Here is a 143,736-nt window from a genome sequence, read left to right as displayed (position 1 = left end):
TTTGTTGACATGCAAAGTCTGTCCAAACTCCTACTAAACTACAGCCGCTGTCTTGCCTTCTTCATAACTACATCGATATGTTGGGACCAGGTTAGATCTCAGAGATCTTGGTACCCAGGAACTTGAAACTACTCACTCTCACCACTTCTGATCCCTCTGTGAGGATTTGTATGTGTTCCGTCTTCAACGAGCTCTTTCGTCTTACCGACGTTGAGTGCCGGGCTGTGCTGCGGCACCATTCCTCATGTTGGCATATCTCACTCCTGTACGCCCGCTCGTCACACCCTGAGATTCTATCAACAATTGTGGTATCGTCAGCAAATTTATAGATGATATTTGAGCTATGCCTAGCCACACAGTCATGTGTATATAAAGAGCAGAGCAGTGGGCTAAGCACACCCCCCGAGTGTCCAGTGTTGATCGTCAGCGAAGAGGACATGTTATCACCAATCCTCACAGACTGTGGTCTTCCGGTTAGGAAGTCGAAGATCCAATTGCAGAGCGAGGTACAGAGGCCCAGGTTCTGCAACTTCTCAATCAGGTTAGTGCGAATGATGGTATTAAATGCCGAGCTATAGTCGACGAAAAGCATCCTAAAGTAGATGTTTGTTTTGTTCAGGTGGTCATTTGATACTTTATGATCCATTATTTTTCCCCCAGCGTGAGTCGCATGACAGCAAGCACTGTAAGGGTCATGTTTTTTGACTTCTCCAGTCCTTTCAACACCATCCGCCCTGCTCTGCTGGGGGAGAAGCTGACAGCGATGCAGGTGGATGCTTTCCTGGCGTCATGGGTTCTTGATTACCTGACTGGCAGACCACAGTACGTGTGCTTGCAACACTGTCTGTCCGACAAAGTGATCAGCAGCACTGGGGCTCCACAGGGGACCGTCTTGTCTCCCTTTCTCTTCACCATTTACACCTCGGACTTCAACCACTGCACAGAGTCTTGTCATCTTCAGAAGTTTTCTGGTGACTCTGCCATAGTTGGATGCATCAGCGGGGGAGATGAGGCTGAGTACTGGGCTACGGTAGGAAACTTTGTCACATGGTGTGAGGAGAATTATCTGCAGCTTAATGTGAAAAAGACTAAGAAGCTGGTGGTAGACCTGAGAAGAGCTAAGGTACTGGTGACCCCTGTTTCCATCCAGGGGGTCAGTGTGGACATGGTGGAGGATTACAAATACCTGGGAATACGAATTCACAATAAACGGGACTGGTCAAAGAACACTGAGGCTGTCTACAAGAAGGGTCAGAGCCGTCTCTATTTCCTGAGGAGACTGAGGTCCTTTAACATCTGCCGGACGATGCTGAGAATGTTCTACGAGTCTGTGGTGGCCAGTGCTATCATGTTTGCTGTTGTGTGCTGGGGCAGCAGGCTGAGGGTAGCAGACACCAACAGAATCAACAAACTGATTCGTAAGGCCAGTGATGTTGTGGGGATGGAACTGGACTCTCTGACGGTGGTGTCTGAAAAGAGGATGCTGTCCAGGTTGCATGCCATCTTGGACAATGTCTCCCATCCACTACATAATGTACTGGTTGGGCACAGGAGTACATTCAGCCAGAGACTCATTTCACCGAGATGCAACACAGAGCGTCATAGGAAGTCATTCCCGCCTGTGGCCATCAAACTTTACAACTCCTCCGTTGGAGGGTCAGACACCCTGAGCCAATAGGCTGGTCCTGGACTTATTTCCTGGCATAATTTACATATCGCTATTTAACTGTTTATGGTTTTATTACTATTTAATTATTTATGGTGCAACTGTAACGAAAACCAATTTCCCCCGGGATCAATAAAGTATGACTATGACTATGAGTATGACTATGTCTACATGTCCCAAAGTCTAAAACAGAAACATAGACCAACAGGACTTATCCAGTGAAACAGTCTGCGTGGAAAGAAAATCTAGCTGTCACTCACCCTCGGAAATGGGTCAAGATTATTAACGTGACTATTTCCAACTTGAAGATTGCGTGGTGGTGAAAGAAAAAAAAAAGGTTAAACATGGAGCTTTATTCTTTCTCTCCGAAGCGTGAAATCCTAGCCGTTCTTTAGGGTTCCGTAGTATCAGAGCGAGAAACTGACATGGGCATCATCATAGCAACAACGAGAGGTCAGTTTAGACGATGTAAGACAAAGGAACACAGCTTATTTCAGGTGTCCGCTTGGAAGATGAGATGTCCGTCCTCCCTTCCCTGTTTTGCCGAACTATGGCCGTGGAAAAGTCAGAGTAAAATATCCGAATGTCAGTGTATTAAGCAGTAAATTGTGATGGGCAACCGCTCAGGATCAGTCAGGCCGACCGTGTGCCCGAATTCTGCAGAACGAGCACCCAAACTCGGTTGTTTTGTTTTTTTCTCTCTCTGATTTAGTGGAGACGTCATTGTCACCACTGAAAGTGCAGTAGCCTAGGTCGGCAGGTACGCGTCTAAATCGCAGCGTCAATTACTTACATCGACATCAAACGAATAAAGCTGCTGATTCAATTCTATTCAGGAATAATCCAATCTGTTCTCTGTTCATCCATCACTGTCTGGTTTGGATCAGCTACCAAACAAGACAAGAATAGACTCCAAAGAACCGTCAGGGCTGCGGAAAGGATTATTGGTGTGAAGCTGCCCTCGATCCAGGACTTATATGCAACTCGGGTCAGGGAGCGAGCAAGCAGCATCATTGTAGACCCGTCACACCCTGGACATCACCTGTTCCAACTCCTTCCTTCTGATAACCGCTCAGTTTCTTTCCATATGCCATCAGTCTTGTGAACAATTGAATTTTAGTCTATTATAAATCAATTCCACCTGCACATACACAGGTATACCTCATTGTATACAGTTCACGATTATTTGCACTATTGTTTTGTTTGCTTTTTGATTCTGTACAGCGAGAGCTCAGGGTAACCGACATCAAATTCCCTGTATGTGTCCACATACTTGGCGATAATAAAGGATTCTGATTCTGATTCTGATAAAGATAACACCTCACGCTAATTTATGCCACAATGTACACATCAAATAATCCTATGTACTTCGTATGAGATTTCCATGATATGGAGAAATGGTTATAACTAGTGAACACATGCAGGTTTCTAATAATTATTAAACTATGAATGAAGCATCTATTCCTCCTCCGCATCAAGGAGAGAATGAAAGATTCACCGCTGATATCTAAAATATTCCACGTTGGGCAACTTTCTGGTGAAATGCTTTTGGATCCTCTCCACCGCAGCACACACTTTACTTACGGAGAACAGAAAGGTTACGATACATCAATCAGGCCAATATTAGATATTATTGTATCATGACCTTTCCCGTCAGTGAACGCGGGTATTCGGTATGTACCGAACACCACATTATCAATCCGTAGCGCTGCTTTCGCTGATGCTTGGACTTCCATTTCCTTGTCCGTCTCCACATCATCACACTCGAGAACCCCGTCACTCTTCGTGAATATCCGTGCCCTACTCATCAATGGAAGGAAACCAACACGTACTGTACCGCAATATTGACCCCAATCTGCCCTTTGTTTACCACCTATCAAACTGATCAATTTCAGCCCATAACCGACGGCCTGTGAGCTGATTACTGCACCGAGTGTACAGACAGTCAAAGGATCTTAAAGCCAATCAGTCCAGACCATTCAATACATAAGCACATCGATGTAACACGACAAGAAAAAAAAAGCGGAATATGCGATATTGTGTTTTATCTACAGTGGAAGTGCAGTTCAGATGGTGAAATATGTAAATATCGCTGTCTACCCCACCGTCAACAACGCTCCCAATTTTGTTCACCCGCGAAGCAATTGTCTGTGTTGGTATAAATGTAATGAACGCAGATGCTCGGCCCGTTTAAGTACTTGCGCCCATTCCAGGGTCCTGTGCACGGTGATGGAATTACTTTGCTTCATACTGCTACGAGGCCTTGATGGCAGCCGGTTCAGCAATAATAATCAATAACCCGAGAGGCGGCCCTGCAGTGTTTCACAACAACATTCACTGACTTTTCACATCGTCATTTCTCCGTCTTTGCGATGTTGCAATTTCGCATCAAGCTAGTCACACCTCATCACAATTGGGACTTTACTTGACTGACATCATGTTTATTTTTTTACCCCGGCTGTTGTAAGACACGTCAGCCTTGTGTAGTATTGAATATTCAGCGTGCTGGAGCGAGTATAAATGAATGAGCGTGGAGATTCATCAGCTCAGAGTTTCTTCAGCGAGATCGCGGGCAGCTGGGAGTCAGGCTGAATCCCACACAGAATGCTTGAAACATTTTACCGTGTGAGAAAGATATGGTACATGGTCATTGCCGTTATTGGTGTTCCTGGTAAGAACAGAGGCGAACTAATATTTGCAGTTCTGTGTGCGTGGTCTTTGGACTTGTTCCTTTCCCGACATGATCGCGGGTGTATCAGTGAGTGCGCTGCAGACGTTGTGACAAAAACTCTGTGTTCGTTCAGAAGTTCCCTTGAAGTTTCAGCTGTGGCCTCCGCTGAAAATAAACCGGCAGCTGAAACTGATATAGAGTGGGATATCGGGGAAAAGGCTTCATTTTGCTGAATCATGACAAGCAGTTTTGGATTATCATTGCAAAGCTGTTGTTAAAATAACCTCCGATAATCCGGTGCGCTCGGCACCTTCACCGGCTGCTTTGTGTTATCCCGAATCAATAGCGCAACATGCGTTAAATACACATTTAAAGGTATTGCTTTGTGTTTTAAGAAATTACTGCAAGTTTGAAGGGAACTTGAGAAGCGAATCCCCGGTGAGATTCAGGAGAGCACGGTAGCTATCACCTCTGACTTAGACTCCGAACCATCGGGAGTTTCCACGATTCAAATTAGGGTCTGCACGCGATATAGTGAACCAGGAATTTTTCCACGTCCCATTATCAGAGAAATGAAGAGGGAATTAAGAGAGAGCCCTGCTGGTGTCAGTTAGAGTTCAGACGGGATAAGTTTCATGCAATTCTCCGATCTGAAAGAACAAACATCAAAATATTTAGAATAACGCTGCAGTAATTTGGAGTAAACCCTAACAGAGGCACATGCTTTGATGTACATATTGTGTTTTCTCCTTTGGAAATTGGATGGATTAAACACTAACTAGTAACATATTTGAAACGTTCAGCGAGTCAGGCAAAACCTTTAAAAGCGAAAATTGAACTTTCTCTTCAGATTCCTTGAAAACAACGTGAAGGAACACTCGCAAGAGTGGCTACCGAACTTATAAGTAGCTAGCCAAGGGAGGCCACAGTGGGCGGGTGACAAACAGAAGTCGAGGAGGATAGGAAGATAATACAACGGGAGAATGAACTTTGCTGGGAAATTTGTAAATAGGCAGCGGTGTGGGAGCGGGGTTTTGCGCATGCGGAGAATGCCGGAACACAGGTGACGGTATCGTGGCAATCAGAATCGCTGAGCAAGTTGCCGAGCGACCAAGCTTTAGAAATCAGTCGAAAACCTATTGGTGGGTGTTGGAAATTGATACCCGCAAAGCACCCTGAGCGATCAGTTGACAGAGCCTCCTTCCCAAATTCTGCTCCTCCTCGAGTACTGCACCCTTTTCACCAGAGTGCACGTGTGTGAGGCTTCTGCCAACCCCGCATTACACCTTAGAAAGTTCCAGAAGCCAGTTGTCTGGAAAGTGTTAATGTTCTCAATTTACAGCTAATCTCTACACTGAGAACCATGGACTGGCGAGATAATAATTCACTCATTCCTTTTGCTATTCCCGCAGTGAATGTTGTGGCGATTGTGATCCTGTTCCGGGGAAAGTGCGGTCTCTCTACCTGCACCACTCACTACCTGGTGGCCATGGCAACGGCGGATCTAATGACCATCGTCTTTGCGGTGATATTGTGGCGGGTCAGTTATTATTACTTCCCTGGGACTTTCCTGGACATCACCCCCGTATGCAGTGTGATCTCTGCCCTGGGACAGACAGCCACTGACTGTTCTGTCTGGTTCACTGTCACTTTTACATTTGATCGGTTTGTCGCCATCTGTTGCCAGAAGCAGAAAGCAAAGTATTGCACCGGGAAAACTGCGGCTGTGATTCTGACAACAGTCGGTGTTTTGCTTGGTTTTAAAAATGTGCCCAACGCCTTTGTATATTTTCCTGTGAAAGTGATTGACAATGTACCCTGGGACTGTATTACAAAGTCGGATTACTATACAGGTCCCGGGTGGCTGAGATATAGGTGGCTTTCGACAGTTCTAACGCCATTGCTCCCGTTAGTATTTATACTAATGCTCAACGCTCTGACAGTCAGACACATCCTAGTGACCAGTCGCGTCCGTAAGGGGCTGAGGGGTCAGAGCAAGGCGGAGAACCGCAGTGACCCGGAGATGGAGAGCAGGAGGAGGTCTGTGATCTTACTTCTCACCAGCTCCGGCAGCTTGATCATCCTGTGGTCCGTGAATGTTGCCGAATTCCTTTATAGCGTCATTGCCGGATTGGATCAAACTAAGTACAATGACTCTCAATACATTTTTCAACACACCGGATACAAGCTGATGATATTAACTTGCTGCACAAACACTTTTATTTATGGGGTAACTCAGTCCAAATTCAGAGAGCAGTTCGTCAACGCAGCGAAATATCCACTCGTGTCAATTATTCAATTAATTCATATAGGAATTATCTAAGTTCTCAGAGACCAACGCAGTGTTCTCCATCTTGACACTGCAGAAATGGCGGTCAACAGAGGACGTGGTTTAGAGCCCGAGAGACACAGCACGGGAACCCGCAACTCACGAACTCCACCTCCTAGCGATCATTAAACCAATCTGGCAGATTGTTTTATATGTTTATTTCACCATATTCCCGCTCCCGTCATTGCCACATCCATTTCGATAATGATAGGGCGAACCAGGATCTCAGGACATTTGCACAAAAATCAAATGAAAAAGAAATACGACATTGCATACAGTTACAGTTAGCCTTGCACTGGCCCTGCACATTAGGATAAAGCCGTTACGGGGAAAAAAAATGGTAAGCACTGCAGAACTCATGTATTCTATTCACAATTGTGCAACATTATGTGGCTGACTAAGTCCAGGGAAGTCACATTCCGGCCCGCCGAACCCGCGAGATGGAGACGACTGTCCCAAACCGAACCCAGTCTGTGTGCATGCTGTGTAATTTGCTGCCCTGCTTCAACTCAGTGCCAAGAAATTACAGAGGGGACACTGCAGATTTTAGGGGATTCACTGGCCAAACTGTCTCACAACCGGCCTCAGGGCAGTAAGTACAATGATATTCAGGCAAGACTACAGCAAACATCACTTTGTCTTCCATTGCATTCACGTTACACGAAGTCAGTAACTGTGAGATATTATCGCTATTTATTTTCAGACAAGAGGATGTTTATTTACTCTCCGTGGAGGTGCATTGGGGAAGCACAACTGAATGTGTTGACCTTATCCAGTTGAAAGTGAATCTTGGCGGGTCAGTGCGTTAAGTCCTCGTCCATTACCTTCGAATTCTATAAAACAAAATAGTGCCTGTGATTGATAAATCTGTACGCAAGTGTTGCTGAATGTATACAGGTAATTCAAGATCAAAAATTGAAAAGCTTCAGCTAACGTGCATGTTATGTGTGTGTGTTTATGCGTGTGTGTGTGTGTGTGTGTGTGTGTGTGTGTGTGTGTGTGTGTGTGTGTGTTTTAACGAGTATAATCAGTATTATTACAGATGCAGACGGGGTGTCGCAGTGTGTGAAAGTGAGACCCCACAGGTTCAGCGATCCCAGTAGATCTTGACCTCAGGGCTTTCACTGTGCAGAATTTTCGGCATACGATAATCCGTGCTTTCAATGGGAGATTTATTTTCCTTCAAAGTGCACAAGACGTGTGTGGGGTAAGTGAAGATTGGCTCGTTCGCGCCCACAATCAAGTTGTTGGTTGGGATCCATTCAAAAGCCCCCATTTCCTGGTCAGTTTTGTACCATTGCTAGTTCAAACGTCACAGGGACCTCGTGATTAGCTAACATATGATCTTGTGGATGTATCGAGAGGGCTGTAGATGACGGTGAACAGAAATGCAAAGGAAGGTCTAGAATTTACTTAGACACAGACTGGAAATAAACAAGATGCCACAAACCCAATCAAAAAAAAAATAAATCACAGGCAGAAGTAATTGAAATTAAACTCTTACGATTGAGCACTGAGTGCTCAGCACGAGACTTTTAGGCATAGACTTTCCATGTTTGAATGTGGTGGGCAATAACTGGCAGTCTGAGTCTTAAAGGGACAGCGGCATCTAACCATACTCCGGGGAGCTCGAGTGCCAGAACCTCGATGTTCAGTCTGGACAATGACAGAGGAGTAAACAACAGGAATTCTGCAGATGCTGTAAATTCAAGCAACACACATCAAAGTTGCTGGTGAACGCAGCAGGCCTTACTCACTCTTCCTCCTGTTAGTCCTGATGAAGGGTCTCGGCCTGAAACGTCGACGACTGCACCTCTTCCTAGTTGCTTACTCACTCTTCCTTCAGTTAGTACTGACGAAGGGTCTGGGCCTGAAACGTCGACTGCACCTCTTCCAATGACAGAGGAGCTTTTCCCTGCTTGTGAACCGCGGAGTGTTTGACGTTAATCTACATCTTCTCTTGAACCATTCTTTTTCTTTACGTTATTCCGTTGTATGTCCACAGCGCCAAATTAGGGCTGAGAATTTGTATTTTCGTTTGAAATGATTTCCAGTCTCTGTCCTTCATTTTCTCAGGCAATTCACGTTAAGTTTCACTTTCTGTTTGCATGCAATGTCCAACAAACAATATATCACCAATGCATTTAAAACTGGGAGGATCAGAGAGAGATTGCACTCTGCCGACTCGCCGGCGATTTCGATACTGAACCGCCGCCAGCCTTTGCAAATGCCCTTGAAGTGACAATAGAATGGTAAACTGTCGTCATTCCCACGTCACAGCGCATCCGTCCGGTAACACTGAGAAAAGAAACATTTCCGTCTCCCTAAAGATTTTTCATCGTCCATCTCCTTGTGAAATCCGCTCGATCAAAGTGGCCGTATCTGGCACAGCAGCAAATGAACAGAGAGACAGAGAGACAGACAAAGAAAGGAGTAGGCAGCGCATAGACAGACTGACAGGCGAATCGATAGACAGATAGACAGTGGACCTGGACAAAGAAAAAAAATGTTCTTGCCATGAAGTCGCAGGAATGGCGGTTCTTATTCAGAAATTGCTTAATCAGAGCACTCCAGTTGGGCACAATTTTGTTGGTTTTAGTTATTGCTGATCGTCTGATAAAGTTGAGACCATTTTCAGACAAGGAAAAAATCAGAATAATAGGCTTGTAGACTGAACAGACTGTGGCCTGCCGGTCTGAGCCCAGTGTTTGGCTAACCTGGTTGGACTAGGTTAAAGCACTCTGAGTGGGGAAATGACCTGAATCACACGTCTGGGGTAAAGAGCCAGAACGTTTGATTTAGCAAAACTGAAGCTGAGAAGAGTGATCTGAAAAAGGGAAAAGATCGGACTAGAGGATTTCAGTGACAGCAGCGACAGCTCTGTGCAGAGCAACCAGCGCAGGAGTGGGTGACCCCGAGTCATAAACTGCGGGATTAGAATAGGATGACGAGTAAGACATGGCCAGCACAGTCTCCTTTTCCCGGGTGTTAACGTTCGTATTCTTTGACTGTTTGTGAAGGGTACGGGAAACCTGGTGAGTGTCCACTGTTACGTACCCCGTAACTGGGTTGCCAAACCAGCAGAAATGGACCACTCAGTTGGAGTCTGGATTACTGGAACTAAGAAAGTTTTATTAAAGAAATAAGCAACACAGTTCTCTAATATTAAGGATATAAATGCAAGAGGTTAGCAATGAATAAACACACATGTACACAGATCTAGGATAATAGGATCAATCAAGCTCTATCGCAGTCTAGGGGTAAATGACCAGTTTCAAAGTGACGCAAAGTTCAGTTCAATTGAGTTCAGTTCAGTTCACAGTAATCACTGTCGTGCCATTGGACGCGGGGAGGGCGGGGGGGAGGGAGGAGAGAGAGAGAGCGAAGGCGAATGAATATTCAAATCGGCTTCCAAACAGACCTTCGATATTTCTCGCAGTTAGCTTTCGGGCGAGCCCTTTGTAATGTCTTCTGAGGTCACCGACCGTGACCCCTCCGTTTCCAGCTACGATCGTTTCTCTGTGGTGAACCTGGCACCCAGGCAAGGGCGGACACACACCAGGTTCCCGCCGATCGTACCTTTCCACCCTGTGCGTCTATGGCTTGGTCCCGCGACCAGCCTTCCAAAAGACTCCCACCGACTTGCGGGAGGCGCACCGCTTCCAGGGTCTCGTTACCTCGTGGTGTCGTGTGTGTCGCCTTAGCGAACCTGTCCCTTTTTATCCCCCTGCTGGGGTATCGCCTGTCCATCACACTTCAAACACTTCAGGGTTCAAACGGAGCCGATCTTGACAAATACCCAGACTGGTGTCTCCTTCCGTTAAACTTTCTCGTCTCTTCATTAACATTTCCAAATGCTGCTCCATTGTCTTCCTTATCTCTCTTTCTCCTGAAGACAGGTGGCAGATCAACTGCTGATCCCACTGGTGCCAGCACAGGACAGTTAACATCTTAGTCTATGTGTACTTTTTGTAACCCTCTTTCGTCACACCACACAGGAACTTTCACGACCGCTTTCAACCAGATGCATTTCATCCGCGAAGAATTCACGTACGTTTTTTTTTAGATGTGATTCACGTGCCACTATACCACGTCTCAAACATGAGGATAGGATTTATCCCTTTCCTCAGATCGGCCTGTTTTGCCGTAGACATTTGGCACTGTTTTATCTGGGGTGAGTAACGTGACAGATATTCTTCCAGGATCTGACACTGAAACTCAGACTAGTAGAAATCATCCAGTGAAACAGACACCGTTGAAAGAGAAACCAGTTAATATTCACCCTCGGAACTGAGTCAAAAGTGTAAGCGTGTCAATTTGCAACGTGGAGATTACGGGGCGATGAAAGATAAATTAGAGCGTGGAGATTTATTCAGTCATTGTGGAGCGTGGAAGACTGGGTTTTATGTACTGGGGCAGAAAAGGAACATGGACATCACCATGGAAACGACGAGTGGGCGGTTCAGCCGGTGCAAGAAAGAAACATTCTGCTTCACACACGATCATTCGGAAGCGTCCAGTCGGAAGACGGGATTCCACTCTGCTCATTTTTGTTCTGCCTCACGATGGCGCTGGAGAAGGTCGCAAGAAGGTGTCCGAATGCCAGCGGATTAAACATTAAACTGTGATGAAGCAGGAAGCTCAGAATGAACCACAAGGACGGGCAGGGTAGTATGCCGCAGTCAGAGCGCAAGAACTTTCATTTCTAATTCAGTGGATATATCATTGTAAAGTTGAGAGTGCACGAGGCTTAAAGTCAGCAAGTTTACTACTAAATTGCTTCAATTACTTACAGCAGAAGGAATCGAAGAAAGTCATCATGTTACGCTACAGTATGCAAAATCTTACATTTCCACTAAACCTATGCCCTTCTTATTAGATGCATCTGATACGGAGAAATGGTTACCACTACTGAACACATGTATGCCGCTAATATCCGTGTGAAGCACCTCTTCCTTCTCTGCAGATATCTGAATTGTTCGATTCTCGGCCACCGGTCTGCAGCGTCTCCACTGTAATGACATTCTTCAATTACAGGGGACAGAAAGATTACGATATTCTAATCAGATCAATATTGTATATTACTGCATCATCACCTTTCCCCTCAGTGAAGTCAGGTATTCGGAACGTATCGATCATCACATTATCAATCCGCTTTCATACATTTAGTGATCTTTGAACTTCCATTCCCTTGTTTTTCGCTACATCAACTCTCGCGAGAAACCCGTCACTCTTTGTGAATATCCAGGCCTACTCACCCATGGGCGGTAATCAGCACGCACCTCAGTATTGATTCCTGACTGCCCTTCGATAACTATCTGACACACTGATCAATTTAAACCCATAACCAACGACCTATTGGCTTATTCCTGTAATGAGTATCTAAACGCAGTGAAATGCTCTTCTTGTGTGCTATTCAGTTCAGACTATTCGCTACATCGAAGCACCAGGTCAGGAAAAAATGTCAAAAAACTGAATTGAAAATGATGTGTTATATTTACAATGAAAATGCAGTTCAGGTTGCCAAATTTGTAAATACAGCTACCTACCTCACTGTCAACAACGCTACCAATTTGGTGCATCTGCAAAACAATTGTCACTGCTGGTACAAATGCAATGAATGCAGATGCTCTGTCGATTTAAGCATTTGCACCAACCCGAGGGTCGTGTGTACGATGATTGAATTACTGTGATTCATACCGGCGCGAACTTTGATGGGAGCTGGTTTACCATACGGGCGGCTGCATCCATTTCATGCACACGGAGGAACTCAGCAGATCAGGCAGCACCGCTGGAAATGAACAGGGAGTCGAGATTTCGGGCCGTTCCCCTTCAGCGGGTCTCGAGTGGAAGCGGGAAGATGGCAGAATAAGAAGGTTGGGCCGAGGGCAAGCTGGAATATCTGGAAGGTAATACAATAGGTGAAGGCAGATGGGTGCGGAAGGGGGACGAAATAAGTGGCAGGGACGTGATACGTCGAAAATGCAGAGCTGGAGAAGAAGGAATCTGACAGGAGAGGAGAGTGGATCATCGGAACAAGAGAAGGCGGAGATGCATCTGGTGAGGCGTCAGGCAGTTGACAAGAAGTGTAAGAGTCCAGAGAGGGGAAATGAAGACGGGGGAGAGCGGAGTGGGAAATGAAGACGGGAGAGAGCGGAGTGGGAAATGAAGACGAGGGAGAGCGGAGTGGGAAATGAAGACGGGGGAGAGCGGAGTGGGAAATGAAGAAGAGGGAGAGCGGAGTGGGAAATGCCATGTTGGAGACATCCATGTTGATGTGATAGGACTGGAGGTTAACTTCGAGGCATATAAGGTGTTCTTCCCCCAGCGTGAGAGGTGTTTCATCTCAACATGTCGGATCGGGAGTGGGGAAATGAATTGAAATGGTTGGCCACTTGGGAATTCTGCTTTTCGCTGATGGAGTTGAGGATCTCAGCGAAGTGTTAAGTACTCTGAAGAAAGGTCCCAGCCAGAGTTCCTCCAGCATTTTGAGCGTGTGGCACTTTGCATGAGTTCAATATCTTCGTAAGCCTGGAGGTGATAGTTTAAGGCTCTTCATGATATTCCAGTGGCGTACACACAAAATATTCGTTTTTATATTTCTCTTGCAAGATCTATAACCGAGACCGTTCCCAGAGTGAAACAGAGCCAACCCCACAGTCTCTGGATCCGAGGAATGGATAAGGTCAACAGTAACAATCATGAAACCGCGAGGTGAGTCGGAGAGTGTTTCACAACAATAGTCACCGACTCGTCCATTCGCCATTTCTTCGTCTTTGCGATTTTGTAATTTCGTTTCAAGCTATCCATACCTCATCACAAATGGGACTTCAATGACATCATGGTTATTTTTACCACAGCTTTCGGAAGACTGACATCATGTTTATTTGTTGACCCGCCATTGGAGGACACGTCAGCCTTGTGTAGTATTGAATATTCAGTGCGCTGGAGCGAGTATAAATGAATGAGCGTGGAGATTCATCAGCTCAGAGTTTCTTCAGCGAGATCGCGGGCAGCTGGAAGACAGGCTGGATCACACAGCATGCTTGAAACATTTACCGCGTGAAAAAAAAAATGTATTTCATGATCGCTGACGCTATTGGTGTTCCTGGTAAGAATATCGGCGAACTAATATATGCAGTTCTGTGTGCGCTTTGGACTCGTTCAGATACCGACAGCGTTGTGATACCGGTGTATCAGTGAGTGCGGTGCAGACATTGTGACAAAACTCCGTGTTCGTTCAGAAGTTCCTTTGCAGTTTAACCCGGGGCCTCGGCTGAAAATAAACCGGCAGTTGAAATAGATGGAGAGTGGAAGATCGGGAAAATCAATTCAATTTGTGGACTCGTGGCAGGCAGTTTACATTTGTCAACGCAAAAACGCTGTCAAAGTTAACTCTGATCATCCAACGCGCTACTTTACTGGCTACTTGGTGTTATTCCTCATCGGCAGCGCAACATGCCTGAAATTTAAAGGTATTATGTCGTGTTCAAGAGTTTTTATTTTCAATTTTGAAAGGAACGCAGGAAGCGAATCTCCAGTGAGATTGAGGGGAGAGCGGTGACGTCACCTGTGAGTTAGACTTCAAAGCATCGGGAGTTTCGAAGATACAGATTGGTGTATGTGTGCGTTTTACTGTCCCAGGCTTTGTTTCCACGTCCTGTTATCCATAAAGTGAAACGGTGGCCGTTAGGGGTCAGACAGGGAAAGGTTAATGCAATCATCCTCTTTCGAACAGTAAGCCGTAATTTGAAGCAACCGCTAAAGAGGCAGATGTTTTGAAATACGGACGTTGTCATTAATGACTCAAGCACTGACGTGCAAAATAATTTAAAAAGTTCAGCGGGTGGGGCAGGATCTTTAAAAGGGAAAACTAGTACTTTCTGATCGGATTCCTTGACATTGTGTGCAGAGACCCCGGACAAGAACTTATTTAAAAGAAGCGAACGAAGCGGAGCCCCTGTGGGCGGCTGACAAACGGGGAGTTTACGTGTAGACGAAGACATGTCAACGATAGAAACACATTCACATTGCAATTTGTAAATGGACACAGCCGGACGGAGCGGGGCTTCGCTGTGTAGGGAGACTGACAGACTGTAGGTGACTGACACGCAGCAATCACCGTCGCTGAGAAACTTGCAGTGTACTGTCTTTACACATCAGTCGAAAACCGGATGTCGGGAGATTTATATTGATTTCTCCAAAGAGCCCCCGGAGATCAGTTAGTTGTCGATGCTTCCTTCCGAAACCCTGCTCCCAGTGCCGAGTACGGCAGCCTTTCTCCCAGCATGCACTCGTTTGACGCACCTGTGACACCCGCTTTACGTCCCTTAAACCTCTAGAAATGAGTTGCCTGCAAAGTTTGATTGCTCCCAGTTTCCAGCTTATCTCTGCACTCTGACCCACGGAATGGCAAGACAGTAATCCCCTATCCTTTTTGTCTGTTCCCCGCAGTGAATTTAGTGGCGATTGCGATCCTGTCTGGCTGTCAGTGCGGCCTCTCCACCCGCACAACACGCTACCTGGTGGCCATGGCAACGGTGGATCTACTAACAATCATCTTTGAGGTCATACTGTGGCGCATAAGTTATTATTACTTCCCCGGGACTTTCCTGGACATCACTCCCATGTGCAGTGCGATCTCTGCTCTGGGACAGGCAGCCACTGGCTGTTCTGTCTGGTTCACTGTCACTTTTACGTTTGATCGGTTTGTCCCCATCTGTTGCCAGAAGCGGAAATCTGAGTAAAGCACCGAGAAAACTGCGGCTGTGGTGATCACAACAACCGGCGTTCTGTTCTGTTTTAAAAATGTGCCCTATTTATTTGTATTCCATCCTGTAAAAGTTATTGACAATATACCCTGGGACTGTACCCGAAAGCCGAGCACCTATACGGATCCCGGGTGGGTGGGACATAATTGGCTTTCTGCCGTCCTGACTCCATTACTCTCGTTCGTGTTAATACTCTTGTTCAACGCTCTGACAGTCAGACACATTTTGGTGACTAGTCGCGTCCGTAAGGGGCTGAGGGGTCAGAGCAAGGCGGAGAACCGCAGTGACCCGGAGATGGAGAGCAGGAGGAGGTCTGTGATCTTACTTCTCACCATCTCCGGCAGCTTCATCATCCTGTGGTCGGTGAATGTTACCGAATTCCTGTATTACACCATTGCCGGACTGGATCAGAATAATTACAACGATTCGGAATACATTTTTCAACACACCGGAGGCATGCTGATGATATTAAGTTGTTGCACAAACACTTTCGTTTATGGGGTGACTCAGTCGAAGTTCAGAGACCAGTTCATCAGCACAGCGAAATATCCACTCACGTCAATTATTCAAATAATTAATGATCAAATTATCTAAGTTCTTCTCAGAGGCGATCACAATGTTGTCCATCTTGACAGTACAGAATTGGCGGTCATCGGAGATCGCGGCAGCGGGAAGAGTAAAATTAATTTACAGCCCAGGAGAGACACGGCACGAAGATTGATTCTACAGCACCAGCAGCCAACCACCTCCAACTCCTACCGATTATTAAACATATCCTACCTTTTATTTTATGTTTTCACCATTTTCCCTCTCTGGTCAGCGTCACACACTTTTCGACAACGAATCCCACACTCCTGCGTAAATTCTGATCGACCAATTGACCTACAAAGCCGTTTGCTCTGGGTGGCGGAGGGGAAACGGCACGTCCAGCCGAAATACTGCCGTCACAGGGAGAACGGGTGGAATTCACACTCAGCACCCCGGAGATCTAACTGAGCCTGGAACATGCGAGGATTTAGTAAGACCATAAGACACGGGATCAGAATTAGGCCCTTCAGCCCATCAATTCTGCTCCCCCATTCCATTACGGGCACAGATTCATTACTCTCTGGGTTTTAAAAAAATAATCTTCCTTATTTCTGTTCTGAAAGATCACCATTCAGTTTTGAGAGTGTGGACTCTAGTTCTGGGATCCCCTGCTTTTTGTGATTTTTGTAAATGATTAGAATTAGGAAGTGGAAGAGTAGAGTCAGTAAGTTTACAGATGTTATGGTGGTGGGTGGAGTTTTGGATAGTGTAGAAAGTTGTTCTAGCTGACAAGACGACATTGACAGGATGCAGAAGTTCAAACATTTCAAGTTTAATTATCATTCATCCATACATGAATATAGCCAAACGAAACAGCGTTCCTCCGGGACCAAGGTGCAAAACACATTACCAACAGCACACAGCAAATAGGCCATGCTCTCCTTATCGCTGATGACAGAAGAAATTTGAAGGTAGAATACAGGGCCAATTGCAGAACTGTTATCAATATTTTGGGACAGGAGAATAATAGGGTCCACGTCATAAATCCTTCAATGTTTCCACTCAAGTTGACAGGGTGGTTAAGAAGGCATTAGGTGTACGGGCCTTCATTAGTCAGGGGACTAAGAGGCGAAATAATGTTGTAACCCTAAAACTCCTGGTTAGATCACACTTGGAATATTGTATTCAATTCCGAATGCTTCATTCTAGGAAGAATGTGGAAGGTTTAGAGAGGGTGCAGAGGAGGTTTGCCTGAATGCTGTCCGGATTAGAGAGCGTGTATTATGAGGTTGGGTTGACCGAGCAACGGCTTTTCTCTTTGGAGCAGAGGATGAGACCTGTCTTGACAGAGATGTGCAAGATGATCAGAGGCATACAGCACAGCGAGTGCCTATCGAATTCAATTTGCCCAATGTAAACTGGAAACTTCTCACTGCAAGTTGCTCAGATGGGATGGAATTTGTTAGGCGCACCCAGGAGGGTTTGCTAATTCACAAGGAGGAGCTGTACCGCATCCGGTGTTGGGGAATGCGTCTGGCAGGGTGAGCGTCCTTTCAGTGACTGAGCAGCTAGATGACAGTCAGCGCAACTTCTTATGTTTGAAGGTAGCTATTGATAAGCGTGGGCATGCATCTTGTGGGAGAGATTTAAACTGGAGCAGCACAAATGCCGAGAGCATTGCAGAGGAACTAGGGAGAGATGATTGGGAATGGCCTTTTTTTTGGAAAAGTGCACATCGTATTTAAAGACTAACTGCATCGGGTATAGGACAGGTATGTTCCAGTCAGAAGGACCGATACGATCACAAGCTAAGAGAACCGTGGATGTTGAGGGACGGCGTGAATTTAGTCAAGAAGAAAAAGGTGAAATTTGTAAAGCTCGAATACAAGACCACTGGAGGATTATAAAGAAGCCAGAAAGAAACTCAGGAAGGGAATTACAAAAGGCCGGAGTCCTTGGCAGGTAGGGGTGACGAAAGCCCTGAGACATAGAAACATAGAAATATAGAAAATAGGTGCAGGAGTAGGCCATTCGGCCCTTCGAGCCTGCACCGCCATTTATTATGATCATGGCTGATCATCCAACTCAGATCACCGCCTCAGCCTTCCCTCCATACCCCCTGACCCCCGTAGCCACAAGGGCCATATCTAACTCCCTCTTAAATATAGCCAATGAACTGGCCTCAACTGTTTCCTGTGGCAGAGAATTCCACAGATTCACCACTCTCTGTGTGAAGAAGTTTTTCCTAATTTCGGTCCTAAAAGGCTTCCCCTCTATCCTCAAACTGTGGCCCCTCGTTCTGGACTTCCCCAACATCGGGAACAATCTTCCTGCATCTAGCCTGTCCAATCCCTTTAGGATTTTATACGTTTCAATCAGATCCCCCCTCAATCTTCTAAATTCCAACGAGTACAAGTCCAGTTCATCCAGTATTTCTTCATATGAAAGTCCTGCCATCCCAGGAATGAATCTGGTGAACCTTCTTTGTACTCCCTCTATGGCAAGGATGTCTTTCCTCAGATTAGGGGACCAAAACTGCACACAATACTCCAGGTGTTGTCTCACCAAGGCCTTGTACAACTGCAGTAGTACCTCCCTGCTCCTGTACTCGAATCCTCTCGCTATAAATGCCAGCATACCATTCGCCTTTTTCACCGCCTGCTGTACCTGCATGCCCACTTTCAATGACTGGTGTATAATGACATCCAGGTCTCGTCTATACATACACCAGGACCAAGAGGATAACTAGGGAGAGGGTGAGCCACTCAAGGGTTAAGCAGGAGGGACATTTTCCAGGATAGAACGATATGGATGAGGTCTTTAATGAGTACTTTACATCATTATTTACCAAAGAGAAGAACGTGCAAGATGGGGAGATCAGTACCGAGAGGATCGATAAGTCTGAGCATTTCAAACTAAAGCAGGAGTTAGTGTTGGGTCTCTTAAGTAGCATTAAGGTCGATAATTCCCCAGGGCCTGATGGGGATACACGCCAGTTTATTGAAGAGGCAAATGAAAAGATTGCTGAGTCCTTGTCCAATATCTCCTGTCCACCCTAGTCACAGGCGAGGTCCTGGAGGACCGGTGAGTAGCAAATATAATTTGAGCAGTGATGATCATCTTGGCAGCTCGGTAGTTCGAATGTAAAGAGACATGGTGGCTGTCTGTCGGGCTGCGAGGAAGACTAATCATTGTGCAGCCGAGGCACACATGCGGTTGCAGTTTGGACATGGAACGGGTGCACACACCGCTCTGTGGCGTCGGTTTCGCGCTGCTCAAGGCGCTGATTTCCTCATTCTCAAGGTCAGAAGCAGCTTTTCTGGCCAGGGGGCGCCACGCAGCCCTGTCGGCTGTGGGCTCCTCAAGTTGCCGAGGCTGTACACTGTCCAGAGACACGACACTGTTAAGTGCAAGATGCTGAACAGTGTCGATGATCAGAGGGATCTTAGAATCCATGTTTATCCCTCCCTGAAAGAGACTGCACAGGTTGATCGGGTGGTTAGATTAGATTCAACTTTATTGTCATTGTGCCGAGTACAGATTCAAAGCCAATGAAATGCATTTAGCATCTGACCAGAAATGCAAAGAATATTTACGAAATTACTGCTAATAAAAGAGTGCTACAGCACACAAATATAAAAGCACTGAGACAGTACAATACGGATGCAATACTGCTTTGCGATGTGATGTGAGGTTCAGCAGTATCAAAGCCTCAGCGAAGAAGCTCCTCCTGTGCCTGCTGGTGTGGGAGCGGAGGCTCTTGTAGCGCCTACCGGATGGGATGGGAGTAAAAACTCCTTGGTTAGGGTGAGATGCATCCCTGATAATGCTTTTCGCCCTGCCCAGGCAGCGTTTATGGTAGATGTTCGCAATGGTGGACAATTGGCTGCCGATAATCCGCTGGGCAGTTTTCACCACACGCTGGACTGCTTTGCGGTCCGATACGGGACAATTGCCATACCACACTGAGATGCAGTTGGTGAGTATGCTCTCAATGGTACAGCGGTAAATGTCCGTCAGTACCCTGGGACAGGGGTGACCTTTATTGATGCTCCGCAGGCAATAAAGGCACTGTTGCGCCGTCTTGATCAGGATGGAGGAGTTCAGGGACCGGGTGAGCTCCTGGGAAATGTGGACACCGAGGAATTTGAAGCTTGATGCACGCTCCACTACAGATCCGTTGACCTTCAGCTTCATCAGCTTCAGCTCCCTGAAGATGTCCTGGGTACTTTGTAGGCTGGTGCCCAAGATGGAGCCGACTAGATTTACAACCTTCTGCAGCTTCTTTCGGTCCTGTGCAGTAGCCCCTCCATACCAGACAGTGATGCAGCCTGTCAGAATGCTCTCCACGGTGCAACTGTAGAAGTTTTTGAGTGTATTTGTTGACATGCCAAATCACTTCAAACTCCTAATGAAGTATAGTTGCTGTCTTGCCTTCTTTATAACGACATCGAAATGTTGGGACCAGGTTAAATCTTCAGAGATCTTGATACCCAGGAACTTGAAGCTGCTCATTCTCTCTACTTCTGGTCCCTCTATGAGGTTTAGTGCGTGTTCCTTCGTCTTACCCTTCCTGAAGTCCACAATCAGCTCTTTTGTCTTACTGACGCTGAGTGCCAGGTTGTTGCTGCGGCACAACTCCACTAGGTGGCATATCTCACTCCTGTACACCCTCTCGTCACCATCTGAGATTCTACCAACGATGGTTGTGTCGTCAGCAAATTTATAGATGGTATTTGCGCTATGCCTGGTCACACAGTCATGTGTATACAGAGAGTAGAGCAGAGCGTTAAGCACACACCCCTGAGGTGCGCCAGCGAGGAGGAGATGTGATCACCGATTCGCACAGACTGTGGTCTTCGGGTTAGGAGGTCGAGGATCCAATTGCAGATGGAGGTACAGAGGCCCAGGTTCTGCAACTTCTCAATCAGGATTGTGGGAACGACGGTGCTGAACGCTGAGCGATGAACCCGCCCCGTTGCTGTTCGAGTGGGTTAAAAATAGCCCCTCGTTCCTCTCCCAGTGGAGGGGGAAAAGTCGGAGGTGAGGGATCCCCCAAAAGCTTAACTCGCAGGGGTTGAGTCGGTGGCGATGAAGGCAAAGGCGGTGTGAATGTTCATTTCCAGAGCACTAGAGCTTAAAGCAAGGGTGAGATCACGGACACGTGAAAACCTGCTGAAGTTGTAAGTCCAAAGAAACACGCACACACAGAAAATGCTGGAGGACCTCAGCAAGCCAGGCAGCATCCGTGGAAGAGAGCGAATAGTCGATGTCTCGGGGGGTGGGGCGAGACCCTTCATCAGGTTTGAGCGGGGAGGGGAGCATTCAGAGTTAGAAGGTGGGGGGAGGGGAGTTGAGGAAGGAGGACAAGGTGGCAGGTGATTGGTGAACCCGGGAGAGGGTGAAGTCAAGAGCATGGTTCATTGGTGAAAGAGGTAAAGGACTGGAGAAGGGGGAATCTGATTGGTGAAAGAGATGAAGGAGATGGTTAAGGGGGAATCCGATTGGTGAAAGAGATACAGGGCTGGAGAGGGGGGGATCTGATTGGTGAACGAGGTGAAGGACGAGAGAAGGGGGGATCTGATTGGTGAAAGAGATACAGGGCTGGAGAGGGGGGGAGGGATCTGAATGGGGAGGACAGAAGAGCACGGAAAAAGGGAAAGCGGGCGGAGCACCAGGGAGAGGTAATGTGCAGGCAAGGAGAAGAGGTGTGAGGTGGGGAGGGGAACAGGAAAGGGGTCTGGTGAAGGCGAGGAAGTAGGCAATTATGCGGCAGGGGAATCGATGCTGATGCCATCCGGTTGGTTGCTACCCAAATGGAATATAAGGTGTTGCTCTTGCAAACTGAGTGAGGCCCCCATCGAGGCAGGAGAGGAGGCCATGCACTGACGCACCAGAGTGGGAATGCTGAGGATGGACGCCATTGCTTTGACCGCACTTGCAGTATTCTAAACATTTGACAAAGGATGTGCGCTGGCAATTGGAGAGGGCCCAGAGGAGGTTCACGAGAATAATGCAGGGACATAAAGGGTTAACGTACGGGGAGCGATTGGTGGCTCCGGGCCTGAACTCGCTGGTTAGAAGAATGGGTTGGTGGTGGCGTGGGGGGTGGGGGGAGGAATTTCATTGAAACCTATCGAATATTGAAAGTTCGAGACAGAGTGGATGTGGAGAGGATGTTTCCTATAGTGGGGGAGCCTCGGACCAGAGGACACAGATAGAGTGGATGTGGAGAGTATGTTTTCTGTAGTGGGGGAGTCTAGGACCAGACGACACAGATACAGTGGATGTGGAGAGGATGTTTCCTATGGTGGGGGTGTCTAGGACCAGAGGACACAGATAGAGTGGATGTGGAGAGGATGTTTCCTGTAGTGGGGGGAGTCTCAGACCAGAGGACACAGATAGAGTGGATGTGGAGAGGATGTTTCCTATGGTGTGGGAGTCTAGGATCAGAGGACACAGATAGAGTGGATGTGGAGAGGATGTTTCCTGTAGTCGGAAAGTTTAAGACCAAACGACACAGCCTCAGAATAGATGGGCGTCCATTTAAAGCAGAGATAAGGAGGAATTTATGTTGCTGGTGAATCTGTGGGATTCGCTGCTGGGGAGATATTAGCGTGGATTCAGGGAGGGTCGAGTGGGGCAAAATGCGAGAGATATTGGAGGAGACAAAGTTTTTTCTTCTTAAAGTCCGCTGTTAATGGCAAGGTCGTTAGCAGTGTCGCTGAGCAGAGAGATCTGCGACCCAGGTTCATCACTGCTTGAAAGCGACCGCACAGGTCGACAAGGTGGTTCAGGAGGCTGCCTTACGGGATGCTTCTGTTTGATATACTGAGTTCAAAAGTCAGCGGCTTCTGCTGCAACTTTATCAAACTCTGGTCAGGCCACACCTGGAGTATTGCGGACAGTTCTGGTCACCCCTCTACAGGAAGGACGTCGAGGCTTCGAGAGTGCGGGGGGGGCAGAAGATGTTCACCAGGATGCTGCCCGGTTTGAATGGCAGAGCCCTCACCAGAGGCTGGACAAACCTGGGCTGTTTTCTTTGGTGTGAGGGGAGATCTGAGAGCGGTTTACAGGATTATGAGAGGCGTAGATAGAGTGGACAGGGGAGTATCTGTTTCCCCAGGGTTGACATGTCTCATACCAGGGGGGCAGGCGTTGACGGTGAGAGGGGGTAGGTTCAAGGGGGATGTGAGGGGTAAGTCTTTCACTCAGAGACCAGTGGATGCCCGGTCTGGCGGTCGAGGCAAATACATTCGAGGCTTTTTAAGAGCCGTTCGGAGGGGCACATGGATATGAGGAAGATGGGGGGGGCGGAATTGGTGTTTGGTTGCTTTTGATTTCAGTTTCAGCTTGTACAGCACGACATTGTGGGGCCGAACGGCCGGTTCCCGTGCTGTGCTCTTCTGCGCTGGACGGTCTGCGACACGGGGAGGGGAATGTAAGATGGACTGAGGACGGGTTTGATGGACAGTACCCCGGTCAAAGACCCTGTTCCCCCCCCCCCCCCCCAGCCTCTCTCCATGACCCCGATCCCGGCGAAGGCGGACACGCCGTTCCTGGTGACCGAGCCGCTGTGCCAGATCCCAGGGTTTCCGCCGGCCTCCGCCAGCGCGCAGCTCCCGCCGGGGACCTACCTGATCCCCGGCCTCGAGGGAGAGGCGGCCGAGGCAGAGATGGAGGCGACCAGGAGGAAGTTGAGAAACCTGGCGGTGGGTGGCCCAGGGATCCGCCGCGGGGTCGGGCCGTTATTGCGGGGGGGGGGGGGCGGGGGAGGGAAGGGGCACCCCACAGTTCACGGTGCGTGTCCGACCCTCGTACCTCGAGTCCCCCTGTCCCTCGACACTCCCCACCGTTCAAGGTGCGTGTCCCACCCTCGTACGGCGAGTCCCCCTGTCCTTCGACACTCCCCACAGCTCCCGGTGCGTGTCCCACCCTCGTATGCCGAGGTCCCCCTGTCCTCGACACTCCCCACCGTTCACGGTGTGTGTCCCACCCTCGTACCTCGAGTCCCCCTGTCCTCGACACTCCCCGCCGTTCACGGTGCGTGTCCTACCCTCGTACGCCGAGGTCCCCCTGTCCTCGACACTCCCCACAGCTCCCGGTGCGTGCCCCACCCTCGTACCCCGAGGTCCCCCTGTCCTCGACACTCCCCACCGTTCACGGTGCGTGTCCTACCCTCGTACGCCGAGGTCCCCCTGTCCTCGACACTCCCCACCGTTCACGGTGCGTGTCCTACCCTCGTACGCCGAGTCCCCCTGTCCCTCGACACTCCCCACCGTTCACGGTGCGTGCCCCACCCTCGTACCCCGAGGTCCTCTTGTCCTCGACACTCCCCACCGTTCACGGTGCGTGTCCTACCCTCGTACGCCGAGTCCCCCTGTCCCTCGACACTCCCCAGCGTTCACAGTTCGTGCCCCACCCTCGTACCCCGAGGTCCTCTTGTCCTCGACACTCCCCAGCGTTCACGGTGCGTGTCCTACCCTCGTACGCCGAGTCCCCCCGTCCTTCGACACTCCTCACCGTTCACGGTGCGTGCCCCACCCTCGTACCCCGAGGTCCTCTTGTCCTCGACACTCCCCACCGTTCACGGTGCGTGTCCCACCCTCGTACGCTGAGGTCCCCCCTCCCTCGACACTCCCCGCCGTTCACGGTGCGTGTCCCACCCTCGTACCTCGAGTCCCCCTGTCCCTCGACACTCCCCAGCGTTCACAGTTCGTGCCCCACCCTCGTACCTCGAGTCCCCCTTTCCTTCGACACTCCCCACCGTTCACGGTGCGTCTCCCACCCTCGTACGCCGAGGTCCCCCTGTCCCTCGACACTCCCCACCGTTCACGGTGCGTCTCCCACCCTCGTACCCCGAGTCCCCCTGTCCTGAATGGATGAAAAATTGATGACTGTGGCCATCTTGTGGACACAAGGGGTGAGTTGTGTTATCCATTTGAAAACTAGTTTATTCGGCACTGCTTTGTACCCGAATGACCTGCACTCTTTTTACTCTCTCACCCCCTCTAACCCTCTGTCTCTCTCTGTCCCCGCTCCCCACCCTTTCCCTCTCACCCACACCCCTCTTACCCGCTTCTCGTCACTCCTCTCCTCCCCTCCCTCACCTCTGCCCGCTCTCCCCTTGCGCTCCTCTCAACACCCCCCCACCCACCCTCCCTCTCCACTCCCCTCTCCCTCCGCTCTGTCTCTCTCTGCCCCGCAGTTCGGACAGATGGCCTCGGGGGTCTCCAGCGCTCTGCTCGGCCTCCTCATCCTGTTCACCGCCTCCTGGCGGCTGGGCTACACCATGCTGGTGGGCGCCCCCTGGTGGACCGGAGTCATCGTGAGTGGGGGCTCCCCCGACCCCCTCGGGCATAGCTGGGTCTGCGAGGAGGAGGGGGGCGGAGGGGGGAGGTGGAGAGGCTGAGGGAAAGGGTAGGGAGAGGCGGCGAGGAGGGCAGGAGTCACAACGCGCCGGAGGAACTCAGCAGGTCGGGGATCGATGGACGTTTCGGGCCGGAACCCAGGAGGGGCAGGAGGGAGGGCTGAGGGAAAGGGTAGGGAGAGCGGCGAGGAGGGCAGGAGGGCAAGTAGGGAGGGAGTCGGAGTTGTGAGTCTGACCCCTGTTTATTCAGTCCACAGTGGCCGGGATGCTGATCATGGCCGTTCACCGGTCGCCGAACAAATCCACGGTGGGTTTACGGTTCCCGGTGTCCGGGTACCCCGACACACCGGGAGCTTTACCGCACACGGTTCCCTTTCGTGTTCGTTCTCTCTCTCCCTCCCTCTCCCTCTTTCCTCCCCCCTCTCTTTATCCCCCATCACCGTGTCTCTCACCCGCCATCTCTCACATTTCTGTTCCTCCTCTTCCCCCCTCTCTCTCCGACTGTTCCCTCTCTCTCTTCCCCCTCCCCTTTTCCCTGATCTCCATCTCTCCCCCTTTTCTTCATCCCTCCTCTACACCCTCTCCCTCTGCCTCTGTCCGCTCTTCTCTTTTCTCTCTTGGCCCTCTCACGCTCCCTCTCTCTCTCTCCCCCTCTGGGTCTCCCCGTCTCGCCTCCATTTTCACTTCCCCTGTCTCTCCCCTATCTCTTTCCCACTTCTCTTTCCATCCCTGGGACGACCAACCCGCATCTCCCTTTCCACTCTCTCTCTCTCCCCCCCCTTCTCACTCGCTGCTATCCTTTTCAACTTTTGCCCCTTCGTCCTCGTCCCCGTCACTCGCCCCTCTCCCTTTCCAGTTCTCTCTCCACCCGTCTCTCCTCCGCCCTTTCCGCCTCCCTCTCCTTTCCTTTGTTTCCCCCTCCCTCTCTCCCTTTTCACTTTCTTCCCCCCCGATCGCACTCGCCCCTCTGCCTTTCCACTCTCCCTCTCTCTGTGAATCTCCTCGCTCTTTCTCTCTCTCTCTCTCTGTCTCCAGCCCCCCTCCCTCTCTATTTTCTTTCTTCCCCTCCCTGGCTCTCCCTTCTCCCATTCCACCTCTCTCGCTCCCCCCTCTCTCTCTATCTCTCCCCCTTCCTTTCCAACTCCTCTCCCTCTCTCTGTTCCTCTCTCTCTCGCTCCTCTCTCTGCTTCCACGTTCTCTCTCTCACTCGCCCCTCTACATTCTCACTGTCCCTCTGCCGTCCTCTCAGTCTCTGTCTCCTTGCTCTGTCTCCCTCTACTTCTCCCTTTCCACGTTCTCCCTCTCTCGCTCTGTCTCCCCTTCTCCTTTTCCGCCCCTCCCTCTCTCTCCTGCATCCTCTCTCCCCTCCCCCTCTTTCCCTACCCCTCTCTCCCTCCCCTTCATCCCATCCCCCGTCTCCCTCCTCCCTCTCTCCCTCTCAACCCATCCCCTCTCTCCCTCCTCTTCTCTCCCTCCCCCCTCATCCCACCCCGTCTCTTCCTCCCCCTCCATCCCCCTATCATCCCATCCCCCTCTCTCCCTCCCCCTCATCCCATCCCCCTCTCGCCCTCCTCCCCTCCCCCTCTCATCCCATCCCACTCTCTCCCTCCCCCCCTTTCCCTCCCTCCCATCCCATCCCCCTCCCCCTCTCTCCCCCCCTCTCCCCCTCTCATTCCATCCCTCTCTGTCCCTCCTCCCTTCATTCACACTGTCACTCCTCTCCATTTTCACCTTTCTCCCCCTCTCCCTTCCAATTTCTCTCTCTCCCCCCGTTCCTATCCGCTCTTCCTTTCGACTTCTTGCCTTCCTCTCGCCGCTCTCCTCCTTTCCAGTCTCTCTCTCTCTCCGTCCATCCCCCCCCGTCCGTTATCACTCTCTGTCCCATCACTGTCCCTCCCCACCCCTCTTCTCTCTGTCGTTCTCAGTCTCTCTCTCTCTCTGTTCCCCCTTTCACACTCTCTCTCTCTCTCTCTCTCTGCGACACTCACTTCCCTCCCTGTTTATTCAATCTCAACTCCTCATCCCTCCTCTCCTCCCCCCCCGCCCCCAGCTCTCCCAACTCTCCATTTAACCTTCTGCAGACAGACACTCAGTGACCGGGTGTGACCCTCCCTCCCACTTCCTCACCCTCACCATCCTGTCACCCTCCTTCCCATCCCATCCCTCCCCCTCCCTCCCCTCCCTCCACACTCAGTGAGTCACTCCCTCACCCTCACCATCCTGTCACCCTCCTTCCCATCCCATCACTCCCCCTCCCCTCCCTCCACACTGAGTCACTCCCTCACCCTCACCATCCTGTCACCCTCCTTCCCATCCCATCACTCACAAACCCCTCCCCTCCCTCCACACTCAGTGAGTCACTCCCTCACCCTCTGCACCCTGTCACCCTCCTTCCCATCCCATCACTCTCCTCCCTCCACACTCAGTGAGTCACTCCCTCACCCTCACCATCCTGTCACCCTCCTTCCCATCCCATCACTCCACCTCCCTCCCACTTCCTCCACCACTCAGTGAGTCACTCCCTCACCCTCACCATCCTGTCACCCTCCTTCCCATCCCATCACTCCCCCTCCCTCCCACTTCCTCCACCACTCAGTGAGTCACTCCCTCACCCTCACCATCCTGTCACCCTCCTTCCCATCCCATCACTCCCCCTCCCTCCCTCCACACTCACTGAGTCACTCCCTCACCCTCTGCACCCTGTCACCCTCCTTCCCATCCCATCACTCACAAACCCCTCCCCTCGCTTTCCTCTCCCCGCCACCTCGATGTTGTTCAACTTACGCTGGATGGCTGCCATTTTGTGATGCCAATTTTCGCCTCTCCTCATCGCCTTCTCTTTCTGTTACCCAGTGAGTCTCTCCACTACTCACCCCATCACTCCTGACACCCTCCCCTCTCCGTCCCCTTGTCCTTTCTCCTGCCATCCAACACATCCTGGGTGGCGAACGTTGTCCGATGGGAAATTTCGCTCCCTCACCCGATCCCTTCCCTCTCTCGTTGAGTGAGTCTCTCCCCTCTCCCTCCGTTCAGACACTCAACTCTCCGTCCCATCAGCCCAGATCGCGCCTCGACCTCTCACTCTCCCTTTCCCCTGTCCACGCCCTCCTTCTTGCCGTCCGTCTTATTTGCGAAGGATCAAAACCACCCACCCTTCCCCCACACTCCCCATCCTGTTCCTGCCCACCCTGTCCTTTCAGACCCCACTTTCCTGGTCCTGCAACTTCCCCTCCCTTCCCATCCCATCAGATCCCCTCCCACCTCGTCCCATTACTTTCCCTCCTTCCTGGTCAGATCACTCCCGCTCCCTTCCTATCGTTTCACTCCTCCTCACCCCGACTCTATCTTATCCACGTCACCACCAGTTTGTGACAGGAACGTTCGCCCCTTTTCGTCCCCTATTGAGTCAGTGACTTCGCCACGGTCACCGTCTCATCAGTCCGCTCCTCATCCCATCACTCCTCTTCCTCCCAAACCCCTCACCCCTCCTCCCCAAAACCCACATGTATATGTGTATGTGTGAACATCTGAGATATATACATTAGTTTATTCAATGACAAAATTATTAGAATTAAAACATACATGCAATACCCAAGACGATATAAAACAAATTAAAATACTGTTATTACAATCAATAACACACTCAATCCCAGGATTGTTTCCACGGGCACCGCATGTTCCTTCGCCATAGATTCTGTGTGCAACAGTGGCCATTGTAAGTCAGTGTCTCACTCCATCCCTGGCGGCCACATTAACCAAGGAACACACACAAAAATGCTGGTGAACACAGCAGGCCAGGCAGCATCTCTAGGAAGAGGTACAGTCGACATTTCGGGTCGAGACCCTTCGTCAGGACTAATTTAAAGAGGAGATAGTCAGAGATTGGAAAGTGGGAGGGGGATGGGGAGGGATGGGGCCAAGAGCTGGACAGGTGATTGGCAAAAGGGATACAGAGATGGAGGAGGGGGAGGGTCATGGGACAGGAGGCCTAGGGAAAAAGAAAGGGGAGGTGAACCCACTATAGTGAGAGTGACAGAGGGAGAAAAAAGGGAGAGAAAAAAAGGGGAAAAATAATAATGATAATAAATAATAAATAAGGGATGGGATACAAAGCAGAGGTGGGGCATTAACTGAAGTTGGAGAAGTCAATGTTCATGCCATCAGGTTGGAGGCTACCCAGATGGAATATAAGGTGTTGTTCCTCCAACCTGAGTGTGGCTTCATCTTTACAGTAGAGGAGGCCGTGGATAGACATGTCAGAATGGGAATGGGATGTGGAATTAAAATGTGTGGCCACAGGGAGATCCTGCTTTCTCTGGCGGACAGCGCATAGGTGTTCAGCAAAGCGGTCTCCCAGTCTGCGTCGTGTCTCGCCAATATATAGAAGGCCGCATCGGGAGCACTGGACGCAGTATATCACCCCAGTTGACTCACAGGTGAAGTGTCGCCTCACCTGGAAGGACTGTCTGGGGCCCTGAATGGTGGTAAGGGAGGAAGTGTAAGGGCATGTGCAGCACTTGTTCCACTTACAAGGATTAGTGCTGGGTGGGAGATAGGTGGGAAGGGATGTGGGGGGGACGAATGGACAAGGGAGTCACTGGGATTGTGTGATGGAACGGCGTGGAGGGAGATTCACTCTGTGTCTGACCCCGGGAGTGTGTGATGGAACGGTGTAGAGGGAGCTTCACACTGTGTCTGACCCCGGGAGTGTGTGATGGGATGGTGTGGAGGGAGATTCACTCTGTGTCTGACCCCGGGAGTGTGTGATGGGACGGTGTGGTGAGAGATTCACTCTGTGTTTGACCCCGGAAGTGTGTGATGGGACGGTGTGGAGGGAGATTCACTCTGTGTCTGACCCCGGGAGTGTGTGATGGGACAGTCAGGGCCCCAGACATATTTATTTATTATTTCCCTTTTTTCTCCCTCTGTCCCTCTGACTATACCCCTTGCCCATCCTCTGGGTTTCCCCCTCCCCCCCCGTCTTTCTCCCTGGACCTCCTGTCCCATGATCCTCTCATATCCCCTTTGCCAATCACCTGTCCAGCTCTTGGCTCCATCCCTCCCCCTCCTGTCTTCTCCTATCATTTTGGATCTCCCCCTCCCCCTCCAACTTTCAAATCTCTTACTAACTCTTCCTTCAGTTCGTCCTCACGAAGGGTCTCGGTCTGAAACGTCGACTGTACCTCTTCCTACAGGTGCTGCCTGGCCTGCTGCGTTCACCAGCAACTTTGATGCGTGTTGTTTATTATCAAAGTTCTTATTTGTCACCATATACTACCCCGAGATTCATTTTATTGCAGTCATTTACAGGACAATAAATCAATATAGCAGAATTTATGAAAAACTATACAAAAACAAAGACTAACCAACAAGCAACGTGCAAAGGAAGGGAAATTTGTGCAAATAAAATATTAAATAATCATGACATGAGTTGTAAATTATTTCAAAGTGAGTCCGTAGGTTGTGGAATCAGTTCAGAGTTGATGTGAGTGAAGCTATCCACGCCGGTCACGAGTCACCCGTGTCTCAGAAAAAAACCCCGCCATCATCGGGCCCTTCCTGTCTGTGTAATTCCCCGGCATGAAACGTAAAAGTTGCCCGTGAACGCAGCAGACCAGCCAGCATTACGTACTCCCGGGATAATCCCACCCTGGGACACCGGTGACCCAGACTGAGCCCCGGCCCCCGGGCTCTTCCTGTCTGTGTCATTCCCCGGGGTCTCGAACCCGCACATCCGGCGGAAGCAGCGCCGCTGGACAGGAGGCGGAAATACGTCACCACGGGAGACCAGCGAACGACACACAGCGCGAGCCTAAAGCTAGTTCCGTTAAAAACAGTTGGGAATTAAACCTGGCGCGTGGCCATTAAAGGTAAGGGGAAGTGGGGAGTGGGGGGTTAAAGGGGAGGGCGGGGAATCGGCCAAACTGTCGGCATCCCGCGGGCGGGGATGTTCACACGGTCACTGTCAGTCGGGGTCTGGGTTCCTGCAGAGATCTCAGTTCCTTCTCCCCGGTCTCACTGAACCGATTCCCCCCCAGCCTGAAACAGATGGGAGAATAAAGATGAAATAAACAGATCACACAACAGTGTCAGTAACAGGGGACAACACTCACAGACAAATATCACCAGAAAACCCGCGGATCCGCTGATATTTTATCACATTGAACATTAACACAAACACTCACCCGATCCGCTCCAGACTCGGGAGGGTCAGTATGAGACGGCGGAGAGCGGGGACAGATCGGTCTGTCAGCGAATTTGATCTCAGGTTCAGCGCCGTCACTGATGGGTTTGTACTGAGAGCGGAGACGAGATCCTCGGCACCAGAATCTGTGAGACCGACCTCACACAGCCTGGAGATGAGAGAGAGTGAGGGTGAAGGACACAGAGAGACAGGAGACGGTACAAATCCCCAGTGTTTATCAGCAACACAATTACTGATCACATTAATGTTCAGTGTCAGACACCCAGTGACTGTAAACACAATCTCCCACAGTCTGGTACTTACCCCAGTTTCTGTATTTTACACTCCGGGTTCCTCAGAGCCGCAGACACCAGTTTCACTCCTGAATCTCCCAGTTTATTAAAACTCAGTCTAAACACAAACAGACAAATTGATGAACAAAGTGATTCAAACTGTGGGTCTGAGGGAATTTCTCTCACTCGGATATTTCAGGAAACATTAAACCCTTCAGTAAATCACTGATCGGAGTTCCCATCACTGTCAATGTCCCTCACTGCCCAGCTCCAGGGTATTCACCGAATGTCAGTAATTTAGTCTGTCGGTGTGACCCTGTAAACTCCACATATCCTGTTTCATTCCCCGATGGTTAGAAACGTGTTCCTGACCTGAGAGGGTCGGGAGGGGCAGGGATGAAGGAGGAACGGGGATGGGGAAGAGAGATCCCACAGGACGAAGGGTGATGGCATTTGTTACAATTCTTCACAACCTGATTTACTACAGTTTTACCCAAATCCTTTTACATTGAAACAACACAATGGGACAGTTTCACAGTTCAGAGTGAGAGATAAATCAAGTTACCTCAACTCCCGGCACTTGTGCAGCCCGGGTCCCAGCCGCTGGATTCCTTCACACTGAATGTGGCAGTTCTCCAGGTCGAGGTGTTTTATTGTATCACAGTGTCCAATGACATGAGACAGGACCGCGCAGTCAATCGGGGTCAGTGTCATTCCACTGAATGAAAGTGTTTCCACAGATCCCAGTGCGGCCTGAGCCAGTCCAGGGTTCTGAGACTCAAACAGGTAGTGCAATGTGTTCAGGAGACTCCTTTTACCAGCTTCACTCCTCGTGTTTCCACTCTGGCGTTTAACCTTCTCCTTCACCCAGTCAATCACCCAGCAGGTTGTTTCATGAGGAAATGGACCCAGAAACTCCTCCAGGCCCCGAGCTGTCATTGGGTTGGAGAGACCAGCAACAAAACGGAGAAATACCTCAAATCGACCGTCTGTCGTGCTGTGGGCTTCAGTGAGGAGTCTCAGACTATCCCCGGGATGTGGATTCAGGAATTGTGTGACTGCAGCTACAAACTCTTGGATGGTGAGGTGTGGGAATGTGTACACCACACTCCGGGCAGAATCCTCTCTCTCCAAAAGCTCCATCAGGAACCCGGACAGGAACTGGGAAGGCTGCAGATTGTAGTTGATTAAATCTCCATCTGTAAACACAATCTTCTTATCGTACACTCCTCTGAAGGCCATCTGACCAACCCTGAGAAACACATCACGGGGGTTCTTAATCTCACGGCCGTGGTTTTTCAGGATGTTGTAAATATAGTAGGAATACAGTTGGGTGATGGTCTTGGGAACTCGCTGCGGGTCCCTGACTCTTTGTGTGAAGAAGGGGCCCAGTGCCAGAGCGAGGATCCAGCAGTAGGAGGGGTTGTAGCTCATGGTGTACAGGATCTCGTTCTCCTTCACGTGTTTGAAAACAGCTGCTGCCACTGTCTGATCTTCAAAATGCCTGACGAAATATTCCTTCCGTTCCTCACCAACAAATCCCAGGATTTCAGCCCAGACACTGATCTTCGCCTTTTCCAGTAAATGTAACGCAGTGGGGCGGGTGGTCACCAGCACTGAACACCCTGGGAGCAGCTTGCCCTGGATTAAACCGTACACAATGTCAGACACTTCACACCACCACTCGGGATCTGGGCACTGGTGCTTGGGTTCTGTATTTCTCCGACTGTCAGCAAAATCGATTCTGTGTTTGAATTCATCCAAACCATCAAATATAAACAGCAATCCCTCTGGGTTCTTCCAGACCTCCCTCAGGATATTTCCAAAGTAAGGATACTGATCCAGAATCAGTTCCCTCAGGTTTATTCGACAGTTAATACTGTTTAAATCTCGGAATTTGAAACTGAAGACAAACTGGAATTGTTGGTATATTTTCCCTGTGGCCCAGTCATAAACAATCTTTTGTACCATTGTTGTTTTCCCGACCCCTGGGACTCCGGCCACTGCTGCCGAACTCCCAGATTTGGATTTACTCCGGGAAAAGCTGCTCTGGAACAACTGATCAGTGCGGATGTTCTCCAGCTGTCTGCGGAGATGTTTTTCTCTCCACTCCTCGTGGTCTCTGCCTCTTGCCAGCAGCTCATGTTCCACCAGTCTCCGATCTCGAACAGTAGAAATGACCGTGAGCTCAGCGTATCGATCAACCAGCTGGAAAACCTTCACCTTCTCCCTCATCAGGATCGTGTTCACTCTCAGTGTTTCAGTTTGTGCCCGCAGAGTCTCCTTGTGTTTCTGTTGAACATCTTCCATGGAAACAGACAGTGAACAAACTGTTACATGCCTCAACTCAGAACTCAGTATTTAAGCACACAAGAGTTAGCTCAAAGCTCTTGCATTAATTGGATTCATCAATGGATGCTCGAACAGTAAATTTGATAAACAAACCCCTGACTGGACAGAGAGGCCTGGTCCAGATAAACACCAGATCATCACATTTCACAATTAACTGTGCTGTGAAAGTGAGTATTTCCCTGGTAGTTCACTGACCCCCGACTGTCCCGTACTGGACAAACTCCCACTACTATCACAGCTGTCATTTTTTCCTGTGGAAGAAACTTTTAGTCCCCAGTGTTGATGTGGCATCTGGAGATGGAGGAAAGGATAGTGGGCATTCTGTGAAAGGAACAGGTCAGGGAATCACAGCTCCCCCTCCCCTCTCATCGTCACCCTGTCAGGGAGGTGTGGGCGCTCACAGTGTGTCAGGACCCTGTCAGGGGTGTGTGGGATTTCACATGGTGTCAGGAACCTGTCAGGGGTGTGTGGGGTCTCACAGTGCGCCGGGGTGTGTGGGAGCTCACAGTTTGTCAGGACCATATCTGGGGTTTGTTTAGTCTCAAAGTGCGTCAGGAATCTGTCAGGGGTGTGTGGAGTCTCAGTGTGTCAGGACCTGCAGGTGTGTGTGGGGTCTCACAGTGTGTCAGGACCCTCTCAGGGGCGTGTAGGTTTTCACAGTGTGTCAGGATCCTGCAAGTGTGTGTGGAGTCTCACAATGTGTCACAACACTGTCAGGAGTGTGTGGGGATCTCACAGTGTGTCCGGACCCTGTCAGTTGAGTGTCGGAATCTCACAGTGTGTCAAGACCCTGCCAGGTGTGGGGGGGGGGGGGGTCTCACAGTCTCAGCATTTTGCCAGGGGTGTATGGCGTTTGGCAATGTGCCAGGACCCTATCCGGTGTGTGTGGGGGTCTTAGAGTGTGTCCTCTCCCTCTCATGTGTATGTGGGGTCTCACAGTGTGTCAGGACTCTGCCAGGGGTGTGTAGGGTCTCAGAGTGCATTAAGGGTGTGTGGGTTCACACAGATTGTCAGGACCCTGTCAGGGGTGTGTGGGGTCTCAGTGTGTCACGACACTGTCAGGAGTGTGTGGGGTCTCACAGTGTGTCAGGACCCTGTCAGGGGTGTGTGGGTTTTCACAATGTGTCAGGACTCTTTCAGGTGTGTGTTGGGTCTCAAATTGTGTCAGTACCTTGTCAGGGGTGTGTGGGGGTCTTACAGTGTGTCAGGACCCTGCCAGGGGCGTGTGGGGATCTCACAGTGTGTCAAGACCCTGCCAGTGGTGTGGGGGGGTCTCACACTGTCTCAGGATTTTGTCACGGGTGTGTGGCGTCTGGCAATGTGTCAGGACCCTATCCGGTGCGTGTGGGGGTCTTAAATACTGTGTTCTCTCCCTCTCGTGTGTGTGGGGCCTCACAGTGTGTCAGGAACCTAAGAGTGGTGTGTGGGGTGTTACAGTGTGTCAGGACCCTGTCAGGTGTGTGCGTGGTCTCACAGTGTGTCAGGACCCTGTCAGGTGTCTGTGGGGTCTCACAGTGTGTCAGGACCCTGTTAGGGGTGTGTTGGGTCTCAAAGTGTGTGAGGACCCTGTCAGCGGTGTGTGGGGTCTCACAGTGTGTCAGGACCCTGTCAGGGGTGTGTGGGATGTCACATTGTGTCAGGATCCTGTCAGGGGTGAGTGGGCTCTCACAGTGTGTCAGGATCCTGTCAGGGGTGAGTGGGGTCTCACAGTGTGTCAGTACCCTGTCCGGGATTAGTGGGGATCTCACAAGTGTGTCTGGATTCTGAAAGGGGTGAATTGGGTCTCAAAGTGTATCAAGACCCCGTCAATAGTGTGTGGCATCTCACGGTTTGTCAGGCCCTGTCAGGGGTGTATGGGCTTTCACAGTGTGTCAGGACCTTGTCAGGCGTGTTTGGGGTCTCACGTTGTGTCAGGACCCTATCAGTGATGAGTAGGGTTCTCATAGTGTGTCAGGACTCTGTCAGGGGTGTGTTGGGTCTCAAAGTGTGTCAGGACCCTGTTAGGGGTGTGTGGGATCTCACACTGTGTCAGGACCCTGTCAGAGGTTTGTGGGGTCTCACAGTATGCCAGGACGCTAACTATGTTCTGTGGGGTCTGACAGTGAGTCAGTATCCTGTCAGGTGTTTGTGGGGTCTCACAGTGTGTCAGGACCCTGTCCGGGATTAGTGGGGATCTCACAAGTGTGTCTGGATTCTGAAAGGGGTGAGTTGGGTCTCAAAGTGTATCAAGACCCCGTCAGTAGTGTGTGGCATCTCACGGTTTGTCAGGACCCTGTCAGGGGTGTATGGGCTTTCACAGTGTGTCAGGCGTGTTTGGGGTCTCATGTTGTGTCAGGACCCTATCAGTGATGAGTAGGGTTCTCATAGTGTGTCAGGACTCTGTCAGGGGTGTGTTGGGTCTCAAAGTGTGTCAGGACCCTGTCAGTGGTGTGTGTGGTCTCACAGTGCGTCTGGGTGTGTGGGAGCTCACAGTTTGTTAGGACCATGTCAGAGGTGTGTTTATTCTCAAAGTGCGTCAGGAATCTGCCAGGGGTGTGTGGGGTCTCACAGTGTGTCAGGAACCTGCCAGGGGTGTGTGGGGTCTCACAGTGTGTCAGGACCCTGTCAGTAGTGTGTGGGGTCTCACAGTGTGTCAGGACCCTGTCAGGGGTGTGTGGGGTCTCACAGTGTGTCAGGAATCTGTCAGGGGTGTGTAAGGTCTCACAGTTTGTCAGGACCCTGTCAGGGATTAGTGGGGATCTCACAGTATGTCAGGATTCTGAAAGGGGTATGTTGGGTCTCAAACTGTGTCAAGACCCTGTCAGGGTTGTGTGGGGCCTCGCAGTGCATCAGGACCCTGTCAGGGGTGTCTGGCGTCTCGCAGTGCGTCAGGACCCTGTCAGGGGTGTGTGGCGTCTCACAGTTTGTCAGGACCCTGTCAGCGGTGTATGTGGTTTCACAGTGTGTCAGGATTCTGAAAGGGGTTTGTTAGGTCTCAAAGTGTGTCACGACCCTGTCAGGGGTGTGTGGGGTCTGACTGTATGTCAGGACCCTGTCAGGGATGTGTGGGGATCTCACAGTCTGTCAGGACCCTGTCAGGTGTTTGTTGTCTCACAGTGTGTCATAACCCTACCAGGTGGGTGTGGGGTGTCACGTTGTGTCAGGAACCTGTCAGTTGTGTGTGGGGTCTCATTGTGTGTCTGGACCCTGTCAGGGGTGTGTAAGGTCTCACGGTTTGTCAGGACCCTGTCAGCAGTGTGTGTGGTCTCACAGTGTGTCAGGAGCCTGTCAGAGCTGTGTGGGATCTCATAGTTTGTCTGGATCCTGTTAGTAGTGTGTGGAGTCACACAGTGTGTCAAGACCGTGTCAGTAGTTTGTGGGGTCTCACAGTGTGTCAGCACTCTGTCAGGGGTGTGTGGCATCTCACAGTGTGTCAGGACCCTGTTGTGGCGGGGGTGGGAGCGTGTCTCACAGTGTGTCAGGAACCTGTGTGGGGTCTCACAATGTGTCAGCACCACAGCTGCGTTGTGTGGGGTTTCACAGTGTGTCAGGGAACAGTCAGGTTAGTGTGGGGTCTCACAGCGTGTCACGATCCTGCCATGGTTGTGTGGGGTCTCACAGTGTGTCAGGACCCTGTCAGGGGTGTATGAGGTCTCACAGTAGGTCAGGACCCTAACTACGTTCCGTGGGGTCTGACAGTGAGTCAGATCTCGTCAAGGGTGTTTGGGGTCTCTCAGTGGGTCAGGACCCTGCCAGAGGTGTGTGGGGTGTCACACTGTGTCAGGACCCTGCCAGAGGTGTGTGGGGTCTCACACAGTGTCAGGACCCTGTCAGTTGTGTGCGGGGTCTGACAGGGAGTCAGGACCCTGTCAGGTGTGTGTGGGGTCTCATACTGTCTCAGGATTTTGTCAGGGGTGTGTGGGGTCTCACAGCGTGTCAGAATCCTGTCAGGGGTGTGTGTGGTCTCACAGTGTGTCAGAATCCTGTCAGGGGTGTGTGGGTCTCACAGTGTGTCAGGACTGTGTCAGTGGCTTGTGGGGTCTCACAGTATGTCAGGACGCTAAATAGGTTCTGTGGGGTCTGACAGTGAGTCAGGACCCTGCCAGGGGTGTGTGGGTCACAGAGTGTGTCAAGACCCGTCAGGGGTGTGTGGGGTCTCATAGTGTGTTAGGAACCTGTCAGGGGTGTGTGGGGATCTCAGTGTGTTAGGACCCTGTCAGGGGTGTGTGGGGATCTCAGTGTGTTAGGACCCTGCCAGGGGTGTGGGGGGTCTCACACTGTCTCAGCATTTTGCCAGGGGTGTATAGCGTCTGGGAATGTGCAATGTGTCAGGACCCTATCAGGTGCCTGTGGGGATCTTAGAGTGTGTCCTCTCCGTCTCATGGGTGTGTGGGATCTCCTAGTGGGTCAGGAAACTGTCAGGGGTGACTGGGGTCTCACACTGTGTCAGGATCTTGACAGGTGTGTGTGGGGCCTCACAGTGTGTCAGGACCCTGTCAGATGTTTGTGGGGTATCTCAGTATTTCAGGATCCCTCCATGGGTGTGTGGGGTGTCTCACACTGTGTCAGGACTCTGTCCGGGGTGTGTGGGGTCTGACAGTGTGTGAGGACCCTGTCAGGGGTGCGTGGGGTCTCACAGTGTGTCAGGATCCTGTCAGCGGTGTGTGGCGTCTCACAGTGTGTCAGGACCCTGTCAGGGGTGTGTGGGGTTTCACAGTGTGTCAGGAACCTGTCAGGGGTGTGTGGGGTCTCGCAGTGCGTCAGGACCCTGCCAGGGGTGTGTGGGGTCTCACAGTGTGTCAGGATCCTGCAGGTGTGTGTGGGGTCTCACAGTGTGTCAAGACCCTGCAAGGGGTGTGGGGGGGGGGTCTCACACAGTCTCTGCATTTTGTCAGGGGTGTATGGCATCTGGCAATGTGTCAGGACCCTATCCGGTGCGTGTGGGGGTCTTAAGAGTGTGTTCTCTCCCTCTCATGTGAGTGTGGGGCCTCACAGTGTGTCAGGAAACTGTGAGGGGTGTGTGGGGTGTCACAGTGTCTCAGGACCCTGTCAGGTGTCTGTGGGGTCCCACAACGTGTCAGGACACTGTCAGGGATGTGTCGGGTCTCACAATTTGTCAGGACCACAACTGGGCTGTGTGGGGTCTCACAGTTTGTCAGGACCCTGTCAGGGATGTCTTTGGTCTCACATTGTGTCAGGAACCTGTCGGGGTGTGTGGGATCTCACACTGTGTCAGGACACTGTCAGCGATGTGTGGGGCCTCACAGTTTGTCAGTATGCCGTCAGAGGTTTGTGGGGTCTCACGGTGGATCAGGACCCTGTCATGGGTGTCTGGGGTTTCACAGTGTGTCAGGACACTGTCACGGGTTTGTGGGGTCTCACAGTGTGTCAGGACCCTGCCAGGGGTGTGGGTTCTCACACTGTGTCAGGACCCTGTCAGGGGTGTGTGGGGTCTCACTGAGTGTCAGGACTCTTTCAGTCGTGTGTAGGGTCCTGCAGTGCTTCGTGATGTGCGGGAGCTCACAGTTTGTCAGGACCAAGTCAGGGGTGTGTTTAGTCTCAAAGTGCGTCAGGAACCTGCCAGGGGTGTGTGGGGTCTCACTGTGTGTCAGGACCCTGTATGGGGTGGGTAGGGACTCACAGTCTGTCAGGACCTGTCAGGGATGTGTGGGTCTTCACGGCGTGTCAGAAGCCTGTCAGGGGCATGTGTGGTCTCACAGTTTGTCAGGCCCCTGTTAGGTATGTGTTGGGTTGCAAGTGTGTCAGGACCCTGTCAGCGGTGTGCGTGGTTTCTCAGTGTGTCAGGACTCTGTCAGGGGTGTTTGGGGTCTCACAGTGTTTCAAGACCCTGTCAGAGCTGTGTGGGGTCTCACAGTTTGTCTGGATCCTGTTAGTAGTCTGTGGAGTCACACAGTGTGTCAAGACCGTGTCAGTAGTTTGTGGGGTCTCAGAGTGGGTCATGGTCTCACAGTATGCCAGGACACTAACTATGTTTTGTGGGGTCTGACAGTGAGTCTGGACCCTGTCAGGGGTGTGTGGGGTGTCACAGTGTGTCAGGACCCTATCAGGTGTTTGTGGGTCTCTCAGTGTGTCAGAACCCTTCCAGGGGTGTGTGGTGTCTCACACTGTGTCAGGATCTTGTCAGGGGTGTGTGGGGTCTCACAGTGTGTCAGGACCCTATCCGGTGAGTGTGGGGGTCTTAGAGTATGTCCCTTTCATGTGTGTGTGGGGTCTCACAGTGTGTCAGGACCCTGTCAGGTGTTTGTTGTCTCACAGTGTGTCAGAACCCTGCCAGGGGGGTGTAGGGTGTCTCATTGTGTCAGGAACCTGTCAGTTGTGTGTGGGGTTTCACTGTGTGTCCGGACCCTGTCAGGGGTGTGTGGAGATCTCACAGTGTGTCAAGACCCTGCCAGGGGTGTGGGGGGTCTCACACTGTCTCAGCATTTTGCCAGGGGTGTATGGCGTCTGGCAATGTGTCAGGACCCTATCCGGTGCGTGTGGGGATGTTACAGTGTGTTCTCTCCCTCTCATGTGTGTGTGGCGTCTCACAGTGTGTCAGGACCCTGCCAGGGGTGTGTGGGGTCTCACAGTGTGTCAAGACCCTGTCAGCGGTTATTGGGGTCTCACAGTGTGTCAGGATCTTGTCAGGGGTGTTTTGGCTCTCAGAGTGTGTCAGGACTCTGCCAGGGGTGTGTAGGGTCTCAGAGTGCATCAGGGGTGTGTGGGTTCACACAGATTATCAGCATCCTGCCAGGTGTGTGTGGATCACACAGTGTGTCAGGACCCTGTCAGGTGTGTGTCGGGTCTCACAATGTGTCAGGACCCCAACTGGGTTGTGTGGGGTCTCACACTGTGTCAGGACCCTGTCAGCGACGTGTGGGGTCTCACAGTGTGTCAGGACCCCGTCAGAGGTTTGTGGGATCTCACACTGTGTCAGGACCCTGTCAGCGATGTGTGGGGTCTCACAGTGTGTCAGGACCCCGTCAGAGGTTTGTGGCGTCTCACAGTGGGTCAGGACCCTGGCATGGGTGTCTGGGGTTTCACAGTGTGTCTGGACACTGTCACGGGTTTGTGGGGTCTCACAGTGTGTCAGGACCCTGCCAGGGGTGTGGGGGTCTCACACTGAGTCAGGACCCGTCAGGGGTGTGGGGGTCTCACACTGAGTCAGGACCCATCAGGGGTGTGTGGGGACTCACTGTGTGTCAGGACCCTGCTAGGGGTGTGGGGGTCTCACACTGAGTCAGGACCCGTCAGGGGTGTGTGGGGACTCACTGTGTGTCAGGACCCTGCCAGGGGTGTGTAGGCTCTCAGAGTGCATCAGGGGTGTGTGGGTTCACACAGATTGTCAGCACCCTGCCAGGGGTGTGTGGGTCACACAGTGTCAGGAACCTGTCAGGGGTGTGTGGGGTCTCAGTGTGTCAGGATCCTGCAAAAGTGTGTGGGGTCTCACAGTGTGTCACGACACTGTCAGGAATGTGTGGGGTCTCACAGTGTGTCAGGACTCTGTCAGTTGTGTGTTGGGTCTCAAAGTGTGTCAATACCTTGTCAGGGGCGTGTGGGGTCTCACAGTGTGTCACGACACTGTCAGGAATGTGTGGGGTCTCACAGTGTGACAAGACCCAGTCAGGGGCGTGTGGGTTTTCACAGTGTGTCAGGACTCTGTCAGTTGTGTGTTGGGTCTCAAAGTGTGTCAGTACCTTGTCAGGGGTGTGTGGGGATCTCACAGTGTGTCAAGACCCTGCCAGGGGTGTGGGGGTTCTCAGACTGTCTCAGGATTTTGCCAGGGGTGTATGGCGTCTGCCAATGTGTCAGGTCCCTATCCGGTGGGTGTGGAGGTCTTAGAGTGTGTCACCTCTCTCTATCGTGTGTGTGGGGCCTCACAGTGTGTCAGGAACCTATGAGCGGTGTGTGGGGTGTCACAGTGTGTCAGGACCATGTATTGGGTGTTTGTGGTCTCACAGTGTGTCAGGACCCTGTCAGGTGTCTGTGGGGTCTCACAGTGTGTCAGGACACTATCAGGGATGTGTTGGGTTTCACAATGTGTCAGGAGCCCAACTGGGTTGTGTGGGGTCTCACCGTTTGTCAGGACCAAGTCAGGGGTGTGTTTAGTCTCAAAGTGCGTCAGGAATCTGCCAGGGGTCTGTGGGGTCTCACAATGTGTCAGGAACCTGTTAGAGGTGTGTGGGGTCTCACATTGTGTCAGGATTCTGTCAGGGGTATGTGGTGTCTCACAGTTTGTCAGGACCCTGTCAGCGGTGTGTGGGGTCTCACAGTTTGTCAGGACCCTGTCAGGGATGTCTCAAGGTGCATCAGGAATCTGCCAGGGGTGTGTGGGGTCTCACAGTGTGTCAGGACGCTGTCACGGGTGTGTGGGGTCTCACTGTGTGTCAGGACCCTGTATGGGGTGGGTAGGGACTCACAGTCTGTCAGGACCTGTCAGGGATGTGTGGGGCTTCACGGTGTGTCAAGACTTTGTCAGGGGTGTGTGGGGATCTCACAGTGTGTCAGGACCCTGTCAGGTGTGCGTGGGTATCTCACAGTGCATCAGGGCCCTGTCAGGGATGTGTAGGGTCGCACAGTGCATCAGGGGTGTGTGGGATCACACAGATTTTCAGGACTCTGCCAGGGGTGTGTGGGGTCTCACAGTGTGTCAGGACCCTGTCAGGAGTGTGTGGGGTCTCACTGTGTGTCAGGACCCTGTAAGGGGTGTGTAGGGTCTCACAGTTTGTCAGGGCCCTGTTAGGTATGTGTGGGGTTGTACAGTGTGCAGGGCTCTGTCAGGGCTGTGTAAGGTCTCACGGTTTGTCAGGACCCTGTCAGGGGTGTGTGGGGTTTCACAGCGTGTCAGGAGCCTGTCAGGTGAGTTTGGGGTCTCACAGTGTGTCAGGGCCCTGTCAGGGGTGTGTGGGGATCTCACAGTGTGTCAGGACCCTGTCTGGTGTGTGTGGGGATCTCACAGTGTGTCAGGATCCTTTCAGTGGTGTGTAGGGTCTCACACTGTGTCAGGGTGTGTGGGAGCTCACAGTTTGTCAGTGCCACGTCAGGGGTGTGTTTAGTCTCAAGGTGCATCAGGAATCTGCCAGGGGTGTGTGGGGTTTCACAGTGTGTCAGGACCCTGTCAGGTGTGCGTGGGTATCTCACAGTGCATCAGGGCCCTGTCAGGGATGTGCAGGGTCGCACAGTGCATCAGGGGTGTGTGGGATCACACAGATTTTCAGGACCCTGTCTGGTGTGTGTGGGGATCTCACAGTGTGTCAGGATCCTTTCAGTGGTGTGTAGGGTCTCACACTGTGTCAGGGTGTGTGGGAGCTCACAGTTTGTCAGTGCCACGTCAGGGGTGTGTTTAGTCTCAAGGTGCATCAGGAATCTGCCAGGGGTGTGTGGGGTTTCACAGTGTGTCAGGACCCTGTCAGGTGTGCGTGGGTATCTCACAGTGCATCAGGGCCCTGTCAGGGATGTGCAGGGTCGCACAGTGCATCAGGGGTGTGTGGGATCACACAGATTTTCAGGACCCTGTCTGGTGTGTGTGGGGATCTCACAGTGTGTCAGGATCCTTTCAGTGGTGTGTAGGGTCTCACACTGTGTCAGGGTGTGTGGGAGCTCACAGTTTGTCAGTGCCACGTCAGGGGTGTGTTTAGTCTCAAGGTGCATCAGGAATCTGCCAGGGGTGTGTGGGGTTTCACAGTGTGTCAGGACCCTGTCAGGTGTGCGTGGGTATCTCACAGTGCATCAGGGCCCTGTCAGGGATGTGCAGGGTCGCACAGTGCATCAGGGGTGTGTGGGATCACACAGATTTTCAGGACTCTGTCAGGAGTGTGTGGGGTCTCACAGTGTGTCAGGACCCTGCCAATGGTGTGTTTGGACTCACAGTGTGTAAGGAAACTGCCAGATAATGTTTGGGGTCTCACAGTATGTCAGGATCCTGTCAGGGGTTTTTTGAGTCTCACAGGGTGTCAGGACCCTGCCAGGGGTGTGTGGGGTCTCACAGTGTGTCAGGACCCTGTAAGGGGTGTGTAGGGTCTCACAGTTTGTCAGGGCCCTGTCAGGAGTGTGTGGGGTCTCACAGTGTGTCAGGACCCTGTAAGGGGTGTGTAGGGTCTCACAGTTTGTCAGGGCCCTGTTAGGTATGTGTGGGGTTGTACAGTGTGCAGGACTCTGTCAGGGGTGTGTGGGGTTTCACAGTGTGTCAGGAGCCTGTCAGGCGTGTTTGGGGTCTCACAGTGTGTCAGGGCCCTGTCAGGGGTGTGTGGGGTTCTCAGTGTGTCAGGATCCTTTCAGTGGTGTGTAGGGTCTCACAGTGTGTCGGGGTGTGTGGGAGCTCACAGTTTGTCAGTACAACATCAGGGGTGTTTTTAGTCTCAAAGTGCGTTAGGAATCTGCCAGGTGTGTGTGGGGTCTCACAGTGTGTCAGGACCCTGTCAGGGGTTTGTGGGGATCTCACAGTGTGTCAGGATCCTTTCAGTGGTGTGTAGGGTCTCACAGTGTGTCGGGGTGTGTGGGAGCTCACAGTTTGTCAGTACAACATCAGGGGTGTTTTTAGTCTCAAAGTGCGTTAGGAATCTGCCAGGTGTGTGTGGGGTCTCACAGTGTGTCAGGACCCTGTCAGGGGTTTGTGGGGATCTCACAGTGTGTCAGGATCCTTTCAGTGGTGTGTAGGGTCTCACAGTGTGTCGGGGTGTGTGGGAGCTCACAGTTTGTCAGTACAACATCAGGGGTGTTTTTAGTCTCAAAGTGCGTTAGGAATCTGCCAGGTGTGTGTGGGGTCTCACAGTGTGTCAGGACCCTGTCAGGGGTTTGTGGGGATCTCACAGTGTGTCAGGATCCTTTCAGTGGTGTGTAGGGTCTCACAGTGTGTCGGGGTGTGTGGGAGCTCACAGTTTGTCAGTACAACATCAGGGGTGTTTTTAGTCTCAAAGTGCGTTAGGAATCTGCCAGGTGTGTGTGGGGTCTCACAGTGTGTCAGGACCCTGTCAGGGGTTTGTGGGGATCTCACAGTGTGTCAGGATCCTTTCAGTGGTGTGTAGGGTCTCACAGTGTGTCGGGGTGTGTGGGAGCTCACAGTTTGTCAGTACAACATCAGGGGTGTTTTTAGTCTCAAAGTGCGTTAGGAATCTGCCAGGTGTGTGTGGGGTCTCACAGTGTGTCAGGACCCTGTCAGGGGTTTGTGGGGATCTCACAGTGTGTCAGGATCCTTTCAGTGGTGTGTAGGGTCTCACAGTGTGTCGGGGTGTGTGGGAGCTCACAGTTTGTCAGTACAACATCAGGGGTGTTTTTAGTCTCAAAGTGCGTTAGGAATCTGCCAGGTGTGTGTGGGGTCTCACAGTGTGTCAGGACCCTGTCAGGGGTTTGTGGGGATCTCACAGTGTGTCAGGATCCTTTCAGTGGTGTGTAGGGTCTCACAGTGTGTCGGGGTGTGTGGGAGCTCACAGTTTGTCAGTACAACATCAGGGGTGTTTTTAGTCTCAAAGTGCGTTAGGAATCTGCCAGGTGTGTGTGGGGTCTCACAGTGTGTCAGGACCCTGTCAGGGGTTTGTGGGGATCTCACAGTGTGTCAGGATCCTTTCAGTGGTGTGTAGGGTCTCACAGTGTGTCGGGGTGTGTGGGAGCTCACAGTTTGTCAGTACAACATCAGGGGTGTTTTTAGTCCCAAAGTGCATCAGGAATCTGCCAGGTGTGTGTTGGGTCTCACAGTGTGTCAGGACCCTGTCAGGGGTTTGTGGGGTCTCACAGTGTTAGGACCCTGCCAGTGGTGTGTTTGGACTCACAGTGTGTAAGGAAACTGCCAGATAATGTTTGGGGTCTCACAGTATGTCAGGATCCTGTCAGGGGTTTTTTGAGTCTCACAGGGTGTCAGGACCCTGCCAGGGGTGTGTGGGGTCTCACAGTGTGTCAGGACCCTGTCAGGAGTGCGTGGGGTCTCACTGTGTGTCAGGACCCTGTAAGGGGTGTGTAGGGTCTCACAGTTTGTCAGGGCCCTGTTAGGTATGTGTGGGGTTGTACAGTGTGCAGGACTCTGTCAGGGGTGTGTGGGGTTTCACAGTGTGTCAGGAGCCTGTCAGGTGTGTGTGGGGTCTCACAGTGTGTCAGGGCCCTGTCAGGGGTTTGTGGGGATCTCACAGTGTGTCAGGATCCTTTCAGTGGTGTGTAGGGTCTCACAGTGTGTCGGGGTGTGTGGGAGTTCACAGTTTGTCAGTACAACATCAGGGGTGTTTTTAGTCTCAAAGTGCGTTAGGAATCTGCCAGGTGTGTGTGGGGTCTCACAGTGTGTCAGGACCCTGTCAGGGGTTTGTGGGGATCTCACAGTGTGTCAGGATCCTTTAAGTGGTGTGTAGGGTCTCACAGTGTGTCGGGGTGTGTGGGAGCTCACAGTTTGTCAGTACAACATCAGGGGTGTTTTTAGTCTCAAAGTGCGTTAGGAATCTGCCAGGTGTGTGTGGGGTCTCACAGTGTGTCAGGACCCTGTCAGGGGTTTGTGGGGATCTCACGGTGTGTCAGGATCCTTTCAGTGGTGTGTAGGGTCTCACAGTGTGTCGGGGTGTGTGGGAGCTCACAGTTTGTCAGTACAACATCAGGGGTGTTTTTAGTCTCAAAGTGCGTTAGGAATCTGCCAGGTGTGTGTGGGGTCTCACAGTGTGTCAGGACCCTGTCAGGGGTTTGTGGGGATCTCACAGTGTGTCAGGATCCTTTCAGTGGTGTGTAGGGTCTCACAGTGTGTCGGGGTGTGTGGGAACTCACAGTTTGTCAGTACAACATCAGGGGTGTTTTTAGTCTCAAAGTGCGTTAGGAATCTGCCAGGTGTGTGTGGGGTCTCACAGTGTGTCAGGACCCTGTCAGGGGTTTGTGGGGATCTCACAGTGTGTCAGGATCCTTTCAGTGGTGTGTAGGGTCTCACAGTGTGTCGGGGTGTGTGGGAGCTCACAGTTTGTCAGTACAACATCAGGGGTGTTTTTAGTCCCAAAGTGCATCAGGAATCTGCCAGGTGTGTGTTGGGTCTCACAGTGTGTCAGGACCCTGTCAGGGGTTTGTGGGGTCTCACAGTGTTAGGACCCTGCCAGTGGTGTGTTTGGACTCACAGTGTGTAAGGAAACTGCCAGATAATGTTTGGGGTCTCACAGTATGTCAGGATCCTGTCAGGGGTTTTTTGAGTCTCACAGGGTGTCAGGACCCTGTCAGGAGTGCGTGGGGTCTCACTGTGTGTCAGGACCCTGTAAGGGGTGTGTAGGGTCTCACAGTTTGTCAGGGCCCTGTTAGGTATGTGTGGGGTTGTACAGTGTGCAGGACTCTGCAGGGGTGTGTGGGGTTTCACAGTGTGTCAGGAGCCTGTCAGGTGTGTGTGGGGTCTCACAGTGTGTCAGGGCCCTGTCAGGGGTTTGTGGGGATCTCACAGTGTGTCAGGATCCTTTCAGTGGTGTGTAGGGTCTCACAGTGTGTCGGGGTGTGTGGGAGCTCACAGTTTGTCAGTACAACATCAGGGGTGTTTTTAGTCTCAAAGTGCGTTAGGAATCTGCCAGGTGTGTGTGGGGTCTCACAGTGTGTCAGGACCCTGTCAGGGGTTTGTGGGGATCTCACAGTGTGTCAGGATCCTTTCAGTGGTGTGTAGGGTCTCACACTGTGTCGGGGTGTGTGGGAGCTCACAGTTTGTCAGTGCCACGTCAGGGGTGTGTTTAGTCTCAAGGTGCATCAGGAATCTGCCAGGGGTGTGTGGGGTTTCACAGTGTGTCAGGACCCTGTCAGGTGTGCGTGGGTATCTCACAGTGCATCAGGGCCCTGTCAGGGATGTGCAGGGTCGCACAGTGCATCAGGGGTGTGTGGGATCACACAGATTTTCAGGACCCTGTCTGGTGTGTGTGGGGATCTCACAGTGTGTCAGGATCCTTTCAGTGGTGTGTAGGGTCTCACACTGTGTCAGGGTGTGTGGGAGCTCACAGTTTGTCAGTGCCACGTCAGGGGTGTGTTTAGTCTCAAGGTGCATCAGGAATCTGCCAGGGGTGTGTGGGGTTTCACAGTGTGTCAGGACCCTGTCAGGTGTGCGTGGGTATCTCACAGTGCATCAGGGCCCTGTCAGGGATGTGCAGGGTCGCACAGTGCATCAGGGGTGTGTGGGATCACACAGATTTTCAGGACTCTGTCAGGAGTGTGTGGGGTCTCACAGTGTGTCAGGACCCTGCCAATGGTGTGTTTGGACTCACAGTGTGTAAGGAAACTGCCAGATAATGTTTGGGGTCTCACAGTATGTCAGGATCCTGTCAGGGGTTTTTTGAGTCTCACAGGGTGTCAGGACCCTGCCAGGGGTGTGTGGGGTCTCACAGTGTGTCAGGACCCTGTAAGGGGTGTGTAGGGTCTCACAGTTTGTCAGGGCCCTGTCAGGAGTGTGTGGGGTCTCACAGTGTGTCAGGACCCTGTAAGGGGTGTGTAGGGTCTCACAGTTTGTCAGGGCCCTGTTAGGTATGTGTGGGGTTGTACAGTGTGCAGGACTCTGTCAGGGGTGTGTGGGGTTTCACAGTGTGTCAGGAGCCTGTCAGGCGTGTTTGGGGTCTCACAGTGTGTCAGGGCCCTGTCAGGGGTGTGTGGGGTTCTCAGTGTGTCAGGATCCTTTCAGTGGTGTGTAGGGTCTCACAGTGTGTCGGGGTGTGTGGGAGCTCACAGTTTGTCAGTACAACATCAGGGGTGTTTTTAGTCTCAAAGTGCGTTAGGAATCTGCCAGGTGTGTGTGGGGTCTCACAGTGTGTCAGGACCCTGTCAGGGGTTTGTGGGGATCTCACAGTGTGTCAGGATCCTTTCAGTGGTGTGTAGGGTCTCACAGTGTGTCGGGGTGTGTGGGAGCTCACAGTTTGTCAGTACAACATCAGGGGTGTTTTTAGTCTCAAAGTGCGTTAGGAATCTGCCAGGTGTGTGTGGGGTCTCACAGTGTGTCAGGACCCTGTCAGGGGTTTGTGGGGATCTCACAGTGTGTCAGGATCCTTTCAGTGGTGTGTAGGGTCTCACAGTGTGTCGGGGTGTGTGGGAGCTCACAGTTTGTCAGTACAACATCAGGGGTGTTTTTAGTCTCAAAGTGCGTTAGGAATCTGCCAGGTGTGTGTGGGGTCTCACAGTGTGTCAGGACCCTGTCAGGGGTTTGTGGGGATCTCACAGTGTGTCAGGATCCTTTCAGTGGTGTGTAGGGTCTCACAGTGTGTCGGGGTGTGTGGGAGCTCACAGTTTGTCAGTACAACATCAGGGGTGTTTTTAGTCTCAAAGTGCGTTAGGAATCTGCCAGGTGTGTGTGGGGTCTCACAGTGTGTCAGGACCCTGTCAGGGGTTTGTGGGGATCTCACAGTGTGTCAGGATCCTTTCAGTGGTGTGTAGGGTCTCACAGTGTGTCGGGGTGTGTGGGAGCTCACAGTTTGTCAGTACAACATCAGGGGTGTTTTTAGTCTCAAAGTGCGTTAGGAATCTGCCAGGTGTGTGTGGGGTCTCACAGTGTGTCAGGACCCTGTCAGGGGTTTGTGGGGATCTCACAGTGTGTCAGGATCCTTTCAGTGGTGTGTAGGGTCTCACAGTGTGTCGGGGTGTGTGGGAGCTCACAGTTTGTCAGTACAACATCAGGGGTGTTTTTAGTCTCAAAGTGCGTTAGGAATCTGCCAGGTGTGTGTGGGGTCTCACAGTGTGTCAGGACCCTGTCAGGGGTTTGTGGGGATCTCACAGTGTGTCAGGATCCTTTCAGTGGTGTGTAGGGTCTCACAGTGTGTCGGGGTGTGTGGGAGCTCACAGTTTGTCAGTACAACATCAGGGGTGTTTTTAGTCTCAAAGTGCGTTAGGAATCTGCCAGGTGTGTGTGGGGTCTCACAGTGTGTCAGGACCCTGTCAGGGGTTTGTGGGGATCTCACAGTGTGTCAGGATCCTTTCAGTGGTGTGTAGGGTCTCACAGTGTGTCGGGGTGTGTGGGAGCTCACAGTTTGTCAGTACAACATCAGGGGTGTTTTTAGTCCCAAAGTGCATCAGGAATCTGCCAGGTGTGTGTTGGGTCTCACAGTGTGTCAGGACCCTGTCAGGGGTTTGTGGGGTCTCACAGTGTTAGGACCCTGCCAGTGGTGTGTTTGGACTCACAGTGTGTAAGGAAACTGCCAGATAATGTTTGGGGTCTCACAGTATGTCAGGATCCTGTCAGGGGTTTTTTGAGTCTCACAGGGTGTCAGGACCCTGCCAGGGGTGTGTGGGGTCTCACAGTGTGTCAGGACCCTGTCAGGAGTGCGTGGGGTCTCACTGTGTGTCAGGACCCTGTAAGGGGTGTGTAGGGTCTCACAGTTTGTCAGGGCCCTGTTAGGTATGTGTGGGGTTGTACAGTGTGCAGGACTCTGTCAGGGGTGTGTGGGGTTTCACAGTGTGTCAGGAGCCTGTCAGGTGTGTGTGGGGTCTCACAGTGTGTCAGGGCCCTGTCAGGGGTTTGTGGGGATCTCACAGTGTGTCAGGATCCTTTCAGTGGTGTGTAGGGTCTCACAGTGTGTCGGGGTGTGTGGGAGTTCACAGTTTGTCAGTACAACATCAGGGGTGTTTTTAGTCTCAAAGTGCGTTAGGAATCTGCCAGGTGTGTGTGGGGTCTCACAGTGTGTCAGGACCCTGTCAGGGGTTTGTGGGGATCTCACAGTGTGTCAGGATCCTTTCAGTGGTGTGTAGGGTCTCACAGTGTGTCGGGGTGTGTGGGAGCTCACAGTTTGTCAGTACAACATCAGGGGTGTTTTTAGTCTCAAAGTGCGTTAGGAATCTGCCAGGTGTGTGTGGGGTCTCACAGTGTGTCAGGACCCTGTCAGGGGTTTGTGGGGATCTCACGGTGTGTCAGGATCCTTTCAGTGGTGTGTAGGGTCTCACAGTGTGTCGGGGTGTGTGGGAGCTCACAGTTTGTCAGTACAACATCAGGGGTGTTTTTAGTCTCAAAGTGCGTTAGGAATCTGCCAGGTGTGTGTGGGGTCTCACAGTGTGTCAGGACCCTGTCAGGGGTTTGTGGGGATCTCACAGTGTGTCAGGATCCTTTCAGTGGTGTGTAGGGTCTCACAGTGTGTCGGGGTGTGTGGGAACTCACAGTTTGTCAGTACAACATCAGGGGTGTTTTTAGTCTCAAAGTGCGTTAGGAATCTGCCAGGTGTGTGTGGGGTCTCACAGTGTGTCAGGACCCTGTCAGGGGTTTGTGGGGATCTCACAGTGTGTCAGGATCCTTTCAGTGGTGTGTAGGGTCTCACAGTGTGTCGGGGTGTGTGGGAGCTCACAGTTTGTCAGTACAACATCAGGGGTGTTTTTAGTCCCAAAGTGCATCAGGAATCTGCCAGGTGTGTGTTGGGTCTCACAGTGTGTCAGGACCCTGTCAGGGGTTTGTGGGGTCTCACAGTGTTAGGACCCTGCCAGTGGTGTGTTTGGACTCACAGTGTGTAAGGAAACTGCCAGATAATGTTTGGGGTCTCACAGTATGTCAGGATCCTGTCAGGGGTTTTTTGAGTCTCACAGGGTGTCAGGACCCTGTCAGGAGTGCGTGGGGTCTCACTGTGTGTCAGGACCCTGTAAGGGGTGTGTAGGGTCTCACAGTTTGTCAGGGCCCTGTTAGGTATGTGTGGGGTTGTACAGTGTGCAGGACTCTGCAGGGGTGTGTGGGGTTTCACAGTGTGTCAGGAGCCTGTCAGGTGTGTGTGGGGTCTCACAGTGTGTCAGGGCCCTGTCAGGGGTTTGTGGGGATCTCACAGTGTGTCAGGATCCTTTCAGTGGTGTGTAGGGTCTCACAGTGTGTCGGGGTGTGTGGGAGCTCACAGTTTGTCAGTACAACATCAGGGGTGTTTTTAGTCTCAAAGTGCGTTAGGAATCTGCCAGGTGTGTGTGGGGTCTCACAGTGTGTCAGGACCCTGTCAGGGGTTTGTGGGGATCTCACAGTGTGTCAGGATCCTTTCAGTGGTGTGTAGGGTCTCACAGTGTGTCGGGGTGTGTGGGAGCTCACAGTTTGTCAGTACAACATCAGGGGTGTTTTTAGTCTCAAAGTGCGTTAGGAATCTGCCAGGTGTGTGTGGGGTCTCACAGTGTGTCAGGACCCTGCCAGGGGTGTGTGGGGTCTCACAGTGTGTCAGGACCCTGTCAGGAGTGCGTGGGGTCTCACTGTGTGTCAGGACCCTGTAAGGGGTGTGTAGGGTCTCACAGTTTGTCAGGGCCCTGTTAGGTATGTGTGGGGTTGTACAGTGTGCAGGACTCTGTCAGGGGTGTGTGGGGTTTCACAGTGTGTCAGGAGCCTGTCAGGTGTGTGTGGGGTCTCACAGTGTGTCAGGGCCCTGTCAGGGGTTTGTGGGGATCTCACAGTGTGTCATGATCCTTTCAGTGGTGTGTAGGGTCTCACAGTGTGTCGGGGTGTGTGGGAGCTCACAGTTTGTCAGTGCAACATCAGGGGTGTTTTTAGTCTCAAAGTGCATTAGGAATCTGCCAGGTGTGTGTGGGGTCTCACAGTGTGTCAGGACCCTGTCAGGGGTTTGTGGGGATCTCACAGTGTGTCAGGATCCTTTCAGTGGTGTGTAGGGTCTCACAGTGTGTCGGGGTGTGTGGGAGCTCACAGTTTGTCAGTACAACATCAGGGGTGTTTTTAGTCCCAAAGTGCATCAGGAATCTGCCAGGTGTGTGTTGGGTCTCACAGTGTGTCAGGACCCTGTCAGGGGTTTGTGGGGTCTCACAGTGTTAGGACCCTGCCAGTGGTGTGTTTGGACTCACAGTGTGTAAGGAAACTGCCAGATAATGTTTGGGGTCTCACAGTATGTCAGGATCCTGTCAGGGGTTTTTTGAGTCTCACAGGGTGTCAGGACCCTGCCAGGGGTGTGTGGGGTCTCACAGTGTGTCAGGACCCTGTCAGGAGTGCGTGGGGTCTCACTGTGTGTCAGGACCCTGTAAGGGGTGTGTAGGGTCTCACAGTTTGTCAGGGCCCTGTTAGGTATGTGTGGGGTTGTACAGTGTGCAGGACTCTGTCAGGGGTGTGTGGGGTTTCACAGTGTGTCAGGAGCCTGTCAGGTGTGTGTGGGGTCTCACAGTGTGTCAGGGCCCTGTCAGGGGTTTGTGGGGATCTCACAGTGTGTCAGGATCCTTTCAGTGGTGTGTAGGGTCTCACAGTGTGTCGGGGTGTGTGGGAGCTCACAGTTTGTCAGTACAACATCAGGGGTGTTTTTAGTCTCAAAGTGCGTTAGGAATCTGCCAGGTGTGTGTGGGGTCTCACAGTGTGTCAGGACCCTGTCAGGGGTTTGTGGGGATCTCACAGTGTGTCAGGATCCTTTCAGTGGTGTGTAGGGTCTCACAGTGTGTCGGGGTGTGTGGGAGCTCACAGTTTGTCAGTACAACATCAGGGGTGTTTTTAGTCTCAAAGTGCGTTAGGAATCTGCCAGGTGTGTGTGGGGTCTCACAGTGTGTCAGGACCCTGCCAGGGGTGTGTGGGGTCTCACAGTGTGTCAGGACCCTGTCAGGAGTGCGTGGGGTCTCACTGTGTGTCAGGACCCTGTAAGGGGTGTGTAGGGTCTCACAGTTTGTCAGGGCCCTGTTAGGTATGTGTGGGGTTGTACAGTGTGCAGGACTCTGTCAGGGGTGTGTGGGGTTTCACAGTGTGTCAGGAGCCTGTCAGGTGTGTGTGGGGTCTCACAGTGTGTCAGGGCCCTGTCAGGGGTTTGTGGGGATCTCACAGTGTGTCAGGATCCTTTCAGTGGTGTGTAGGGTCTCACAGTGTGTCGGGGTGTGTGGGAGCTCACAGTTTGTCAGTACAACATCAGGGGTGTTTTTAGTCTCAAAGTGCGTTAGGAATCTGCCAGGTGTGTGTGGGGTCTCACAGTGTGTCAGGACCCTGTCAGGGGTTTGTGGGGATCTCACAGTGTGTCAGGATCCTTTCAGTGGTGTGTAGGGTCTCACAGTGTGTCGGGGTGTGTGGGAGCTCACAGTTTGTCAGTACAACATCAGGGGTGTTTTTAGTCTCAAAGTGCGTTAGGAATCTGCCAGGTGTGTGTGGGGTCTCACAGTGTGTCAGGACCCTGTCAGGGGTTTGTGGGGATCTCACAGTGTGTCAGGATCCTTTCAGTGGTGTGTAGGGTCTCACAGTGTGTCGGGGTGTGTGGGAGCTCACAGTTTGTCAGTACAACATCAGGGGTGTTTTTAGTCCCAAAGTGCATCAGGAATCTGCCAGGTGTGTGTTGGGTCTCACAGTGTGTCAGGACCCTGTCAGGGGTTTGTGGGGTCTCACAGTGTTAGGACCCTGCCAGTGGTGTGTTTGGACTCACAGTGTGTAAGGAAACTGCCAGATAATGTTTGGGGTCTCACAGTATGTCAGGATCCTGTCAGGGGTTTTTTGAGTCTCACAGGGTGTCAGGACCCTGCCAGGGGTGTGTGGGGTCTCACAGTGTGTCAGGACCCTGTCAGGAGTGCGTGGGGTCTCACTGTGTGTCAGGACCCTGTAAGGGGTGTGTAGGGTCTCACAGTTTGTCAGGGCCCTGTTAGGTATGTGTGGGGTTGTACAGTGTGCAGGACTCTGTCAGGGGTGTGTGGGGTTTCACAGTGTGTCAGGAGCCTGTCAGGTGTGTGTGGGGTCTCACAGTGTGTCAGGGCCCTGTCAGGGGTTTGTGGGGATCTCACAGTGTGTCAGGATCCTTTCAGTGGTGTGTAGGGTCTCACAGTGTGTCGGGGTGTGTGGGAGCTCACAGTTTGTCAGTACAACATCAGGGGTGTTTTTAGTCTCAAAGTGCGTTAGGAATCTGCCAGGTGTGTGTGGGGTCTCACAGTGTGTCAGGACCCTGTCAGGGGTTTGTGGGGATCTCACAGTGTGTCAGGATCCTTTCAGTGGTGTGTAGGGTCTCACAGTGTGTCGGGGTGTGTGGGAGCTCACAGTTTGTCAGTACAACATCAGGGGTGTTTTTAGTCTCAAAGTGCGTTAGGAATCTGCCAGGTGTGTGTGGGGTCTCACAGTGTGTCAGGACCCTGTCAGGGGTTTGTGGGGATCTCACAGTGTGTCAGGATCCTTTCAGTGGTGTGTAGGGTCTCACAGTGTGTCGGGGTGTGTGGGAGCTCACAGTTTGTCAGTACAACATCAGGGGTGTTTTTAGTCTCAAAGTGCGTTAGGAATCTGCCAGGTGTGTGTGGGGTCTCACAGTGTGTCAGGACCCTGTCAGGGGTTTGTGGGGATCTCACAGTGTGTCAGGATCCTTTCAGTGGTGTGTAGGGTCTCACAGTGTGTCGGGGTGTGTGGGAGCTCACAGTTTGTCAGTACAACATCAGGGGTGTTTTTAGTCCCAAAGTGCATCAGGAATCTGCCAGGTGTGTGTTGGGTCTCACAGTGTGTCAGGACCCTGTCAGGGGTTTGTGGGGTCTCACAGTGTTAGGACCCTGCCAGTGGTGTGTTTGGGCTCACAGTGTGCAAGGAAACTGCCAGGATTGTTTGGGGTCTCACAGTGTGTCAGGATCCTGTCAGGTGTGTGTGGGGTCTTGCAGTGTGTCAGGACCCTGTCTGGGGTGTGTGGTCTCTCCATTCAACGTATTCAGTGAAAGTAGGAAGAGTAGGAAAACATTGATTGTTGAAAAATATACTTTAGATAATGTTGCAGTGGTAGAAATAATGTTCTTCAATAATCAGGGAGAAAATCTGTTTCATGTTCAGAAATAGATGTGGGAATTTCATTGCCGTGGACTGTTCCCTCTGCAAACAGTGTGAAGAACAGTGCAGAACAAGTTTGCAGCGGAATTGTAGAGAGTTACTGAAGCCTTCGTGCAGGGAAAGGTGGGGTTTTGATTGTCTGAATGTGGACTGGAAAAGCATTAACACAGGTGACAGCAACGTGATTAGTTTGAAACCTTTCTCTGGTACCATTTAAAGATTAACATCTTTGGAACTTGTTCTTGGAAATGAGACAGGCTGCATGAGGGTTGTGGCCGAGATTCTTTATGTTTCTGTTCAAGGGCTTTGAGTAATCAGTTAAAACATGGGCTACTGTAAGATTAATAATTTTCACGATATCTGTCTTTCCTTCGCTCTCTCCGCTGTTAAATGTGGCATTGTGTGATCCAACTCAGTCTGTGATGATGAAGCCTTACAATCTCTTGAGCCCATGCACTGCCCCGGGCTCCATATTTACAGACACGATGTGATTATGGATGAAGTGAGTTTCTTATCCAGACGGTCACAATTTAATTAATTGCAATATTATTTATAGATATTTTCAGTCTTTCCCACCTTTCTTGCCGCGATCGCACAACCCTCAGTTTCTCTGTCCTAATTCCCATCTCTCACCCTTCCACAGTGTCCATCACACAACACAGACACACATGAATTTCAGCTTCTGTGGACTGAGCTGAGGATTTTGTCCCGAATCTCAGCCTCACTGACACTGTCTCCTGATGGAATTCCCAGGATTATTGAGTGGGAAATTAAACTGGATGACTGTAGCAGTGTTTGCACTAAGGGAGTGCAGATGTAACAGAGTGGGGTTCATTTGCTGCTTTGAGGTTGAACAGGGCAGTTTGGGTGTTACCTGATTTTCTCATTAAATTGTCATTGTAATTCTGTGTCGAGATTTCAATGGACTCCCGGTTCTGAAAATGATGACCTGTAGGATCTGAGGGAGTTTAGCAAAGTAATTTAGGATGAGGGCTGTACCGGGGGTTGGGTGGTTGTAGGGAAGTAATTTCACCTTTCGGAGTCAGAAATTTCCCATGGTTTTGCTCCTCAGATTGTCCTCTTCTCCATTCTGACCCCAGTGGAGGGATCTGTAGTTGCAGGACCCAGAAAGGTGTGATCCCTTTCAGCAAACTCACCAACTCTCTAGTTGTTCCTCATGCTGTCCTGTGAAAACTCTCCCTCCAGAAAACATTTTTCCATGTGTCTCTCTGTGCGCTGTGTCACGGTGGAACATTTACCTGATCAAATCCCCATGGCTCAACAACGACATGACCCCACACTACATCAGCCAGTGATGGTAACAGCGGTTTCTTCACTTACCTTTCAGCTCTCTGGGAATCTCCGGGACGGGTCGCTGGACCGGAACACAACCTGTCCGGATTTAAAAATAATTTGACACATTTCAGTTCCTCAAATTATAAATATGTAATGCTTGAATCCAAAATTAAATTTATCTCTGATATTATCTCACCATGTGCCTGTATTTCTTTCAGTATTTTGTCCAACTTTGGAACACCAATTCGCATTTTGACAAAGGTTTCCCACATCACCCTCCGGGCGCGGGAGCCTTTCTCCATCACCAGGCTCAGGAGGAGTTTAGAACTGTCCGCCCGCTCTCCCTTATCAGCGAGATCAGAGATTTTCTGTGAAGAGTAACAGTGAACATATTGGGGACTGACAGATTCACACAGAGAATGAGAAGTAAATGATGCGTTCTGTAACGGGATCACACTGAGCAGTCACCCGGACGGGTGCTGATCCTGTCTGGACATGGACTGTACATTCTGAGTGCAGAGCACACGGAGGAACATTCACCGTGAACCTGGTCCACCAGTCAATGAGATCCTGGCTGGTCTGTGACCGCTTAATTGACGTGGCTCCAAATCCGTAAATAATTCCTCACCAGATTTGACGATGGAAACAGAAATCAGAAAATAAGTATTGCAGATGAAAAAAGAAAAGAGGAGAGTTTTTATAACAGTGAGCAGTTGCAGAGAAGTTGCAGAAAAGGTGATCTAATTCATCTCCTCAGTCCGCCAGTGTCCAACATGACAGAGGATTTCTGGCTGACACCTGACGCCTTTCCTTTGCCTTTTCCAGTGGAGGTTTATTCAGTGATTACACATTAAAACATGACAGTATTCCCCGATCCACACTGTTTGCAGTTACAGATTGTAGCACAATCATCTCCACCCAGAACAGAACACAGTCCAGTTCCTGCGGCAAGCACTGAGGCTGTCCCGGTTCTCACTGACATCCTGTCGTCACGCTGCACGGTCTTCCCAAACCGAAACCTCCCATCATATTTCCATTTAATACTGGAAGCCCACACAACTGTTACCTGCTCAACTCGCTCTGAACATTGAGCATCTACCCACCAGTCTGCGGAGTACTTTCATCCCTTTCTATCACTGGTTCAGATTCACATCTTTGAGATTGTATGTACAGTATTTATATCCCAGTTTTAATGTTATCTATTTAATATCCGATGAGTCAGAGTTCAGACACCCATCAGTCCTGTGATGTGTGAAAATTCAAACACATTCTCCCTCCCACTCACCCGATGTTCCTCTCCACTGAACTGATTCTCGGCCGTTAACGCCAGGCTCACTCCGTGCACCCCTCCTTCCATCGCCTGCTCCAGCCTATCCCGGTAGAAATCCGTCAACTGCAGCAGCTGGAAATCGTTCCAGCCTGCCAGGAGCTCGGTGATCACTGAGCTCGGCCCTATGAATGAAAATGGGGAAAATTAAAAAATTACTGACCCCATATTGAGCAGCAACTTTCTCTCTGGAACCTAAAGGTCACCAAATACAGTCCGAAATATATATATCGGGGGGTGGGGAGAGGAATGGGCACAGGCCGGGGGTGGGAGGGGGGTATAGGAGGGGTTATAGTTCTATCTGTTGAAGGCTGCTCTTTCGTCTCCCCAGGAATATACCTCTCTGTTTGGAAAGGACTCTGCTTATTCCTGAGAGTATCATAACCCATCACCATCATTCTCCTGGTACTGCCCATCACCACCGCTTTGCTCTGGCTTACTGTCTGCCTGCCTGGTCAACCTCTTCCTCGGCAAGTCTCTGGGATATCTCACAAAATGCTGGAGGTACTCAAAAGGTCAAGCAGCCTCTATGGAGGAGAATGAACAATCAACGTTTCGGGCAAGGCCCTTCATCGGACTGGAAATGAGGGGACAGAAATTCTAGATATTGCCACATTACTTTCTATTCTTTGTGGTCCTGATCCAAAACATCAAATGCTTATCCCCCTCCATGGATGCTGCCTGACCTGCTGAGTTCTGCCAATATTTTGTGTTTCTTTGTGTTGCCCAAAACTTTCAGCATCTGCAGAATGTCTTCTGGAGTAACTCGCTACTTTAATCACAATCTGCGAGAGGAGCAGGAACAGACAGTAAACGTACCCCTTGCACGTGTGACTGTGCTTACCCCTGAGATGTTAATTCTCTCTCTGTCATCCCTCCGCTCAGTCCTTTCACAAATATTTGTGAATTGCTGATATTGAATTAAACACAGACACAAAGTCTAAGCAATATTTATAAATTAAAATACTTCACCAACGTACCTGTGTTCTTTCTCGATGTTGACGTCACTGGAACTCCTCCCCTGCTCGCACCTTGAGCCATTTTGAGGACAGATGTGATCAGTTTTTGCTGCTCTATAACAAAACAAAATTAACAGGAGGGTCAAACATTAATTCAAGTGTAAAGGGGAACACTGTTTTGATTTTAAACTGAGGCAAACACTGCCAAACATCTTGGGCCTGTCCACTGAAGCCTTGACACAGCCTGATCCACCTGCTCCCATCTATTTCCATGGATTGTACACTGTGCCGGGACTTTCCGGTGTATCTACACGCTATATTGCAGACAATTCCCTTTTAGGAACCAGTCTTGTGCCCTGGACTGGGAGTGATGTGTCAATGGGAAGGCAAGGCAGGCTGAGCAGACAGCGCCCACTGCTTTGGTCCTCCTACCACTGGTGGCGCTGTGGTGAATAATGGACAGATATTACAGCAGTGTGGGTTGAAACCTTTCTGCTGACCAATGGGACATCTATTCCTCTCGTCACTGAATTATACAGATATCTCAATCACACCTGATTCTCACTGTCTCATTTCAGTTTAACATCACCTGGTAATGACACCAATGGCAATATATGGTCTGAGTCTACATAGAAAAACTCTGACATCCTGAACAATGCAATCTCACCCATAACATCGTGACATGCAAACACGGGGCAATGTGCAGATGCTGGAAATTCAAGCAACACACATCAAAGTTGCTGGTGAACGCAGCAGGCCAGGCAGCATCTCTAGGAAGAGGTACAATCGACGTTTCGGGCCGAGACCCTTCGTCAGGACTAACTGAAAGAAGAGTGAGTAAGAGATTTGAAAGTGGAGGGGGAGGGGGAGATCCAAAATGATAGGAGAGGACAGGAGGGGGAGGGATGGAGCGAATGGCTGGACAGTTGATTAGCAAAAGGGATATGAGGGGATCATGGGACAGGAGGCCTGGGGGAAAGAAAAGGTGGGGGGTGACCCGGAGGATAGGCAAGGTGTATAGTGAGAAGGGGTACCTCCCCGTTGTACCCCATCTGTTATTTACTTATATACACACGCATTCTTTTTCTCTCTCTCCTTTTTCTCCCTCTATCCCTCTCACTATACCCCTTGCCCATCCTCTGGTTCCCCCCTTCCCCCTTTTCTTTCTCCCTAGGCCTCCTGTCCCATGATCATCTCATGTCCCTTTTGCCAATCAACTGTCCAGCTCTTGGCTCCATCCCTCCCCCTCCTGTCTTCTCCTATCATTTACGATATCCCCCTCCCCCTCCCACTTTCAAATTTCTTACTAGCTCTTCTTTCAGTTAGTCCTGATGAAGGGCCTCGGCCCGAAACGTCGACTATACCTCTTCCTAGAGATGCTGTCTGGCCTGCTGCGTTAACATCGTGATATCTTGTTCAGAATCATGACATTTTCTCCAGCAGGATTTTAAGATCCATATTATCACCTAAACCCCGGTCAAGATTTCTTTGAGCATTTACCTTGCTATTACCAGACTGTTACATCGCACCTTGTTAAAGACAATGTAGACACGCTATACATACAAAACAGCAAGTTGCCAAAATATCTTTAACATAATTAAAACAAAACCGCTAGAATTGTTCGACAAGACAGAGAGTATGTTAATATTTCAGATGGAAGACCCTGTATCGGAGCTGAGCCTGTCTGTAGGAGCCACGTATCTGTTCTCTATCTGCATTAGAGTCTGTGTTGCGTATTAATGATGTTTGTTTTCGTTTCTCAATCTGTTCCACAACACTCCATGCCCCTCCATTCACTATACCGGTCCCACCCTGGTCTGACTGTCCGAAAGCACCAACTCTCACTTGTTCAAGTTGAAAACCATTCGCCATTTCTCAGCCCGTCTTCTGAACTGACCAAGATGTCTTTGAAATTCATTGTAACCTGTTGCAATATCAACCAGACGCCCGAATTTAGTATCAAACTTGCAAACTGTGCCATGTACACTCATATACAAATCAATGGCATGAATAAAATTAACGAGGTCTCGACACTGACAGGCACATCCCACTCGTCACAGGCCTCCATTGGCTAAATCCATCTTCAATCATCACCCTCTGCTTCTTGTTCTCGATCCCGGTGTGAATCCATCTGCAAACTCCCCATGAATCCCATGTGACCTATCCTTCCATATCAGCTGCCATGCGGGACCTCCTTCCAGACTTTTCCAAAGTTCAGATGAACAATATCACTGCCCTATTTCATCAATCCTCATAGCTAGCTGTTCAAAAATCTCCAGAATACTTGTCAGATTTGATGTCCCACTGGGTGGTGCAGACGACAATTTCCCCATAACCAATGTCTAACCGCCCAAGACTTCACCTTCACTGCAGACTGAGGAAATTCCAACCTGTCGAATTACCAACCTGGACTGAAGCCCGTATACTGCCAGAGTCACCAGCCCAATATTATAACCAATACAAAGCCGCTTTGGTGCCAGCGATTTGCCGTGATGTTCCTCCCATTTCCGATTCAAAAACTGAGATGGAACTGGAACCTAATGACCCTCTGCCGGGGCCGGTGGTCAGGCTGGTTCACCGGTCTGTACATTGTCAGAGGATGCAGATACACTTCAGCTTGTTTCCAGCAACTAAACTGAGCACGTTGGTCACAATGTCATTGCTGTGTGGGATATTGCCATGTTTCCCCTCAGTGTAGCAGGAACAAAATGTAAAATTATAAAGTAGAAAATTATGGGAACTCAGTACATCAGGTTACATCTGTGAAAGGAGAAATGGTGGAAGACCCGATATCTAAACTGGGACTGTTCAAGAAGCTGTCGATCTGCTGGGCATTTCCAGTATTTTCGTCTTCTTACTTCAAATTTCATGCAACTCTAGTTTTATTCCACCTCCTCATTTTAATGCACAGATGGTAACTGATTGCAAAATATCAGCAATGCGCTAAAATGTAAATACCACCCAACTCCAATCAGTTCGTTATTTCAGAGTTCATTCTGACCCTGGTGTAATACATCCCATACAGTCAATGCTCACAGCATCCTTTCCTCCCACTGTCACTCTGTTACATTTGCTCCTGAGGCCACTGTCTCTACGCTGAGAGGCGGTGACCACAGAGTGATAAAAAGTACAACACTTGCTGCAGCTCTGACAGGCCGTTACCCTGGAAACGGAGGAAGTGGCTCACCGAAAATAACCGAAAAATGAAATAACAAACTCAACATCAGATGCTGTGAGCTCCATTATTACAAAGATTAACACTGCAGCCATTTTGTTACTGGGAAACTAAAATTGAAATGGCTGCTTTTACCCTGCCACATGCTGTGTTCAATTAAACCTCTGGTAGCTCCAGCTATCAAAAACCTAATCCTGGAAAAGATGTAAAACAAATCTTCACAATAAAGACAAAATTTAGAAGAGTGTTTGCTGAAATATATCATTGCAGCAATGGGACGCAGGCTGGACTGAGATTGAACAAGATGGTTGATATATATCATTGGGATACAGACTGGACAGAGGTTCAACCAGATGGGCAGGGAATGAGCAGATGGAACCAGGTGGGAGAAGGAATCAAGTGCACTCTCCGGTGGTCGTCCAGTAATACACAGATACTGAAATAATAGTACACACTACTAGATAACAGATTCCAATATAACAAAGCCAGAACAAACAATAGCCCTGGAGGAACGTTGTTTCGTTTTTACTGTGTACTGTCCCAGCAGCTTATGGTCGAAATGACAATAAACTTGACTTGACTAAGAAGTTCAGTATATGTATCAATGCTCCGCAGAAAGTATCCCATCCCCATACCTCACATCTTAATACGGCTACTATCTACTGCTATTTCTTTAACTGAATGAAATAGCAGAGAACTGTGGACACAGCTGAGCACATCATAGAAACCAACCTCCCCTCCATGGACTCAGTCTACACTTCCCGCTGCCTCAGTAAAACAGCCAACATAATGAAAGATCCCCACAACCCTGAACATTCTCACTTCTCACCCTCCCATCGGGTCGAAGATTAAATGGAACAGAAACATACGACCAGTTTCAAGGACAGTTTCCATTCTGCTGTTATAAGCGAACTGAATGTTCTCCAGCATATTGACCTGACCTCACAGTCTAAATCGATGTGACTTTGCACCACATATCTACCCACACTGCACTTTCTCTTTTAAAAAATCTGTTTATTACTATTAGCCAAAATTAATACGAGTACATCAAAGAACGCTTACAATGTCTCAAGAAAAAGAACATTAAAGATTGTAAAAATTTTGGTAATGAAAAAAACCTACTAAGCGAGAGAAGTGGGAAAGAAACCCCATTAGGTGTTCAATCCCGGCGCCATGCGTCACACAAAAAGCTTCTGAAGATGAACATCAAACCGCCAGCAAAAAAAAGTACCAAAATTTACAATTAGATCGTGGAGGAAATCTATCAATTAACTCAAATGATAATAACGAGCAAATGAACCCCATCTTTTCTCAAAAACATTGATAGCTAGAAGGGCCATTTTGTTGAAGTGGAAGGAAACATCAGCTCCCACTTTGTCACAATGGTTCTCTCAAGTGACGCTGTGTCTTAGTTTGGAGACAATTAGAAGTGGAACCTTTGCACTGCAGTTTATCTGTAACCATCATGATTTGTTACACCCTGGTATCGTTTTAACTCAGTGTACTACTGTAACGTATTGATCGATGTGCATAATACCGAAGACACGATTTTCACTGTACCTCTGTACATGTAAAACAATATAAAGATTCCCTAACTTAATCGCGTGGAACTGTTAGTCAGCCTGAGTTGCTCCTTTGGAACTTCTGGAGGGAGTGTACACATTTCCGAGAAACCCAGATAAATGAAAAAAAGACTTAATTCTCGCATTAATAGGGCCAGATATCTGGAAACATTGTCAGCATCTCGGCAAGTCGTTGCAATGGAAAGAAGATGGAAATAAACTTCCCACATCCCCGAGAGGACGTGAGAGATCCGGATCTCACTGTCCTGTCTGAACGGGGAAAGATGAAACTACTCATACACGTGGATCAGTGTCCCGAGGGTGCGATTCCTCTGTTTAACCCTCGTGTCTGCAAGAACACAACAGGCCGAACGGCCCCTTCCAGTATAAAACAATTATCGACCCCTGGCATCGATTCAGGTGAAGTTGGGATCCGAATCCGAGCCTGGTGATGCAGATAAAGTTCCCCAAGTACAACTCACCGGATGGGTTTAATCCCGGCATCAGCACCTCATCCGCTCCTGGGACCAGAACCCCAGGGTCTGAGCGGCGGCTCATCTCAGGCTGTGCAGTGTGAACGTCCCACATCACGGACGAACCCAGGCAGGTTATGTCCAGGAAGCGGGACGAGGCCGACAGTTCGAGGAAGTTAACAGGACTCTGCCCAACATCAGATCACCCCTCCACCACCCGGAATCGGCTTCAGTACTCACCGATGGGAAATTGTCGGTCTCGTTCACCCTAGTGACCGGTCTCAATACTCACCGATGGGAACTTGCTCTATTTGCCCCGCAGACAGCGAACCGTCCCCCAGCTCCCAGCCGACGATCCGCTTCAACAGAGAACGGAAAGAAAACCAGTGCCCATCCGGGGACTGTGAGGGCGGGGGCGGGGCCTCGGAAACGGGGCGGGACTTCTGAAGCGAAAACCCCGCAGATGCCGCAGATCTGCGTTTGAAATAGGAGCAAGACACGGGATCACGTGACGGGTGGAGGGACTCTCGCCCATCACACGCTGCCCGACCTACCTGCCGCATTTTACACCAGCTACAGTTTTAATTTTTCCCTCAGAACCTTTGCTGTCCCCATCGCTCCACGCCCCCGGTTTTCAGAGTACGGGTTCGATTCCCATAGAAACATAGAAAACCTACAGAACAACACAGGCCCTTCGGCCCACAAAGCTGTGCCGAACATATCCCTACCTTAGAACTACCTAGGCTTACCTATAGCCCTCTATTTTTCTGAGCTCCATGTAGCCATCCAGGAGTCTCTTAAAAGTCCATATCGTTTCCGCCTCCACCACCGCCGCCGGCAGCCCATTCCACGCACTCACCACCTTCCGTGTAAAAAAAACTTACCCCTGACATCTCCTCTGAACCTGCTTCCAAGCACCTTAAAACTGTGCCCTCTCCTGCTAGCCATTTCAGCCCTGGGACAAAGCCTCTGTCTATCCAGACGATCAATGCCTCTCATCATCTTGTACACCTCTATCAAGTCACATCTCATCCTCTCACCCGGGTGCCAAGGTCAAGGATGTCTCTGATCGATTGCATGACTTTCTGAAATGGGAGGGTGATCAGCCAGATGTCGTGGTGTACATCGGTACCAATGACATAGCAACAATGAGTGAGGAGGTCCTGGAGAGTGAGTATAGAGAGCTTGGTAGGAAGTTGAAAAGCAGGACCTCGAGGGTGGTAATCTCAGGATTGTTACCTGTGCTAGGTGCCAGTGAGGGTAGGAATAGGATGATCTGGAGGATGAACAAGTGGCTGAGGAACTGGTGTAGGGGGCAGGGTTTCAGATTTTAGGATCATTAGGACCTCTTCTGAGGACCTGTACAAGAGAGACGGGTTACACTTGAACTACAGGGGAACCAATATCCTTTCAGGGAGTAGTGCTATTGGGGAGGCTTTAAACTAGATTTGCAGGGGGATGGGAACCAGAGTGTCAGAGCTGACAGTGAGGCTGGGGTGAAAATAAATGATGTTAAAGGTTTAAGCAAATCCGCTAATAGAAAAGTTGTGAGTGGTGGTAAAAATCTTCTGAGGTGTATATATTTCAATGCTAGGAGTATTGCGGGGAAGGCAGACGAGTTGCGGGCGTGGATTGACACGTGGAATTATGACATTATAGCAATTAGTGAAACTTGGCTACAGGAGGGGCAGGACTGGCAGCTTAATATTCCAGTGTTCCCGTGTTTCAGATGTGATAGAGGCAGAAGAATGAAAGGTGGGGGGCGGGGGTAGCATTGCCTGTCAGAGAAAATGTTACAGCAGTGCTCAGGCAGGACAGATTAGAGGGCTTGTCTACTGAGTCCTTATGGGTGGAGCTGAGAAACAGGAAAGGTATGGCCACATTAGTGGGCTTGTATTATAGACCACCCAATAGTCAGCGAGAATTGCATGAACAAATCTGCAGAGAGATAGCAGGCAACTGCAGGAAACATAAAGTTGTGGTGGTAGGGGATTTTAATTTTCCATATATTGATTGGGACTCCCATACTGTTAGGGGTTTAGATGGTTTAGCGTTTGTAAAATGCGTTCAGGAAAGTTTTCGAAACCAATATATAGAGGGACCAACTAGAGGGGTTGCAATATTGGATCTCCCGTTAGGAAACGAGTTGAGACAAGTGATGGAAGTCTGTGTAGGGTAGCACTTTGGTACCAGTCATCACAACACCATTAGTTTCAACTTGATCATGGACAAGGATAGATCTGGTCCTAGGGTTGAGGTTCTAAACTGGAAGAAGGCCAAATTTGAAGAAATGAGAAAGATCGTAAAACGTGGATTGGGACAGGTTGTTCTCTGGCAAGATTGTGATCGATAAGTGGGAAGCATTCAAAGGAGAAATTTTGAGAGTGCAGAGCTTGTATGTTCCTGTCAGGATTAAAGGCAAAGTGAATAGGAATAAGGACCCTTCGTTCTCAAGGGATATTTCAACTCTGATAAAGAAGAAGAAAGAGTTGTATGACATGTATAGGAAACTGGGAGTAAATAAGGTGCTTGAGGAGTATAGAAAGTGCAAGAAAATACGTAAGAGGGAAATCAGGAGGGCTTAAAGAAGACATGAGGTTGCCTTGGCAGTCAAAGTGAAGGATAATTCAAAGAACTTTTACAGGTATGTTAAGAGTAAAACGATTGTAAGGGATAAAATTGGTCCTCTTGAAGATCAGAGTGGTTGGCTATGTGCGGAACCAAAAGAAATGGGGGAGATCTTAAACGTTTTTTTTTGCGTCTGTATTTACTAAGGGAACTGGCATGAAGTCTGTGGAATTAAGGGAAACAAGTAGTGAGATCATGGAAACTGTACAGATCGAAAAGGAGGAGGTGCTTGCTGTCTTGAGGGAAATTAAAGTGGATAAATCCCCAGGACCTGACAGGGTATTCCCTCGGACCTTGAAGGAGACTAGTGTTGAAATTGCAGGGACCCTGGCAGATATATTTAAAATGTCAGTGTCTACGGGTGAGGTACCAGAGGATTGGAGAGTGGCTCATGTTGTTCCGTTGTTTTAAAAAGGATCGAAAATTAATCCTGGAAATTATAGGCCGGTATGTTTGACGTCGGTAGTGGGTAAGTTATTGGAGGGAGTACTAAGAGACAGAATCTACAAGCATTTGGATAGACAGGGGCTTATTAGGGAGAGTCAACACGGCTTTGTGCGTGGTAGGTCATGTTTGACCAATCTGTTGGAGTTTTTCGAGGAGGTTACCAGGAAAGTTGATGAAGGGAAGGCAGTGGATATTGTCTACATGGACGTCAGTAAGGCCTTTGACAAGGTCCCACATGGGAGGTTAGTTGGGATAATTCAGTTGCTAGGTATACATGGAGAGGTGGTAAATTTGGATTAGACATTGGCTCAATGGAAAAAGCCAAAGAGTGGTGGTAGAGAATTGCTTCTCAGAGTGGAGGCCTGTGACTAGTGGTGTGCCACAGGGATCAGTGCTGGGTCCATTGTTATTTGTCATCTATATCAATGATCTGGATGATAAGGTGATAAATTGGATCAGCAAATTTGCTGATGATACAAAGATTGGAGGTGTAGTAGACAGTGAGGAAGGTTTTCAGAGCCTGCAGGGGGACTTGGACCAGCTGGAAAAATGGGCTGAAAAATGGCAGATGGAAATTAATACAGACAAGTGTGAGGTATTGCACTTTGAAAGGACAAACAAAGGTAGAATATACAGGGTAAATGGTAAGGCACTGAGGAGTGCAGAGGGATATGGGAATACAGATACAAATTTCCCTAAAAGTGGTGTCACAGGTCATAGAGTTGTAAAGAGAGCTTTTGGTACATTGGCCTTTATTAATCAAAGTATTGAGTATAAGAGCTTGAATGTTATGATGAGGTTGTATAAGGCATTGGTGATGCCGAATCTGGAGTATTGTGTTCAGTTTTGGTTACCAAATTAAAGGAATAATATTAATACGTTTGAAAGAGTACAGAAAAGGTTTACAAGGATGTTGCCGGGACTTGAGAAACTCAGTTACAAAGTAAGGTGAATAGGTTAGGACTTTATTCCCTGGAGAGTAGAAGAATGAGGGGAGATTTGATAGAGGTATATAAAATTATGATGGGTATAGACAGAGTGAATGCAAGCAGGCTTTTTCCACTGAGGCAAGGGGGAGAAAAAAAAACAGAGGACATAGGTTAAGGGTGAGGGGGGAAAAGTTTAAAGGGAATATTGGGGGGGGGCTTCTTCACACTGAGAGTGGTGGGAGTATGGAATGAGCTGCCAGACAAAGTGGTAAATGTGGGTTCTTTTTTAACATTTAAGAATAAATTGGACAGATACATGGATGGGAGGTGTATGGAGGGATATGGTCCGTGTGCAGGTCAGTGGGACTAGGCAGAAAGTGGTTCGGCACAGCCAAGAAGGGGCAAAAGGCCTGTTTCTGTGCTGTAGTTTTTCTATGGTTTCTATAGTTTCTCTGTCGCTGCAAGGAGAAAAGGTCGAGTTCACTCAGCCTATTTTGATAAGGCATGCTCCCCAATCCAGGCAACATACTTGTAGATCTTCTCTGCACCCTTTCTATGGCTTCCACATCCGTCCTGTAGTGAGGCGACCAGAACCCCTAAGTGGGGTTTGACCAGGGTTCTATATAACCGCAACATTACCTCTCGGGTTCTAAGTTCAATTCCACAATTGATGAAGACCAACACACAGTATGCTTTCTTAACCAAAATGTCAACCTGAGCAACCTTTTTGAGTGTCCTGTGGACTCGACCCCAAGATCCCTCTGATCCTCCACACTGCCAAGAGTCTTACCATTAATGCTATACTCTGCTATCATATTTGACCTACCAAAATGAACCACCTCACACTTATCTGGGTTGAATTCCATTTGCCACTTCTCAGCCCAGTTTTGCATCCTATCAATGTCCCGCTGTAACTTCTGACAGCCCTCCACACTATCCACAACACCTCCAACCTTTGTGTCATCAGCAAACTTACTAACCCATCCCACCATTTCCTCATCCAGGTCATTTATAAAAATCACAAAGAGTAAGGGTCCCAGAACAGATCCCTGAGGCACACCACGGGCCACCGACCTCCATGCAGAATATGACCCATCTACAACCACTCTTTGCCTTCTGTGGGCAAGCCAGCTCTGGATCCACAAAGCAATGTCCCCTTGGATCCCATGCCTCCTTACTTTCTCAATAAGCCTTGCATGAGGTATCTTATCCAGTATGACACACAATTCAGGCCCGAACATGAATTGTGCAGGTTTTATTCAAATCACTTCTATGTTTATAAACTCTAATTTCTATCCACATTCCTCAGGCCTCACAGGACAGGAAAACTGAAACATCAAGTATGAAACAGCAGGAGGTGGCCATTCAGCCCCTCGAACCATCAAACAAGATGGCGACTGCTCTCCCATCTCAGCCACATTTTTCTGCTTGATCCTCATTTCCTCGATCCCTTCGGTCTCCACACATCGGCTGCCCTGTGTTTTATGTGAGGGCGGTCACTTATCCTTCATCGTCTTCCAAGAATCAGTCTGGTGAATCTCTAAAACAAACACCCTCTGACTGTGAAGAAAATGCTCCATGGAATTAAATTCCATCTTCTGCAGCCCCGTGTTGCCCCAACCACTCACCTCCCACCCCGTCACTATTTCCACCTTCCCACCTCCCCCTCACCTGGATCCACCTCTCACTCCCCAGCTCTTGCCCCAACCCCACCCCTCACCTCTTTTCTCGGACTATTTCCCGTCCACTCTCAGTCCAGAGGGAGGGTCTCGGCCCGAAATGTTGACGGTCCATTTCCCTCCACAGATGCTGCCCGACCCACTGAGTTCCTCCGGCAGTTTGTTCTTTGGTCTGTGTGACCCGTGTTAGTGTGGGGAGCGGGATTTTACACCATATTCCAGGTACAATCTCAACAAATCCCAAATAATTGTTACGGTAATTACCATACTTAAACACGATGGAAGCTTGTAAATGCTGAAAATCGAAAGCAACACACACAAAATGCTGGAGGAACTCAGCACAACAGGCAGACCACGAGCCTTTTTGGACAACGAGCATTTTTCATTACTGGGGTTGGGGGGGTGTAAGATATCTGAATGAAAAGGTCGGGGAGGAGAAAGAGGCCAGCTGGAGGGTGACAGGTGACGTCAGGTGATGGGCAGGTCAAGGGCTGGAGATAAAATAATAGGAGTGTTATCAATAGGAGAAAGGGAAGGAGGGGACCCAGCAGGAAGTCATCGGCTCGTGAGCAGAAATGAAAGTTCAGAGTGGGGAATAGAGAAGTGTGTTGCGGGGGTGGGGGTGGGGGAGTTTGTTTACTGGAAGGAGAATTCAATCAGGTTGGAGGATACACAGACTGAATATAAGGTGTTGCTCCTCCGCCCTGAGGACGGTCTCATCTTGGCACAAGAGCAGGCCATTGATCGAGACGTCGGAATGGGAATCAGAATTAAAATGTTTGATCACTGCAAAGTCCCCCTTGTGGGACATGATACAGAGATGCTCGACAAAACGGTCTCCCAATTTATGGCGGGTCTCACCAATGCAAATGAGACCGCATCGGGAGCACGGGACACAATAGATGATCCCAGCAGATTCGCAGGTGAAGTGTTGCCTCACCTGGAAGGCCTGTTTTGTGTCTGAATGGAGGTGAGGGAGGAGGTGTACCGGTACGTGTAGCACTCAGGCCATTTGTAGGGATAAGTGGCTGGAGGCAGATTAGTGAGGAGGGATGAATGGACAAGAGAAATGTGGAGGGAGTGATCCCTGTTGAAGGAAGAGGTCGGGGTTGCAGCGAGGAAGGTTAAAATAAGTTTAGTTGTAAGATCTCTGGAGATGGTGGAGGATGCAGAGGCTTAAAGAGCGGTAGGTAAGGACAAGGGGAATTCTATCACTAGGACGGCTGTAGGAAGATGGGATGAGAACTGATGTACGGGAAATGGAGTTGATGCAGCAGAAGAAAGCATCAATAGCGGAGGGAGGACAGCCACACCCTGGAACAGATGCAGCGGAAGCATTGAAACTGAGGAACGGGAAGAGCATTTTGCAGGTGCTAAGTTGGGAAGAGGTATGGTCGTGATTATCATGGGAATCAGGAGGTTTATAGAAGATGTTGGTTGACAATCTGTCTCCAGAGATGGAGACAGGGAGATCAGGAAAAGGGATGAAGTGTCAGAGATGGGCCAACGTATACCCAATAACTTTTGCAATATATTCAATGTATCTTTGACCTCCTTTCCTACCTACTGCACCTCAGTCCCTCACCATTTAAACCACATTCAGTGTTACTGTTTCTCCTACTGAAGTGGGTGATCTCACATTCCCCACACTGGGCTCCGGCTGACCTGCTGTTCCCACTCACTCCTTTACCCCGAAACCTCTCGGCAACAGACACAGAACATAGAGCAGCACAGCTCAGGAACAGGCCCTTCGGCCCAAGTGTTGTGCCGAACCAATTAAATTAGTAATCAAATATCCAACTAAAATAATTCTTTCTGCCTGCACAATGCCTACAATCCTTCCATTTCCCTGACATTCACGAGCCAATCTAAACATCTCTTACAAGTCCCCAATATATCTGCCTCTACCACCCCCCAGGCTGCATATTCCAGCCACTCCACTCTCTATGGGGAAAAAAAACTTGCCCCTCACATCTCCTTTGAAAATACCCCAACTAATTTAAATGCATGCGGTCCGGCATTAGACATTTCAACCCTGGGGGAAAGATATTGTCTATCTACTTTAGCTATGCTTTTCATAATCTTATAAACCTCTATCGAGTCTCACCCCAGCCTGCACCACTCTGCGGAAACAATCCAGGTTTTACAGTGGAATGATTTAAGTTTCCTGGGACATGGACTTGTGTAGAACACTTAATTTAAGTTAATTCTACTACAGCACAGAGTATGTTCAAACACTCGTTACAGCTCATGCCTTACAACCAATCTCCACCCACCTGACTGGAAACTCTGCTTCATTGCAGAAGGAGGAACATCCAGCCTCATCTGCAGAAACACAAACCTGGGCCAAAGACAAAGCCCAAACACTGCCAGTTCCGCATTTCTGAAGTCCCATCACAGGATTATAGCCCAAGCACCAACATTCCCGGGACTCTTTCCTGTCGGTAATATGCTGCAGCATCTTGGCTATTCTCAGTTCTAAAATTAACACTCCCCTCCATCCCATAACAGCACTGGAACCTGGTGATGCGTTAACTGGGCGGGGATCCTGGGCTGTGCTCACCAGCAGGTGGGAATATATTTTAATTTGTCTCCAGCAGGTAAGTTTGGCACATTTGTTCATTATGTTATTGCCGAGTGGGATCTGGAGCAGCGCATTTCGTGCGACATTTCCATAGTGAAACAATAACAAAATGCTTTTAATGTAAAATTGAAAATAAGTCACCAGAAACTCAGTACAGTTTTTTTTTTTGGTTTTTGATGGACAAATATTGACTGAATTCAAGATGTTTGTGGCATCCTGAAGAGTTTTGCATAAATGCAATCTCCGCATTCAGTATTTAACTCTTCATTCCAACACAGGCATCATATACAATATTCCATACAGTAAATGCCCAACGCATCCCCGCCTCAACACCACCTCCAGAAAACACTGTCTCTCTGCTGAGGGGCAGTGACCAGAGAGTGACAGAAACGTTTAACACTCTTTGCAGCTCTGGCGGGCTGTTACCCTGGTGATGGAGGAAGTGTCTCAGCAGAACTAACTGAATTTAGGAAATCAGGAACAACCTCACATGCTCTGAGTTTCATTATGACGAAGATGAATACTGAGTTCTCAGCCCATCTGTAATGGGAAAACTTAAATTCCAGTGGTTGTTTTAACCCTGTCTTGAGGTGCATCCAGTAAATTTGTTTGTAGTACGCAATCACAGAAGAGTATTGACAATGATCGGTGTCATCTGTCTTGTAAAGATATTGTCTGGGAGAAGGCAATGGTAAAGCACTCCTGTTGCAAAAATTGCCGAACACTCATTATCATAGAAAGACCATGATCACCTATATCATAGCAATAAAAGGAATATAAGCTGGCAACTTGTTAGTGCAAGTGGTTTAGATGGGACATTCGGGTGGGTTTCTGAAATTAATATGTATATTGTCCAACAAGAGCAGAAGCTGTACTCTATCTGGCGTTGGGCAATGAACCTGGCCGGCTGACCTATCTTTCAGACAACACAGTTGCCACAACTGCTGAAGTTTTACGATAGCTACAGATAAGGACAAGCATGGAGCTTGTGAAAGACTATTAAAGCGGAGCAGGTTACATTACCAGAGCGTTGTGCAGGAATTAGAGAGAGTTAAGTAGAATCAGTTGTTTTTGGGCAAGTCAATACCGGACATGTGGAGTGTGTTTGAAGTCTAACTACACAGAGTACAGGACAGGTATGTTCCAGTCAGAAGGAAGGACAAGGATAGCAAAGTAAGAGAACCGTGGATGTCGAGGGAGATCATGAATGTAGTGCAGAATAAACAGGAAAAGTAGATAAAACTGAGGAAGCTAGCATCAAACGGGGACTTGCAGGATTATAAAGAAGCCAGAAAAGAACTTAGGAGGGGAGTTAAGAAAGCCAGGAGAAGCCACGAAAAGTCTTTGGTTAGTAGGATTAAAGAGAATCCCAAGGAATTGTGTACATACATCAGGAGAAGAGGATAACAAGGAGGAAGTGGGACCACACAAGGCTAAAGTGGCTGGTGGGGAGGCGTGGGGGGAACACTTGCTTGGGTGTGAAGGATGTGGCTGAGGTCCATAATGAGTTCGTTTAATCAATATTTAACAAAGAGAAGGACGTGGAGGATATGGAGATCATTGGCAAGAGTATTAAAATGCTGAGACATTTGGAAGTATAGGAGGAGGCAATGCTGGGTAACTTAAATAGCAATAAGTTGGATAACTCCCTCATACCTGATAGAATATACCCCCAGGTAATTGATAGGAAAGTGAAGAGACTGCTAGGGCCTTGAGCAATATCTTTGTATCCTCCATAGCCACAGGCGAGGTCCTGGAGGACTGGTGAGAAGCTAATGTTGCTCCTTTGTTCAGGAAGGAAATCAGGGATAATCCTGGACACTATAGACCGGTAAGTCGCACGTCGTCGGCAGGGAAGGTAACGAAGAGTATTTGTCTAATTAGGGAGAGCCAGCATGGCCTTCTGTGGGGAAAATTGTGTCTTACAACATTGATTGATTTTATTGATAAGGTGATGACGATGATTGATGAAGGTAGAGCTATGATTGTTATTTCAACACATCTCAGAAAGGCATTTCGCAAGGTCACACATGGGAGGCTCACCCGGAAGGTAAGGTACATGGGATCAGTGGTGAATTGGATTTAGAACTGGCTTGCCCATTGAAGACAGAGGGTGGTGGTCGAAGGGAACTATTCCAGCTGTTCCGCAGATTCAGATATATTTAACCGATCTGGCTGAAAATGTACACCGGTGTGGATAGCACAGATGACTGGCGTACAATACAGCGGGACGTACTGTAGATTAACTGCAATATGGGCAGAGAAATGGCAGATGGAGTTATTCCAGGCAAACGTGAAGTGTCGCACCTCGGTAGGTCAAATAAAAAGAGACAGTAGACTGTTAAATGCAAGACACTTAACAGGGGCTGATAAGCAGAACGATGTTGTGATTCAGATCAAAGCTCACTGAAATTGGCTATGCAGGTTCATTAGGTGATTACGAACGCATATGGAATGCCTGATCTTATTACTCGAGGTATTGAGTTCAAAAGTCAGGGAGTTATGTTGCAACTGATAAATCTCTAGTCAGGCCACACCTGGAGTATCGCAAACTGTTCTGGTTATCTGACTCTAGGAAGGATGTTGAGGCTTTGGAGAGAATGCAGAAGAGGTTTACAAGGATATTGCCCAGATTGTAGGGCATGTGGTTGTACAAACTTGAGTGGTTTTCTCTGGAGCGGGAGAGTGTGAGGTGAAATTTGATAGAGGGTTATAAGACCATGAGAGGCATAAATAGAGTAGGTAGACAGGATCTTTGTTGAGTGGCTGAAATATATAATACCATAGAATATGTAGTTAATGTGAGAGGGAGCGAGTCCAGAGAAGAAAGGCAACGTCTGTGTAAAAGACAAGTACGTTTACACAATCTGGGGGCGCCAAGAATGAACGCTTTTGTGATGGTAGAAGCGGATACAATAAGAATTTTTAAGAGACTCTTAGATCAGCACATGAATGTGAGGAAAATAGAAGAATATGGATATATTGAATGCATAATGGATTACTATAGATGGCCATTTGATTACTACTTTACCTGCCTTCCAGAGAGTTGTGTACATTGTTGCCCGAAGGGTCTGTCCCTGTGCTATACTATTCTATCTTCTGTGTCTATGTTATATAATATTGTTACAGCTACAATGCTTCAATGCGATTTTCAGTTCACTGTGCTGTTTTAACATACCGAGCTCCAGAACCGTCAGCACTTTGTCCAAATTTGCCAGCCCATTCCTCATTTCCACAAAGGATTCCAACATCACTCCCTGGGGACGGAGGGATCCCGACAGAAGGAGGGAGAGCGGGGATGAAGGTGGTGTGAGAGGGGGCGGACAGGATGTTTGTCCCGGCGGGGACAGGAGGGGCTCATCTGTGGAAATGTCTGAGTCCATGGTGGTGGCGAGCAGAGGGATTTACCACACTGGGGGCAAATACTGGCAAACTACTGACCTGCAAGTGGGGCCAAAAATCCGGGCAAAGTGGATTGGAGTGGTTTTGGAGAACACGGGTAGATCGGCCACACATTTTATTGAATGACAGGACGGACTGGAGTGGCCGAGTGGCCTGGTCCTGTTCCTGCTGTCTGTGTGTTTAAGGAGAAGGTATAACCAGACAGTTCTTGGGCCTGCAGGATGTCCCAGTGTGTGTGTTGTAACTTAAGGACCGGTGCTTGGAGACCAGTTGTTCCCAAACTGTGTCAACAATTTGGCTGAGGGACAAAATTCAGCATTTCCAAGTCTGTTGTTGACACAAAATGCATATTTATATATTAATCATGACATAAAATGTGTATTTGTACTCAGCTAATGAAATAAAAATTCATATTTGTGGATTGTTAATGACATAAAGCCTATATTTCTATATTATTAATGACAGAAAATTGTATAATTGATGTTCTGTGTGTTATCTGCATGTAGTTTCCTGTGCTGCTGCTGCAAGTCAGTGTTTCTCTGTCCCTGTACCTTCCCGTACTTGTGCACTTGGCAATAAATTCAACATGACATGAGACAACTCAGAGAAATTTGATTAATAATGATCATGTTGGCAACTCAGCAGGTCGAAATTAAAGGGACAGTACACTGTTAAATGAAAGATCCTGGATAATGTCGATGATCAGAAGCATCTTGGAGTCTAAGTTCATCGCTCCCTGAAAGTGGCCACACAGATTGATAGAGTGGCTAAGAAGGCAAATGGTATGCTTACCTTTATTAGTCAAAGCATTGAGTTCCAAAGTCAGGAAGTTATGTTGCAGCTTTATAAAGCAGTATTCGGCCTCAGCTGGAGTATTTCATACACTTCTGGTCACCCCATTCTAGGAAGGATGTAGGGGCTTAGGAGAGGGTGCAGAAGAGTTTTGCCAGGATATTCTCCGGATTAGAGGACTTGAGCTATAACGAGAGTTTGGACAAACCCATTTTTTTTTCCTCTGGAGCCCTGCAGGCTGTTGCTATACTCGCAGAAGGAATGTAGGAGTAGGATACTTATAGATAGAGGAGACAGACAGTATCTTTTTCCCAGGTTTGAGATGTCTTAAACAAGAGACCATGCATTTGAGGTGAAAACGGGTGATTTTAAAAGCGATGTGAGGGAGAAGCTCTTCCACGCAGAGAACTGTGAGTAGCTGGAATGTGCTGTTTGGGTAATGGTAGATGCAGATACATTAGAGGCCTTGAAGAACCAGTTACACAGGCAGATTGAAGTGAAGGAAATGGAAGAATATAGACACTGTGTAGGCAAAAAAGATTAGTTTAGTTGGATGTTTATTAGTATTTTTTTTCCGAAAGCAACAGACACAGCGTGTTGGAGAAACTGAGCAGGTCAGGCGGCATCTCTGGGCAATAGTCAACCGTTGACGATTCAGGCTGAGGCCGTTCTTCAGGACTGAAATGGAAGGAGAGAAGTCAGAATAAATAATGGTGGGGGAGTGGAGGAAGTAGTACAAGGTCGCAGGCGATTGGTGAAGCAAAGATCTAGAAAGTTGATTGGTGAAAGAGATAAAGGGCTGGGGAAGGGGTAATCTGATATGAGAGGGGTAGAAACCATGGATAGAAATGAAGGGGGAGGAGCACCAGAGGGAGGTTATGGGCAGGTAAACAGATAATGGGGAATGGTGAGGGAGGGGGTGGGCAGTTACCGGAAATTCGAAAAATCGAAGTTCATGGCGACAGCTTGAAGACTGCCCAAACGGAATACAGTATGAAGTGTTGTTCCTTCAACCTGAGTCCGCCCCCATCGCGGCAGCAGAGGAGGTCATGGACTGACATGTCGGAATGGGAATGGGAAGTGGAATTAAAATGGGTGGCCACAGGGAGATCCCTCTTTTTTTGACGAAGCAGTCTCCAGTCTACGTCGGGTTTCACTGATACACAGGAGGCCACACCAGGAGCAACGGATACAGTAGATGACCCCAACGGGAGAAATACTGATTTCTCCTTCCGATGATCAAAATTTTAACCTCTCCCCTTTCCCTATTCTACACTCTGACCTTTTACTTCTTCTCACCTCCTACTAATACCCTCTGCACTCCTCCCCCCGTCACATTCTCCTGTTACCAGAGTACTGTGAGTGTTACTTTAAGAGCGCCTGAGTAAGGCGGGACTATGACGTCAGTCACAGGCTGCAGCAGCCGGCTGCGGACGAGAGAGAGAGAGAGAGAGAGAGAGAGAGAGAGAGAGACAGAGAGACAGAGAGACAGAGAGAGACAGAGAGAGAGAGAGAGAGAGAGAGAGAGAGAGACAGAGAGACAGAGACAGAGACAGAGACAGACACTGACTGACTGTTGGAACTTCAGCTTGTCACTGCTATGGTTTGGAACTCTCTGATGCCCAAAAGATTGGATTGATTATCGGCACGCAGTGCACAATTGATGTGTGACTGTCTCTTCATATAATCCATTTGTGTGGATTTCCTGGAGTAACCTGTGGTATCACTTTTGTTGGCTCTTTACCTGGAATCAGGGTGTTAAGTGAAGACGATACTCTTGTGACTGTCACCTGGTGATTTCTCTAAGTAGATTTCGGAACGATTCAACGGACAAGATCTTCAACGATTGTTATTTCACTTACCAGCGTGGAACCTGTGATTCTTCGTATCGCCTTCTCTCTGCGTACCTCTATGTGGATTACAAATCTCTCTCCCATCATCTGTTTTACTTTGCCATCTGAATCTTAAGACTTTAAGAATTGTTCCTAAACTTGATTGTTTGTAAGCCCTGGGCCCCCTTCTCCATCACTTTCTCCTATTGTCCATTCTCTTCTCCTTTCAGATTCTTTCTTCTCCAGCACTTTCCCACCCACCTGATTTTCCTTATCCCCTTCCAGAAGGCCTCTTTGCGCACCCACTACCTTTTAATTTAGGCATCTCCCCTCTTCAGTCTGAGTCCTAAAGAAGGGGCTCGGTCCGAAATGTATCTGTTTACTCTTTTCCGTAGGTACTACCTGACCTGCCGAGTTTCTCAAGAATTTTGTAAGTTTTCATTTTATAGAGGATTAACAAAGAGGTTAGAGAGTATTTGTGATAGGGAATGCAATGAAGATTCGCCAGACTGATCCCTGGAGTGGTCGGGTCATCATGTGAAGAAAGATCAAGCGCGATAAGCCTTTAATTTAGAGAACCGAGGATGAAGGAGTGAACACATTGAAATGCACAGCATCATTAGCGGTTGAACCAATGGAAAAAGGGGCTGTCCGGGACTGAGATGAAGGGAAATGTCTCCACTTCGAGGATGGTGAGTGAGTGTAAATCCCCACCACAGAAGGCAGTAAAGGTTCATGATCATCCTCACATAAAACAGAGGCCGGCAGATGTGTGGAGACCGAAGGGATCGAGGAAATGAGGATTGGACAGAAACATGTGGCTGAGATGGGAGCGCAGTCGCCATCTTGTTGATCGCTCGATGGGCTGAATGGCCACCTCCTGCTGTGTCTCACTTGGTGAAGGTAAACTTTCACTGTCCAGTGAGCCCGGGGGAATGCGATTAGAAGTTAGTGTTTGTAAACATTGGACTGATTTGATTGGAACCTGCACATTTCCTGTCTGGGTGTAAACTGTATGGTGGACTGGTATGGGGACTGAACCCATAAATCAATGCCCTAAGGAAGGAGAAAGGGAAAAGGTACGGAGGAATAATTTAAAAATGTAACTGGTGTAAATATGAAATAATGTGGAAAATGCGGCAGGTGGGTCATGCAGCGTATGAGGGGTGAGGAGCAGACTCACCGGTTTAGGAGGGAGACCTTCAGCACGTCACTCGATCCCGCTCCATTTTCTCATTTTACCGCAGATCTGCGGCATCTGCGGGTTCGTTTCTCGTGGTTGTGCATTTCAATCTTTCTTCCGTTCAGACAAGGCTATGAGATCCAGATCTCTCACGTCCTTTCGCTGTGGGTGGGCATTTTTTTTTTCTTGACTCATTTCAATGTTACGAGCTGCGGTGCATCTAATGTTCTCCAATGTACGACAGTATGTATGGGATAATTAAGCCTTTTCCATTGATCTGTGTGTCTCAAAAATGTGTACACTTTTCAAAGCTACAAACAAGGTTGTCTAATATTTCCACAAAATTAAAATGGGGGATCGGTTTACTGCTATTATTATTTTTTTTTAAATTTTTGAACGACCCTATGCTCTGTGGTCTATGCTCTGTGCTGTCCCTTCTAATCTCTTTACTCTGCCTACAAAACCCCCGCCCCGGCTCTGAAGACGCGGAGCTCACATTGCGCATGCTCAGTTTCGGATGTTGGGTGGCTGCCTTTCCGTTCTGTGTTGAAGCGGAACGTCGCGGGGAGACGGGGGAAGGATTGTTGTCTGCGAGGTTAGTACATCAAGTTCCCATCGGTGAGGATTTGAGGCCGTTCCGAGCGGGCATGTTCGAATCCCGTTAACTCACCCGAACTGGGGATCGGTCTGGGTTCCCGGAGAGAACCTGCCGGGGTCGATCCGGGCTGTGTGGCCTTCACACCGAACCGTCTGAGATGAGCCGTCGCTCAGTCCCTGCTGCTTTAGCCCGAAGAAAGGGTAAGGTGCTGATGCCGGGACTGCACTCATCCGTTGAGTTGTACCTCCATCACCCCGCGCGGTATCAGATCCAAACTTCGCCTGGTACGATGCCTGGGGTCAATAACTGTTTTAGATAATTCAGGGCACGGGAAGCGGCCATTCGGCCTGTTGTGTTCCTGCAGCCGGAGGTTAAACGGAGTAATCGCATTTGCGGGACACTGCTCCGTGTCTATGAGTAGTTTTATCTTTCGTCAGTTCAGACAGGGCAGTGAGATCGAATTTGTGACGTTCCCTCTTTTTGTGTGGGCAATTTTTTTCTTGACTCCATTCCACAGTTACGACCCGCCGAAGCGCAGCGAACATTTCCGAGTATATAACCGTTTTCATGCGATAATTAGGCCTTTTCCATTTGTCTCTTCCTCAAAAATTTGTACACTTCGGTGAAATCGCCCTCCCGAAGTTCCAGAGCTGAAGCTTAGTCTGTGTAATATTTCCACACAATTAAATGGGGAATGGTTTATTATTGTCATATACCGCCGTACAGTGAAAATCTTGTCTTGCATACCACCCACACTGATCAATACAAGAGCACCAGGCGTGATTGATAAGTTCGTGGCCTAAGATAGGCGGAGACAATTTTAGAAAACTTAGCACTTTAATTTTTTCAACATAGCCCCCTCCTATTTTACACACTTAGACTGTTGGTCGTGGAGCATACGGATCTTGGACCTCCAGAAAGTGCCGACAGCATGTTTGATTGATAAGTTCGTGGCCTAGGGTAGACGGGGATGAGTTATACAGCTCTCGTTACAGGCATGTGCAGGTCAACTCTTTGAGTGATTATGCAGAAAGTTTGAAGTTAATAATTCATTTCCTTCTACCTTAGACCACACGAACTTATCAGTCACCCCTAGTATATTAGGTAAAACATTAACAGAGTTTAACAGAGCTTTATGGGTACAGAGAAAGTGTACTACAGGTAAACATATGATGCAGATTCACATGAAGTTACATCGTACCGTGCTGAGAAATATTCAGTTGACTCATTACAATGGAATGGAAGCCGTCCTTCAGCCTGGTGGTGTGCTTTCTGTTTCCTTTCAATCTTCAATCCGATGGGTAGTTGAAATTGAGAATGTCCAGGGTTCTGGGAATCTTCGATTATGTTTCCTGATTCACTGAGGCAGTGGGAAGTATATAGAGAGTCCATGGAAAGGAGGCTTGTTTCTATGGCGTGCTCAGCTGTGACCACAGTTATCTGCTCTTTCCTGCAGTCAAACGCAGAGCAGTAGCCGTAGGAAGTTGTGAAGTATCCGGATGGGATACTTTCTGTGGTGCGTTCAGGGGCAAAGGGTGTATGCGAACGTTCTTGTTGTTTGCTATAGCTTTGACATTTTAGGATTATATATATATAGTATGTACTATTAATTCAGTATCTGTGTAAAGCTGGAGGACCATCAGTGATTGTCATTGATCCCTTCTCCCAGCTAGTTCTATTTGACCATTCCGTGCCATTTTATTCAAAATCTGTCCAGCCTGTATCTCACCACGTCACTGATATATGTCAACCATCTTTCTTCTAAGCCTTGTCTCATTCTGAAGTATTATACTGCACTTTTACCTCACTGAGCTTACAAGGAGCTGTGTTTTGTTCAGTTAATTGATGTTTAACATAGAAACATAGAAAATAGGTGCAGGAGTAGGCCATTCGGCCCTTCGAGCCTGCACCGCCATCTATTATGATCATGGCTGATCATCCAACTCAGAACCCCGCCCCAGCCTTCCCTCCATACCCCCTGACCCCCGTAGCCACAAGGGCCATATCTAACTCCCTCTTAAATATAGCCAATGAACTGGCCTCAACTGTTTCCTGTGGCAGAGAATTCCACAGATTCACCACTCTCTGTGTGAAGAAGTTTTTCCTAATCTCGGTCCTAAAAGGCTTCCCCTTTATCCTCAAACTGTGACCCCTCGTTCTGGACTTCCCCAACATCGGGAACAATCTTCCTGCATCTAGCCTGTCCAATCCCTTTAGGATCTTATACGTTTCAATCAGATCCCCCCTCAATCTTCTACATTCCAACGAGTACAAGCCCAGTTCATCCAGTCTTTCTTCATATGAAATTCCTGCCATCCCAGGAATGAATCTGGTGAACCTTCTTTGCACTCCCTCTATGGCAAGGATGTCTTTCCTCAGATTAGGGGACCAAAACTTCACACAATACTCCAGGTGTGGTCTCACCAGGGCCTTGTACAACTACAGTAGTACCTCCCTGCTCCTGTACTCGAATCCTCTGGCTATAAATGCCAGCATACCATTCGCCTTTTTCACCGCCTGCTGTACCTGCATGCCCACTTTCAATGACTGGTGTATAATGACACCCCGGTCTCGTTGCACCTCCCCTTTTCCTAATCGGCCACCGTTCAGATAATAATCTGTTTTCCTATTTTTGCCACCAAAGTGGATAACTTCACATTTATCCACATTAAATTGCATCTGCCATGAACTTGCCCACTCACCCAACCTATCCAAGTCACCCTGCATCCTCTTAGCATCCTCCTCACAGCTAACACTGCCACCCAGCTTCGTGTCATCCGCAAACTTGGAGATGCTGCATTTAATTCCCTCATCCAAGTCATTAATATATATTGTAAACAACTGGGGTCCCAGCACTGAACCTTGCGGTACCCCACTAGTCACCGCCTGCCATTCTGAAAAGGTCCCGTTTATTCCCACTCTTTGCTTCCTGTCTGCTAACCAATTCTCCACCCACACCAATACCTTACCCCGAATACCGTGTGCTTTAAGTTTGCACACTAATCTCCTGTGTGGGACCTTGTCAAAAGCCTTTTGAAAATCCAAATATACCACATCCACTGGTTCTCCCCAATCCACTCTACTAGTTACATCCTCAAAAAATTCTATGAGATTCGTCAGACATGATTTTACTTTCACAAATCCATGCTGACTTTGTCTGATCATTTCACCGCTTTCCAAATGTGCTGTTATCACATCCTTGATAACTGACTCCAGCAGTTTCCCCACCACCAACGTTAGGCTAACCGGTCTATAATTCCCCGGTTTCTCTCTCCCTCCTTTTTTAAAAAGTGGGGTTACATTAGCCACCCTCCAATCCTCAGGAACTAGTCCAGAATGTAACGAGTTTTGAAAAATTATCACTAATGCATCCACTATTTCTTGGGCTACTTCCTTAAGCACTCTAGGATGCAGACGATCTGGCCCTGGGGATTTATCTGCCTTCAATCCCTTCAATTTACCTAACACCACTTCCCTACTAACATGTATTTCGCTCAGTTCCTCCATCTCACTGGACCCTCTGTCCCCTACTATTTCTGGAAGATTATTTATGTCCTCCTTAGTGAAGACAGAACCAAAGTAATTATTCAATTGGTCTGCCATGTCCTTGCTCCCCATAATCAATTCACCCGTTTCTGTCTGCAGGGGACCTACATTTGTCTTTACCAGTCTTTTCCTTTTTACATATCTATAAAAGCTTTTACAGTCTGTTTTTATGTTCCCTGCCAGTTTTCTCTCATAATCTTTTTTCCCCTTCCTAATTAAGCTCTTTGTCCTCCTCTGCTGAACTCTGAAGTTCTCCCAGTCCTCAGGTGAGCCACTTTCTCTGGCTAATTTGTATGCTTCTTCTTTGGAATTGATACTATCCCTAATTTCTCTTGTCAGCCACGGGTGCACTACCTTCCTTGATTTATTCTTTTGCCAAACTGGGATGAACAATTGTTGTAGTTCATCCATGCGATCTTTAAATGCTTGCCATTGCATATCCACCGTCAATCCTTTAAGTGTCATTTGCCAGTCTATCTTAGCTAATTCACGTCTCATACCTTCAAAGTTACCCCTCTTTAAGTTCAGAACCTTTGTTTCTGAATTAACTATGTCACTCTCCATCTTAATGAAGAATTCCACCATATTATGGTCACTCTTACCCAAGGGGCCTCTCACGACAAGATTGCTAATTAACCCTTCCTCATTGCTCAAAACCCAGTCCAGAATAGCTAGTTGGTTCCTCGACATGTTTAATTGAACACAGCACGAGGCAGGGTAAACACAACCATTAAGCCAATAAATTCTAGTTTCACTGTTACAAAATGGCTGCAGTGCTAACTTTTGTCACAATTGAAACTCAGAGCATATTATATTGAGTTCGTTGTTTCCTTTCTCGATTATTTTTGGCGAGCTACTTCCTCCGTTTCCAGGGTAACAGCCCTGCGGAGCTGCAAGAAGTGCTGCACATTTTTATCACTCTGTGGTCACCGCTTCTTAGCGTAGAGACAGTGCCCTCAGGAGCAACTGCAACAGAATGATAGTGGGAGGAAAGGATGCTGTGAGCATTGACTGTATGGGATGTATTACACAAGAGTAGGAATGAACTGAGAACTAACAAATCGGTGGGGGTGGGTCTGGCATTACACTATTCTGTTGAACAGTTTTGGGATCCCCAAACGTTTTGCAGTCAGACAATATCTGTGCAGTAAAACAGAGAGAAAGGGAAAAAGACAATGTACTTTTGCAAGAGTCTTAAAGTAAGATGGACCATCAGGTTCATTTCTCCTTAGTTTGTGAATCGGAACTGCCAGCAACACCACGGCAAATCGCTGATGCCAAAGCGTCAGTGGGCAGTGCTTGTGCAGGTTATAATATTGGGATGGAGTCTCTGAGAATGTGGAACGGACAGTATATTGGTAATTCTACAGCTGGAATTGAAATACCTACAGTCTGCAGTGACGCTGAAGATCAGGGCAATTGGACGTTGGTTGTGGGGAAATCACTGACTACCCCAGCCAGTGAGATGTCAGGTCTGTCAAACATTTTTTAGTTTTACAAATACATAACTATTTTGACCGAGCTCGATGACAGTAAGCGGAGGGCGATGATTGAAGATGGATTGAGCAAATAGAGGCTTGTGAGAAGTGTGATGGGTGTGTCAGTAATGATAGTGGGAGGAAAGGATGCTGTGAGCATTGACTGTATGGAATGTATTACAGCAGGGTCGGAATGAACTGATATCCAACCAATTGGTGGGGGTGGTGATTGAATTTCCACAAACCTGTTGAACAGTTTTGGGGTGTCCCAAGCATTTTGCAATTTTAATATCCGTGCGTTAAAATAGAGAGAAAATACTATTGTTGCAGGAAATGTAAAGAAAGAAGAGAAAATACTGGAGTCGCTCAGCAGATCTTCAGCATCTTGGACGGCCCCAGATCTGAAACTGGGTCTTCCGCCATTTCTCCATTCACAGATGTAGCCTGACTTCCCAATATCTTATATTTTACAATGTTACATTGAAAGCATTTCGTTCCAGCTACCCTGAGGAAGACATAGCAGCCACCGTGCTGAGCAGGATCCCACTCAGGAATAAGATAGAGAACAAATGAGCTCCAGTTAGCTGCTGGGGACAAGTGGGTGCATCCGCATCCTCTCACAATCTACAGACCGGTGAACCAGCCTGAGCCCCGGCCCAGGAAGAGCGTCGTTAGGTACCCGTTCCATCTTAATTTGTGAATCAGGGAAATCACGGCAAATCGCCGGCAGCAAAGCGTCCCAGGGTAGTCTGTGTGGGTTACATTGGAATGGAGTCTCTGAGATTATAGAACTGGCAGTATACGGGCTCTACTCTAGGTTGGTCAGCTGGGTTGGAATTTCCTCAGATTGAAGCGAAAAGGGTGATCGGAGAGTTTGGACTTTGGTTGTGGGGAAATCACTGATTATACCACCCAGCGGAACCTAGCCTGCCAAGTATTTTGATGTTTTAGAAAGAGATAACAATTTTGACCCGGCTCGATGTCAGAGAACACAGGATGATAACTGATGATGGATTTAGCGAATGAAGGCTTGTGACGACGGTGAAGCGTGTGTCGGTATTGAGATACATTACTCATGACATTGACTTCTTTGTGAATGTACATGGCACGGTTAGCAAGTCTGCTACTAAGTTAGGGAGTCTTGTTGATATTGCAACATGTTATAGTGTATTTCAAAGAGATGTTGGTCAGTTATGGAGATAGACCGAGATATTGCAAATGGTTTTCAACTTGGACAAGTAAAAGATGGTGCATTTTGGACAGTGAAACCATCGTGGGCCTGTTATGCTGAATGGAGGGTCACCGAGTGTTGTGGAACAGAGCGAGCTGGGATTACAAGGGTAAAGTTCTCTGAAAGCGGACGTGCAAGTATAGAGGGTGGAAAAGAAGGCTTTAATCATGCTGGCCTTCATCAGTCAGGCATTGAGTTTTGGATTACAGACATTATATTGCAGTTATATAAATAGCTAGTGAGGATACACCAAGCAATCTGTACAGTTGTGTTCACCCTATTGTAGGACAGATATTATCAATCTGGAGAGGGTGCAGAAGAGATTATTGAGGATGCTACCTGGACTAGAGGGCCTAGTTATAGGGAGAGGTTGGCCGAGCTGGATCTTCATTCCACGGAGCACAGGAGAATTTGGGTGACATTGTATGTTTATAAAATCAAGAGGGAGAATGAAGTCGATAACCATCTCCTTTGTCTTGCTGACATTGGGAAAGAGGTTATGTGACTGTTTTCTCTGTCTGACATATCGTTATTGTTACTGATGAGCCTCATTGCACAGTGCCATCGGTGATTTTATTTTTCAATGTGGCTATTGGGTGTTTGGCTAAACAGACACGTGTGAGCAGAGTGTACACAATGGGCTCAGCTCACAGCCGAGTTCAGGATAATAGGAAGGGACGAGCGGTTGTGCAATCTGGCTGTCTGCGGTCTGGTGGCTGGGAAGCCCAGCATCCAGTTGCGCAGTGGTGTAATTAGATGGCTGAGAAGTAATTTGTTCACCAAAGTCTGTGGGACAATGGTGTCACATGCCGAACTGAAATTCAGAAACAGCATTCTGACACAAGTGTCCCTGTTTTCTATGTGTGTCAGGCCAAGGGGAATGACAAACGTTATGGCATCTGCCCTGGAGAGATTCTGTCGGTAAGTTTATTGGTGAGTGCCCAGTGAGCAAGGATTGGAGTTTTTGATATGTGCCGTTATCAGGCGTTCAAAGCACTTAATGCTGATGGGCGTCAAGTCCACTGGGCAGCAGTCGTTTTGTTCTGAGTGTGGAGAGCTCTTTGGTACAGGGATGATGGTGGCTGATTTGAAGCATGAGGGAACAGCAGCCTGGATGAGTGAAGTGTTGGCGATGGCTGTGAAGACATCAATGCGCTGATGTGCAGACTGTATGCGAGCTCAGCCTGGATGTCTTCTGGCCCGGCACCTCTGCAGAGTCCGTATTACGTCTGCTATTACAGACATTGACTGCTCAGCTCACAGGGAGTAATTTTCGTGTCTGGTTTGTGTTGTGCCTCGAAGCAGTGTTTAGAGCACCAGGGAGGGAACGTTACTGGTACGGTTAAGGATATTTTCCCCTTACGTATTCTGTAAAGCCCTTGATGCCTAGCCACATACACCAGGGTTCGTTGCCCAGGGTTGGGAGTTTGATCGAAGGGACCTGAGAGTTAATCTCAATGCACAGAGCAAATGAGAACCTGGAATGAGTTATCCAGTGTTTTCATCGTTGGTTATCTACATCGGGTTCAGTATTCTCTCCGTGTTTGGAAATTCCTACTTATTCTCACCTGCCTGTGAGCAGCTGGAAATTAAAAAAACACTCAAGATGCTGGAGACCTGAAATCAAATCAGAAATTGTTCAAAGCCATTCCAACACAGGGTGGTAGACCGGAAAAATTACCTTTCGACTGATTACCTGTTGAGGTTTTATTTCATTTCTAGCTTTTTAGCACATTGCTTTAGAATGATTGAAGTCTCTTGGGAAACAGAGTTGTGTGGAACTGGGAAATTGGATTGAAAACTATCAGATGGAATTTAATACAGATAAGTGAGGGGTGTTACATTTTGGCAGGGAAAACGAGGCTATGATTTACTGATTGAGTGGTAGGAGGTCTGGGATGTGGGACAAAACAAATTGACATTGGAACACAGATCCATAATTACTTTAAGGTAGCAGAAGAGTCAGACAGTGTCTTAAAGAGATCCCAGGTTGGAAGCCCCTGCTGGAGATATACAAAAGTATTGTAGTATAAACAGCATGAATGCAGGTAGGCGTTTGCCCATCAGGTCGGTTGAGGTCATGGATTTAGGGCAAAAAGTGACACATTTAAGGGGAATCTGAGGGGGAACTACTTCATTCAGAGGGTGGTGCGAATGCGGAAACAGCTCCCAGCCGAATGAGCGATGAAGGTTGAATTGTAGTATTTGAGAGATGTTTGGGTAGGTGCATGGATGAGGAAGATATAGAGGGCTATGGTCTGGGTGCAGGGGGATTGGACCACACCGAACATGGCACAGAGTGGATGGGTTAATAGTCCTGCCTGTGCTGTAAGGGGTCTCTGAATCTCAGTTGAAACATCTACACATAATCGACATCTGTTGCAGACGGATCGTATCCAACAACGTGCTTTTATTTTGGACCAGCGTCTGCGCAGCTGGAAGTTCTGCAGAGTTGGAACTAGCAGAAGATTAGCTGAATGCACCTCGACAGGGTCAATACAACTGCTGGAATTTTAGTTTCATCGTTACAAAATGGCTGAATGTTCAGTTCATCTTTGCTAGAATGGAACTCAGATCATGTCACATTGCGTGTGTTATTTCCTTTCTCGGTTACCTTTGCGAGCCACTTCCTCCGTCGCCAGGGCAACAGCTCACCAGAGCTGCAAGGAGAGTTGAACATCTTTATTGCTCTCTGGTTACTGACTCTCAGCGGAGAGAGAGTGGCCTCAGCAGCCGGTGCTGATACGAGGATGCTTTGAGCATTAACTGTGCCGGATGGATGATGTCTGTGTTGGAATGAAGAAACAACTAATGATTGTAAGGATTGCATTTGTGCAATTCTGTTCAGTGTGTCAAACATCTTGCAGTTAGTCAGTGTTTTGGGCATCGAAAGAACAGAAAAATCTCCAGTACTGTTTCCAGTGCTATATTTTCAATTTTATATTTAAAACACTTTGTTCCTGTTACACTACGGGGAAAGTGCCAGCTAATTGAGCTGGGCTATACTGCACTCAAGAATAAAATAATGAGCAAATGTGCTCAATGTAACTGAGTTGAAATGTATCAAAACCCTCTTTGTAACCCAAGGCCTATGTTTCCCGTCTGATCCCCGTCCAGACAAAGGATCATCAGGCTCCAGTTCTGTCATGGGTTGATGTCGGAGGGTAAATTTTAGAACTGGGATTAGCTGAGACACTGCCACATATTACCGCCAGCAAAGAGCCCTGGGAGGGTTGGTGCTTGAGATATAATCCTGCGATGGGGGCTCCAGGAATATGGAACTGGCAGTGTTTGGGCTTCGGTCTACGTTGGTGCTTTTACAGATGCGGCTGGATGTCCCTCCTTCCGCGGTGAAGCAGACGTCTCCGGGGATTGGATATTGTAGCGTGAGTTTCTGAGTGAGAGATGTGGAAACACTCTGTGTGAGATGTGGAAAAGATGTGCGAGGCTCTCGGTGTGGGCTTTGACCCACTGAGGTTGGATCCTGGGATATCACACATGTGTTCACCCAGATAAAAAGAATCAGGGGATCAAGTTGTCCGGGTTTATGAGATGTTGAGCGAGTATTTCTGTTCTGTGCTCAGATGTTTGGTTCTGAAGTTCCTTTGGACACAAAGCAGAGAATGAGTTCACATTCCATCCCTCAAAGGGAGTGGCTGTGATTAAATGCACTGTTTTGTGTTTGCACCAGTAAAAATAGACCGTGGTTTCAGAATTCAATTCACATTTGCAAATTACCCCTCACTGTCACCTGTCTATCTGCTGGTGGGTGTCAAAGAGAAACTCAAGATGCTGAAGATAGAACAGAAAATGGAACAGTACATCACAGGAACAGGTGCATCCGCCACAATGGTGTGCCAAACCAGATAAAAAGTAAATCAACCCCCGCCCAAAAAAAATAATGACACCTACCTACACAATGTCAATATCCTCTCAATCTTCCTCACACCCATGTGCCTACCTAAACATCTCTTAATAGCTTCCAATGTGTTGGCTTCCACCACCATAACAGACAGCGGATTCCAGGCATCCACACCTCTCTGAGTAGAACAACTTACCCTAACATTTCCTTTGCAACTACTCCCTCACACCTTCATTGCATGTCCTCTGGTATTAGACATTTCTAAACAGTGAAACAATACTCCCCGTCTACTCTATCTATGTCTTTCATAATCTTATAAACCTCCATCCGATCTTCCCTCAGTCCCTACCACTCCATGGAGAACAACCCAAGATTTTCCACTAAAAACTGGATGATGTTTGAATCCATTCTGATGAAAGGTTTGGAAACCAAATTGCTAACTTTTTTCCTCTCCCCACAGCTGTTCCTTACCTGCTGAGTGTTTCTCGTGATTCCAGTTTCTGTGTGTTACATTCACCCTGGAACATTTTAAATCTCCTGCGAATGGACCAGTGTCCCAGCACTCGTTTCGTGAGAGTTGATAGGAGAGTAAAGAAACCAGAGCTTTTCCCAGTACATTGTCCTGGGGCCAATTGTCCTGTTTTCCTGGAAATGTATTCAGTAACGTTGTTGCTACCAAGGTTCACAAGAATAATCTGAGCAATGATAAGCTTTATGTAGGCGGAGCTTTTGATGACCCCGGGCCTGCTGTTCAGTGGAGTTCAGAGGGATGGTGGTTGGGGTTTGGTGGTGGTGGGGGTGGGGGTGGAAGTTAGGGCCAGGGGTGATTATTTACACCAACTGAATAACAGCAAGTCTGGATGCAGTGGGAATGGAGAGGGTGTCTTGATTAGACGGAGAGTCTGGGATCTGAGAGTGCTGCCTCAGAATAAACAGACTTCACTTTAAAACTGAGGTGAGAGCAATTACTTCAGCCAAAGGTTGGTTCATCTGTAGAATTTGATGCCACAGAGGGTGGTGGAGGCTATCGTTCGGTATATTCATGTTCTGGATTGCTAAATAGGTCGAGTGTTATAGCAGGGAAGCAAGAATATGGTTTTGGAAAAAGAATCCTCCATGATTGATTATGGAGCAGACTGGAATGACCGAATCACCTAATTCTACTCCTATGTATTATAACTTGTATCTTATAACATGACTGAACGATGACTTCTTTGTATCCCATCACAAACAAGAGAAGATCTTCAGATGCTGGAAATTCAAGCAACACACACAGCAGACCAGGCAGCATTTATGGAAGAGAGTAGAGTCAACGTGCACATGTTGCCTGGTCTGATGGGTTCCTGTAGAATTTTCTGTCTGTTCTTTTGTATCCAAGACAGGCTATGTAAAGTGTAAGGGACAGTTCCAGATTTCTTCACTCAGATCATGATATCTGTATACAAGATTTAAATTTCAGGTTAATGCTTTGTTCTCGTTTGTGTTAGTAACATATTTCATTATCTGTCTGGTTAAATTTAGACCTGCGGTGAGAGGTTTATTGGAAGAAAAGCCCACGACTGGAAGCGAACCACAACTGAAGATGAGGGAACAGCAAGAATTGAACCAGCCCGAGGACTGAGAGCATCAACTGGAGAGAACCCTTCTGACTCGAAGTTTCCATTAATTCAGCCAGGAGAAAGTTTGGTGAGTCTCATTTACTCTAACATTGGTCCTTTAGACATTGCACTTCTGTACCAAGGAAAATAGGAAATAGCTGGAATGAGACTAAATAAACCTAGATGTGCCAGTTATGTCAGTTGCAATCATTCCAGATCTGCTAATATGCCGTCGGCATCAGCTCTGTGAAGCCACGCACATTCCCTCATATTGTTTGCTCATTTCAAACTTGTCACTTCCGATTTTTCCTTGCTTTGTCTGTGAAATGCGTTTAGAATTTCTTCCCTCTATTAGACGCCGCAGTTGTTTCCTGCTGTAGTGATAACAGAAATGTGGAATTACCATGACTACTACTACATCGACTCAGGCCCGGGGGCCGGCGTCAGGCATGATGACAGACTCCCCACTGCTCCGTCTGCCTCATCAGTGTGTTCAGTTCACCTACATTAGCCGTGCCGCTGTCTTCTAGGACCGTGTTGACCATAGTCTTGAGAGGGCGCCCAGGGTTCATCCTCCCATGTTTGAGCTCCCATATGATGACTAGGCTGGCAGGTAGCTCGGGGTGTCGTACCATGAACTGCAGCAACATGTCATTAATTCCCCCGTCTATTGCAAGCTGCAATGATATACTTGCCCTCGAGTATATCGTCGTGCAAGCCTCTGCTAAGAGCAAACCCTCTTGAAGCCAAATGTCCCAGCACCACATTTCATTCAGTCCTAACTAGCAACAGCCAACCAATAAATAATACTTACATACCCTGGCGTCATAAACTATTTTTTTTTACCAATAAATTGTCAGAATCTGTGCTCAAGCAGACGTAGGTTTTGCAATGTTCCCATCTGACCCTGTAGCAAAGACACAGGTTACATCTGACTTGAGATGAACGAATGTCCACGCAGCCAGGACTGCTACAGCTGCCGGAGTCGGTTTAAACTCAGTCGTTGAGGGATGGGAAGCAGCCTGTTGAGTCAGATGATGAAGCCGTTGATATTAAGGAAGATGCAATGTTCAGAGAGACTGCGGAAGGATTAGCTGTGGATAGGGCATCATGTGATGAAAAGCAGCATCAGTTTCCCCTCCCCCTCCCCCGACTCCCCTTCTCACTCTCCTGTTTTTTTTTTACCAGTATTAATCACGGGAGTCAGGAACTCTTTCTGCTCACAGACCAGTGAAAGTAAAGCCTTTGATTCCATTTCAGAGCCCAGTTTCTTTATAAAGAGTGGTGTTGAAGTGTTTTCCAGATGAACATGGGGGAATGTGTAACGGAAGTTTGAATCAGATCAGCAGCAGCTTCGGAAAGCCGAGTGGTCCACTTATGCATTTGGTGCGTTGATTAGAAAAGTTCTGACAGTTTAGTTAGTGTAAGCCAATATAACTTCTGCATATTAATTATATTGTGGAACTGAATAGAAACACTACATTGATTAGGTATATACATGGATATTTATGAGTTAGTGTTGTACCGCAGCGGGTTGCGGATCGACCATGACTCATTCGGTGAGCTGGCCAGCACGGTACGGGACCGAGGGCCAGGCTCCCGCGGTCTCTGTCACTGACTCGACAGTCTCCCCATCTTCCGCGCGCTCCAGCTCACCACCCCTCCCACTGCCCACGCGCGCCCTCTGGCGGAGCGCCGTCACCCTCGCGCTCCCGTGCTGACGCTGCGCGTGCCCGGTATCTCCCGTGAAGTGACGTGAGATTTACTTGTCTCTCATTGGTGACAGCAAATGCCAATTTAGCATACCAACCAATGGGAATATGGGGTTTGTCATTAAGGAGTTCCCTCTCTAGACCCCGCCACTTGTTTCCTAAACTGACTCTTGGGAAAGATCCAACAAGCTTGTTGCTTCAATGCCGCTCTTCCTCGCCATGGAGTTAGAGGAGCTGCAAGGGCGACGGATTGAAGAGGGAGAACAGGGGGTTTATCTCCTCTGAAGTGGCGAGGACGAAGGCTTCAATACATTTGTAGCGGACACCGGTAAAGTGTTGACCAGCAAGTGCAGTGTGCAGGGGGTGGGGGGGGGGGGGATATTGAGAGCAAGTCACGATCTTTCTCTATGACACAACGGGCTGCAGGGACTCAGTGGCTGCCTTTTGTTTGAGCTGGCTGGGTTTAAACAGCGGAGTAAACAGACCCACCTTGGGCCAGCAGCCTGTCCCAGTAACACTCACAACACGACTGTCCCAGTGGGCGCTGTGGGGACAGATGTTTGGAGTATGGTTTCTCCCTGTCTGCATCAGCAATTTATCTGAGGGACAAAATGCAACATTTACAAGTCTGTTATTGACTGAAAACATTTGTATTTATTCTGTATTTTGCTTATGATACAATCATTGTCCAACTTATGTTCCGTTAATCGTCATTCAAAACATACATGAAAACCCATGACTACAGCCAAATACAACAGCGTTACTGCACACCGAGTCTTCTTGTTGGAAACTGCCTCGGTAAGATCCCTCGAGGGCATAGCCATTGTCTGAGTAATATTATCTATCCATCGTAGTGTCTGTCATCCTCTCCTTCTTGTTTTGCCTAACATGAGAGTCTTCTCCAAGGAATCCTGTCTTCTCATGATGTGGCCAAAATATTTCATCTTCTCAAGCCTCCTAGTGAGCAGTCTGGCAGTGTTTCTTCAAGTATTGACTTGTTGGATCTTCTGGCTGTCCAACGAACTCTTCACACTTTTCTCCAGCATCCAAGTTGAAAGGCGTCGATTCTTTTGTGTTCAGTCCAGCTCTCACAGCCACACATCACAACTAGAAATACCATAGACTTGACTCTACGGACTTCGGAGACAATGTTATGTGTCTGCGTTTCAGTATTTTTTCTAAATTCCCATCGCTGCCCTCCCCAGGAGTAAGCACCGATTAATTTTCTAGCTGCATTTACCATGTATAGAAACTGTTGAGCTGAGGAAGACAAAATCCATCACTGCTTCCACTTCCTTTCCACTTAATACGACGGAGTTAATAGGACTGCCTGGTTTTCTTAATATTGAGCAAGGAGCCAGCTTTCTTCTTTCACTTTCATTCGAAGCTTCCTCAGATCCTCCTCACTTTCAGCCATTAGAACAGTATCACCTGCATATCTGAAGTTGTTTATCTTTTGTCTGGTAATTTTGATTCCAACATTTTGAGTCCTCTAGACCAACATTCCTCATGATGTGTTCAGCATATAGATTAAATAAGTAGGGTGACAGAATGCAGCCTTGTCATACTCCTTTCCCAATCTTGAACCAGTTTGTTGTTCCGTGGTCAGTTCTGTTGCTTCTTGATCTCCGTACAAGTTTCTCATAAGGCAGATCAGATGCCCAGGTATCCTCATTTCTTTAAGGATTTGCCATAGTTTATTATGGTCCACACTGTTGTAGGTTTTAGATTCATCATTAAAACATAGATAAATACTTTTCTGGAATTCTGCTGATTTCTCTATTATCCAGCATGTGTTAGCAATTTTGTCTCTGGTCCCTCTGCCTTTTCGAAAACCAACTTGTACATCTGGTTGTTCTCGTTCCATACGTTGCTGTAGTCTTGCTTGCGTGATCTTTAGTGTCACCTTGCCACCGTGTGAAATTGCTCGGTAATTTGAACAATCCTTTACATTGACCTTCTTGGGAATTGGGATATAAACTTTTATTTTCCAGTCTAAAGGCCATTGTTAGGATTATCAGATCTGCTGGCAAATTGCATACAACACTTTTACAGCAACATCTTTTAAAGTTTTAAACAATTCAACTGGACCCCTGTCACATCCTGCAGCCTTTTTATTGGCGTAAATACGAGGAATTCTGCAGATGCTGGAAATTCAAGCAACAGACATCAAAGTTGCTGGTCCTGACGAAGGGTCTCGGCTGTACCTCTTCCTAGAGATGCTGCCTGGCCTGCTGCGTTCACCAGCAACTGTGATGTTTGTTGCCTTTTTATTGGCAATGTTTTCTATCACCCATTTGACTTCACTTTCCAGAATGTCTGGCTCTAGATTGTCGAGGGAGTCATTGCTGGTGTCTTCGCTGTTGGGATATTTTCTGTACAATTCTTCTGTGTATTCCTGCCATTTCTTTTTGACATTTTCTGGTTCTGTAAGGGCCTCCCCTTCTTTGCCTTTTACTATACTTATTTTTGCATGAAATGTTCCTTTGATTTCTCTAATCTTCTTGAATAGATCTCTTGTTTTTCCAGTTCTTTGGTTTCTTCATCTTCTTTGCATCAGTCTGTTAAGTAAGTTTTCTTATCTCTCCTTTGTCTTCTTGAACGTTGTGTTCATTTGGAGGTATTTGTTCCGATGTCCTTCACTTCTCTTCGCTGCTCAGCTTTCGCAGAAATCCATTTAGCTTTCCTGGTCTTCTTTTTGTTTGCAATGCTCTTCTGGCTTCTCTCTACCAGCTTCACTGCATATTCTTGAGGGATGCTATCAACATCAAACCTTACTTTACCTTGGTTTTCCTGGTGCTCTGCAGTTTCATTTTGAATATTGCATTGAATATTGGTCTGAGATTGTCGCAGAACGGGGGCATTGTGGAGTATGGGTGCACTGTTCGCTCAATACGGCAACATGGGGTAGTGAAGATGTGTTTACCACGTCGTCCTTCAACAGTCAGGGTACTGAGTGCTGGATTTGGGAAATTATTTTATTTATTTTTTTATTGAGATACAGTGAGCCGCGCTGCCCGTTAGGTCCCCCGAGATCATCTGGAGGAAACCCATGTGATCACAGTGAGAACCTGCAAACTCTTACAGGCAGCGGTGGGAATTGCAACTGGGTCATTCAAACTGTAAAGACATGTGTTAACCACTATGGGACCGTTGAATCAGTCGTTGGTGAGACTGTGTTTGTGGTACAAAGTATAGTTCTTGCCGCTATATGTTTCAAAAGGCTTGGGTAAAGTGGAAAGAGTGCAGAGACGATTTGCGAGTCTGTTGTCAGGGCCAGAAGGCCTCAGTTCTGGGGAGAGGATGACCACTCTGTTTTTACTCCCTGGAAAGTAGGAGACTGAGCAGCAATCTTACAGAAGTGTTTTAAATTTGAAGGGCAGAGTAAAGCATGGTTTATACTTCTGCATTAACTGGACGCTGTAACCTACGCAAGTGGCCTACGCGCATTGTGAGCATTTATACTTGTGCGTTGGTGTATCTGTGCAGCTCGGCAATTCCCGCACGTCACGCATGTGCACTCACCCGCCCACACAAGGCTTCATGGTCATGGTAGTGTCAGGGTAAACAAGACGCGAGCGTCTTTTTTCGTGCGAAATGTGTCCTCCATAATTTAGAACCATAGAAACCATAGAAACTACAGCACAGAAACAGGCCTTTTGGCCCTTCTTGGCTGTGCCAAACCATTTTCTGCCTAGTCCCACTGACCCGCACACGGACCATATCCCTCCATACACCTCCCATCCATGTATCTGTCCAATTTATTCTTAAATGTTAAAAAAAGAACCCACATTTACCACCTCGTCTGGCAGCTCATTCCATACTCCCACCACTCTCTGTGTGAAGAAGCCCCCTCTAATGTTCCCTTTAAACTATCACCCCCCACCCTTAACCCATGTCCTCTGGTTTCTTTCTCCCCTTGCCTCAGTGGAAAAAGCCTGCTTGCATTCACTCTATCTATACCCATCATAATTTTATGTACCTCTATCAAATCTCCCCTCATTCTTCTACGCTCCAGGGAATAAAGTCCTAACCTATTCAACCTTTCTCTGTAACTGAGTTTCTCAAGTCACGGCAACATCCTTGTAAACCTTCTCTGCACTCTTTCAACCTTATTACTATCCTTCCTGTAATTAGGTGACCAAAATGGAACACAATACTTCAGATTCGGCCTCACCAATGCCTTATACAACCTCATCATAACATTCCAGCTCTTATACTCAGTACTTTGATTAATAATGATTAATAAAGGCCAATGTACCAAAAGCTCTCTTTATGACCCTATCAACCTGTGATGTCACGTTTAGGGAATTTTGTATCTGTATTCCCAGATCCCTCTGTTCCACTGCACTCCTCAGTGCCTTACCATTAACCCTGTATGTTCTACCTTGGTTTGTCCTTCCAACGTGCAATACCTCACACTTGTCTGTATTAAACTCCATCTGCCATTTTTCAGCCCATTTTTTCAGCTGGTCCAAGTCCCTCTGCAGGCTCTGAAAACCTTCCTCACTGTCTACTACACCTCCAATCTTTGTATCATCAGCAAACTTGCTGATCCAATTTACCACATTATCATCCAAGATCATTGATATAGATGACAAATAACAATGGACCCAGCACTGATCCCTGTGGCACACCACTAGTCACAGGCCTCCACTCAGAGAAGCAATTCTCTACCACCACTCTCTGTCTTCTTCCATCGAGCCAATGTCTAATCCAATTTACCAACTCTCCATGTATACCTAGCAACTGAATTTTCCTAACTAACCTCCCATGCGAGACCTTGTCAAAGGCCTTACTGAAGTCCATGTAGACAAGATCCACTGTCTTCCCTTCATCCACTTTCCTGGTAACCTCCTCGAAAAACTCCAATAGATTGGTCGAACATGACCTAACATGCACAAAGCCATGTTGACTCTCCCTAATAAGCCCCTGTCTATCCAAAAGCTTGTAGATTCTGTCTCTTAATACTCCCTCCAATAACTTATCTACTACCAACGTTAAATTTACCGGACTATAATTTCCCGGATTACTTTTCGATCCTTTTTCAAACAACGGAACAACCTGAGCCACTCTCCAATCCTCCAGCATCTCAACTGTAGACACTGACATTTTAAATATTTCTGCCAGGGCCCCTGCAATTTCAACACTAGTCTCCTTCAAGGTCCGAGGGAACACCCTGTCAGGTCCCAGAGATTTATCTACTTTAATTTTCCTCAAGACAGCAAGGACCTCCTCCTTTTCGATCTGTACAGTTTCCATGATCTCACTACTTGTTTCCCTTAATTCCATAGACTTCATGCCAGTTTCCTTAGTAAATACAGATGCAGAAAAAACTATTTAAGATCTTTCCCATTTCCTTTGGTTCCGCACATAGCCGACCACTCTGATCTTCAAGAAGACCAATTTTATACCTTACAATCCTTTTGCTCTTAATATACCCTGTAAAAGCTCTTTGGATTATCCTTCACTTTGACTGCCAAGGCAACCTCATGCCTTCTTTTAGCCCTCCTGGTTTCCTTCTTAAGTATTTTCTTGCACTTCTTATACTCCTCAAGCACCTTATTTACTCCCTGCTTCCTATACATTTCATACAACTCCCTCTTCTTCTTTATCAGAGTTGCAATATCCCTTGAGAACCAAGGTTCCTTATTCCTATTCAATTTGCCTTTAATCCTGACAGGAACATACAAACTCTGCACTCTCAAAATTTCTTCTTTGAAGGCTTCCCACCGACCGATCACATCCTTCCCAGAGAGCAACCTGTCCAATTTCGGAGGTCTGTAAGGCTTTATGGAAAGCATTACAACCAGAGTTCCTTCCCTGCCCTTCAGTCGCCCAATGGGAAGCTATTGCAGCGTAGGATGACATGCGATACAATGAAGCGGACCGATCACAGTTGTTGCGTTCTGTGTTGCCGCGACGCGCGATTGAATTTTGTGAGAGGTGCGCGTCGCAGCAATGCAAGCTGTCGCGTGGGGGTCCTTATCAAATTTGCGTAGGGTTTGCGGTGACGCAGAGCTTACGGCGACGCGTTGACGCAGAGTATAAACCAGGCTTGACTGACTCACTCTTTTATTTGTGTACTTCAGATCATCGCCAGCAGGTGGTGCTTTCTTCCACCCAGACGGCGGACAAGCAGCCGACAATCAACCAACGTCATTCAGAGTCAGAATGGACACAGGTATGTTCACTGGGCTCTCTGTCATTAAAACTCTGGCATCATTGTACACGCGTAGTCAAATCATCAATAGTTCAGAGGAATAAACTTGGGCGCTAAAGGGGCACAGCAAAACGTGCCATTAAACGGGGTCATTGACCCTACCGGTAAAGCGACCTTGAGCACTGGAACAATTCACCAGGTCCAGCGCAGGGACCTAACAACGGGAATGGTCGAATCACTCCGCTCACCGTGCAGATCTTCACCTGAGTGAAAGGGGAAGGAGCTCCTGAATAAGGTGGGTATGGGTGAAACTCAGACAGGAATACAGCAGCGGGCAATGTATCTGTCCAGGGAACAGACAGAATTTCCGTCAGTATTTGTTACATCCTGATGTGGGAAATGCCTTCAACAGACAGTGAGAAACAGATGCTGTTTTCTGTTTGGAAGGCCAGTGGTGAATTCCCCCCGGATTTCCGGGTTGTTGCTCAATGGAGCTGAGGGGAGTTCTCGGTGTGTTTTCTGCGGCCGAGTTAAGGAGCGTTATATTGTGGGAGAACGGGCTGGGTGCGGGAGACAGTGACAGAGAAATTTTAAACAGGGAATCTGAGTGGGCTACGGAGGCATTGAATGTCCTTGGTGAATAAGATTAAAGTAAAACAAGAGGGTAAGTAGTGAGGGCAGCACACAAAATGGTGGAGGAGCTCACAGGTCAGGCAGCACCTATCGAGGGAAAGGAACAATCGACGTTTCGGTTTGAGGAATCTTCAGCGGAGACTTTGTACATTGATTTCAGTGTTGTCTTGGCCACATCAAATAGAGCAGGAATGGAGGAGCATTCTTCTGGGTGAAGGTCTGTGACCAGTAATCTCCGCAAGGCTACTGGCTCGCTATGTGTCATGTGTGATGTAAATAACTTAATAATAAACTATGTATTACTCAAAATGATTAAATAGAAAGAATCACGTAGGTGGATTGATTCGTCGATTAACCAACTCGGCGGAGTTGTGTGAATTTGGGACTGTTGTCAAAATGTTCAGCATCCAATGAGAAATATGAACAGAAAGTCACCGAGTACAGTTAATTCGGGCAAATGTGAGGAGTTGCACCTTGGGAGATCAAGTTTGCTAGCGATGTGCACAGTGAATGCTGGGACCGTTAGGAAGGCTGATGAGTGGATGGGTCTTGTGATGGATGGGCATAGCTCCCTGAAAGTGGGAACACAATTGGCAGCGTGCTAACGATGAGTTGATGTGTGAGTACGTAATTTTTAAAGTTGTGCTGTAACTGGATGAACTGTGGTTAAGAGACAATCTCAGTATTGTGCACAAATCTGGTAGCCATATCATGAGAATGATGTAGAGGCTCTGGCGAGGGTGCAGGTGAGTTTCACCCTGATTACAGAATATTGGCTTCTGGGAGAGGTCGATCAAGCTTGGATTCCTTTCTCTGGAGCGTCGGAGTCTGAGACCGCTATCTCAGAGAATTCATAAATTTATGAGGGGCAAAGCAAAGTTCGATAGTCCATGACTTGGTGCAAATATCAAGCACTGGAGTGAATAGGTTCAAGGTTAGAGGGTAAAGTTTAAAGGGGATTTAGGATGCATGTTTTCCACAGAGAGTAATCGGTGTCTGGAATGAGCTGCCGAGGGAGGGACTGGAAACAGATACTCAGCAGCATCTGAGAGGGGTTTGAACTCATGAGTAGGCCGGGAACGGAGGGATATTGACCATGTTCCTGAAGATGGGATTGGTTTAAATTGGCATCGTGTCCGCATACACATGGTACACTCAAATATTTTACGTTCTATGACTGACTACAGATCTGAATTCCGCAATCTCGGCCTTCCTGTCAAATTGTGAGGATCACCAACTGTTCCAGTTGACGAGATTCTACATGGAGCGACTGGAGCAGGCGATTGAGGAGGGTGTGGAGGGAGTCAGCTTCATGTTAATGGGCGAGGATCACTTCACCGGGCCAGAGTATCACGTAAGTGGTAGGAACATAGACTGAGTTTAGATTCTACTGAATCAATCACAGACTGACAGAACCAGTGTAATGTTACCTCTGGGCTATGAAAGTCCTGCAATGCTTGTGGTCAACATCAAGAACAGAGTTTTTGTTTGCAGAAACCAACCCAGGCCTCTGTTAATATTACTGAACACATTCATTTTTAGACAGGTTAGGATACAGACAATGATTGACAGGTGAATTTGGTGACGTGACACTTGATGGACATTGCAAGTGGACAGAGAACCACTGACATCACATCATGTTCCCAATGCTCGACCTTAATGGCCATTCAGCAGACTCTCTTGATTACTCCCGGGTTTCCCACAAATCAAATATATATTAACTTATTTCTCAGCTCATTTCTCGAGTCTACCTTCAACTCCATCATCAATTGAACAGGCAGGACTGAATATCGTCTCTCTTTTCAACTACTGACCCTCTTTCATTTGATCAAATATTCCAACAATCCTCATGGTTCAGTTACCTTCTGTTCCTTGTCACTGTTCCATGTTGAGTTTGTAATTACCACAGTTCCTGTTAGCACTAGGAACTGCAAAATAATATCACTGAAAATCGTCCAAGCATCTGCAGATAACACAGAATTACCAAGAAATGTCTTTCCAATGGTCCTCCTGTTACTGGGACACATTCACCTATTGCTCACCAGACTGAATTTTAGTGAAGAGCCACATATTATCCCCAACGCTAACATTCCACATGCGACAGCTGACAATTTCAATCCAATCAACCTTCCCTCTCTGTATTACTACCATTTGACTTTGGTCTCTCTGACATGCACAAAAGTCCTGTAATTACTGTCTGCTCCTCACTGCTAGTTCCCAGCTGTAGGCTGACACTGGACTCATCATGGAGCCGGGCAGTTAATTGTGAACCTGCTGCGGTCACCAGAGATTCCCCCTGGGAAAATCAACAGTGACTCTGTCATAGTTTGACTTAGCCATAGTCATCGAACTCTACAGTACAGCAACAGGCTCTTCGGCCCATCAGGTCCACACTGACCTATTATATGCCTAGTTGCATTGATCTGCACACCGACAAGAGACATCCATGCCACTTTCATTCATGTACTTAAAGTAAATTGTTTTTAAATGATCAAATCGAATGCACATGTACCACTTCCGATGGCCGCTCGTTCCATACTCTCACCAGCCTCTGAGTGAAGAAGTTCTCCCTCAAATTTCCTTTCATCTTTCATCCTTAATCTATGGCCTCTAATTCGAGTCTCACCCAACCTCAGTAACAGATGCCTATTTGCATCTACTCTATCTATACCTTTTATAAACTTTTATACCTCTATCACATCTCTCCTCGTCCTCCTACACCCTATGGCAGTCCTAACCTATTCAAACTTTCCCTCTACCTCAGGCCCTCAAGTCCTGACAACACCTTGTAATTTTTTCTGCACTCGTTCAATCTTATTGATATCCTTCCGAGAGGTAGGTGGGCTGCGTGCGGGTCGGTGGGACTAGGTGAGGTTAAGCGTTCGTCACGGACTAGAAGGGCTGAGAAGGCCTGTTTCCGTGCTGTAATTGTCATCTGGTTATATGGTTACATTGCTCCCAATTAGCCTCTGCAACATGAATTTCAACATAATATCCCAACTTCTGTATTCGATATTTTGATTTAAGAAGGCCCATATCCTAAACGTTTTATCAGGACATCTACCTTTGACAACACTTTTAAGCAATTTTGGATCTGTATTCCCTGATATCTTGGTTTTACCGCACCGCTCATTGCCAAACCACTCAATGTCTTAATGCTATCCTAGTTTGTCCTCAAATAGTGCAACACCTCACACTTGTCTTCATTAAATTCTATCTGCCGATCTCCACTCCACCTTCTTCCAGCTGTTTCAGGTCCCGCTGCAAACTCTGATAAACTTCCTCGCCGTTACTACCTAGATGTTATCCACAGATTTACTGACTCAGTTTACCACATTATCATCCAGATCCATGAAGCACACCACTAGTCATAGACCTCCAGTCAGAGAATCTCTACTGCCTCTTTTAGATTCTCTCATGAATCCAATATCTAAACTAACTTACTACCATGTCATGAATGCCAAGCGACTTAACCTTATTAACCAGGCCCCCATGAGGGACCTTGTCAAAGGCCCTGCTGAAGTCCATGTAGACAACGTCCCTCACTTGCCTTCACTGCTCCCCTGGTAACATCCTCGAGAAACCATAAGATTGGTAAGACAAGATATACCAGGTACAAATCAGTGATGACTATACCTGATGAATCCTTGTCCATCCAAATACTCATACCCAGTCCCTTAGAATACCCACCAATAACTTTACCACCACTGTTGTCAGGCTCACGACCCTATAATTCCCCAGCTTATTTCTACAGCCTTTTCAAACAGCAGAACAACATTATCTACCCTCCAAAACTTCTGCATCTAACATTTTAAATATCTTTACTGGAACACCTGCAAGCTCTGCACTCGCCTCAGACAAATTATGAAGGAAAACCCTGGGGATTTACCCTCCCTAATCTGCCTCAAGACAGCAACCACCTCCTCCTCTGTATAGAGTCCATGATCTCACTGCAGTTCCGCCTCACTCTAAAGATGCTATATGTCTCCTGAGTAAATATAACTGTAAAAAATCCATTTTAAGTCTCCCCCATCTACTTCAGCTTCAAGCATAAATGCCCACTCTGAGCTTCAAGCATAAATGCCCACTCTGAGCTTCAAGCATAAATGCCCACTCTGAGCTTCAAGCACAAATGCCCACTCTGAGCTTCAAGCACAAATGCCCACTCTGAGCTTCAAGCACAAATGCCCACTCTGAGCTTCAAGCACAAATGCCCTCTCTGAGCTTCAAGCACAAATGCCCACTCTGAGCTTCAAGCAGACCAATTTAGACCGTTGGAATATTTTTGTTCTAAATACATTTGATGAAGGATTTGGGGTTCTCTTTTCCCTTGTCTGCTGTAGCAAACTCAGGCTGTACTTTCGCCCTCTTGATTTCCTCCTGTAGTAACTCTTGCATTTCCTGTCCTCATCAAATGCCTCATTTGATCCTTTGAGCCTATACTTGTGATATGCTCAGGGCCTTGATATCTCTTTTTAAAAAAAAAAAATAAAGAAGAAGAAAACAACATTCCCTAAACGAAGATACCCTTGTCTTTTATTCTGTCGGGAACATTCAAACTCTTCATTTGTGGTCATTTCTGTATTTGAACTCGGTACTCTCAAAATATAGGTTTTGGAGGCCCTACACTTACCAAGCACATCTGTACCAGAAATCAACCAGTCCCAATCCACTTTCATCAGATCCTTTCTGGTACCATTAAAATTGGCTTTTCTCCAATTTAAAGTCTTAACCCAAAGACCAGACCCATCCTTTTCCATAATGATTGTTAAACTGATGTTATTATGATCACCAGATCCAAAGTGTTCTCCTGCACACTCCTCTATTGCTTGCCCTGTTTTGTTCCCTAATAGGGATTCCAGAATGCACTCTCTCCAGTTGTGACCTGAATATATCGATTACAGAAACTTCCCTGGACACATTTGACCTACACTATCCCATCCAGCCCTTTAACCCAGTGAGTCAGTCAATAAATGGAAAGTCAATTGTCTACCATCAGAATCTTATGTTTCTTGTTTCTGTGAACTCCCTGCACGTTTGTTCTTCTAAATCCCATTGATTATTGGGTGCTCTATAATATAATCCAACTAACATGGTCATCCCTTTCTTAATCCGTAGTTTCACCTATGTAGTCTCATTGGACCAGCTATCCAGTTTGTCCTGTCTGAGCAATGCAGTGACATTTTCTCTGACTAGTTATGCCACCCGTCCCTCTGTAATCCCTCCCACTCTATCGAATCGTGTCTAATGCAACGGAACACTGGAATGCTGAGCTGTTAATCCTGCACCTCCTCCAACCAAATCACAACAATGGTTACAATGCTGTAATTCAATGTGCTGATCCACATGCTAGGCCGATCTGTCTTTCATACAGTACTCCTTGCATTGAAATAATACGTATTTTGGGAAAAACGATTCTCATCCTTTAGTTTCCTGACTTTGTATGTTGGCTTAACAACATCTTTCCCACACAACCACTCCACCATCCATGCTAGTTCCTCACCCCCTGCAACTCAAGTTTGACACCTCCCCTCTCTCCATGCAGCGCTAACAACCCTTCCCACAGGGGTATCAGTCTGCCTCCAGTTCGGGTGTAAAACGATCACGGGTGTCCAGGCCACAACTTCCTTGGAAGAGAGCCCAAACATCCAAACATCTGAAGCCCTCGGTCATGCACCATCTCATCAGCCAGACGTTAAACTGTATTATCGTCCTATTTCAGTCCTCCCCAGCATGGGGCACGGGTAGCAATCTTAAGAACACAACCCTGGAGTTCCTGCACTTCAGTTTAGCATCTAACTCCATGAACTCACTTTGCAGGACCTCATCACACTTACTACTCTTGTCATTGGTACCAACGTGGACCATGACCTCTGGCTGCTCACACTGCCCTTAAGAAAGTTTCAGACTCGAACCGAGATATCCCTGACACACCATCCAGAAATATTGTTCTCGTCAACAGAATCTCCAGTCTGTTTTCCTAACCGCGGAATTCCCCCTGTTAGTGCAGCTCACGCTTCTCACTCGTTCTGAGTCACAAAACCAAACTCGGTATCAGAGGCTTAATGACCGTGGCTTTCCTCTGCTAGGTCATACCCCGAAACAGAAATCTGTATACCTGTTACAGAGGAGTTTCCTGCAGTGGCTGCCTCTCAGTTACCTGTGTCCTGCGCCTTAGGTATAGCTCCATCCCTGTATAGCCTGTCAGTCAACCTCTCATCCTCTTGAATGATCCTGGGTTCAACCAGCTCCAGTTCCAATTCCTGATCACAGTCTGTAAGAAGCTGCAGCTGGATGCAATTCCTGAAGGTGTAGTTATCTGGGACACTGGCGGTCTCCCTGCCTTGCTACACGCAGTATGAAGAGCATTCCACTATCCTGCCTGGTATTCTCACTGTTCTAACCGTGAAAAGGAAGGGAAAATACTATCCAAAATCTACCTAAAGCCTCCACCTTGCCTCACTGAACCTTCTCTGACACAAAGCCTCAACTCCCCACTCTATCCCTGGCTCACTCACACTGTGTCTACTCCACTTAAAACTTGCCAAGCGGATGTTTCCCGACAATCTGTGGCGTTGAGAAGGACATGACTGACCCCGCTCACTTCTTTTAAATTCTTTCCCCCACTATGAACACTTCAGTGGCTGTTACTGATCTGTGGCGAGTAGAATGTGCTGGGTCAGTCCATGTTCAGGGTAGATTTGTACCCATCCCTCCGCTCCTCAATATATTCCCCATTGTTCATTACAGAGCGTGACTGAGTTGGCGGAGAAGGGAAACCGAGCGGGCGCTTCCAAACTCCTCCTGGATCTGGTGATGGAGAAGGGCTCCGGGGCCCGGAGGGTGATGTGGGAATCCTTTGTGAAACTACACCACCATTTACCGAAGCTGAGCAGAATATTGAATGAAATACGGGAACGTGGTACGGTGAACAATACACTGTGTGTCACAGATGTAAATGCTGATGAATTTACAGTATTACACAGAACAGACTTCATGCAGGTTAATCTGTTGAACAGGTGACAGCCAGTTCGCCTACATGGACACTGAGCGGGGTGTATCTGAAGTGCCGGTGCATCTGAAGGGTAAGAGATGGAACGGAAATCTCAAAGTCTTTATTTCACTCTGACAGTCTGAATACCTGTATTTAGAGGCCGGTTTAGAGACTGCCAGAGTCGGGAAGACAGGTTTTTGTTGCTGTGGCTGAAGGACAGAAAGCGATTTTCATTTGTCACAACACCCGACACCTTCCGGGTCTCAGGCTGTGCACCCAGAGGCCTCTACGAGTTTGATAAACAGACATTCCAGTCAGTCAGAGATGAAACCACGGCGTTCCCCTTTCTGTAGGGCCGAGTATCCTGGGATCTGACAAAACTGAAGGCAAACCATTCCCATTGGAACATCCAACTTCAGCAAGGGAAATCCCATACCTCCGATCCAAAGCGAAGCCGAGAGTTGTTGTTATTCCTCCAAAGCCCACAAGACGTAGCAGCAGAATTAGGCCATTCAGCCCATCAGTCTGCTCCGCCATTCCATCATGGCTAATCCCAGATCCCAGTCAGCCCCATACACCTGCCCTCTCGCCATATCCTTTGATGCCCTGACCGATTTGGAACTTCTGCCTTAAATATACCCATGGACTCGGCCTCCACTGCAGTCTGTGACAGAGCATTCCACAGATTCAGTACTCTCTAGCTAAAACGAAATCCTCCTTACCTGTTTTAAAGCATCGCCCCTCAATTTTGAGGCTGTGCCCTCTAGTTCTGGATATCCACCCTGTCTGGTCCTTTCAACATTTGGTAGGTTTCAAACACATTCCCTCGTATTCCGCAAAATTCCAGTGAGTATAGGCCCAAAGTTGCCAAAACACACCTCATATGTTAACCCCTTCATTCCCAGAATCATCCTCTTGAATCTCCTCTGGACCCTCTCTAATGACAACACATCTTTTCAGAGGTATGAGGCACAAAACTGTTGACAATACTCCAACTGCGGCCTGAATACCGTCTTGTAAAGGCTCAGCATTTATATTAGATGCATCATCGAACATTTACAACACTCTATTCCATCTGCCACTTTTTGCCCATTCTTCCAATTTGTCTCAGTCCTGTTGCAATCGCACTACCTACCCCTGCACCTATCTCTGTATCATCCTCAAACTTTCATTCCATCGTCTACATCATTGACAAACAATCTGAAAGCCAGTGGTCCCAATACTGATCCCTGCGGAACAGCACCAGTCACTGGCAGCCGACCAGAAAAGGCCCCTTTTATTCCCACTCGCTGCCTGTCAGTAATTCCGCGACACATGCCAGTATCTTTCCTGTGACACCATAGATTTTTATCTGGTTAAGCAGACTCATGTGCAGCACCCTATCAAATGCCTTCTGAAATTCCAAGTAAATGCCATCCACTGACTCCTTTGTCCACCCTGCTTCTGACTTCCTCGATGAATTCTAACAAAACCCACGCTAACTTACTTTGTCATTAGTCTCCAAGTACCTTGAAATCTCAACCTTAATAGGAGACTCCAACTCTTTCCCAATCACCGAGGTTTGGCTAACTGGCCTATAATTTTCTTTCTTTTGCCCTCTTCCCTTCTTAAAGAGTAGAGGTACAATTGCAATCTTCCAGTCCTCCAGGACCATGCCCGAATCAAGTGATTCTTCAAAGTTCATGACCAATGCATCCGTCAACTCTTCAGCATCCTCTCTCATGACTGTGGGATGTAGTCCATCTGGCACAGGTGACTTTGCACCTTAAGAGCTTTCAGTATGCCGAGAACTTTTTAATTTGTAATAGAATGGCACTCACTCCTACTGCCTGTCACTCGCAGACCACTTCACGCTGCTAGCGTCTTGCACAGTGAAGATATATGTAAAGTACACATTAAGTTATTCTGCCATTTGTTTGTCCACCATTACTATGTCACCAACATCATTTTCCAGTGTTCCAGTATCAACTCTCACTTCCTTCTTACTGTTTATATAACTGAAAAAAGTGTTTAGTGTTTATTATCCTGCTTTATATTATTGGCTTTTCTGCCCTCATATTTCATCTTTCCCCTTCTTATAGCTTTTTTAGTTGCCTTTTGTTGGATTTTAAAAGTTTTCTATTCATCCAACTTTCCCTCACGTTTGTTGTCTTGTATGCCCTTTCCTTGGCTTTTATGTAGTCTTTAAATTCCTTTGTCAACTATGGTGGCCTATACGTGCCACTTGAGAACTTCTGCCTCCGTAGCCCATATCTATCCTGCAACTTGTGACCTGTTCCCGGAAGCTTCAGCCATCTCAGCTCTGCCGTCATCTCCACTGGTATCCTTCTCCAATCTACCTGGGTAAGCTTCTCTCTCGTGCCTCTGTAATTCCCTTTATTCCATTGCGATACTGATACTGTAAGTTATGCTTCTCCCTCTCAAACTGCAGAATCAATTCATTCATTCATTCAAATGATGATCACTACCTCTTAAGGGTTCTTTTACATTAAGCTCCCTCATAGGATCAGGGTTATTGCACAACACCCAATCAAAGATAGCCCTTCCCTGAGTATTGCTAAGCACAAACTGCTCTAAAACGCTAACTCATCGGAATTCAGTAAAGTCCCTCTCTTGCGATCCAACTCCTGAAGTTTGTTTGATTTTCTTATTCCGCGTGCATATTGAAGTCCCCCATTACAATTGCGTCATCACATTTATTACATGCCTTTTCCAGCTCCCTTTGCAATCTCAACCCCACACCTTCGCTACTATTTGCAGGGCAATAAAGGATTCCCATAAATCTTTTTTTTTTAACCGTTGCGGATTCTTATGTCCACCCACAAAGATTCAACATTCTCTGACCCTATGCCATCACTTTTCTAAAGATGTGATTCTATCTCGAACCAACACAGCTACAATACCACCGCCTATGCCTTCCTGCCTGTCCTTTCGACAAGACGTACATCCTGTACCGTTAAGCTCCCAACTGTGGTCTTCTTTCAGCCACGACTCAGTGATGCCCGCAACATCATACCGACCAATCTCTGATTGCGCCAAGCGTTCGTCCAGCCTATTCCGAACGCTGTGCGCATTTAAATACAATGCGTTCAGTCCTGCATCTGCGTCCTTTTGAATTTAGTCTATGTGGTCCAATTGAACACTTTGCTCTGTCCAGATTTGAACCCAGTCATTGGCTTGTCCTTCCTTACATTCATGTTACACCCATCGTCTACTTGTAAACCTGCTGGTTCATCCACAACTCTATCGTCCGAGTTCCAATCCCCCTGACATTTTAGCTTAAAACACTCCCAACAGCTCCAGTAAATCTGCCCGTAAGAATATTGGTCCTCATCGGATTCACGTGCAGCCCATCCCTTTTCTACAGGTCTTACCTGCCCCAGAAGTGGTCCCAATTATCCAGAAATCTGAATCACTGCCCCCTGCTCCAAATCTTCAACCACAATTTCTCTGCCACCTCATTCTACTCTTATTTCCACTGTCAGGTGGCACAGGCAGCAATCCTGAGATGACTACATTTGAGGTCCTGCTTCTCAGCTTTTTACCTAACTCCCTATGTTCTGTTTTCCAGACCTCCTCCCTTTTCTCTTCCTATGTCGTCGGTACGAACGTTTGCCCCGACCTCTGGCTGCTCAACATCCTTTCTCAGGATACTGTGGACGCGTCCAGAAACATTTCGGACAAAGGCACCTGAGAGGCGAAGACCATCGGTGTTTCCATTTTCTGTCCACAGAATCGCCTCCCTGTCCCCCTGACTATAGAGTTCCCTATTATCGCTGCCATCCTCTTCAGCTTCCTGCTCTTCCGCACATCATCGGGGAATTGCCTGAGGTCATGTACCAGCTCCTCAGAGAATAAGAGACAGTAGACTAGTGCGGGGTGTGTTACATTGAGACTGGTACAGCCTGGAGAAGGAAACAGAAATAGTGTTCCTTTTCTGTGGCTCAGTACTGACAGCGTAATCCTAAAGGACTGTCAAGAACATGGGGTCCATTGTGAGAAAGGTAAAAGTCAGTAGAGCAAGTAGATGCCCCCCTCCCCCCACTGTTACCGTCTGCAGTGTTGCCCAGTTCAGCAGAAGCTGAGCAGTGAAAGCGGTGAAACCAGCCGCTCCACACAACACTCTCCTCTCCAGAATCATGTGTGCACTTGGTGCTCGCTGGAACACCGGGGAATCTGCAAACTACGAACAGAGGGGAGAGGGGAGCCTTTCACAGTGAAACTGAATCAGATCAGAAATGTTTCTGGGCCATCGTTCATTCTCAGACACTCTTAGCTCTGACCTCCCAATTTTACCCAAACAATGCCTTTAACAAGTTTTTTTATTTTTATTGAAGAAAAACTGTTGTGTGCTCCATGTTCATCAGATTGGGCATTGACAACCTATTTCTGTCCATCCAAAGATGTTCAGCAGAAACACAAGGAGACCCTGCGGGCACAAACTGAAACACTGAGAGTGAACACGATCCTGATGAGGGAGAAGGTGAAGGTTTTCCAGCTGGTTGATCGATACGCTGAGCTCACGGTCATTTCTACTGTTCGAGATCGGAGACTGGTGGAACATGAGCTGCTGGCAAGAGGCAGAGACCACGAGGAGTGGAGAGAAAAACATCTCCGCGGACAGCTGGAAAAAATCCGCACTGATCAATTATTTACGAGGAGTTTTCTGCAAAAATTTAAAAGATCTGTCTTTGGAAACAAAACAGGCATGTCCGCAGCAGTGGCCGGAGTCCCGGGAATCGGGAAAACAACAATGGTACAAAAGATTGTTTATGACTGGGCCACGGGGAAAATATACCAACAATTCCAGTTTGTCTTCAGTTTCAAATTCCGAGATTTAAACTCCATTAACTGCAGAATAAACCTGAAGGAACTGATTCTGGATCAGTATCCTTACTTTGGGAATTCCCTGAGAGAGGTCTGGAAGAACCGGGAGGGATTACTGTTTATATTCGATGGATTGGATGAATTCAAACACAACGTCGACTTTGCTGACGGTCAGAGAGATACAGAACCCAAGCACCAGTGCCCAGATCCCGAGTGGTGGTGTGAGGTGTCTGACATTGTGTACAGTTTAATCCAGGGCAAGCTGCTCCCAGGGTGTTCAGTGCTGGTGACCACTCGCCCCACTGCGTTACATTTATTGGAAAAGGCAGACATCGGTGTCCGGGCTGAAATCCTGGGATTTGTTGGTGAGGAACGGAAGGAATATTTCTTCAGGCATTTTGAAGATCAGACGGTGGCAGAAGCTGTTTTCAAACACGTGAAGGAGAACGAGATCCTATACACCATGAGCTACAACCCCTCCTACTGCTGGATCCTCGCTCTGGCACTGGGCCCCTTCTTCACACAAAGAGTCAGGGACCCGCAGCGAGTTCCCAAGACCATCACCCAACTGTACTCCTACTATATTTACAACATCCTGAAAAACCACGGCCGTGAGATTGGGAACCCCCGTGATGTGTTACTCAGGGTTGGTCAGATGGCCTTCAGAGGAGTGTCCGCGAAGAAGATTGTGTTTACAGATGGAGATTTAATCAACTACAATCTGCAGCCTTCCCAGTTCCTGTCCGGGTTCCTGATGGAGCTTTTGGAGAGAGAGGATTCTGCCCAGAGCGTGGTGTACACATTCCCACACCTCACCATCCAAGAGTTTGTAGCTGCAGTCGCACAATTCCTGAATCCACATCCCGGGGATATCCTGAAATTCCTCACTGAAGCCCACAACACGACAGATGGGCGATTTGGGGTATTTCTCCGTTTTGTTGCTGGTCTCTCCTCTCCAATTACAACTCGTGGCCTGGAGGAGTTTCTGGGTCCATTTCCTCATCAAACAACCTGCCGGGTGATTGACTGGGTGAAGGAGGAGGTTAAACGCCAGAGTGGAAACACAAGGAGTGAAGCTGGTAAAAGGAGCCTCCTGAACACATTGCACTACCTGTTTGAGTCTCAGAATCGTGGACTGGCTCAGGCCGCACTGGGATCTGTGGAAACACTTTCATTCAGTGGAATGACACTGACCCCGATTGACTGCGCGGTCCTGTCTCATGCCATCGGACTCTGTGATACAATAAAACAGCTCGACCTGGAGAACTGCCACATTCAGTGTGAAGGAATCCAGCGGCTGGGACCCGGGCTGCACAAGTGCCAGGAGTTGAGGTAACTTGATTTATCTTTCACTGTGAGCTGTGAAAATGTTCCATTGTGTTGCTTCAATGTTAAGGGATTTGGTTAAAACTAGCAAAATCAGATTTTGATGAATTGTGACAAATGCCCGGGGATCAGTCAGTAATTCCCCAAGGACAGGAGGGTTCTGTGGTTCCTTGTGAAGGGATGTTGGAGACTTCATCAGATCAGTGAACAACGGCCATTGGTTTAATGGTAGTAAATCACAGGAATGGCCGTGTTTCTCGCTGCCTGTGACACGTCCATTGACAATGTTCCTTCTCACTGTTACCAACACTGACTGCAGCAGGTGGGTCAGAGATTCACACCCCCTTCCCAGTGAGGGACAAGAGACCGTCAGCAGACTGTCCCAGTGAGAAGGAAATAAATACCATTGTGAGATTGTCCTCCCCTGCCCTTCCCCGTGTGTGACTATCACCATCAGTCCACCTGTGTGACTGTGCTGACTACCAGATACCCAGAACCCATGGGCGCATCTCCACTCCCGATTGTGGGCCTCAGTTCAGACACACCCCTCCCGTACAATCTGTGGAAATATCCGCCGTTTGAATCACTTTGTTCATCAATTTGTCTGTTTGTGCTTAGACTTGGGGAGAATAAACTGGGAGATTCAGGAGTGAAAATGGTGTCTGCGGCTCTGAGGAACCTGGACTGTAAAATACAGACACTGGGGTAAGTACCAGACTGTGGGAGATTGTGTTTACAGTCACTGGGTGTCTGACACTGAACATTATTGTGATCATTAAATGTGTTACTTATAAATACTGGGGATTTGTACCATCTCCTGTCTCTCTGTGTCCCTCACCCTCACTCTCTCTCACCTACAGTCTGGACAAAGTCGGTCTCACAGATTCTGGTGCCGAGGATCTCGCCTGCGCTCTCAGTACAAACCCATCACTGACGGAGCTGAACCTGGGTTTTAATAAACTTGGAGATTCAGGAGTGAAACTGGTGTCTGCGGCTCTAAGGAACCCGGAGTGTAAAATACAGAAACTGTGGTAAGTACCAGACTGTGGGAGATTGTGTTTACAGTCACTGGATGTCTGACACTGAACATTAATGTGATCAGTAATTGTGTTACTGATAAACACTGGGGATTTGTACCGTCTCCTGTCTCTCTGTGTCCTTCACCCTCACTCTCTCTCATCTCCAGGCTGGGCGGTGTTTGCCTTAAAGACTCTGGTGCCGAGGATCTCGTCTCCGCTCTCAGTACAAACCCATCACTGACGGAACTGGACCTGGGTTTTAATAAACTGGGAGATTCAGGAGTGAAACTGGTGTCTGCGGCTCTGAGGAACCCGGAGTGTAAAATACAGAAACTGTGGTAAGTACCAGACTGTGGGAGATTGTGTTTACAGTCACTGGGTGTCTGACACTGAACATAATGTGATCAGTAATTGAGTTACTGATAAACACTGGGGATTTGTACCGTCTCCTGTCTCTCTGTGTACTTCACCCTCACTCTCTCTCATCTCCAGGCTGGACAGTGTCGGTCTCACAGATTCTGGTGCCGAGGATCTCGCCTCCGCTCTCAGTACAAACTCATCACTGACGGAGCTGGAGCTGGGATTAAATTCGCTGACAGACCGATCTGTCCCCGCTCTCCGCCGCCTCATACTGACCCTCCCGAGTCTGGAGTGGATCTGGTGAGTATTTGTGTTAATGTTCAATGTGATAAAATATCAGCGAATCCGCGGGTTTTCTGGTGATATTTGTCTGCGAGTGCTGTTGAAACATTAACCCCAGTCCCCTGTTACTGACACTGTTATATAATCTGTTTATTTCGTCTTTATTTCCCTGCTGTTTCAGGCTGGGGAACAATGAGTTCAGTGAGACCGGGGAGAAGGAACTGAGATCTCTGCAGGAACCCAGACCCGGACTGACAGTGACTGTTGGAACATCTGAATGTGTGAACATCCCCGCCCGCGGGATGGGGTCATTTTGGCCGATTCCCCGCCCTCCCCTTTAACTCCTGCCCTTACCTTTAATGGCCGCGCGCCGGCTTTAATTCCCAACGTTTCTGACGGAGCTGACTCCCGTTCAGCGCTCTGTGACTTCGGAAGCGGTCCCTCAGTGACGTATTTCCGCCTGTTGTCCAACGGCACAGCTTCCGCCGGATGTGCGTGTTCGAGACTCCCCCACGTGAGACCCCGGGGAATTACACAGACAGGAAGAGACCGGTGGCCGGGGCTCAGTCTGGGACACCGGTGTCCCGGGGTGGGATTATCCCGGGAGAGATTCCTTTTGCTCCCTTTGCTGAGGACGGTGCATTCGGCTGTCTGGCTGATATAATGATGTTAAATTGACAAATACCTCGGCAGTGACCCTGGATCTGCAGCGATCTCGGACACGACCCTAAAGTGTGATTTTGTAATCATCGGTTCCCCGATGCAGAGTGACGGTGAGAAACGGGACTGATTATTCAACCAGTCTCTCATTGTCACCGGACAGTTAACTGTGTGTGACTGTGAGTGAATCGGGAGCAGCTTATTTATTTCCGCACGTCAGCAGCTCACACATTGTTTAATTTACATTTGTCCTGATGAAATCAATAAACCGCTGTAACTGCCTGTCTTGGTGTTGGACTCGAGTCTCACTAGAGGAGAAACAGTGACCTGGGGTTCCTGCTGCCCCCCGCACCCGGTGTACTGCAAGAATGGGTCTGAGCTCCTCACACTGGTACAGCAGCCTCTCAGCTCCAAGCTCAGGGATGTCAGTAAAATAGTGTCTGGTCCCCAGGATCTCTTCACTCCCCATCCCCATCCAGGCTGACCACTGCTTCCTCATTCCCCAGATACTTACACTACCCTGACCTCCACCTCCCTGCGCACTCTCCTTGCTCTCGCAGAAAAAAAAACGACAAAGGAGATCAGAAAATGCAAACACGGGGAAATCTGCAGATGCTGGAAATTCAAGCCACACACACAAAATGCTGGTGGAACTCAGCAGGTCCGGCAGCACCTATAGGAAAAGGTACGGTTGACGTTTCGGGCCGAGACCCTTCGTCAGGACTAACTGAATGAAGAGATTTGAGAGGGGGAGGGGGAGATTCAAAATGATTGGAGAAGACAGGAGGGGGAGGGATGGAGCTGAGAGCCGGAAAGATGTTTGTCAAAATGGATACAAGGCTGGAGAAGGGAGAGGATCGTGGGATGGGAGGCCAAGCGAGAAAGAAAGGGGGAGAGGAGAGGCAAGGAGTTATAGTGAGAGGGACAGAGGGAGAAAAAAGAGAGGGGAAACAAAAGAAAAAAACATAAAAGATTATAAATAAATAAATAAACAAGGGATGGTGTAGAAAGGGGTGGTGGGGCATTAACGGGTTTGAGAAGTCAATGTTCATGCCATCAGTTTGGAGGCTACCCACTCAGAACATAAGATGTTCTTCCAACCTGAGTATGGCTTCATCTTGACAGGAGAGGAGGCCGTGGACAGACATACAAGAATGGGAAGGGGACGTGGAATTAAAATGTGTGGCCACTGGGAGATCCTGCTTTCTCTGGCGACAGAGTGTGGGTGTTCAGCGAAACGGTTTCCCAGGCTGCGTCGGGTCTCGCCGATATATAGAAGGCCGCATCGGGAGCACCGGACGCAGTATATCACCCCAGTCGACTCACAGGTGAAATGTCGCCTCACCTGCAAGGACTGTCTGTGGCCCTGACTGTCCCATCACACACTCCCGGGGTCGGACACAAAATGAATCTCCCTCCACTCCATCCCATCACAAACTCCCGGGGTCAGACACAGAGTGAATCTCCCTCCGCACCGTCCCATCACACACTCCCGGGGTCAAACACAGAGTGAATCTGCCTCCACACCGTCCCATCACAGACTCCCGGGGTCAGACACAGAGTGAAGCTCCCTCCACACCGTCCCATCACACACCCCCGGGGTCAGACACAGAGTGAATCTCCCTCCGCACCGTCCCATCACACACTCCCGGGGTCAAACACAGAGTGAATCTGCCTCCACACCGTCCCATCACAGACTCCCGGGGTCAGACACAGAGTGAAGCTCCCTCCACACCGTCCCATCACACACCCCCGGGGTCAGACACAGAGTGAATCTTCCTCCACACCGTCCAGTCTCGCCCTCTCGGGGTCAGACACAGAGTGAATCTCCCTCCGCACCGTCCCATCACACACTCTCGGGGTCAGACAGGGAGTGAAGCTCCCTCCACACCGTCCCGTCACACACTCCCGGGGTCAGACACAGAGTGAATCTCCCTGCCCACCGTCCCATCACACACTCCCGGGGTCAGACACAGAGTGAATCTCCCTCCCCACCGTCCCATCACACACTCCCGGGGTCAGACACAGAGTGAATCTCCCCCCGCACCGTCCCGTCACACACTCCCGGGGTCAGACACAGAGTGAATCTCCCTCCCCACCGTCCCATCACACACTCCCGGGGTCAGACACAGAGTGAATCTCCCTCCGCACCGTCCCATCACACACTCCCGGGGTCAGACACAGAGTGAATCTCCCTCCCCACCGTCCCATCACACACTCCCGGGGTCAGACACAGAGTGAATCTCCCCCCACACTGTCCCATCACACACTCCCGGGGTCAGACACAGAGTGAATCTCCCCCCACACCGTCCCATCACACACTCCCGGGGTCAGACACAGAGTGAATCTCCCTCCACACCGTCCCATCACACACTCCCGGGGTCAGACACAGAGTGAATCTCCCTCTTCACGTCCCATCACACACTCCCGGGGTCTGGCACAGAGTGAAGCTCCCTCTGCACTGTCCAATCTTGCCATCTCCTGCCCAGACATGGAGAAAAGGTCTCTGTAGAGTGAAATATATCAGCTAAATTCTCAAGTTGAAACGGATTAGTGAGGACACTCTCAGCTCGTAGCACAGGGACCACGGCCCCCTCCCCCCCCCCCCACACACACACCAGAGGAATCTCTGTAGAGAAGGTCAGAGGGGCAGGAAGAGAAGTAGTGTAACGAAGGGGTGCACAGAGTGGGCAAAGGTGTGAGGGGGCACACACGGGCAGGGGAGTACAGGTCGATATTAGAACCCCTGCAGTTAACAATCACATTTGATTTCTAGGGTCCAGAAGTAGCTGAGGATGAAATCGAAGATGAGGAAAATTTTGCAAAACTGGGACCCCACCCCTTCCCGTCCTCTCCCACCATCCGCACTCCTAGGAGGACGCGGTCCCTTCCAGTCCGCTCACACGGGGTACGCTCCCAATCAAACTCCACCCTTGCCTATTCATCCCCATCGCCTGAACTCCAAATGGACCCCACCCCTTCTCATTCCTTCCCATCTTCCGCACACCCAATGGACCCAGTCCTTGCCGTTCACTCCCAATGGGACCCACCCCTTCCCGTTCACACTCAATGGGACCCACCCCTTCCTATTCACGCCCACTACCTGCCTCCCAATGGGGCTCCTTCCAGTTCATTTTCAACGGGTCTGTGAACCTGGAAACTGGCGGGGACGCCCGAATTCCGTGTTTGACAGAACTCAGGGCGGCGTTTACGGAATTTGACATGGACGCCGATGGGTTTATTAGTTACAAGGAAAGTCGAGGGTCGTGTGGATGTTGACGACTTTGCAAAACGGACTATGTTCCTTCTCCTGGCGGAGGAGGTGGATATTATCGGACTTCAGGACTTCCTGAAGATGGTAGGAGGTGAGGGAGGTTTATGGTGTGAAGGGATCCAGGAGTGTCCACATTAACTGTTTGAAGAGTTACAGGAGAGTCATTTATCATTGATGGTTTGTTTTGAAGAGAGAGAGAGAGAGAGACAAAGAGTGATGGTTGGACTGTCACGGGAGCTAACTTTGGAGATAATACTGAGCAGCTCGAAGGTGCTCGACAGGACATTATTGATGTTAATTCCAAGGACTTGTTGCTTGCTTACATGTCCTCACAGACAAAGGTAGGAGGGACTCTTTGAATGACAGGTGATGCTTAGCACAGGGAAATAAATAGGAGGTCAGATAATACAAACCTCAGACACATGATCGGGACACTAAATGAGCTTTGTGGTGCCCACAGAGAAAGTGGGTTTCTGGAGGACCGATCAGGCAGATCGATCCAAGTGCTCTGCCAGTGAAGATTCAAAGGCAAGACCGGTGGGGAGTTGTCTATGTATCCGACCCTGGCCTGGGTAGACAGCTCAACCACACCGAAGTACGGTCCTCTTTGTTGTTAGTTCACAGTCAGTGACTTGTGAAGGATTTCGGAGGACAGCAAGAAAATCGACGGCAACAGCTCACCTCAAGACTCAACTCTCTCTCTCTCTCTCTCTCTCTCTCTCTCTCTCTCTCTCTCTCTCTCTCTCTCCATCGCCATTCAACTAAATTCCACGAACTGAACTGAACTTTACTCAATATCGTAAGACTGTATCTTTTTACCCCTAGACCTAAAGAAGCTTGGTTTTCCACACGTATATATATTCCACACTTACTTACATCTACTTATTGCTACCCTGTTTGATTTATGTTCACTTAGTTTTCTGTATTGTGTAGTTATTAATAAATATTATTAGTTTCTAGCAATACTAGACTCCAAAGTGGTTTCTATTTCTGCTGGTACTTTATTCCTGTCATGGGGTACGTGACAAAATTGGGGCCTATGTCCGCGATATGAACAAATCGGTCGGGAGGCTGGTTTGAATTGATTGGGAAAAATCCCTTTTGATTTGGAATTTTGATTTGGTTGTGTGGAAAAACAGCAGAAATGGAAGTTTCGGGATTTCTGGAACCGCCAGACCCCGTGTCCGTGAAGAAGGCTAGAAAATATGAGTTGCGGGACCTTGCTAAAGAAGTGAATGTAAAGAGAGGTATGATGAAAGCAGAAATTCAAAGGAAAATAGCTGAATATTATGTCTCTATACAGACACTTGAAGAGGGGAAGTTAAGGAGGTTTCCTGTAGTGAATGAGGAGGTGGAGGTACACCTGGAACAGTTAAAGTTAGAGAGGTTGAAATTGTAGATGAGAGAGGCAGAGAAACAGAGAGCGTTTGAAAGGGAGGGATGGCAACAGAACGCTCAGGTGGTGAACCGTGAGGAGGAGTTTAGTGTCAGTCGGGAAGTTAGGTTAGTGCCTCCATTTGATGAAGCAGAAATTGATAGGTATTTCCTACATTTCGAGAAGGTGACCCGTAATCGGGAGTGGCCGCGGGAGCAGTGTGCGGTGTTACTACACAGTGTGGTAAAGGGAAAGGCCCAGCAAGCATATGCAGCCCTGTCTCTTGAAGACGCAAAAGATTATGATAAAGTGAAGGATGCTGTGTTTAAGGCTTATGAGTTAGCCCCGGAGGCCTACAGCCAAAGGATTCGAGGTTTGAGAAAATCCTGGAACCAAACGTATCTGGAGTTTGCCCATGAGAAACGCGTATTCTTTCATCGGTGGTGTGCTTCAAAAGAGGAAAATGAGAATACTGGTAACTTGAAGAATTTAATATTGATTGAAGAGTTTAAAAACTGCGTCTCGGCGGAGATAAGAACGCACTTAGATGGAAAAGGGGCAGCGACACTGTCAGAAAATGCTAAGTTAGCAGCCGAATATGCTCTAACTCATAAAGTTAAGTTTTTCCCCACTGAGATTAACCCACAAGGGAGTAGAGATAATCCACAGGCTAAACCAGAGAGTAAACCGGGGATTAGTGATAAAACTAAGGAGGAAGGGAAGCAGTCGGGGAGAAAATTTCCCAGTTTTAAGTGTTACTCTTGTGGAAAACCTGGCCATGTGGCGTCAAATTGTTTTGCTACGAAAAGGGGAAAAGGAAAGGAGAAAGAGAAAACCCCAACTGCCGGCGTTCAGACGGTTAAAATATAAGAGGGACTCGAGAGATTTATTTAAGAAGGGTTTGTGTCTGTGAAGGAGGGGTCAAACCCAGTCCCGGTTAGAATATGGAGAGGTACTGGAGCTTTCCAGTCACTGATATAAAATAATGTTTTGGAATTCGGTGCTGAGACAGACACTGGGAAAGTAAACATCTTTAAGGGCCTTGGAAAAGGAACAGAGGTCGTGCCTTTGCATAAGATAATCTTGAAATGTGACTTGGTAACGAAACCAGTCAGAAAAGGGGTCCAATCTGAACTACGGATAGACCATGTTGATATCTTACTCGGTAATGACTTTGCAGGTGGGGATATTTATCCAGCAGTTCAGCTCACAAGTAAGCCTGCTGCTGCTGAGGACCCGCCCAGAGACGCTGATGTGTATCCCGCATGCGCAGTGACACAGAAAGGCTGCTGCTGATAATATTGATTTATCCGAGACTTTCCTACCGTCCTTATACCAACAGGATTTAGGGGTAGTAAGGCTGAGGAAAGCAAGGAGGAGAGAAAAGACCTGTCCTTGTCAAGGAAGGAGTTCATAGAGGAGCAAAATAGAGATCTAGAAATTGTGGATTTAAAAGAGACAGCTCTCCCTGAGGAGGAAATTCAGAAAGAAACAATGGGGTATTATCTTAAGGATGGGGTGTTGATGAGGACGTGGAGACCAGCCACTGTGCCTGCCATTGAGGATTGGGCTATTGTGCACCAGGTGGTGGTTCCAAAGGTTTGCAGGGTTGAATTTTTAAACCTGGCCCATAAGATGCCTTCAGGGAGACATTTTGGAGTAAAGAAGACGGTGCACAGGATCATGAGGGAGTTTTATTGGCCTAACGTGAGGAAGGATATTGTCAATTACTGTAGAGGGTGTCATACGTGTCAGGTGGTGGGAAAACCTAACCAGGCCATTCCAAAAGCCCCACTTCGGCCAATCCCTGCTTTTGGTGAACCTTTTCCCGGGTCATAGTGGATTGTGCAGGCCCTTTGCCAAAGACTGCAGCTGGTCACCAGTATTTGTTAACAATAATGTGTGCTGCATCTAGGTTTCCGAAAGCTGTGCCTCTCAGAAACATCCTGGTCAAGACTGTGGTAAAAGCACTCAGCAAGTTTTTTGCACTGGTAGGTTTACCCAAAGAAATTCAATCCGACCAGGGCAGCAACTTCAATTCAAAAATGTTCCAGCAAGTAGTGCCTGAGCTGGGAGCTCAACAGATTGTGTCATCTGCCTATCACCCGGAGTCTCAAGGGGCTCTGGAGAGGTTTCATTCCACTTTAAAAACTATGATTAAGACCTACTGCCATGAGAATGAGAAGGGCTGGGATGAGGGGATACACTTACTACTTTTTGCTGTGAGGGACACTATTCAAGAGTCCCTGGGGTTCAGCCCGTTTGAACTCATTTTCGGCCATAGGCCCAAAGGACCTTTGCCCCTGCTCAGAGAGCAATGGTCTAACCCAGACGTGTGTGTCGGCGTGTTAGACTATGTTTTAAAATTCCGAAAAAAGGCTTAACAAGGCCTGCGACCTTGCCAGGAAGAATCTGCAGCACTCCCAAATTAAAATGAATCAGTGGTTTGATAAGAGAGCGAGGGAGCAAGTGTTTGAAGTGGGAAACAAAGTACTGGCAACACACATCAAAGTTGCTGGTGAATGCAGCGGGCCAGGCAGCATCTCTAGGCAGAGGTGCAGTCGACGTTTCAGGCCGAGACCCTTAGTCAGGACTAACTGAAGGAAGAGTGAGTAAGAGTCAGTAACAAAGTACTACTGCTTCTTGTGACCAACCCCCTCCAAGCAAAATTCCATGGGCCATACTGCATAGTGAAGAAAATTGATTCTTTGAATTACGATATTGAAATTCCTGACAGGAGGAAGGCCACGCAGTTTGTTCATGTTAATATGTTGAAACCGTATCATGAGTCTGAGGTGGTACCAGTAGGTATGACCACGAAAACAAGGGGGGGGCTGAGGAATTTGATAAAGAGGAGAAAAATCATTTCACTAAACTGAGTATCGTGTCCACGAGACTTACAAATTCCCTTATCTTAAAAAACCTTACTGATAAGGTTGGTCACACACAACTTACAGGAATTCTGCAGATGCTGGAAATTCAAGCAACACATATCAAAGTTGCTGGAGAACGCAGCAGGCCAGGCAGCATCTCTAGGAAGAGGTACAGTCGATGTTTCAGGCTGAGACCCTTCGTTGGCCATTTGGGGCCTGCACAAAGAGAGCAATTGCAGGAGCTCATTAAGAAACATAAAGATTTATTTCCTGACAAAGCAAGACGATCCACCAGGGCAGTGCATGATGTCATTCTGAATTCAGCTCAGCCCATTAAACAGCATCCTTACAGAATGAACTTCAGGAAAAAATAGAGAAGTTGAAAAAGAGATCGGGTACATGCTAGCAACCGGTATTATTAGGCCATCTACCTCAGACTGGGCGTCACCATGCGTCCTTGTACCTAAGCCGGACGGTACCATGAGATTCTGTACTGACTACCAGAAAATTAATGCCATAACCAAGACGGATGCTTATCCTATCCCCAGAGTGGATGACTGTGTTGATAAAGTGGGAAAGGCTAATCACCTCACGAAGATTGATCTGTTGAAGGGATACTGGTGTGTTCCATTGACCGACAGGGCCAGAGAGATCTCAGCGTTTGTTACATCCTCAGGGCTGTATGAATACAATGTTTTGCCCTTCGAGATGAAAAATGCACCAGGGACATTTCGGAGAATGACCAATTCGGTGATTAAAGGGTTAGAAAACACAGAGGCCGGTATTGATGACCTGGTGGTCTGGAGTGACACATGGGAAGAACATAATGCAGCAGTAGAGCAACTGTTTGATAGACTTTCCAAGGCCAATCTTACGGTGAGCCTGGCTAAAAGTGAGTTTGGCCATGCCATGGTCACATATCTGGGGTATCCGGTGGGCCAAGGCCAGCTGGCTCCCGTACAGGCCAAGCTTCAACCCATTGCTGAAGTTTCTGTTCCAACTAGCAGGAAAGCTTTGAGAAGGTTTTTAGGGATGGTTGGGTATTATCGAAAATTCTGTAAGAACTTTGCTGGCATTGCTCTCCCCGTAACAAAGCTCTTAGGGAAGAGTGAAAGGTTTTCATGGAGTGATCTTTGCCAGGAGGCGTTTGAACATTTGCAAACCATCCTGTGTTATCAACCTGTGCTCAAAGCGCCGGATTTCTCGAAGCCATTCTCAATCGCCACAGATGTTAGTGATGAAGCTGCTGGGGCAGTACTGTTACAGAAGGGTGTGGATGATATTGAACACCCAATAGCTTATTTCTCAAAGAAATTTAATGTACACCAGAAAAATTATTCAACTGTTGAAAAGGAGTTATTGGCACTTATTCTGACCTTACAACATTTTGAAGTTTATACTTGCCCTGCCAAAAGACCTCTTTTGATTTACACAGATCACAATCCGCTGATATTTTTAAATAAAATGAAAGATAAAATAGGAGGTTGTTAAATTGGAATCTAGTATTGCAGGAATTTGATTTGGTAATAAAACATGTAAAAGGTACTGATAACATCATAGCTGATTGCTTATCCCGATGTTAAGTTGAAAACTGTACACATTTTTGCTTTGTCATCTGCTGTTTTTTTTTTTCCCTGTATTGTTTAAAACCCTGTGATGGACATTTAAACAAAAAAATCGTCTTCGACATTTTTTTCCCTTGAGGAAGGGGAGCGGGAGGGGATCCAGGACTGCCCTATTAACTGTTTGGAGAGAGACATTTATCATTGATGGTTTGTTTGGAAAGGAGCGAGAGACAGAGTTATTCACCACCAATATGTTGCTTTTGAAAAGAGAGAGAGAGACGAAGATTAACGGTTGGACTGTCACTTTAAGGCATTGGAAGTAACTTTGGATTTTTACTGAGTTTGGAGTTGGAGACAGCACCGAGCAGCTCGAAGGTTGCTATGGTGACCGAAGGCTGGTTGTTGATGTTACTTTCAAGGACATGCTGCCTGCTTGCACTCCTTTACAAAGGCGGGAGGGACTCTTTGAATGACAGGTGATGCTCAGCCTGGTGAAATAAATGAGAGGTCAGATAATACAGACCTCAGGACACATGATCTGGACACTGAATGAGCATTGTTGGCCGCAGAGAAAGTGGATTTTGGAGGATCGATCAAGCGGATCGATCCAAATTGCTATTCCATCGGTGAAGAAGGGGTTGACTGGTGGGGAGTTGTCTATGTGGCCACCCTCGCCTGGGTGATAGCCCCACCACAGAAAACCAGTGCCCCTGTTAAAGTCACAGTCAGTGACTTGTGAAGGATTTCGGAGGACGACGAGAAGATCGACGGTATCAGCTCACCTGAAGACTCAACTCACTCTCTCTCTCTCTCCCTGTCTCTCTCTCTCTCTGTCTATCTCTCTGTCTCTCTCTCTGTCTCTCTCTTTCTCTCTCTGTCTCTCTCTCTCTGTCTCTCTCTCTCTGTCACTCTCTCTCTCTCTGTCACTCTCTCTCTCTCTGTCACTCTCTCTCTCTGTCTCTCTCTCCATCACTACTCAACTAAATACCACGAACTGAACTGAACTTTACCGAACGTCGTAAGACTGTATCTTTTTACCCCTAGACTTAAAGAAGCTTGGTTTTCATACACAAATATTCCACACTTACTTATATATATAATCATTGCTAACCTGTGTGATTTATCTACATTGATATTACTGTATTGCGTAGTTACTAATAAATATTAGTAGTTTTTAGCAATACGAGATTCCAAAGTGGTTTCCATCTCTGCTGGTTCTTTATCCCCGTCACGGGGTCCGTGACAGTGTTAAGAGAGACTGGGCTAGGGATAATGACAAGGGACGAAAGAGACAGGAAAGGAGATGGGAAGGGAGCGAGACAGGCGAGAAGATGACGGGAAAGGGAGAGGGCGAGAGAAGACAGAGAGAGAGACGGAGGAGAGAGAAAGATAGGAGGAAAGGCATGCCATGGAGCTGTACTGGGGGAGAAAGAAACCAGGGAGAGAGCGAGAGACAGGTGAGAGAGTGGTCGGGAAGGGAGGCTGGGGGAGGAAGAGAGAGACTGGGTAAAAGCAAGAGGCAGATTTGGGGATAGAAAGAATGGGTAGAGGAAGAATCTCAGAGATAGAGATTAGAGGGGAGAGTGGAGAAGCGAGACGGGAGAGAGGCCAGTGAGGTAGGAGAGAGCAACGGGGACAGAGTGATCGGGATAGAAGGATCTTGGGTGGAGAGAGAGAGGACGGGGTGATGAGAGATTTCGGATGTGTAGAGAGGCCGGAGTTGGGGGACGGCTAAGAGAGTGCTGGGGAGAGACGGGTGGGTGGGGAAGACAGACTGGAACGGAGTAGAGACAGGGAGAGAGCGAGACTGGAAAGAGACAGAGTGAGGAGAGACAGGGCACTGTGTACGGCGGGAAGGGGGAGAACGAGTCTGGGGAGAGCGAGATGGGGGTGTAAAGAGAGACTGCGATGAGAAAGAGACCGGGGTTTGGCAGAGAGACGGAAGAGAGAAACTGTGGGCGCGGGAAAAATTCTGTGATGATTGTGCGTGGGGAAGTAGAGTCAAAATCCAGAAAAAAAAATGTACCGTGAGGGGCTAGAGGCTTTCAAACACGCAGGTTGCAGATCCTCCATTGTAATGTGTTCCCAAATCACCCAAACCTTTCCGTCTTGGTGACTCCTCCCACTGAGCCCACTCCTTCCAACCCGCATCCACGATCTCCCTCACTCCAAACCTTCTTAGGGATATTTAAAGGGAAAAACGATAACGACGGAGATAACGTTATCAATGGATCGGGGTGAAAGGGGACCCTGTAAGGCTGCAATTGTGCGGCATCACGGCAGCATAGTTATTTCCGCGAGGTTACCAGGTGCAGGCAAAAACTAAGAGGAAACATAACTGACTGTATTTCCCGTTTCTGACTGTATTAATGATAAGACTCTTGGCAGTGTGGAGGTTCAGAGGGATCTTGGGGTCCGAGTCCATGGGACACTCAAAGCTGCTGTGCAGGATGACTCTGTGGTTAAGAAAGCATACAGTGCATTGGCCTTCATCAATCGTGGGACTGAGTTTAAAAGCCGGGTGGTAATGTTGCAGCTAGAGAGAACCCTGGTCTGACCCCACTTGGAGCACTGTGCTCAGTTCTGGTTGCCTCACTACAGGAAGGATGTGGAAACCATAGAAAGGATGCAGAGGAGTTTGCTAGGATTGCCTGGATCAGGGAGCATGCCTTATGAGAATAGGTTGAGTGAACCCGGCCTTTTCTCCTTGAAGCGACGGAGGATGAGAGATGACCTGACAGAGGTATATAAGATGATAAGAGGCCTTGTTCGTGTGGATAGTCAGAGGCTTTTTCCCAGGGCTAACATTGCTAGCACGAAAGGGCAGAGTTTTAAGGTGCTTGGAAGTAGGTACAGAGGAGTTGTCAGGGGTAAGTTATTTTTTATGCAGAGAGTGGTAAGTGCGTGGAATGGGCCGCCGGCGATGGTGGTGGAGGCAGATACAATAGGGTATCTTAAGAGACTCCTGGAAAGGTACACGAGCTCAGACAAATAGAGGGCTAAGGGTAACGCTAGGTAATTTCTAAAGTAAGGAGATGTTCGGCACAGAATTATGGGCCGAAGGGCCTGTATCGTGCTGTAGGTTTTCGATGTGTCTATGTATTTCCCGTTTCCCTGACAGATGGCAATCTTCTGCTGGAATAGTCTTGCAGGACAGCTCCGCGCTACCATACAGATGTAAGCACCCTCTTAAACTGCCTGACGATGCTTATTATCAACGGCAGCTTATCCTGACATGCCAACCCCTGATACATTTACACCGCACCGCCCGATACACTGAAACATCTCAGCCGAGCAATCACCAAAAGCCCCTTTCCGTGTGTAACAGAGCAGAAACTCTTTCCTTAACCGGACGCATCTATAATGACCCAGAGGGCGTAGTGGCAGAAGTGTTTTTGAATGCAGAACAGAATGAGCGATTTAAATTGCCGAACTCAATTCCTCATGTCACTAGAGCCATCAAAACCCCTGCAACTTCTGAACCGCTGGAACCCGTGCTGCAGACTTTACAGGAGTTAAATTGAACACAGCGCATAAATCTGTTCAGTACTAATGCTTCTCTACAACTTCATTCCGCTCAGGTTGGATGTATAATATTTCCCTCTTCATCGTTAAAACAAAGTTTGACCCGTTTGTTCCCCCTGCTTTGACTGAATATGTCGTACACGTGTTGCTTTCGCAGGTACCTCCCTCCTTGTGGGCGATTCCCATAAATCACGAGGAACTTGTACATTCCGCCCCACCACTCAAAGATTTATGCTATTCTACCCTCTATACTTCAGTATGATTTGTGACTCGAGGCAATGGAAAGTATGAAACCTGTCATAAAAGCACTTTTCGATCAGGAAGTGTTACTACCAACCTGTAGTCCCTGTAATTCTCTTATATCACCAGGTCATGATAATGAATGACTGTTTTTTGCAATACTTAAGGGCGATTATCAAGATAGCACGTCAAGGGTTTACTAATGGCAATTTAACAGAACGACTCGGGGCCGCAGACAACCCACTGCATGGTGTTCTGCACAATTACCAGCAGCTGTAAGAGACATGATTGACTGTCTAACACCGGTCACCGACACGACAATTAGATAACATACAACATAGAAAACTACAGCACATTACAGGCCCTTCGGCCCACAATGTTGTGCGCACCATATGACCTACTCCAGAAACTGCCTTGTATTTCCCTGGCGCATAGACCTTTAGTTTTCCGAATTCCATGTACCTATCTGAGAGGCTATTGTATTCACTTCCATCACCGCCGGCAGTGCATTCCACGCACCCAACACTCTCCGTGTGAAAACTTAACTCTGACATTCCGTCGGTACCTATTTCCAAGCACATTTGAAGTACACCTCACGGATTAACCATTTCATCCCCGGGAAAGAAGCCTCTGGGTATCCGCACGATCAACTCCCCTCATCATCTTATACATATAATCATGGTAGAAACGTCCAATCCTATTAAATTGGATCTCCCTGCTGAAGTGTGCAGGCCCGAAACATTGACTGTTTACTCTTTCGTATAAATTCTACTTGGCTTGCTGAGCTCCTTAGGATTGTGTGGGTATTATTTTGCTTTCCAGCTTCTGCACATGTTCTCATATTTGCGATTAGACTCGGACAACGGTCAACAACATAAGAACCTGCGCTGCAGACAAGAGACAAAACTGACCCCAGTTCATTACCAGCTCCGGAATGCTCTCGTTTTATCATTTAATCTGGCCAGGCAATTATGTTGTAGTCTTTAAGCCACTCAATCTGATTGGGAGTTAAATTGGCCGAGGCTAGAATGAAGCCGGAGATGGGACATAATCCTTACGTATCATTGGAAATATTATTTATGATAAAGATTTGAGTCGGTAATAACTGACGCGAAGTGCATTGATCTATCGTGCGCTCGAAAAGATATTGGTCGTGTCAACTCTTACTTCCGTCAGCCCCGGGCGAGGAGGATCACCGGTGTTGTATAACGCTGATCGGTGGCAGGGAAGACATCAGCGAGACGGAACTGGAAATACAACAGAGTGAGTAACGTTCCGTCAGAAAGCGGTACAACATCTTTTAAAGCAATTTTAATTCGGATTTTCAGTATCACTCTTTTATTTTTCAAACATCGATAAACCTTCCAGTTAGCTCGAGAGAGGGAGAAAAAAAAACAAATAACTTTTTCCTTTTGCTCTCGAAGTTCATTAAATTTCAGTGTACGTTTATTATCAATATAAATATATGTTCCTGCAATGAGATTTATTTTGTTCAGTACCGGACAGAAGGCGTGGTCAGAGAGAAACAGAGAACGGACGGAAAAGGAAAGAAACAGACTGTGAGGGGGCTTCGGGATGTGAACAGAGATCGAGCCGGAGACCTGCAGGGACAACATGGGAGCAGGTCGGGATGGAGATGGATTGAAAAATGAATTAAAAAAAAACACACGCTATGCTTCAGGGCGATCATGTTTCCCTCACGGTGAAACTCACTAGTCTGCAATAAGATTATATTTTGTTCAGAGCGTGACCGGACGTGTGGACAGAGGGAAACAGAGAACAGAGGAAATTTTCACGGGACTTTAGGATGTGAACGGAGATAAAGTGGCAGAAATGAAAGGACAAAGCGGAGCAGTCCGGAGATGGAAACGGAGTCGGAAAAGGAAACACACACACACACGCGCGCGCGCGTGCGCGTGCGCGCGCACGCATGCACACATGACTCCGCTATGTTGCAGTCTGATAACGTTTCCCTCACCGGCGTTGGAGAAGGAGTAAGCGATGACAACGTGAGAGATATTGGGAGCAAAACACCGCCAACATCACTAAACAGGATGAATCAGAAACAACGGAGAGAATGGACAAAAGGGAGAGGATTCTTCCTAAATAGACGCTGTCAGATATAATGGAGATGATTAAAATAAAACTGGCGGGACCTGACGATAGACCTTCCATCGGGGTGAATTACAGCTGAGGTGATCCTTACTTATTTCATATCTGATGAAGGACACATTTCACGTGTACAGGGTAAACAGCGAGTGACATATATCACCACAAAATGCAGGCGTATTTCAGAGCGCTCAGTTGTTACCCGTGGTCCTACATATCGGCAAGTGGACAACTTATGGAGGAAACATGGTGTTAGACTTAAATCTCCTGCAGAAACCAGCAAGTCGCTCTATAACTTTAGGAATTTAGTTAACAGTTTCAGTGGGTATTTCACCGCGTTCTTCAGCTCCTCTCTGAACTTGCTCTGAGTCACGGCGTAAATACACGTGTTGCTGCAGGAGCTGAGGATCTGCAGCATCGTCGCCGTGGACTCTGCGATATAAATCGGATCCGCGGCCGAGTAGCGAGGGATGTTTGCAATCAGTACGTAGATATCAAAAACCAGCCGTGTTAACCATAGGAATATAAAACTACTGGTTATACTGAATAGTAAAACGACCGATTTCCTGCGGTTCTCCATCTCCGGGTCCTTGTCTTTCTTTCCGTTGCTGCGGCCCCGGAGCCCCCTCCGGACTTTACTGGCGGAAACAATCCGTCTAACTGTCAGAGCATTGAACAATAAAATCAGAATAAACGGGAGACAAGGCATTAAAATGCGATGAATAATCTGAAGTGTGGCCCACGAGGGGGACGTATAGAAGCTCGCTTTGGTGAAACAGCCATAGGAAACTCCATTAATTATCATCGAAGGCTCAAATGTAAAGTAGAAAGGGATACTTTCTGAACAGCCCAGCACACTCACTGTCCCGATAACCACAGCCGCCGTTCCTTCGGTGCAATATTTTGTTTTCAGCTTTTCACAACAAATGGCCACAAATCTGTCACAGGTGAACGCGACTGTCAGCCAGACAGAGACCCCGGTGCTTGCTAAAAGCAGACAACGAACAACCCTACAAACGGGAGTCCAATAGAGGAAGGAAGACCTAAAGTATATGTAAACAGTCCAGTTCAGCAGAGGGTCAGAGATAACGACCAGGAGATCGGCCGTTGCCATTCCCAGAAGGTAGCGAGTGATACATTTGGAGAGACCGCACTTTCCTCGGGACAGGATCACAATCGCCACCAGGTTAACTGCAAGAGAGAGGGAAAGAAGCAGAGAAATTACTGACCTGTCAGGGCAATAGAGCAAAATTATGAAAGTATTAGACTTGATATTGTGTTTTTTTTCCTGCTACAAATGATGGAAACCGGACCAAGAACATATGAAGCCACTGACATGTGCAATATCGGGCTGACAGAGAACTTGTTGCGAGTTTTGTAAATGGGTTGCATCTGGGTGAAGTCCCACACCGCCGAGATGACAGCTGTCTAAATGCCCCCTCGGCCGCAGTAAGGGATGGGCATTAAATACCAGCATCACTGGCTCTGAGCAGCACAGGAATGAAATGAAATCCATACCGGCAGTTCCCTCTGATCACATTTCTAAAATAAATAAACCATTCGGGTTGTTCCATCACCCAGTCACGCAATTCACTGACGGACAGAACAGAAGGTCGGCCGGCTCCCGCGGATGCAGTGTAGCCCGGTGTCCTCCTGTGCAATTTACAATTATTCCATGACATCGAGACAGCGGAGAGGATTTCAGTCACAGGAAGCATCTCGGCTCCAATATGGAGCGCTGCCTGCTACGAAAACAATGGGATTAATATTGTCAGCGCCTTCCGCCCATGACTGAAATGTGGCGTCTGGACAGGTGTCTGTGGAAACAAGTAGCGAGAGAAACACTTCAGGAAATCAGAATTGACTCTAGGTTTCTGCCGTTTGCAGGTGTGACAGCGGTTTACCGGGAATTCCAACGGCTGAAATAACTGGGTAGTAAATGTCTTCAATCCGCCAGATTACTGGATATCCCATTTGAGTGAGGCAGTGAACGCTGTTGCTCTGAATTCCACAGCTCGGCAAGACACTCTGGGCTGACCTACTGCAACAGGCTCTGATTTATACCGGGGATCAATCTCCAGTGACAAGGTCCCACCTCTTTACATCACCTGCAGTGTCTCAGGTGTAAATGCTGTGGGGATGTAACACGATCACTTCAATATCATTGGCATTACCACATTCAGATCTCTCTGTGTAATTCGACCAGAATGTGCAATGGGAACAGTAAGTGAGCAATGAGGATCTCTATTTACAACATCCCACAGTTGTATTGGTAGCGGTCACGACTGTTCCCATCTTCCCACCTGAAACTTCCACTGTGGTCTTCGTTCCACAAGCATTCCGGAATCGATGTTTCCAGCATTTTCTGCACTTCTCACTGTCACCCCTGTTTCATCTACAAATAGATCTGGTGCTCTGGATCCGGGGACACATGAAAACCCCTCCCAGTCTCCTCCTGCAGACTTTCATTTTATTTTTCCTCAGCAGCTCCACTTTGGCCGCTCAGGCACCAAACCCACCCCATCCTGTCCCACTATGTGCTCTCAGATATGAAGCATACCCGCTGTGTACACAGACACAGACACAGACACTATCAGACCTGGACGACAACGAGGTTTACGTCATTTTGATCAGCTTTTCCATGATGATGTTTATTTCCGATATTTTCAAGTCCAGAGCTCTCCATGGTCCCCCCACCCCCCAGCCCACCGCCCCCATCTCTTAAGCTGTCTTCTCTGTTGAATCTACCAGCGGAACAGTTGGATGCTGAAATACTGTGGCGTTCAATTAGCCGCGGGAATATAATGGGCTGATAAGACTATTCAGCGCCCTGTGGGTCACGAGAGCAACTAGCAACACGTTTGTCTCTGGTGTAAATACCGGCATGATTCAACAGAATATCTTCTGCCAAGTACAGATTCCACTCGGTACACAGAGGTCTTCATCTGCTGCTTTAACATAACAATACCCGAGTCCGTGACATTCCCTACGAGGTGCCCTTGTAGATATAAATGCAGGACAGCCAAGTGAGGTCACATCATCAAATGAGGTCATATTAGAAACCATTATAATCACATAGACACACAGACACATACACTTCTTCTTCTGTTGTCTATCGAAATCCGATGACGATGTTCACTCCATTAACGGTGAGATCTTTGATGACTATACAGTCCTATCCTGGACCCACAAGCTCTATTGTAGGTGGGACGTGTATATGTGGTAGTTGTGGCAATTATGGCTGCATTTCTCCCGGCTCTCTTCTGCTGTCTTCTGGTTGTTCTTTCCATCTCTAGAATACGAACCCCGTCCCATAACAGCTGTCACCACGTGTTACGGTCAGCAGCAACATCCTCCAGGTCCTCGGGTCTGATCTTGCACTTCCTTAAAGCATTCTTCATCTCATCCTTATAGCGCTTCTTCAGCCCTCCAGCTGAGCGTCGACCATGATGTAGCTGGCCGTATAACACTCTGCGGGGTGGCCGACATGGGGGCATCCTTATCACGTACCCCAGCCACTGCAGCTGACGCTGGGTGATCATGGCCTCGATACTCCTGCAGTTGGTCTTTACAAGTATTTCAGTGTGAGGCACCCGCACACGCCAGGAAATTCCCAGAATGTGCTGGAGGAAGCTTATGTGGAAGCGCTCCAAGAACTTGATGTGACGGCTGTAGGTTACCCAAGCTTCACGGCTATAAAGGAGGGTGGTGACACAGACCGCTTGGTATATGGCGACCTTTGTGGAGGGACGAAGGCTCCTGTTCTGAAAGACTCTACGCCGAAGTCTCCCAAAGGCAGCTCTCTCTCTCTCTCTCTCTCACACACACACACACACACATACACACACACACACACACACACACACACACACACACACACAATATAACAATTACAGCACGGAAAAGGCCATCTCGGCCCTTCTAGTCCGTGCCGAACGCTTACTCTCATCTAGTACCATCGAGCTGCACTCGGCCCATAACCCTCCAGTCCTTTCCTGTCCATATAGCTATCCAATTTTAATTTAAATGACTGCATCGAACCTGCCTCAACCACTTCTGCTGGAAGCTCGTTCCACACAGCTAGCACTCTCTGAGTAAAGAAGTTCCCCCTCGTGTTACCCCTAAACTTTTGCCCTTTAACTCTCAACTCATGTCCTCTTGTTTGAATCTCCCCCACTCTCAATGGAAAAAGCCTATCCACGTCAACACTATCTATACCACTCATAATTTTAAGCACCTCTATCAAGTCCCCCCTCAACCTTCTACGCTCCAAAGAAATAAGACCTAACCAGCTCTAACTTATTCTTAGACGAAACAGCCTTACATCAAATGGTCGCCAATAATGGACAACATTTGCCTCTAAATGAGAACAAAAGGCCATTCCCAAACATTTGAGACAGATTGCTAAACTGTGGAATTTAGCTTCAATAAGTGGCGCATTCACCTAGTAGTCACAAACGAGTCTGAGATCACATTAACTCCACTGTTAAAATAGTATTCTGCCAGACAAATGATGCTTTAAAGATCAAACATCATGCATTAACGTTTGAATATTTCTACTTTGAAGACATAGGAGAATCAGGCCTTTCAGCCCATTGCGCATTTCATCATGGCAGATCCATTTCCTTCTCAGCTTCATTCTCCAGCCTTCTCCCGATAAAGTACTTGTCAATAAAAATGCACTTTGTGGCCTAAATACAAGTAGACTGAGTATTCCGTTAATATTCTTGTCATTTTCTTGATAAAACAATTCAATTCACAACCTATTAATTACATAATGTTTAGCAGTGAGTTCACAGCAGGCTGAACGTAATAAATACTATTTTCAATAGAGAGGACAGTTTTCTTCACAACAAGAAAGCAGGTGAACTTGCTGATTGGAAATACTTTTTGCTAAGTAGAAGTTCTCTTGAAATTGGTATTTAACTGTCATGGGCACAGTCAGCTGGGTTCTTTCACATTGACAATTCATGATCACGGTTGTCCCAAGTGTAAATGAGGTACGACGCCACGAATAGAGCGCACACACAGAGTCTCTCTCTCTCTCTCTCACACACACACACTCACACACACACAAACACACACACACACACACACACACACACACACACACAGGCAAATAAATGCCAATGCATGTATTAAATTATTTCCCTGACCGTTCCTTCCTCTTCCCTCACTGAACCCGTTAAACAGGGTAGTTTACGACTGATCGGACCATCGATAAAGTGACAGAAGAAGCAGAAGAGATATTTAAACAGCCGCAGTACCATGTTGCAGAAACTAGAGGAAGAAAATGAATCGTGAGTTGGGAGAATATAGTGTAATTGCTCAGTCTGCAGGAGAACAAAGTATTTATTACGCAGCAGGCTTCAAGCTGAAAATGAAGGGAGAGTTTATTTGCATTTCACATGAAATGAAGAACCAGAGAGAGAACGACAGCAGTGTAGAGACAATCAACCAACGGGAGACATTCAGTCGGATAATATGAGACTGCTGGTTTAAATTTCTATAGATTGTCGCCGGTAAAATGTTGAAGGACGGTTCCGTTTGTAGCCACCTGTCTCTGGTGCAATGTGAGAGTGCCGGGTTCATGTTGTAGACATCAGTCCCTGGTTCAGATTGAGAGTGTGGGCTTCTGTATGTGTCACTCTCTGGTTCAGCCTGAGAGCAGGTATTTCATTCTCTATATGTCAGTCTCTGCTACAGTGTGAGAGTGTGGGTTTCTGTCTGTATCTATCAATCTCTGTTACACTGTGAGATTTTGGGGTTCATTCTGTATCTGTCAGTTTCTGCTCGAGCATTACGTGTGTCGTCTCGGTCCTGTACCTTTGAGCCTCTGATTCAGTGTGAGCGGGTCTATTTTCCTCCTTCTTTCCCGCTGTTCCTCAAATTCAGTAAAAACTCCTAAAATAGATTCTGTATTCCCTGAGCTATTTTTAGAACAAGAGTCTCCTGCAGTTGGTTTGTGTTAAAATTGTGACAGTGACAGTGCACCGATGAATGATGACGGTTGTACGGAGCAGTACATCCTGTGTAATAGAGTCATATGCCAAACAGACCATTCGGCCCGGCATCATTCTGCATGAGGTTCGTTGCTAAAACAAATAGAGCCAATCGAACAGCACCTGATTCGTAAATTTCTATGCTTTGGCAAAACAATCTCTGAAATGTTGAATTAAAATAAGGAAAATAAATATGTTAGTTAATTTAATTAAATAACAGGACAACTAAATTAATAAATTTATCAAAATAAAACGCACAGAGGCAGCGAGTTTCATGTTTGAGCGGCATTTCTCTCAACAGTTCTGAATTGCGTCCTTCACCGTGTATTCCGCACTCTTTGCTGATTCTGTCACGTATTCTTCAATGTGCACAAGATCAGGAATTAACTGCAGTTATTTTCCACTCATAAATAATATAATATTCATTTCGATTTTCTTATGACAGCTTCGGACTGCTCTGCAATATGCCATGCATTTTTCATTGATAAAATTGTGACGGCCTTCTCCTGTGCAACACAGAAAGAGTTTGTGAGCGGGAATGCGAGGGAGGCTCAAGTTTCACATTTGGGATCATCCAGAGCTACACACCGCAGCACGCGCTTGATCGAAGAATCCTGAGAGTGTGACGTCACTGATTACGTCACTGCACCGCTGGGAGTGTTCCCCTCGTCAGGGACAGGGTGTGCGGAAGTGTTACTCCTGTATGGGACTCCATATGAGTCCTATATTACACCCATCAGTGCAGAAGAACGAGATCAATGGGGGTGAGTGGACAGAAGATGATGAATGGACTCATATTACAATGTGAATACAATACCTGGACATGTTGGGATCGTGGGAATAGTGGAGTACAGGAACAAGCCCTTTGTCTCATTATTTCTGCGCTCAACAAGATACCTAATGAGCCTAAACTCTATTGACTGTACATGATCCATCTCCATTCATTCACTGCATGCTCATGTGCGAAGCCAACAACATCGTAAGCAGCAATGTATTACCCACTGCCACACTTCAAATCAAGTCAGGTCAAGTCACTTTTTATTGTCATTTCAACCATAACTGCTGGTACAGAACATAGCTAAAATGAGACAACGTTTTCCAGGACCATGATGCGACATGAAACAATACAAAAACGACACTGAACTACGTAAGAAAAAAAACACAAAAACTACACTAGACTACAGACCTATCCAGGACTGGATAAAGTGCAGAAAACAGTGCAGGCACTATAATAAATAATAATAAATAATAAACAAGGCACTTGACAGACTATCCAGATACACACCATTATCTGTGCAAAAAACAAACAAACAAACAAACGTGTCCCGCGCATCTCCTCGAAGCCGAAGCCACTGTCCTCTCGCGATAAATACAGACCATCACGCACTTGATATTTCTATTTTGGCCACAACAATTCACCTTCTAGGCCTCTGATAACTTCTATCACCTTCTGCCAGGCCTCCCCTCAGCCTCTGTGCTCAGGAAGGGGAGGTGGAGCGACCATCCAACAGTCCTCTCGTTAACGAACCGGAAGTGGAAAGAGTGAGCAGCTTCAATTTCATTGGTCTTAACCTCTTTGAGGATCTATTCCGGGCCCAGATATATTGATGCAATCTCAAACAGAGCACGACTGCGGCCTAAGTTCATTCAGAGTTTGAGGGGAATTGCACATTTCGACAGATATACCGTGGGGAGCATTCTAACTGAAAGCACCAGCGTCCGCTATGGAGGGGCCACTGCACAGGATGAGAATAGTCTGCTGAAAGACGTGGACTCGTAAGGCTGCATCATAGACACCAGACTCCCAAACCCGCAAGACACCTTCAAAAGACGATGCCTGAAAAAGCCGTATCCGTCAGTAAAGAGTTCACACCCCCAACCCCTCCCTCGTCTAGCGGGTACAGGGGCCGACGCAATACACTCAAAGTTTCAGGAGCAGCTTCTTCCCATCCGCAATCAGATTTCCGAATGGAGAACGATCCGTTGATGAAATTTTCCTCTGTATTTTTTCTCTTTCATTCTGCACTGTATGGCTCCCAATTCTGGTCCCGTCAATTTAAGATGTATGCGGACGTCTCCGTCATGTGTCCGAGAATATTCCTGGGAATATTTCCACCGGGAAGGAACGTCAGACCCAAGTTAGACTGCAAAAACTGTTATTTGTCGTCCTGGAGCAGAGAAGCCGAAGAAGTGTACAAAGGTTGTTGTAAATCCCAGTCGAGAAGAAAAGAAGAGCTTACGAAAGGTTCAAATAGTTAGGTAATGATAGAGAGCTGGAAGATTATAAGGCTAGCAGGAAGGAGCTCAAGGATGGGTTGCACCTGAATCGAGGGGGAGTAGTATCATTGCAGGTAGGTTTGCTGGCATGCTCCGGAGGGTTTAAACTAATTTGCGAGGGGGATGGGACCCAGAGCGATAGAGCAGTGAAAGAAGTGCGTGGAGTAAAGCCAGATCTAACATACAGAGAGGCTTTGAGGAAAGAGAAGCAGAATAAACGGTGTAAAGACAGGAAGGTAGAAGGGCTGAAATGTGTGTACCTCAATGCAAGAAGCATCAGGAACAAAGGTGATGAACTGAGAGCTTGGATACATACATGGAATTATGATGTAGTGGCCATTACAGAGACTTGGCTGGCACCAGGGCAGGAATGGATTCTCAATATTCCTAGCTTTCAGTGCTTTAAAAGGGATAGAGAGGGCGGAAAAGGGGGAGGAGGGGTGGCATTACTGGTCAGGGATATTATTACAGCTACAGAAAGGGTGGGTAATGTAGCAGGATCCTCTTTTAAGTCAGTATGGGTGGAAGTCAGGAACAGGAAGGGAGCAGTTACGCCCCTGGTAGCAGCAGAGATACAGAGGAGCAGATTGGGAGGCAGATTTTGGAAAGGTGCAAAAATAACAGGGTTGTTATCATGGGTAACTTTAACTTCCCCAATATTGATTGGCACCTGATTAGTTCCAAGGGTTTAGATGGGGCAGAGTTTGTTAAGTGTGTCCAGAATGGATTCCTGTCACAGTATGTGGACAGGCCGACCAGTGTGAATGCCATACTAGATCTAGTACTAAGTAATGAACCGATGTCAGGTCACGGATCTCTCAGTGTGTGAGCATCTGGGGGACAGTGACCACCGCTCCCTGGCCTTTATAATTATCATGGAAAAGGATAGAATCAAAGAGGACAGGAATTTTTTTTAATTGGGGAAAGGCAAATTATGAGGCTATAAGGCTAGAACTTGCGGGTGTGAATTGGGATGGTGTTTTTGCAGGGAAATGTACTATGGACATATGGTCGATGTTTAGAGATCTCTTGCGGGATGTAAGGGATAAATTTGTCCAGGTGAGGAAGATAAAGAATGGTAGGGTGAAGGAACCATGGGTGACAAGTGAGGTGGAAAATCTAGTCAGGAGGAAGAAGGCTGCAGACATGAGGTTTAGGAAGCAAGGATCAGATGGGTCTATTGAGGAATATAGGGAAGCAAGAAAGGAGCTTAAGAAGGGGCTGAGAAGAGCAAGAAGGGGGCATGAGAAGGCCTTGGAGAGTAGGGTAAAGGAAAACCCCAAGGCATTCTTCAATTATGTGAAGAAAAAAAGGATGACAGGAGTGAAGGTAGGACCGATTAGAGATAAAGGTGGGAAGATGTGCCTGGAGGCTGTGGAAGTGAGCGAGGTCCTCAATGAATACTTCTCTTCGGTATTCACCAATGAGAGGGAACTTGATGATGGTGAGGACAATATGAGTGAGGTTGATGTTCTGGAGCATGTTGATATTAAGGGAGAGGAGGTGTTGGAGTTGTTAAAATACATTAGGACAGATAAGTCCACGGGGCCTGACGGAATATTCCCCAAGCTGCTCCACGAGGCGAGGGAAGAGATTGCTGAGCCTCTGGCTAGGATCTTTATGTCCTCGTTGTCCACGGGAATGGTACCGGAGGACTGGAGGGAGGCGAATGATGTCCCCTTGTTCAAAAAAGGTAGCAGGGATAGTCCGATTAATTATAGACCAGTGAGCCTTACGTCTGTGGTGCGAAAGCTGTTGGAAAAGATTCTTAGGGAGAGGATCTATAGGCATTTAGAGAATCATGGTCTGATCAGACACAGTCAACATGGCTTTGTGAAGGGCAGATCGTCTCTAACAAGCCTGATAGAGTTCTTTGAGGAGGTGACCAGGCATATAATGACGGTAGTGCAGTGGATGTGATCTATATGGATTTTAGTAAGGCATTTGACAAGGTTCCACACGGTAGGCTCATTCAGAAAGTTAGAAGGCATGGGATCCAGGGAAGTTTGGCCAGGTGGATTCAGAATTGGCTTGCCTGCAGAAGGCAGAGGGTGGTGGTAGAGGGAGTACATTCAGATTGGAGGATTGTGACTAGTGGTGTCCCACAAGGATCTGTTCTGGGAACTCTACTTTTCGTGATTTTTGTTAACGACCTGGATGTGGGGGTAGAAGGGTGGGTTGGCAAGTTTGCCGATGACACAAAGGTTGGTGGTGTTGTAGATAGTGTAGAGGATTGTCAAAGATTGCAGAGAGACATTGATAGGATGCAGAAGTGGGCTGAGAAGTGGCAGATGGAGTTCAACCCGGAGAAGTGTGAGGTGGTACACTTTGGAAGGACAAACTCCAAGGCAGAGTACAAAGTAAATGGCAGGATACTTGGTAGTGTGGAGGAGCAGAGAGGTCTCGGGGTACATGTCCACAGCTCCTTGAAAGTTGCCTCACAGGTAGGTAGGGTAGTTAAGAAAGCTTATGGGGTGTTAGATTTCATAAGTCGAGGGATAGAGTTTAAGAGTCGCGATGTAATGATGCAGCTCTGTAAAACTCTGGTTAGGCCACACTTGGAGTACTGTGTCCAGTTCTGGTCACCTCACTATAGGAAGGATGTGGAAGCATTGGAAAGGACACAGAGGAAATTTCCCAGGATGCTGCCTGGTTTAGAAAGTATGCATTATAATCAGAGATTAAGGGAGCTAGGGCTTTACTCTTTGAAGAGAAGGAGGATGAGAGGAGACATGATAGAGGTGAGCAAGATAATAAGAGGAATAGATAGAGTGGATAGCCAGCGCCTCTTCCCCAGGGCACCACTGCTCAATACAAGAGGACATGGCTTTTAGGTAAGGGGTGGGAAGTTCAAGGGGGATATTAGAGGAAGGTTTTTTACTCAGAGAGCGGTTGGTGCGTGGAATGCACTGCCTGAGTCAGTGGTGGAGGCAGATACACTAGTGAAGTTTAAGAGACTACTAGACAGGTATATGGAGGAATCTAAGGTGGGGGCTTATATGGGAGGCAGGGTTTGAGGGTCGGCACAACATTGTGGGCTAAAGGGCCTGTACTGTGCTGTACTATTCTATGTTCTATATGTTCTATTAATGAAATCAAGAGAGCCAGAATCCTGCCTTGGCGGACAGGATTAGGAAAACTTCAAGGTGTTCGAGAAGTATGTGAAGAGCAAGAGGATAAGAAGTGAGAGAGTAGGACCTATCAAGTGTGACAGTGGAAAAGAGTGTATGAAACCGGGGGAGCTAGCAGAGATACTTAATGAATACTTTGCTTCAGTATTCACTCCGGAAAAGGGATCTTGGAGATTGTAGGGAGAACTTATAGCGGACTGCAAAGCTTGAACATGCAGATATTAAGGAAGAGGATGTGCTGGAGCTTTTGGAAAGCGTCAATTTGGATAAGTCACCGGGACTTGTTCAAAGTCTACAGCAGCAACGTTCCCCAAATTACCCAAAGCTACATCGACGATTGCATTGTTGCTGCTTCCCGCACTCGTGCGGAGCTCGTCGATTTATTCAACTTTGCCTCCTACTTTCACCCTGCTCTCAAGATTACCCTGTCCACTTCCGACACCTCTCTTCTCTTTCTCCATCTTTGTCTCCATCTCCGGAGACAGTCACCGGAGACACTGGTGTACTTAATAAACCTACAGACTCACAGCAGTCCGGACGGTACCTCTTTCCACCCTGTCATTTGTAAATAATGGCACCCCTTCTTTCAGCTCCTCCGTCCCCGCTGTATCTGCTCTCAGGACGAGGCTTTTCATTTCAGAGCAACTGAGATGTCCGCCTTCTTCAAAGATCGGGGCTTCCTCCCCTCCAACATTAACGCTGCCTCACCCACATCTCTTCCATTTCACGCGCATCTGCCCTTACACCACTCTCCCACCGCCCCATCACGGATAGAGTTCCTCTTGTCCTCACTTACCACACCACAAGCCGCATTCAGCACATAATTGCACTTAACTTCCACCACCTGCAACGGGATCGCGCCACCGAGCAAATCTTTCTATCCTCATACACTCCCGACCATTTCTGTTTTCTGCAGGGATGACTCCCTATGTGACTCCCTTGTCCCTCCCCACTGATCTTCCTCCTGGCCCTTATCATTGCACCTGGAACAAGCGCAACATCTTCCTTTACACCTCCTCCCTCAGGGCCCCAAACATTCCTTCCTG

At 48.1% G+C, this 143,736-nt stretch overlaps 3 protein-coding genes across 6 annotated transcripts; 2 read left to right on the top strand and 1 right to left on the bottom strand.

Annotated features, from left to right (window-relative positions):
* Positions 1 to 4,270: 4,270 nt before the first annotated feature.
* Positions 4,271 to 6,660, top strand: LOC140208540 (probable G-protein coupled receptor 139). The gene is made up of 2 exons (XM_072277285.1): positions 4,271 to 4,337; positions 5,750 to 6,660. Exons 1-2 carry the CDS (start codon positions 4,271 to 4,273, stop codon positions 6,658 to 6,660), a joined length of 978 nt encoding a protein of 325 aa, XP_072133386.1.
* A 23,881-nt stretch (positions 6,661 to 30,541) lies between these two features.
* Positions 30,542 to 64,923, bottom strand: LOC140208523 (NACHT, LRR and PYD domains-containing protein 3-like). The gene is made up of 9 exons (XM_072277263.1): positions 64,847 to 64,923; positions 59,366 to 59,458; positions 58,344 to 58,510; positions 57,255 to 57,426; positions 57,104 to 57,154; positions 32,378 to 34,115; positions 31,844 to 31,930; positions 31,521 to 31,688; positions 30,542 to 31,374 (listed from the first exon to the last, which is right to left on the bottom strand). Exons 2-9 carry the CDS (start codon positions 59,424 to 59,426, stop codon positions 31,287 to 31,289), a joined length of 2,532 nt encoding a protein of 843 aa, XP_072133364.1. The 5' UTR covers positions 59,427 to 59,458; positions 64,847 to 64,923; the 3' UTR covers positions 30,542 to 31,286.
* A 15,631-nt stretch (positions 64,924 to 80,554) lies between these two features.
* Positions 80,555 to 120,349, top strand: LOC140208503 (NACHT, LRR and PYD domains-containing protein 3-like). Of its 4 annotated transcripts, none has more exons than XM_072277215.1 (12): positions 80,555 to 80,828; positions 92,267 to 92,431; positions 100,148 to 100,239; positions 102,039 to 102,205; positions 107,602 to 107,773; positions 107,871 to 107,936; positions 112,249 to 114,004; positions 114,617 to 114,703; positions 114,859 to 115,029; positions 115,185 to 115,355; positions 115,510 to 115,677; positions 116,826 to 120,349. In XM_072277215.1, coding segments are annotated over exons 3-12 (2,769 nt in total). In that variant the 5' UTR covers positions 80,555 to 80,828; positions 92,267 to 92,431; positions 100,148 to 100,229; the 3' UTR covers positions 116,827 to 120,349. The 4 variants fall into 4 exon arrangements, with proteins under 4 accessions (XP_072133316.1, XP_072133315.1, XP_072133318.1 ...); XM_072277214.1 differs by having other exon boundaries at positions 115,841 to 120,349; XM_072277217.1 differs by lacking the exons at positions 80,555 to 80,828; positions 92,267 to 92,431; positions 100,148 to 100,239; positions 102,039 to 102,205 and adding an exon at positions 109,464 to 109,597 and having other exon boundaries at positions 107,684 to 107,936; positions 115,841 to 120,349.
* Positions 120,350 to 143,736: the final 23,387 nt, after the last annotated feature.

Source organism: Mobula birostris, chromosome 13, assembly GCF_030028105.1.
Source record: "Mobula birostris isolate sMobBir1 chromosome 13, sMobBir1.hap1, whole genome shotgun sequence".
NCBI classification, from domain to species: Eukaryota; Metazoa; Chordata; class Chondrichthyes; order Myliobatiformes; family Myliobatidae; genus Mobula; species Mobula birostris.
Note: the sequence above shows the minus strand (reverse complement) of the source record. Positions and strands in the feature narration are given on the sequence as shown.

Coding starts and splice junctions, on each gene's coding strand:
- LOC140208523 (XM_072277263.1), bottom strand. CDS start 59,426: ATGGCTCAAGGTGCGAGCAGGGGAGGAGTTCCAGTGACGTCAACATCG. Junction 58,511..59,365: donor AACATCGAGAAAGAACACAG/GTACGTTGGTGA, acceptor TTTCATTCATAG/GGCCGAGCTCAGTGATCACC. Junction 57,155..57,254: donor GAAAGAAATACAGGCACATG/GTGAGATAATAT, acceptor AAATCCGGACAG/GTTGTGTTCCGGTCCAGCGA.
- LOC140208503 (XM_072277214.1), top strand. Junction 107,774..107,870: donor GAATGAAATACGGGAACGTG/GTACGGTGAACA, acceptor TCTGTTGAACAG/GTGACAGCCAGTTCGCCTAC. Junction 115,678..115,840: donor CCGAGTCTGGAGTGGATCTG/GTGAGTATTTGT, acceptor CTGCTGTTTCAG/GCTGGGGAACAATGAGTTCA.
- LOC140208540 (XM_072277285.1), top strand. CDS start 4,271: ATGCTTGAAACATTTTACCGTGTGAGAAAGATATGGTACATGGTCATT. Junction 4,338..5,749: donor TGCCGTTATTGGTGTTCCTG/GTAAGAACAGAG, acceptor CTATTCCCGCAG/TGAATGTTGTGGCGATTGTG.